This window comes from Mytilus trossulus, chromosome 8 (assembly GCF_036588685.1).
Source record: "Mytilus trossulus isolate FHL-02 chromosome 8, PNRI_Mtr1.1.1.hap1, whole genome shotgun sequence".
In the NCBI taxonomy this organism is placed as follows: Eukaryota; Metazoa; Mollusca; class Bivalvia; order Mytilida; family Mytilidae; genus Mytilus; species Mytilus trossulus.
In genome coordinates this window covers 16,070,960-16,215,138 of record NC_086380.1, presented here as the reverse complement: position 1 = coordinate 16,215,138, position 144,179 = coordinate 16,070,960, and the positions used below count along the sequence as shown (strand labels likewise).

The window sequence follows — 144,179 nt, the reverse complement described above, 5'->3', positions numbered from 1 at the left end:
TGTCATTGTCTTCATCGTAAGCTTCTTGCCACACTTGTTCTTTCAATTTTGCTTCTTCAAGTTCACTACGTTTTTCTATTAATTGTTCTTTTATTTCTAACTCCCTTTTTTCACGCTCTAACTTAGGTTTTTCTTCAGTTTTCTTTAGTTTGTGTTCGGCCTTTAACCGATTAGCCCTTGCCGGTCTCAATTTGACCTTTGATGAAGAAGAACTCGACGAACTTATTCGGCTACCAACCTCGTCATCGGCAATATTTTCCATTGATCCGTTGATCCATTCTGAAAATCTTTCCCGGAGCTCCTTCAGGTTTTTCTGGCAGCTATCAAAATTCATCTCCAAAGTCTCCACTACATGAACATCGGGGCATAAATCTAAACAGTTCATATGAGCTGTTTTAAATTCTTCAAAACGGTCACAAAGTTTGACAAACACATTTTTCACAGTTTCCTTGTTATCTCGGGAAATCATTTTCTTCTCAAGTTCATTATACAGTTTGGTCAACTGTGACAAATTAGTTGTACGTTGTCTTCTAACTGTTTCATATTCATAAATATGACCATCACTGTCCGAATGCGCCTCTCTATCCATCTTTATTTATTTTTTTATAGTTAATCGAGAATTGTTTGGACCACACAAAATAAACCAAAACAAAGTCAAGTATGCATATCAAATCAGTTCTTTAATTTTGTTGTATACGACACGATTCTCTGCAAATACATAAATTATAAATCATAAATAACAGTGAAACTAAATTTCGTTAATCATAAAAATAATATTCAGTGCATTAATTACTTCTCAATCATAATAAAATATAAAGAACCATGTTTTCTGATAAATAATCCAAATAATAACTGCCGTAAACAAATTGAAATAACATTCATAGGAAAACATTACGTCATAACGACGGGCGGCAAATACAGCAAATATATTTAGCGCCGTAAACGTCAATAATTACACAGAAAAAATAGCTTTTACAAAAAGCTTACCTGTAGATTAAATAGTGGCAGCCAAGTGACGATGTATACACTATTAGTGCTTATATATAAATGTATCTTCTACCAAATATTCAAAATAAGAATATAAATAAATATAATTCTTACAAGAACTATTATCAGATTTTCTACTTCTGATATACTCCTAGTTGGTGTTACATTTTCATGTCACATGCTGTCGTTTGCACTTTGTGTAAAAACTGGTAAGTTCAAATTAATTCTGAGTGGAAAAAACAAACCCTCAAAGATGAAACCTCTAGTTTGGTGGTCGAACACAACAAACTAATGTTTCTATCATCAACGGTTAAGCGCTAAATAAAATATTTCATGATACCACTTTTATGTAGTCTTATTCCAAGCCATGAACCTTTAGAAAATGCCTTGTCATTAGTTACCACCAATCAATGTTGTATTTTAATTTATTGTATGAGCTCAAAAAGAGTACTTGCAGTCAACCCAAGAATAGATTACCTCAGCTGTATTTGGCAAAATCGGGTCCTTAATGCATGCAATCTTTTATGAGTTTATTGTATATGAATATTGTGTTGGTATTATAATCGATATAAACAATGAGGGTTGAAACCTTTCACAAATTTATCTTCAACTCTGCATAATGTTCATGTTCCTATTTTAAGGTTGCAGTTTGTAAATACAACTATTTTACAAACCATGCCTCTTTTATGGAGATATATAATATTAATAGATATTTAGTTTTGTTTACGTAATAGTTCCCAGATATGATCTCTATATTTCATTTCATAGAGACATAAGTTGGGAATATTATTAGTATAAATACACATTGTTAAATTAAATTCTGAGGAAAACCCAAAGTAAAGGGAGGGGTAGAACAGAATTTTAATATGAGTTTAAACTCTTAGAAGTTCGGGGCATTTAAATGTTGAAAATATACCGCACAGCCCTATGTTTTGACCTTTGAATAAAATAGTAGTGCATATCCACTTTCCATTCTAGGATATATTTTTTTACGGCACTTCATAGTAAAATTGGCACAGTTTTAGTCGTAAAGGGAATTCCTATGGGAAATTGCGTTGTCTATATTTACAGAAGTGCAATCTATAATTAAATGATTCTCTAATGGTTTTGTCTTTACTCGAATCTTGTCTTTTCCCCCTATAAGGTGAGCTTGGTTTTGACGACACACCCATGATTGTATCTGCTTATTTATAAATTGTGTTGACTCCAAACTTTAAGATTGATTTAATGTATAAACATATGTCTATTGTTTAAGACTGGATATTGATCCCGTAGGCACCGTTTAGTTGCATGGTGGCACTATTAAAACATATTCAAAAGGAAAATTCTACTTATTATAATGCATACATTATAAAGTATGCAGTACATAAGTACCCAGTATACTTTTATAACGAAACATTTGATCTATATATGACCAAGCCTATATACTAAATTAAAAAAACCGAAAATGAGCGCACATTGTACGTCATGTAAGGTGTTTCACCTGTCCGAGTTTCGAGAAGTGTTATTTATAAATATTGGTGTACAACTATAATTATTATTATTGTATTTCGCGAAAATATTATATTAAAAATTATAGAAAATACCAGGTATGACTTCACGCTTTTCATTTTATTACTTAGCAACATAGAATCCTGTAATAGGGATGAACATATCAGGTACGTCATCACCGTCTTATACAATATACATTCTTTTACTATCGTTAAAAATAATAGGTATGACATCACAGTATTCATTTCCGAGCGTCACTGATGAGACTTTTGCAGACAAAACGTGCGTCTGGCATACACAATCGTTATCCTGGTGTCTATGATGAGTTGAACTTATTACTGAGCAAAACCAGACCACTGTTTTATTGTAAAAAAAAAAACGTTTGCCAAAATTTGCTGATATAAAACTTTTGAAATAATTTGAAACAAAGACATCTATCACCCGTATTCATATCATTGATTGCTTGTCCGGTATTTGCAATATGTATGGTCTTTTTTGTTTGTATCAAGATTTGTATCATGTTTTGAATTTTCAATCAGTTTGGTCTCGCATAGCACCTTGAAGACATTAATCGCTGAACTGCATATCTGGTGCAGTACAATTGGTACCGTTTAATAATATGAAAACTCAGGCAACAGTGACTTTCCGATGTTCAAATTTCATCAATAGATAACGAAGAAAAAATAATGTTATAAACAAAAACTGAGGAAACAGCAGGAACTGCAAAAGGAGCGAGAACTGGAGCGTATACAAGTTAATACACCCAGTTCCACAAACAAAAAACTAATGCCAATCATGGAGGGAATCAGTCATAGGAATAATGATCATGTAATCACTAGCCCTTTAATACATCGAATAAAGGCTTCTCTAAAGAATGGTCAGTTGTAATTTAGAACACGTTCAATCTAGCTCTCACATAAGAACGGAGTAGCTTCAAATAGCTTATATTTGTTTGTTATTGTATTTCCATATTCAGTTAATGTAAAAGTTCCTTTTATTGACTACATCTATGTATTTTCGTTTTTAAACATTTGCTCTTTGCAAAAGACTTTCTTGTTGGTTCATTCAAACCACAAACGGAGAAGTATTATGATTTCATACTTGAATTGTTGTCATTAACAGTGAACACGCCATACGGTCACATTTTCAAATTTGCTAATATAAATATATATATTTTAAAAATTGAACAATGAAATTTATGAGTGTTTCAATTTGCATGTGCTAATGGGCGATAAGCAAAAAACAATCAATTAATAAATAAAAGTAAAAAGTATTCATTGACGTTTCCAAAATATAAATTGATGCTACTATATTTTACCCGTGCCTCTACTAAAATTTTTTATAAAAAAAACCCTCGATTTTACACCGTTTAGGTACAGGCCTAAATCCCAATGGATAAGAATAATCATTTAGAAAACCTATAATTTTATAAGATTATAATTTGTGCGTCAACACTATAAATCTAGATTTTCACTCTTAACATACCAAACAAATGTTCTCACCAAAATTTCTTCAAAACGTGATCAGACATACACATCTATGCATTCAAATGTTTGTGTGACTTTGTATATTGATTCAGAATCGGAATATTTACTACTAAAGAAAATTTGATGTTAAAATGTTGTAAATCATTTTTTTCAAAGGAATGTATCTCTCTCATTTATTGCCCATAGTCATTTCACAGGTTTGGCTTTACTGCTGGTTCTTTATTTTGGTTTTATCAGATCTTCCATGATTGTAACAGGCATCGATCGTTATTCTCAAACATTTTGACCTCGAGTCTCAGTGTTGATACATTATTAGTCGAACTGCATATTTGGTGCAATACAATTGATATCATTACTGTTATAATGAACTAGTTTTTTTCTTTATTGAAATAGATTTATAATTGCAATCAGCTATTTTACCGAACCTGAAAATAACAAGTTAATTTAAAAAAATTTAAAAAGGAGTAGATGAGCCTTCAACCATCAAATACAATTCTTTTTCTTAAAATTCAGATTGGACTTAAATGTGAGAGAGACATTGACGCTTATACTGTTTCTAAGAAATATATGGTAACATTTGTGATTAAATCAGGTAGGCTAGGTTACAAGGAAGTAATCATTTACATAGGCGACAATGTTAGTCTTATTTGGTCCCGCCTTTTCACTATCAAAGATCCATTGAAAAAAATTTAGAATTCTGAATTATCATCACCTTTGGGTGTAATTGAAATGGTCAAACACATATGATGCCGCAGCTTTTTTGATAGAAAAATGGCATTTTTTAAGGGTACTCAACGGTTCCGGAATTTTCGAAAAAGTATGAATGAAGAACACCCCTTGCTTAATTTGGCACAGAAAATGTTGCTTGTCTAAGAGAGTTTTCTCTAAATTTCTCGCTATTTCTAAACCAATGGCCAACACCCATTTCTCACTATTTCAATTTTAATTTCTAATTACCAAGGCAGCAGAAAATAAATTTACTTCTACCTATTATCTTGGATGTAAAATCTAGGTGGCGCCAGTCATCTGTATTTACTTCCTTTTAACCACTAGCATCATCTTCCATTGTTTTCTCTTGAACGATGTATGAATTATATGTACTTCTCCATGAAAATAAATGCAAAATAGCTCATTCCAGTTCGCACAATATTCGGTTGTTCATAAGTTTTTTTATTCACACATTCCAAAGGAATTGACCTATCTTAAAAATTACCTAATTTATGTTAATCAAATAAAGCGCTTTACAGAGTGTAAGTTTAATTTAAAAATCATCAGATTAATTGCTTCAAACAAAACTAATTGTGATCCTCTTTTTGCCAATTTGTTCTTTTATTCATATGAGACAGATTCTCAAACAAGAGCAGAAGAATGAAAATAATTTAGCCTTGCTATCGTCAAAATTGATGATATCGACTCTTGTTGAAGATTAATACAACGTAAAATCTATACAAAGTAAAGAATGGATGCTACACATTACAAGGGACATTTAAATGTCGATATCGAATCGATATTGAATCGATATCGACAACATAATCAAAGGAATAATTGTGTATACAAGTAAATAAAATGCGTTCAAAGTGATGAATCAAATCAATACATTTGAAGGAAAAAATTACAAGAGAAAATTTAATTTAAATGTCGATATCGATTCGATTTCGTTGATATCGTCGATATCGACACTTGTTTCAGATGAATCCAACGTAAAATATACACAAAGTAAATAATGGCTGCTACGTATTACAAGGGAAATTGAAATTTCGATATCGATTCGATATCGATGATATAGACAACATTTACTAAGGAATAATTAAAAGAATAGAACCTTCTATTGCTTAAAGTACATAAAATTAATTGTCGATATCGTTGATATCGACACCTACAGATGAACCAGCACAACCTACTGTTAAATTGGGTTTTACAGTAATGACGTGAACATCGATATCGATACGATATCGTCGATAACGTCGATATCGACACGTACAGATGAACCAGGATAACTGGTAAAGTAGATGAATGGGATATATAGTGATTAAGTAAGTATCGATATTGATACGATATCGTTGATATCTACGATATCGCAACTACATCGTGTCTTGGACATACATAAAAAAAAAAAAAAAAAAAAAGCCAACATACATAGGTAAGGACTAATTGCCAAGTCAGGAACATGACATTTGTTTTCCATTCGTTTGATGTGTTTGAGCTTCTGATTTTGCCATTTGATAAAGACTTTCCGTTTTGAGCTTTTCTTGGAGTTCGATATTTTTGTTATTTTACTTTTGACTACGAAGTCATCATGAAAATGAAGAAAAAAACCCAGTTCATTGTACATTTATTATCGAGTTGACAGTCAACTCTTTCAAACAATTGACTCCCCTTTAGAAACCTTTTTTTCCTATTCCAAATTTGGTGTTTTCGATTATTGCGGCCGTTCGTTTTTGGCTTTTTTTTCTGCCAAGACGTATTTTTTTTAACTTATTCTTCGGTACCGTCTTTCCTTTTTAATGAGATTTATCCATCTTAACTGATCGACAGACACAGTAACGTAATCTTGTTACGATGAGTTGTATCCACTTACTCGATTTTATTTAGATTTGAACATGGGTTAGCTATGTGTTTGAACTTTTGATTTTGCCATTTTATAAAGGACTTTCCGTTTTGAATTTTCCCTGGAGTTCGGCACTTTTGTTATTTTTCCTTTTAGCCACTGCAGCCTTATTTAGATTATAGTAGATTGACATTCAGATGCGTAAGTCAATATGTCTTCACCAAAAATACTTCCTCGTGTGCACTCTAAATTTCATTCATAGAGAACCGTCATATACCAAACGTCTATGGTAGGATCCGGTCGAAGGTTGAACACACATAGGAGAAATATTCGGGGTGGAAATCAGGGGGGGGGGGGACCAGTAAAGCGGTTAATTAACATTATGAAATACACGTTAACTAGACATAGACATATAGGATGAACATTTAAATATCCTGAAGTCTAAATACTACTCATAGACAATAAACATGTATCTAGTCCATGTCCTATTAATATATATTTGTTTAAACTTTCGGCAATGGTGTTAATCGTTTTCACACGTTAATTGACAGTTTTTGATTCGATATGTTAGATAAACTGTTTTGCTTTTATTATTTATGAAGAAATTAGATAATAAAAACATTACGACCTTGAATATCCTTGCCAATCATAGTTACATTGTTTCTTATTTTGATTTGTTTTATAGGATGTCGTTATAGATTCATTAATTGAAGAGGAGGACTTATACTGGTCGAATAAATAACGACATTTGTTTCTCTCGTTTGGTTATTCCTATGTTAGATTTGATATAGATATACGGAGCAAATTCATTGCATATAAATTGGTGATTGTTGCAAGCTACAACTCCTGGATTGTTATTTCGTCTATCTATCATTTGTCACAAAGGCAATATGTCTGTCTCCATAAATTTGATTTTATGCATTTAAAAGTCATATTGCTAAAATTCTTGTTTACAATAAGATGGTTCACATTGAAAGTTAACTAATAAAATATAAACGGCTTTTTCAAATTTTTAAACTCAACGTACAAAGGAAAGAAATAAGAGAACATTTATAGTCATGTTAACTATCAAAAATTCCTAATTATAAGGAAAATTTAAAACGAAAGTCCCTTATCAAATGCAAAAATTAAAAGCTCAAACACATCAAACAAATGGAATAACTGTCATATTCCTGACTTGGTACAGGCATTTTCTTATTTAGAAAAGCCTGATTAAACCTTGTTTGAAAGCTAGCAAAACCTCCCACGTGCATTAAAGTCGCATCAAATTTCATTATATTGACAACGATGTGTGAACAAAACAAACAGACATAATACTGAGTAGAAATATCAAAAATAGGGGTACAGCAGTCAACAGTGTGTAATAATCTTAATCACTATAAAAAAAATATGTAACAAAAAAAACACAAAATAGCATATAAACCAAGCATATACATACACATATTTACCATAGTACAATAACACAATGACGGGATGTATAAGTACAGATACACGTAATATATGTACCAAGGAAACTTACAAAGGCATACAGACAAATTACATTATCAAAAATGAAAGACAAGAATACAAAAATGTTTTACAATAGCACAATAATGGGATGAATAAATACATAGGCACGTCATATGTATAAAAAAAAAAAACACCTAAAGGCATAAAGACAAAGAATATCATTCGTAAGAATTGTGTTTGAATATCTAACATTTAAATAGACATAGTGTTTACGTTACGGTAGTAGTTTCGGTAGCATTGATCTATCAGAGCAAAGGCTTTACTATGTAACAATACGAGGGCTGTCCGTAAAGTTCGTGGACAAGCTACAGTCTGCTTAACCCTCTTGCTGCGTAGCGAAATTTCAAAACATTGTCCAGAAACGGGTCAATTTCAGTAAAAAAATACCAAAAACAGTAAATTGTGGTGTATATAACTTCGAGTCATCACAATCCATCCTTATAAAATTATAATATAAGAACACTTGTTCTGAATAGGTTGAAAGGCAGGATACAAACAACTATAACACAAAATTGATTAAGTAAGACATAAGTTTTCAGCAGGAAATATTTCAAAAGGTAACAACACCCGTCAAACAAAAAAATGACCTGAAAAATAAAGATACCAAGTCATGAGTCGGTAATTCAGTGGTTGTCGTTGGATCATATCTGTCACATATGTTTTTCTTAAACTGAATTGTTATAAATTATGCCGTTAGTTTTCATGTTAGTTTTACATTTTTTTCATGACGGGGCCTTCTTTAGCTGACTTAACGCTAAAAGCTTTTCTCATTATTTGGCCGATTCCTGCTCCTAACGGGTTTTCAATAACTCCATAGTGTCTATCCATTTTTGCCCATAAACTGAAGTTTATAATATCTTATAATGCATAAAAAAACATTAAATTGCAGAATTCTATTTTATACCAATTTTACAATTCTTGTGAGTAAATTAATTGTAGACTTATTTATCTATTAAATAGACGTTTTCGTTGTTTAATTAATTTGTTTTTAAAGAAGTAAGAAAACCAAGGCAAGCATCAAGATCAAGACTTAGTATATATATATGTGTCCCTCCAAATCTAAAAGAGTTAAGGCCATTTGTTTAAAATATTTATTTATTGTTGGGTACAAGAACTCAAACCAATAAGCACATAGTTTTGTTTTTATTGCTTAATGATCATTTGTTGATGTTGGGTTTTTCCCCCTTCTGTTTCATGCTATGATTCTTTTTTTTTTATCTTATCAATAAAAGCATAAAAATCGTTCATTCTAAAATTTGATAGCGCTATCATGCCCTCAAATCAATTACCATGTCGAATGACGTCAAATAATATATGACGTAATGATGACGTTTAATGAAAAGTATGGGTAAAAAGAAAACAATAACAAAAATAATAACCACATGATGAATAAAATGTATAAAATGTATTCAATAATTGAAGGAAAGGTATTTTTCAGAAACATTACGAAAGGGACATTTTTTTATTTTTTTTAAAACAAAGGACATATATGTCCTTCCCGCAGTAAGCCAGGGGAGGACACACATGTCCTTCCCGCAGTAAGAGGGTTAAAAATAGCATTTCAGGGGAATTCTTTTTGCATATTTGTAATCCTGTACTATATCCTAGTTCGGTTATATCAATATTTGTCCAATTTTAAATGCGAAGTAATAACACTTACTTCATATAAATATAAGCAATAGGGACCCGGAGCAAGTCGTAAATATGACATAACATGCAGGCTGGTGTTTTCATATTTTTGTTATTTTTAATTTCAAAATCCGCCAAAAATACATGACACTTGCATTGTGACGTCGGCAATAGTCTTGACGTTACACCTGATAAATTTGAATGGTCAAAATTTTGAAATGGCGGCGAAATCGTGATTTGAAGCATTGAATCCAGAATCGGCATCACTGAAAAAACGGACGTTTTCGGAAAAGGTGGAGCAGCGGGCAGTTATCAAGTTTTGTGTAGACATCGAAAACGCAAACAGAAACACACAAGTTTTCAAAACAGTCTGAGAAACATAGCAAGACAATGCACCGGCCAACACTTTTAAAAACTAGTCTAGAAATTGATTTACTTAGTTTCGAATGTCTGAAACATCTTCCGTATAGCCCTGACTTAGTTCCAATGGATTTTGCGGTTTCCTCGCATATCAAATCTTTTCTCCGTGGACAAAGAGTTCGACGATTAATCTGAACTAAGACAGGAAGTAATGAACATAATCTTAAAAACAAAAACAGAACAGTTTGAGAAAACATTTGTTGACTGTAAAAAGATGTAAAAAATGAGTTGCTTTGAAAGGAGACTACGTTGAGAAAAGTTAAAATGTTGTCGTCGTCGAACGTCAAACGTCAGAAATATTTGTTTTGGTGCTCCGGGTGAGAGTTGCTTATGATTTTTGAATTGATGAAAATACAATTATTTTAGCAGGTACTGAAATACAATTTTGTACACTTAATCAGTAAATCATGAAATTTGTTACATACTTGTTTTATTTATTTCGGACGGGTAAATAATATGTTATAGTGATTGTCCTCAAACCTAACGGACATCCCTCGTAACATACAAATATTTGTAAATATGCAAATTATAAAGAATTATAATGTTATAAAACAACGACAATGTTTTAATGTTGTTCTTGTTCTTGTTCTTGTTCTTGTTCTTGTTCTTCTTCTTCTTGAATGAATGAATCAGTTTTATTTCTCATTAACTACAAATTACATAGTTACTGATAATATATATGTATAAACAATTACATTAAATATTAAAGCACATTTAAAAAATACAAACATAAACATTAAATTATAAACTAACGAGGAGGAGTGACCCTCGCATTTATAATTTTTATATATCTACATAGTTTTCCAAGAACAAAATAATTCTTCTTATCAACATTATTTTATTGATATCATTATAACTATTATCATGATAATCATTATTAGTATTACTATTTTAAGGACATGCTATCATCTTCATTAAAAAGGTTATTGCGATAGAAAAATGTTACACTGCACGTATCCCTTTCTTTAAAGACAAGATAATGTGTCTCATGTACCTATGTTTTCTTAATTCAAGAGTCACTGATGGCTTATTTTAAAGAAGAAACGTGCGCGTGACGTACACATATTTAGTCTCTGACGTACACATATTTAGTCTGTGACGGGCGTATTTCGAGATTTGTTTTCTCTAAATCGATTAATGACATTTAAACAGCATACTACTGTTGCCTGTATTAATGACGTATCTATGTGGCATAATTTTCTTCTTAAATGTCCGAAAAGGTTACCAATTGAAATAACCTTTTGTGAAGAGTTTCCTAATTGGCAATCATACCACATCTTTTATCTTTTATATTTTTACATAAATTGATTTAGAAAGACCAAAGCAGTCATTACTAGGTTTCTGTTCTATTTAAACATCAAACCAATATAATTCACTCAATCGTATGGTCTTCTATAAGACTCGACGACTTTTGTGGATTTACCTTCATCAGGAACGCTCAAAGTCAAACATTTGAAATCCGAAGATGTATAAGTACCGAAACCGTTGAAGAGCTATATGTCAAAAATACCTAAAATAAATAGCCAAATTCATCTAAAGCCAACTTTGCCTGAGGGAGTTGAAACCTTTGTTTCATAATAATTTCAAAATTTATAAACGGACAATTTTAGTAAAGTTTGTTAAATCATGTCAGTACCGAAGCACTGGCTACTGAGCTGATGATACCCTCGAAGACTGATAATCCACCAGCAGAGGTATCGACCCAGTGATGTAAAAAATTGAAAACAACACGTTTGATAATTTCTAGCGTCCGAAGCGCTTTTGTGGATTTACCTTCATCAGGAACGCTCAAAGTCAAACATTTGAAATCCGTAGATGTATAAGTACCGAAAATCGTTGAAGAGCTATATGTCAAAAATACCTAAAATAAATAGCCAAATTCATCTAAAGCCAACTTTGCTTGAAGGAGTTGAAACCTTACTTTCATGATAATTTCAAAATTTATAAACGGACACTTTTAGTAAAGTTTTTTAAAATCATGTCAGTACCGAAGCACTGACTACTGAAGCACTTATTATATACGCCTGTAATTTTCTAAGATATTATTTGTTATACATGTATGCCAATTACGAAAATACTAAAATTAAATTCTGAATGTTTAATATCGCTGTTCTATTCAATAGCTTGTATAAGTAAACATATTCATAATTATGAAGATTTTGATTGTGTAGAAAATGTCACTTGTTACTTCAACTAGCGACTACGGGAATTTTAGCGTCCAAAATTTTAGCGTATAAAATTGTAATCCTGGTACTTTTGATAACTATTGACAGGTATTTTTAAAAATACCCTTCCAAAAGATGATTGTGGTAGTTCACGATACATGTGTATCGTTATGCTTAGGCACAATATATGGGGACAAAAATTATGACATATGAAATAATTTCCAAACATGACATAAAATATTTTTGCCTGAAAAATACCGGACAGACCAAATTTATCAAATATAGGGTTGGGTTAACGATTTTTTGTTCCCACAAATTTCTTTAAATAATTTTAAGTATAGTTACAATGTGTACGTTATTTTTTTTAACGCTATTTTGTCCAAGGTTATAGATGTTTTTTTGACATTTTTTCACATATTATATTTATATTGTGTCATAGATCAAATTTATTCGTTCAGTGTATGCTATTTTTAATATTTCTTTTTGATCAAGTCGCGCGATTTCAAATGATATTTTATCGTGTGTCTTTTTATGTTGAAATGTTGTGTTACTGTTTCAGGTTAAGGTGAAGGTTGGCGAATGTTAGAATGTTTGAACCCGCTGCATTTGCATTTGCAAAAACTAGGGGTGATCTCAGGGGCTTCGGAAGGGTAAGCAGATCCTGCTTGTGTAAGTTTAGTTGCCCCAAACTTAAATATTATAAATGAACTGGGTGATTAATTATCGTTACCTTCACACACGAATAGAAAATAGAAAAGTTAGAATTTCAACTACAAACGATAAGACATTTAACATATCTGATCAGTATAAGAAATACAACATCAAAACTAAATAGACGAATGTTGGATAACAAAATACCGTGACACGTCTTATATAAATGCGAAATAACACTCAGCAAAACAGTCACAATCTGGAATAGGTCACGTTCGGTACTTAAAAGAGATGTATTCTACTTTAAACATCTGATAGTATTTTTATTATTCGATTAATTTGCAATTAATTGTATGTTCAAGGCTATTACTAATGGTGTTTTGCTACTGTTGTTTGTACACACCCCATAATTTAGTCCGAAAACGTCATATATGGTCTTAATATATTATTACCAATTAGCAGATCGGACAAATCTGTTCGTATTCGATACAACGACCCTCTCTGCGCCATTTGCATCCTGCTGATTTATAACGTCAGATGTCCCGAATTAAGAGAGGGAATCAAAACATGTGGGCAGGTAAAATTAGATTTAAATCATTCATGTTTTTTAGAATATATTTCTCGCTTCTAAACATGACACTAATGAACATATGAAATCAACTTAGTTTGAATTCTAAAATGATAAATTACAATGATTTTATTCCGTACAATCTAATTTCTTTCCAGTTTTCTTAAAGTTACGTACTTTTTTCATATTATCAGCATGCAATTTCTAAAAGTCCTTTTTATTGGGCACAACTGTGGTTTTGAATTAATGCTTTGAGGAGGCAAAATCACACATACATAAAAAATGTTCTTAAAAAAAATATATGAATGAAAGCTAGCAAGTACATATACAGACTTAGACTATAGTTGTTCATGTCTGTGTCATTTTGGTCTCTTGTGGAGAGTTGTCTCATTGGCAATCATACCACATCTTCTTTTTTTTATATTAGCTCTACGATGAAGGTATATATATCCACCAAAAACAATTTACCCAATTGCATAAAAGCATCATTCCAAAGTGGTAAGACATCAAAACAGTGACAAATAGTCAAAAGAGTAATCTTTAGGGTAGCATTCACTATTCAATAACCGACAGATGTCGATATTATATATGAGGCTCTAAATTGTTCCGATTCTATAAACGTTGTGATTACATTAAACAGAGACTGCCAAAGTTTAGCCTTCTACAACAGATTTTCTAAAAATTAAATTAAAAAGAAAACATAAGATATGAAAGAAGACACTCACTGTCATCTATTTTATCCTGCAAATGACCAACATTGTACAAATAACAGGTATACAAATAATTTGTTTGTACAAATAAAGTCTCCTGTTACCCCACTTCCATGTTGAGCAAGCGGTAATATGAATATTTCTGTTTCCAAACCAGTTCATTTTGGGGTCCTTTTCGCGGTCCGCGTTTCAACTATGTCGATTTCTTAGAGAAACTAGAGACAATAATTTAGATTTTAATAACTAAATTTTCAAGTGATAGGAGTAATTTCAGGATAAACACAATATATGTACATTTTCGGAAAATACATAATTTATTTGTACTCGCTACAAAACAGGAGAAAAGCTCGACAGAGCCTCGCTTATCGTCCTGTTTCTAAAGCTCATACAAATAAATTTTATATTTTCCGACAACATACATATATTGTATATTTATTTCCAAATTGTTCGTTTATAATAAAATATAGATAAAAGGGGTCGTTTTTTCAGATTAATTACAGTATCAATTCTTATATTTATGATGTTATTTATAGAATATTGACCAAAAATTATAATTTATGTTTTAGTGTAACCAATATTATAATTATTATTGCATACAAAAATTTCATTTATAAGCAAATAAAAAACCACAATACTTCTTTACTAAACCATGTCTATTAAAGAATTGGAATCCATTGACTGATGTAGACTTTCAATCGATAGCATATATTTATGAGATTTTGTTCTTATTGTATAGATAGAGTTTTGCAAATATCCCATATGAGGTTTACAAACAGAGTGCATTTTTTCAGTGGTCACAAAAGTAATTTATATTTGCATATCAAGATGGATAAAAATCTTGATTACATATCTAAAACATCACGTTTTTTGTAGACGAAACACGCGTATGTCGTAAATAATCTTTGTCTTGGTATCTTTATGAGTTATTACTAATTACTACTTTTTTGTTGACATTTGTTAGATTATATTAAAGATAAAAACGAATATAATCCGATTGTTGTAACCACAATACCGTCCACTTTTTATCGAATGTGAGATACCAAATAAGACTGATCACCGGGTTTGTATTACTATGAACAACCCGGCGGTTTTCAAATGTGGAGCAAGAAATGCTTACCCTTCCAGAGAACATGTGATCACCCGTGGTTATAGCTCAGGTTCGTGTTCCTCAAGTTTTGAGTTATCAATGTTGTGTGTTGTGTACTGTTGTTTCATAAATAGTTTTTTGCCATGGCATTATTAATTTGTTTCTTTGCCTTGGCATTATTAATTTGATTTCTACTTACGTGTTTGCTAATCGCTTAGGTTTCTTTCGTTTCTCTTTTAATAACGCTTTAGAAATATATCTGCTCAAATTGCATTTAATGTTGTAAGTAAAAAAAAAAGCTGTTCGCTGCATTTGTTAGCACCTGTCCTAAGTCAGGAATCTGATGTTTAGTGGTTGTCGTCTGTTTATGTGTCTCATAATTGTTTCTCGTTTCTTGTTTTTATATTGATTAGACCGTTGGTTATCCCGTTTGAATGGTTTTACACTAGTAATTTGGGGCCGCTTATAGCTTGCTGTTCTGTGGGACTTAGGGCTCCTTGTTGAAGGCCGTTACTATGTATGTAATGTATATATGAAAAAGAAGATGTGATAGGATAGCCAATGAGACATCTCTCCACAACAGACCAAAATGACACAGAAATTAACAAATATAGGTCGCAATGGTTTATTTTTTATGAATTGTTACTTGGATGGAGTGTTGACTCATTGGCACTCATACCACATCTTCCTTTATTTAGTTGGCGCTTTCAATTATTACGTAAAAAGAAATTCAGTGAAGAAGTTTCAGAGTGTGTTAAACATTTCTAGCAGCTGATATATAGTTCTATTTAAAGAAATAATATATATGGAGCTCATGCTGTTTTCGTTTTTTTTTTAACTTTTTTTCTCATTTGACGCACATTAAAATTAGTAAATAAAAAAAATGAACGAAAGAGGACGACGATAGAGAACTAACATGTGTACACTTTGTGTTTAAACTTACATCATTTCTTGTGTAAAAATAGAGATGTGGTGTGATCACCAATAGCCAACAATCAAGTATATGACGTAGATTTGAGCAACCTCAAGTCCCTGTATGGCCTTCAATAATAAGCAGAAAACATAACAAAATGTAAAAAACAAAGTAAAGCAAGGAGACTGTATTATTAAAAACATGAGTAACGAAACCAACTTTTTGACGAACATGAACCTTTTACAACAACGGATTTTTTAGATTCTGGTTGCTGTTTATCATAAATGTAAAAGCATTATTCAAACTGATGTTTTACTTTTTTGCAACTTGTCGCATATTTTAATTGCAGGGTTTTTATGCGTTATCTTACTGTCAACCATATTTTGCATCATATTATTTATAAACAGACGTCGCATTCTGAATTACATAACTTGTAATAATAGAATAACTGATCTAAAGATTAAAGCATATCGATGAATGACATCAGGTGAGTGCAATTATGTGTTTATATATTTGACCCTATGGAAAATCACGGTATCTTATTGCATTCATTTTAATAAGTAAATATAATCAGGGACAGATGAAACCCATTGCTTAACTTCACCACAAAGCCGTCATTTAGGATTGTATAAAAAGTAGGGTGAAAAGGTTAAGATGGACATTTATTTGCTCACATCTGTTCATTGAATTTAGACGCAATCATTGCGACGCCTACCAGTTACTTATTGTTTACACACAAAGCATTGAATAAGAAAAATCTCAGAAAAATTAAATGATTTTAGTTATCAAAACTAAATCGAACAAAGAAAACCCCATTCATACATGAACTTGTTCTAATTAACTAGCTGAACAAAAGATATTATTCATAAAATTGTGACCCTTTCATTATTATTGTCATAGGTCTTGTTTTGCAAATATAATATTCATACAATTTGTGAAAGCATACACTCGTTTCAAGACTGGATAAAAATTACCACCATCCCATGCACACACATACATATATATACTTTGGCTCAACAATGTTAAATCTGTAAATTTGCGTTAGATGATATTTATTCTTACCTCCGATGAAATCAAACCCTTGCTTATGTGACATCGTGGTACATTTTCTGCACCGTTGTATGCGCATTTGACCACTCGAAAACCTAGACTACATAGACATACAGCTGTTTATGGTCGGAGTCATGTCTTACCTTGTCGGATTTAAGTAGATTGCGTACCTTTCAGATCAGCCCTTTGGTCTTTCATAAATGATAATAATGTTTATTATTACCAAGTCAGTAATAGACAGTTGTTATCCGTTCGTTTGATGGGTATGAGCTTTTAATTTTGCCATTTCACATTAAGGACTTTCTGCTTTGGAATTTTGTTATTGTACTTTTTAACATGCCACGACATGAATTTATCTATGTTAAAAACTTTATTGTAATTTAAGAAGAAAAACTCAAAACATCAAATCGTCTGAGGAGAAAGTTGACGAAACAGGGCTAGGTCAAAGATTTCTCGTCCTTTTCTAAAATAGTTCATCAAAAAGTACCAAGACCATGTTGCTATATAAATAATACATGTTCGATTGTGTGTCCTAATGACATTGTTTATCATCTTAATAATGTGGTACATAATTCTTTTATTTGTCATTTTGAATAATACTTTTACTATTTAGTTTATTTTTTTGGTGATATACAATTTACGTGCATAGGTTCTCATAAATCTCGTCATTGCATTATTGTGCAATGGCAGTATGATTTGTATTCTGGTCTTTCATTTTTGGTTTTGTGTTTTGCCTCTTTGTTACATATTTGATTGTTATTTTTAGTGTTTAAGATTAAACACAATGTTGCCTGTGAACCCCAATTTTGACATTTTTACCTTTCATGTCTGTTTGTTTTGTTCACACAACGTTCCCAGATAATGGAATTTTGTACGACTAGTGGGAAGTGTAGATAGCTATAAAAGCTAGATATTACTGTCGCAAATTGTCGGATATTTGCGACAGTAAAAGCAAGTTTTACGAAGGCCAAGCTTAGAATACAATACAGGTATCTCCATACTAATGCAGCATATTAGAATAAATACAAGGTTATAAACATTTTGGCTTAAAATGACATAAATTAAAAAGTCTGCGAAAGTGTTGCATGGCCTTTAGCAACTAAACAATGTGACGTCATGTGTATATTCACGATGTCAAACATACACACTGGGCGTATTTATAACTTTTAAGTTTATTTTTAAGAAATTACATACCTAAAAAAAAAGGAATTCAAAATGGTGGCTTCATTAGTTACGGACTGGAAGAACGTGGATTTTACCATAAAAATATTTGTACAGATCCAATGAACATCATCGTTACAAAACAATCGCATAAGAACTTGATATGATGTTTTTCTATTAATAAGAATGAGATAACGTAATCTCAGTTTTTGAAGAAAAAAAAGCACGAATTACCGTCAGCCAAAAAATCCCATTTCAAACGTGAATAAAAAAAATGACCCGTTATATTTAATTGAAGACTCATCATTATTATATACCAACAATGAAAGATATAAGGTGCATCTATTGGAATATAAAGTTAATGATTATTTAATCAATTGGTGCTATTAGAATGCAAGCTGTGTTTTACCAGAGAATAATACAGTAATTTCAACTTTTAGTTCATCTCTATTGTCCTTTATAAAAATTATTCTCCATATAACCTGTGAACAACAAATCAAATACTTATATGGTAGTACAATAGTATTGTATAACACCATTGTCAACGCTTAATGCAGATGTCTATATGATCCTAAATAGTCCATTATTAGTCAGGAACCGGATATTGAATCAAGCTTCAATTAATATCACATGACTTCTTACTCTACTTTTGTTTTCTGGGTTTGTCAAATGTTCGTCAAACCTGGTAACGACAGCATAAAAAAGATGGGTTTTGATTGGTTCATTCATTAGCGATTTTATTTCCTACGCAGATACTGTGGATAAATATAAAACAGTCAACGTGTTAGGATTATTGTAGAATTACTCGGTGATGAGATTAAGGTAAGATATTCCTAATATATTTTTTGTATTATTTACCTGACAGTAAATAGAAAATATTCGGTCAAAATAGAAAACAATTAATATTTTCAAAATAATTTTTATTACTCTTTGAAATGAAATATTCTATTTTCTTCTTTTTATTTTATAATTCTATTTTATTTGTTAAAATGCAGCATCGAAAGTTTCCAAATGTCGATATAAAAGTTTATAAAACTGAAGCTTGCAATAGTGTTTTAAATCTTAATTATATCTTGATTACATCTAGAAATTGACAATGAGGGTCGATTGAAAACAAAACTTTACGACAAAAGTTATTATCTTTCCAATAGTGAACTTTTCTATTTCTAAGTAGCAACATTCCAGCAACACCTGCTTACGGGGTATATATCTCCCGTTTGATACGATATTTCCATGCTTGCATTTCCTATCATGATTTTCTTGATAGAGGGTTGTTGTCACAAGGAAGCTATTAAATCAAGAGTTCCAAATGGTGAAGTTGAAATCATCTCTTCGTTAATTTTACGGACGCCATCACGAGTTGGTTGACCGTTATGAAATAACCGTTTCAAAAATGATATCGGATATGTTCGTTGAGTCGTAACTACAACCCCCTTTCTTTTCATAAATGTGATCTACCGAATAAGACTATTTACCGGATTTGTTATCTCATAAGCAACACGACAGGTGCCACATGTGGAGCAGGAACTGCTTACCCTTCCGGAGAACCTGAGATCACCCCTAGTTTTTGGTGGGGTTCCTGTTGTTATTCTTTAGTTTTCTATGCTGTGTCATGTGTACTATTGTTTGTCTGTTTGTATTGTTGTATCAGTTTATTTTCGATTTATGAGTTTGACCGCCCTCTGGTATCTTTCGTCCCTCTTTTAAATACAAAAAGATAAGTCTCTTACAGTGTTCGAATATAAAATGACATTTCCTTTACATGTATATACGTCTATCATGTTAATAATTGAACTATATGTGTATCAATTTTACAAATTGACCATTTGAATATCATTTATAAAATTGGACTAAAGGTGTAGCTTTCTTCAAATTTGAATGTACGTATATTAATCTTATAATTGGTTTAGTTAAGTGAGCACAAGGTATAAAGAATTCAGATTTGTTTGCTTGTTTTGTCTTGAAAAGTTGCAGGTTTGTTCTATTTTGACTTAAGATTTCGGGTTGCATTTGTGTATTGCAATTATATTCAGACTTATTTTAAATTGGTACGTTAACAGCAATTATCTTTGAAAACGTTCTTAAAAAATGGACTAACAATTTATACACTTCAATGATAATGACATTAATACAACATACATGTATTTTATTGGAAGTAGTAAAAGTACGTAATTATAACCTAATTTAAATGTTATATGTTATCCAATTTAAAAAATATGTCATGTCCTTATTAACACATTGCATAGCTATATTATACTACCAGTATATCATATTAGCTAGTTTATTAACACTCAATACTTAATACTTAAAGCGTAGGAAATATTAAATGTTATTGCCATTTGATATAAATATCAGTATCTAATTAGTGTTGACATCTCTATATATCCTAATGTGGCATTATTTAAAACATCTACATCATTTTAGATACATAGCATTTCAAATATTTTTTCATATAAATTAGACTGTTGGTTTTCCTGCTTCAATGGTTTAACACTAGTAATTTTGGGGCCCTTTATAGCTTGTTTATCGGTGTGAGCCAAGGCTCCGTGTTGAAGGCCATACATTGACCTATAATGGTTTAAAAACTGTTATTTGAATGGAGAGTTGTCTCATTGGCACTCACACCACATCTTCCTATATCTATATAAAATTTTCTTAAAAAAAAAAACTGGTGTGCTACTTTTAACAGTTTTGTATCTTTGGCAATATATGGGAGATTTTATCAAGTTAATGTGCCAATCTAATTTCTGTCTTACACATTGTTGATGCATGATTTGGTTAACAGGGGAAGCGAGATTGGAATCAAAATGAAACCAAATTTATATGTAAATAAAGTCTCGTCTTGATAGTACAGACACTATGAATACAAAATGATTTATTTTCCAATGTAAGATTGCAAATTCAAGGACAAAGTAAAAATATATCATATCATCATCAATTACCATAATAGTTTTAAATGTACTGTATGATTATCATTTTCTTATTATAACTATTGTCTAATTTAAAAGTACAGTTTGTAGAAGTAAAGCATTTATAGTTAGGTCATCATTATTTAACATCGAAAAAGGGGGGATTTGTTTCCTATAATTTTTTTTATCCCTAATTTGATGGAGAAAGAAGAAAGAAATAGTTTGGCCAAACAAATGATATAAAAAAAAGGAATCCAGATTTCCCCATACCTCATAGTGGTAAATATTGAAAAAAATGGTCGATAGTGTTAAAAAACAGTGTGACTTTTATCTTAAACTAGCATGCAGGTTACAATCCAGTATAAAAAGGAGAGTAGTGATGAAGCTATAAAAGGTCAAACATATCAATTAATATTTAATAGAAATACTAAATGTAAATCGTTAGAAAAAAATGAAAAGACCAATCTTTATACGTAAATGGGTTAAATATGGTGACCTATAGCTGTTAATATCTGTGTCATTTGGTCACCTTTTTTTTTAAGGTGTCTAGCCTTTTCAAATGTCAACAGGTAATACGTGAGAGATTACACATTCGTTTATTAAAAAAGTTATTAATATTCACTCTTCTCGAGACCATTCGTGTTTGGCATTACATCACATTCAAAAAGTAACATAATGCCGTAATTGATTAGAAAGTGATAATAAATAGATTTACTTTTTTTCATTACAAAAGGTGTTCAAAAGGACACAAATTTTATGCAACAACATGTTATCGATGTTCATATCTGATCATTTCTTTGAAAAGACACAAATCATGGCAAAAAAAAACTAATTACGGGATTCGCAAAAACAAAAAAGGTAAAACCAAAACTCCAAGTTAATTCATAATGGGGAAGACCATAAAAAATTGCCAAATCAAAGAGAATCGCGTAACACCAAAAAGGAATTAACAGGATACATGTCACGTACTATGCAAATTAACGTTAGTTTTTTCGTTTGAATTGTTTTACATTGTCTTATCGGGGCCTTTTATAGCTGAATATTCGGTATGGGCTTTGCTCATTGTTGAAGACCGTACGGTGACCTATAGTTGTTAATGTTTGTGTCATTTTGGTCTTATGTGGATAGTTGTCTCATTGGCAATCATACCGCATCTTCTTTTTTATATTACAATCGGGAACTTATAAAAACCTAAACTTAACCCCTTTACCTCGTATACATTCTCAGTATCTCCGTCAATGTCAATTACCGCAATTCATTGTTAATTAATTATACACATTCATTTAACAAAATCTACATTTCAGAACTAGAAAATGGCTGTGAAGATGATGAATCTACTACTGATGTTGATTGTTGCTGTTAATGTTCAAACCGTTTACAGTTCGAATAGAGTTAAAGGTATGCATCATGTCATTTGATATTTGATCATTTCTATCAACTGTCCTAATCGTGTTTTATTTCACAATAGTTAATCAAAAGATATAAAAGAGGGACGAAAAATACCCAAGGGACAGTCAAACTCGTAAATCTAAAACAAACTGACAACGCCATGGCTAAAAATGAAAAGGACAAACAGAAAAACAATAGTACACATGACACAACATAGAAAACTAAAGAATAAACAACACGAACCCCACCAAAAACTAGGGGTGATCTCAGGTGCTCCGGAAGGGTAAGCAGATCCTGCTCCACATGTATTATATAACTTAGCACTGATTAACCTGACTAGACAACTTTACGAGAGTTCCAATTACTTAATCGTAAAATGAAGCAAAATATGGGGTAAACCGTGAAAAAATACATCCGTTTATTTCACGATTTAGTGTTGCAATTGGTGTTATTGTTAAAATAAGCGAAGACAATTAATTTCGGTCCAAGGAAATATGTCTGCTGTAAGATATGTTTGACTGGCACTTGACGGTATCTCCCGGGACACTGCAAAATGATAATATATTCGCTTATAAATGACAGATTATATTCTTAATCCGGGGTAGTTTATTTCTACTATTTCCTTAAAGATAAAACTGATCGTTGCAAAATATTAGGCATTAATAGCTATATACAGAAAGGTTAGCAAACTCTCATTGAATGAAACAAACTTCCAAAGGTTACTAGTCAGTATTGGTTTTGCTCAGTGGTGTAAGCTGTGTGGATTCCAATTGGTGTTCCTTGTTCTTTGTGATAGTTGGTTCATTTGCTGTTGTACAATATCTCTTTTATTTAAAACTGCAATTAAATTGAAACTTGATTGTAAGACAAATAAGTCCTCTTCTGAAAACTTTATTATTTTAACTTTTTCAGATATAGATATGTCTATGAAGAATAATCTTGAAACAGAGCAATATTCCAAAGAATTCCTTAAGGCACTACGTAGTCTGGAATTGTACATTCAACATGAGTCTAATAAACTTGATCACTTAAACGATGGTGAGACAGATATACAGGAGAATGATACAATCGAAAATCAGAAAAGACCATTTGTACGAGGAGGTGCGTCAAGAGGGTACAAATTCGGAAAACGAAACAAAAACGGAAATAAACAAGATACGAACATAAAATCACTTCTGTCAGAAGTAAATTTAGTGGACAATGAAATACCACGTGATGATTATAAGTTCACAGACGACAGTTTTAATGATTTTCAAATCAATCATGCTATTAAGCGACCCTTTGTATTAGGAAATTTTAAATTCGGTAAGCGGGCATCATCTGAAATGTATCCGGAAAATGACGATGCAATCTATTTGGGGGAGCCAGGCTACGGCACTGAAGAAAACAGGCCTTTTGTGATCAATAGCAGACAACCATTTATCTTACACGGGTTTGATTTTGTAAAACCGAGAACTAATACTGACACATCATCCAATGGATTGAAAAGACCATTAGTATTATCTAGTGGGTATACATTTGGACAAGGGCAACAAGAACATGACGCTTACCTTGAGGAAAACAAAAGACCATTTGTCTTAAGTGGAGGGTTTGGATTAAAAAAACGTGGCGGATCGCATGAGCAATCTTTAGATAGCATACCAAGGTATGAAGAAAATAGTCACATTGTGAAAAGACCTTTTGTCATGGGTGGTTATGTAAGAAAATGGAAACAACCAGCAGTCGTACATAAAAATTTCATTGAAAGGCATCCAATGTTTATAGGAAGTGGTTTCCGGTTTGGAAAGCGTGGACATTGGGAAGGACAAGTTGATGGTTTAACTAGCAATGGCATAAGATCATTAGAGCCTAATGACATAGCTAGCCTTTCAGGAATAAATGAAAATATACAGAAATCCCCGATAGTTTTAGACAATAGTTATCAGGTAGATAATAGACCATTTGTTATATATGGTGGCTATCGCAGGTATACGAAACGACCACATATTGTTAGGATTTCATTGAAACAACGAGATATACCAAACACAGATATAAAGCGACATCATGCAATGCTATTTCAAGGAGAAAGCCAATCATTTCCTCTTGAAATCACACAAAAAGAGCCGTTTGGTAGGACCCAAGGAGAACTATTCCAGGATATACCAAAACGATCATTCTCTTTTCGGAATGATTATCTCTTTAGTAAAATCCGTAATGATGCAAAATCAGTTTATAGACAGCAACCATTCGACCAACAAATACGTGCTGAAAAATCGTCAATCTCAAATAGTCCCGAAGACAGTATATACTTTCAATCCGTTAAGCGACCATTTACAACCAGCGGCAACTATAAATCTAGAATTGGTAAAAGGCCCTTTGTCCTAAGTGGACGTCGAATGAGGTACAAATTTGGAAAGTGATTTCATTGAATAATATATTGCTGGTTTTAAAAGAATACTGTTTCTTTAATGAAACCTTACATCTTTTGTATTTTGTAATAGTCCAACGATGCAACAAAGGACAAAGGACTTCGCTGAAGAGATTTATACGTTTGGCGATTTCAATCCAAGCACTTTTAATAAATACGCCTTATCTGCTCTGTATGTTCTTGTGTTTTTTTCCTTGTTATAGTATTGTTATTTGATATTTAAAGATTATTTTTTTTTATGATTATTCTTGTCAATATTAATATTAATTTGAATTTATTTGTATTTAGTGAAGTTGAAATTCATGTGATAGATGCATACTGGTTTGAGCATTTTTGTTGTCGACATTATAGTAAAATATAAAGGAGTAAACTCATAGTTTTACTTAATAGTTTTGCTATACTCTTTTCCTTCCTTCAAATTTATAAAATTGGAAGATGTGGTATGAGTAGAACTCTCTCTCCAAGTAATGATAGGTAAACAACACAAACAAAATAGATATCAAAGGTACCAGACTTGTAATTTAATAAACAAGACGCGCGTTTCGTCTACATAAAGCCTCATTAGTGACGCTCAGATCAAAATCCAGTCTTCAACACGGAGTCACACCGTACAGTGCCCCAAAATAACTAGTAACAATTCAAACAGTAACACCAATCGTCTCGTCTATAGAAAACAAAGAGAAACGAGAAAGACTTATGAATCTCATCAACAAATGACAGCATAATGAAAAAAAGTAAAATCACAAATATAATGAACTTCGAGGAAAGACGGCAGGTTTTTGACTTAGAACAGTCGCAAGCAATTACAGCCGGGTTTTGACACTACAAGCATGGTTTTGTTTTTATCTCTTTGCCAGTTTATATGTTATATTCAAAATACCGAGACAAAAACGCGGTCAGTGTGGTACAAATATTCTTGCAAATTTTCACTTTATCACTTCTTCATTAGTAATTTGCTTCAAAGATTAAAATTTTACTATCTTAATTACATTTCATTTTTGTTTGGGCAAATAAATGTACCTTTTCTATAAAAAAATAATTACTGTTAGCCCACGAAGAAGCTCAATGAAACTTACAATATATACTTTGTAAAAAATGTTCCTTTTATGGTGACAAATGAATTACTTGAAATAAAATAAGAACTTACAAACAATTTTAAGTAATGCATATAGTTTTTAGATAAAAAGTTACAAACAACAAATATGCCAAAATAATAATTTGTGATAGTATGCTCGCTATTAAACGTGTTTGATATAGTAAACAGCATTAAGAAAAAGAACATGTCATGTATGCCGTAAAGAGGTCAGAGATGAATTCCATTTATCATAACATGTACAGATCTTCATAAACCTGGAATAAGAATGAATGAATAAATAAATATTTTAAATGTTTTTTTTTGTTAACTTTGTATTGGAGACATGTTGTCGAAATAGTATCAATATAGATATAAATATATTTTTTTGTAATGCTACATGCATATTTTTGTATTGTTTTCTGTTTATCGTTTTCTTATTTATATGTTTGTTTGTTTGTTTGATTATTTAGTAACAATCCTATTGTGTGGGTTTTAGACTAATAAAATTCTCATTGTTGTTCCTGTTTCTTCGTTACTTCTTTTATTGATCAATTTGATAGGTAAATCTTACAAAAGAATTAATTAAATGTGTCTAGTATACAAAGATATTTATTGGTTGTAACATAATATCTTATTCTGCAATTTTTCTTTTGGTGATATCACAATGCTCTCACATTTATTCACCAATTGTCTGAATATTCTGACATATATAGTTTGTCATTTGTTCTAAGAGACTCGCAGTTAAAGAAAATATTAGGATTGGTATGATTTCAAATGAAAGAAAAATCTACCGAAAACTAAATGACGTAAATAGTTATCAAAAGTACCAGGATTATAATTTTATACGCCAGACGCTATGTCAACAACTATATACCAGTCAGCATACGATCTACGGTAGACAAAAACCAATAGAAAGCTTACAGAGTCCCTGAAATGACAAGTTGTATAACAACGACGGCATCATGTATATACAAAACAACAGACGAAACACGAATATAATGTAATGAAACAAACAATAACAGTTAAATTAAAGCCATCTGAGTTCGCACATATAGAATTCAACGTGTTGGGGTGAACAAATGTGTGTGGACATCCAACCAGTTCCTTACCTGGGACAATGGTGTAACAGGACAACATAAGAACAAACTATAAAACTATTCACTATTGACAAAAGTTGAAGAGGCATTGACTTACCGTATAGCGGGTTATTTTCGCGGGGTGTTAATTTTCGCTTATTTTCGCGGATAGAACAAAATCGCCAAAATAAATTCCGCCAATTTAAAAGTGTACATGCAAAGGTAATGTTGAAAATGTTGATTCCGCCAAAATAATAACCGCCAAAATTTTTCGTATACCTTATTCAATGAAAATCGCGAAATTTTAGACCCGCGAAAATAACCCGCTATACGGTATTAGACATATACAAGACACTACTAACAACATCTAACTGACTAATGGTTTATCTGTAAAATATCGTTAGGCTCTAGATTTCCTTAAATGAAGGGATGAGCAGTGTTTTATCATACATTAACTTATTATCCATTAGATTGACAAAAATAATGTCAGCAGTGATTTTTTCCCCAGAAATACGCTGTTTACTCAGGTAGTGGTATTAACCATATGTGGATTATAAAACAGAACTCGAAAGAACTTCTGGATTATTTTAAATCTCGATCTTTCTCTTAACTTATATCTATCAAAACTTTCATCCATGTATCCCACCATTCACTGTGTTAAATTCAAAATTCATTTTAAAGGAATAATCCACAATGCCTTTCAACATGAAAATGGTAGCAATCGCCATAAATTTATTACTTTTGGATACTGTACAGCATATTTTGTCAATAGTGAATAAAAAGGAAAAAAAAAGCCACACGGAAAAACAAGTGATGCTGCATTTGCTTATTGACAACATATTTGTGATATTCGAAGGTATACTTGTTTTCTAACAAATTGTCGGCATTGATTTGGGAACGAACTGTGCTCCTTTCCTTGTCGATTTCTTATTATATGATATAAATTGTTGTTCGTTCATACATTTCTCAAAACAAAAAGATGAAAGAAGCCAGATCATTTAATGTCTCATGCAGATATGTTAATGATGTTCTTTCTATTAACAATCAATTTTTTTCTCATTATCATGTTCCGTTATAAAAAAAAGAAGATGTGGTATAATTACCAATGTTACAAATCGCCACAAGAGACCAAATAACACAGAAATTTTCAACTATATGTTCTGACTTGAACAATGAGCAAAGCCTACACCATATAGTCAGTTATAAAGGCCCCGAAATGACAATTGTAAAACATTTCAAACGAGAAAACAAATGGCCTACGTTACTTAAAAAAATTAGACGAAATACATATATGTAACACATCATCAAACGACAACCACTAAATTACAGGTTCCCGGCTTGGGATAGGCACATACATAAAAAATGTAACCGGGATAATTATGTTAGCAAGGTCCCAACCCTTTCCTTAACCTGGGACAGTGACGTAACAGTACAACATAAGAACATACTGTAATTCAGTGGTTGTCGTTTGTTTATGTGTTACATATTTGTTTTTCGTTCATTTTTTTACTTAAAAAAGGCCGTTAGTTTTCTCGTTTGAATTGTTTTACATTGTCTAATCGGGGCCTTTTATAGCTGGCAATGTGGTATGGGCTTTGCTCATTGTTGAAGGCCGAACGGTGACCTATAGTTGTTAATGTTTGTGTCATTTTGGTCTTTTGTGGAAAGTTGTCTCATTTGCAATCATACCACATTTTCTTTTTTTATATACTATAGGAATCAGTAAAAAAAAATTAAATCATCAGATGAATACAAATAGAACTTCATCTAGCAAAAAACACATTGTGGACGTGGCCGGGTACTTGTATATCCCAACAGCAAAGAGACACTTAGTACTGATTTGGGAGTATTCGGAGTAAGCTATTTCAGCTAGTTCAAAGCCACTAACAACTAATAAAAAAACCATGTATTTTTAAAAGACTAAAAAATCATATCAGTACATATCCTACATCCAATAAATTTAGTGTAAAGACGTCATAAACAGTCAGAGAAGAATATGAACTTGTGCAAGGCCAAGATGCAGGTTTCGACATATTGTAGATCCATGAATGTGTTTATGTTTATAACAATTATATTCAATTTTAAAGGATCAATAAGTTTACCAGGATCGTCTCTTCATTTTCTGGCACAGTAAACAACATTTCCATAAAAATGAGGATGTGCTTTACCATATGAAATAAGTTTTCTACCGGTACAACCAAACTTCAAAAACAAATCTTTATATCTATGGAAGAATTTAGAAAAATGTTTAAGTAATTAGTTGTAAAGAAATCCCTGACAATTTACCAGTAATGAAATTGAGAATGGAAATGGGGAATATGTCAAAGAGACAACAACCCGACCGTAGAACAGACAACAGCAGAATGTCAGCAATAGGTTTTCAATGCACCGATATATTCCCGCACCCGGCGGCGTCCTTCAGCTGGCCCCTAAACAAATATATATATATATATATATATATATATACAAAAGTTCAGTGATAATGAACGCCATACTAAACTCCAAATCATACACAAGAAACTAAAATTAAAAACAATACAAGACTAACTACGGCCAGCGGCACCTGACTTGGGACAGGTGCACAATGCGGCAAGGTTAAACATGTTTATGTTATCCCAACCCTCCCCCTATACCTCTAGCCAATGTAGAAAAGTAAACGCATAACAATACGCACATTAAAATTCAGTTCAAGAGAAGTCCGAGTCTGATGTCAGAAGATGTAACCAAAGAAAATAAACAAATTGACAATAATACATAAATAACAACAGACTACTAGCAGTTAGCTGACATGCCAGCTCCAGACTTCAGTTAAACTGACTGAAAGATTATGATTTCATCATATGAACATCAGGCACAATCCTTCCCGTTAGAGGTTTAGTATCATACCATCATAACATATATGAGAAGAACATAACCCGTGTCATGCCAACAATTGTTTTTAGAATAAACGTGTTTAGTTCCGATGCAAAGACCTTATCAGTGACTCAATATTAACGCCAAAATATGCAATCTTTAGTGACTTGACAACAGTATCATAATTATATCCCTTCTTAATAAGTCTATTCAAAGGTTTTGTAAGTTTCTGAGGTGAATACTGACACCTTTGTACTTTATAAAGAATATTTCCATAAAAAAATGGATGTGAAATACCTGAACGTATTAGAAGTCTGCATGTTGAGCTATACGAGTATTTACGAATGATTTCTTTATACCGATGATAAAATTTAGTAAATGTTTTGACTAGTTTGTGATATCGAAAACCCTGTTGTAATAATTTTTCAGTAATACATAAATTTCTCTCGTTAAAATCTAAAACATTGGTACATACACGAGCGAATCGTACAAGTTGAGATATATAAACACCGTAGATGGTGACAAGGGAACGTCACCATCTAACAACGGACAATTAACGATAGGAAATGAAAAATAATCCCTTTTATCATAAATTTTAGTATTCAGCTTTCCGTTAGTGATATAGATATCAAGATCGAGAAAAGGGCAGTGGTCATTGTTAGTATTAGCTTTATTTAAAGTAAGTTCAACAGGATAAATTTCATTAATATACATACTGAAGTCGTCATTATTGAGAGCCAAAATATCATCCAAATATCTAAAAGTATTATTAAATTTGTTTATCAGATGTTGTTTCGATGGGTCTTTGCTTATTTTTGTCATAAATTGTAACTCATAACAATAGTTTAGTAGTTTAACAATGGCTTGAAGACGAAATAAATCTATATTTGTAAGGGGTTTTGTGTAGCTTCGGAAGCCAATACATAGTTGGGACTTTCATTGTATTTGGCTCTGCTTGTAAAGCGGTGGCTAAAAGTTTGTTTGTTACAGATTTCGTTTTCTGAAAATGGAGTCAGTTGGAATGTTGGTGAATTGTTGATTTCCTGTTTCAGAACCTCAATGTAAAATTTACGTCAAACAATAATAATATTATTAGCAACTTTATCGGCCGGGACAAAAACAAATTCCTTTGCTAGTTCTTTTAGTTTATGTTTGATACGAGAAATAGGTTTATTGTGGTTATTGTTAATAGTAAAATGTTCTTTAAAATGTTGAATACGTATACCAACTATCTTCATTACTGAATTAAAAAAAGAGTCCAAAGATTTTTTGTCAGCTTTTTCCCGTTTTATCCATTTCATACAGTAAGTATGGAGTGAGTCGTGGATGATATTACGACACTCATTCCAATTAATAATTGACGGAGGACGATATTTAGGTCCTTTACTGAGGAATGATTTTAACTCTCGGTCTTTAACGATGTTAAGATCTCCTGTTGTAACATGGGAAATGGGTCCATAAATATATTCGGAATTACTGCAATTACATGAAGTAGGTGTATTTTCACTGATATTAACATGTTTACACAATTGTCTATAATTAAACACAAATTTCCGGGTAGAATTCTAGTAAATATAACAAATAAGAGGTAGATCAGTATTGTCAAAATATCCAGGAATTTATTCTTTAACAGAATGGTCGTTAAATATACCGGCAATATTTACAAAATCAAAGCCTTTATTGACATACTTAATTTTAATAAAAAAAAAATTATGATCTTCATTCAGGGCGATCAATTTTGGGAAATAATTTAGAATAACAATATGCCATAATAATTTGAACAATTTCATACTTATGACTGCTATATGAAATTGTGTTGCAATCCTCCAAAATTTTATTTAACTTATTAACTGGTAACGAACAGAGTGTTGTTAACAAATAATGTCTGCCGTTGTTTTTTGAAATAGAAACTAGGTCCGAAATATTGGTATGATTGGCCCGAAATTTTCTTTGATTGCGATTTGTTCTACGACCGTGGAATAATAGTTGGTTTAATGTGTTTGAGGTTTTGACTTTACCAGCATTGGATTAGGGTCTTCCCATTTTGAATTTTCATCAGAGATCAGTATTTTATTATTTTTGTTTGAATCATTCATTTTTTCTTGACCAATCAATCACTACGGTTTTACTTTCTTTAGGCAAACAAAACTGACCACAGGTTTTGTTTTACTATAAATGCATGTTTCCATATTTTGTTCCTGATGGTTCTGAAGGTTGTATGTTTTTGCTTTCTAAGCTCTGAGATTTCATCATTACTAATGAAGAATAATCCTATGACAGACATCTGTCGTATTCAGTTTCAGACGTTTTATGTAATCATCACATAATTGAACTCATTTAGTTTCTAGTTAAATACTTTTATCTAGAGTATATAAAATCTTTGATGTATTGTTATAGATAATTGTTTAAAAGGCAAAGGAAAACACCGAGGTCGTTTTAGGTTTATAGGATTTCAAAGGAATTGAAAATCACAGTCACAATTTGTCGACAAACCTTAATTCAATCTAGCATTTTATAAATCATATCACGTTTGTGTAAAGCAAAATTATATCTGGGTACAATTTGATCCGGAGGTAAAAATGTCACAGTAGTTGTTGTTATTTTTTATCCGGAGGACTATATGTCCCTGGGATATTTTTTCCTTTGCTGTGAAATTCTATCTGGGTTACTTATTGAATAGTTATTAGAAAAAACTTATCCTTTAAAAAAAATTATGAAATGATAATAGTGTATTTGAATTAAAGCGAAATAGTTAAAAAAAAAAAGAAAGAAGTATTATAATGGGAAATATTTTTACTTATTATCATTGAGAGCATCAGGGAAGATTAGTTTATTGTAACTAACTGAGTTTACCCTCTTTGAAAAAAAGAATTTATTATTATTATTATTATTGAAAAAAAATCCTGAAATATTCAAGTCAATATCATCCTTTTAAAAAGAAAATTATCATGAAACATAGGGAAGAAAACCAGAAGTAATTTCAAAGATGGTTATTGTGAAAATAATATCATGATTAAATTAGGTTAGTGAAATGCATGTAAAAGTGAGGTTTTTTTTAGATCTCAGTACAAATATAAACTTATAAGTAAGGTAGAAATATAGTTGCATTACTACTGTTAACAGTAATAGGAGAATTTGATTATGATGATATTTTCAACTATATAAATAGTTTTGTCTGGGGACAGACATGACAGAGATGTAGTTGTTAATTATATGAAAATCAGATAAATCATAGCATAACAATATATTGAAACAATAGCATGTTTAACAGCTGGAAAGTATTTACCTGTGAAATGGTATCTGTCTTATTAAATCAAGTTGTAAGTCATCTTTTTATATGAATGAATATATAGAAAAAAAGATTCAAGGAAAAATTTCACTATGAAATAGATTCAGAAATATATTTTATTAATATCTTTGAAATATAAATTCCTCATAATTACCTCCCATTGATAAATTATGCAAATTTGTTCTACCTTTGAGAAACATTTTATAATTATAGTCAGGTATATATTGATTGTGAGTAACTTACATAGTAGTTAATGGGACTCTATTTCACACGGTTCTGTGAAATATAGTACGGCAAATTTATACCGGTACATACTATCCGCCTAACACAGATAGATTTTCACTCCTCTGGAAAAAATCAACCTGTGAAATACCATGCCTAGAAAAAAATTACCGGGACAAATTATCCTCAGGATAAAATATTACAGAGGAAGAAATAAACCGTTACATTTGTACTTTATTTTACCTTTTAACATTTTCTTTGTTCGAGGGTCACTGATGAGTCTTTTGTAGACGAAACGTGCGTCTGACGTATATGTAAATTTGTAATCCTGGTATATATGATGAGTTTATTTACAACCACTGGGTCGATGCCACTGCTGGTGGAGATTTATTTCCCTGAGGGTATTACAAGCTCGGTAGTCAGCACTTTTGTGTTGACTTGAGTTATCATTGATTTGTTCATAATTCATAAATCTAAGTTTACTGTTCACCAAGTTTTTGAAATACTAACTTCGAGGCTTTTCTCATCAGGAATAGATTATCTTAGATGTATTTGGTAAAACTTTTAGGAATTTTGTATCCTCAATGCTCTTCAACTTCGTACTTTATTTGACCTTTAAATTTTTTTTATTCGAGCGTAACTGATGAGTCTTTTGTAGACGAAACGCGCGTCTGGCGTAAATGTAAATTTTTAATCCTGGTGTCTGTGATGAGTTTATTTACGTACATTGTATGTATGTATGTTTTAATAAAAGGAAATTAACTAAAAAATTGCCCAACGAAATTTCTTTAAAAAAAACCCAACAGCTTTCTCCTTCGTTGTCAGTGCTAGGTGCCGGGATGATTTCTATTTAGAGATTTCATTAGTTACACGAATTTCTTGCAGTCGTGCATAGTATCGAATATTTGAATGATACTCGATGAACGTTTTTCCTGGTAGGGCATTGTTCACTTCTTCAATAAAATGGGTTCACAATTGGGAAGCTAACATTATCTCTTTTGTCGTAAAGTTTTGTTTTCAACCGAGCCTCATTGTTAACTCCTAGATGTAAGTCAATATAAATGCAAACTTAACTGTAGCTGTTGTATCCTTAATCACTATTTCGATGGGCTAGATGTGTTCAACATAGTTAACATATTTGAATTATTATTGAAGGAACATCATCTATAAAGTGTTACGTTTGGATTACTAGTGTATAGAAAGAAAATAAGACAAAACCAAATACTTTAGATCAGCGGAAAAATATCATTTTACTTAAGAATGTATTGTATGAGAGGGGACAATAACGATAATACTTAAAGTCATAAGAAACCTCAAATTAAAAAAAAATATGCTTATATTTTTTATAACTAAATGGATAGTTTTCATTATACAACTTATGTACATATACTTTTTCTGAGGAAAATTCTTTAATTTGTCCACATTTAGAAGAAATTTACATATATTTAATTGCTTGCTTCCAGGAAGCAGTTCGCCGACATATTTTCCGTATGCATAGTGACCCGAGCGTAACCCTCCTCGTAAAAATCCGGTGACCACAATACGCATGGATCTGTCATTGAAATAAACAAATATCTGATTATACATGTTAAACACGACGTGCTCAATTCCCATGCTTTTTGTGATTTGTTTACTATAAGGTGACAATCGGTAAAACTCGGCTTCAAAACACAGCATTTAATGAGCAGCCATATTTGTTAAATCATAACAAACAGAGAGCAAAAAATGACGATTATATGATATATTTACGAAAATAATGATAAAATCGTGCACAGAGGACTAAGTTTATGATGTATACATGCATTGGTTCAAGAATTGGACAAACATTATTTTTCACCACTCACTCGTTTCATATGACTTTAACGAATCACCCGTCGTGTCATACGTTTTTTAGGTAATCAACAAACTATCGAATCAATTAAGTATCAAAAGTTAATACCTATAGTCGTTCATGTTTCGCAATATTTGGTATATTTGGAATTATACATAACATACAAACCCGTGTCTAATGAAGGTTAATCCTGTGTCAGACACCTCGAATTCAGTATCAGATGTTTTATGTAATCATTACATTATTTAACTCATCTAGTTTCTAGGTAAGTACTTTTATACAGAGTATACAATATTGAAACTAAATATGTGGTGTATTGTAACGGGTAATTGTTTAAAAGGCAAATGAAAACACCGAGGTCGTTCTAGGAATATAGTTTTTCAAACGTGTTGCAAATCACCGCCACAGTTTGAAGACGAACCTTTAATCAATCTCGCATTGTTTCAACAATATCACATTACAAAATGAAATAACAAAATTCTATGACAAGTTAATTAGGTATTGACATAAGTTTTAATAAAAGCAGGTTAACCTAAAAATAGCGCTCCGAAACTTCTTTCAAAATAATTGACATCTTTCAACTCCGTGTTGGTATGATTTATAACTAGGGATGTCAGTGAGTACTAAAATTAAAAATTAAAATCACAAAAATACTGAACTTAGAGGAAAATCGATTCGGAAAGTCCATAATCACATGGCAAAATCAAATAACATAACGCATCAAAAACGAATGGACAAGAACTGTTATATCCCAGACTTGGTACAGGCATTTTCAAATGTAGAAAATGGTGGATTAAACCTGGTTCTATACCGCTAACCCTCTCACTTTAATGACGGTCTCGTCAAATTCCGTTATAGTTACATTGATGCGTTTAATAAACAGACACAACAAATAAAATAGTCAAAATATGGGTACATCAGTCATCATCGTATAAAGGAACGAGTATCGACGACCCGATTGGTACTCGATGTATGGGTTTTCTGTTTACGTAGGACATTTCGTAAACGGACCTTTTAGAGAATGTCCCAAAACTAATACAATAGAAATAAATTAAATAATCACAGTTAAAACACTTTTAATGACATGTTGTAGTTCTGTTCAAAACTGTCTTTTATAATTCTTCCAAAATCTCCCGTTTTGAAATACTTTACAAACATTTTGAACTTTAAGAACAACAAGACATCAGAATCTAAACGACTATGGGTAATCTCACCAAAGTGAAAATAACGTTACGTCAATGGTTTGATTTTCATTGTTTAGAACGTTTTAGTTTACAAAACTTTGAATTTTTCGAAAAACGAGGATTTTCTTATTCCAGGCATATCGCAGATCAAATTTATTCGTTCATTGTGTAATCATACGTTTTTTGATTGAGTTAAGTCTGCCAATTGATATTTTATCGTATGTTTTTCTATAAAAATTGTGATGTTATGCTATTGTTTTAGAAAAAGGGAGAAGGTTTGGATCCATTAAAACGTTTAATCCCGCTGCAAATGTTTGCACCTGTCCAAAGTCAGGAATCTGATGTACAGTAGTTTGTTTATGTAATATATACGTGTTTCTCGTTTCTCGTTTTGTTTATATAGATTAGACCGTTGGTTTTCCGTTTGAATGGTTTTACACTAGTAATTTTGGGGCCCTGTATAGCTTGTTGTTCGGTGTGAGCCAAGGCTCCGTGTTGAAGGCCGTACTTTAACCTATAATGGTTTACTTTTTAAATTGTTATTTGGATCGAGAGTTGTCTCATTGGCACTCACACCACATCTTCCTATATCTATAAATTACCTTAGCCGTATATGGCACAACTTTTTGGAATTGTGGGTCCTCTATGCTCTTCAACTTTAAATTGTATTTGTTTGGCTTTATAAATATTTTGATATGAGCGTCACTGATGAGTCTTATGTAGACGAAACGCGCGTCTGGTGTACTAAATTATAATCCTGGTACCTTTGAAAACTAATTAAACAAATTAAAACATTGTGGTTTACGCTTTTGGAAATATTACACAGACTGCATTAGATTATGAAACGGGGAATTAAGTAATACAATGTAATAAGAGTTAATGCTTTAATTACTTATGTATTGTTAAAACAAGATCTATGGTGTAGTTTTACAGATCATTGTAATGGATATTTGTAAGTACTGAGCAGATGAAATTACAAACACAATATCGAGGTAAATGAGTGTGTTAGTACTTGTAGGTATTTTATGTCTGCCGGTACAAAAGGTATACACAAAATTGGCAACATTATATTAATTGTCCATGAAAAAGCATAGACGAAACCTTAACTGACATTACAACTAAATTGTTTGTACAGTAATTGCTATGATTCTGTATAACCTTTGAAATGCAATTAATTGAAATCATGAAATAAAGTGGAACAAATTTAGTTTTAAAAGGATGATGATCGATATTCCTTCGGAACTGTTCCTTATATAGATATAGGAAGAAATTGTATGAGTGCCAATGAGACAACTCTCCATCCAAGTCACAATTTATAAAAGTAAACCATTATCGGTCAAGGTACGGCTTTCAACTCGGAGTTTTGTCTCACACCAGACAGCAAGCTATGAAGGACCCAACATTACTTGTGTAAAATCATTCAAACGGGAAAACCAACGGTAAAAAAAAAATAACGAGAAACGAGAAACACTTATGAGATCTTATGTATAAACTCATCATAGATACCAGGACTAAATTTTGTATATACGCCAGACGCGCGTTTCGTCTACAAAAGACTCATCAGTGACGTTCAAATCCAAAAAATAAAGTACGAAGTTGAAGAGCATTGAGGACCAAAATTCCTAAAAGTGTTGCCAAATACAGCTAAGGTAATCTATGCCTGAGGTAGAAAAACCTTAGTACTTCAAAAAATTAAATTTCTCGTAAACAGTTAATTTATAAATTTAACCATATCAATGAACCACATCAACAAACTACAACTACAGAACATCAGATTTCTGACTTACAACAGGTGCAAATAATTCCAGCGGGTTTAAACGTTTTAGTGGTACAAAACCGTCATCCGGATCTGAAACAATAGTGTAACATCACAATAAAGTCTGTTTAATTGAGCGGTACACATAATTGGTTGATTGTTGCTTGCTTTACGCCCCGTAATTGAGTTCATGTATATCCAGGACGAGAAAATAATAACCATAAATACTCGTACAAGGTAGGTTATGAAAGATAGGTCGATCGTAATGAAGGGTTGGAGTTTTAGATAGACATTGGAAACGATACATTAGAAAGGTTGGATTTAAGACATATCCATTACGGACACCTATAAAAAATTGTTGCAAGAGTTCGTTAACTTGAGGAGGGTGTGGCGTCAAGGGCATCACCAGGCTTATAGTCAGCATTTCGGTGTTGATATGAAATCAATTATATGGTAATTTTTTTTTTTATAAATTAACTGTTTGCAAAAGTATGAATTATTCGAAACAATAAGGATTTTCTTATCCAAGGCATATATTACCTCAGCCGTATTTGGCACACTTCATGGAATATTGTGTCCTTCATGCTCTTCAACTTTATACTTGTTTGGCTTTCTAACTAGTTTGATCTAAGCGTCACTGATGAGTCTTATGTAGACGAAAAGCGCGTCTTGCGTATCAAATTATAAGCCTTTGATAACTATCAATCTTACACGAGGCATCGGATTTAACGTCCCCGTTCCGACTGGACGTGGAAACGTACATCTTATATCCTGCACACAAAACAGCCGAACAAGAGAAATCCAGGACTAATAATATCTTTATTTCTCAGTCTGTCCTTCAAAAACAAGTAGAAAATGAGATTAGTAATTAATAATAAACGTCTTTCATTACAATATCAAAATGCTGTAATGTTTTTATGTACACAACAATAACCGAGAAAACAATATATCCAACAATAAATGACAATCACTGCAGTGCCTCGCACCTTAACTAACTTGGAAAGTGTTATAAAATAATAACAAACTTTATAAATCAGTTGAAAGGGTCTCATAACTCATCAGAACGATATAAAGCAAAAGTACAACTATCAAAGACACAACGTACGGCATATATTACGGGGCGCCGAATGGGACTCTTGTGGTTTTGTACTCAAAATTCAATTTTGTACGGACGAAAGTGACTTTTGTTCAACAAAAATGAGTTCAGTTTAACAAAATTTGTATCATACTACAAATTTGAAATTTTGTCATACAAAATTATCTATCGGCGGACAAAAGTCACTTTTGTCATGACAAAATTCATTTTTGTTACACAGACTTGACTTTTGTTACATAATTTGAAAATTGAGCGACAAAAGTCAATTTTGTATTTAAATTAGTTTAGTTTGGTTTCTGTGAACTAATTTGCATACAAAATCGACTTTTGTTACACAAAAATTACTTTTGTTACACAAAAATTACTTTTGTTACACAAAAATTACTTTTGTTACACAAAATTGACTTTTGGGACACAAAATTGACTTTTGTCTCAACAAAATTGACAAAATTGACTTTTGTCTCAACAAAATTGACAAAATTGAATTTTGTCTCAACAAAATTGAATTTTGTCTCAACAAAATTATAACAAAATTGAATTTTGTCTCAACAAAATTGACAAAATTGAATTTTGTCTCAACAAAATTGACAAAATTGAATTTTGTCTCAACAAAATTAACAAAATTGAATTTTGTCTCAACAAAATTGATTTTTGTCTCACGAAAGTCAATTTTGTCTCACAAAAGTCAATTTTGTCTCATAAAAGTCAATTTTGTTGTTACAAAAGTCAATTTTGTTGTTACAAAATTGAATTTTGTCATCACAAAAATGAATTTTGTCGTCACAAAATTGACTTTTGTCTCAACAAAATTGACAAAATTGACTTTTGTCTCAACAAAATTGACAAAATTGACTTTTGTCTTAACAAAATTAACAAAATTGACTTTTGTCTCAACAAAATTTACAAAATTGACTTTTGTCTCAACAAAATTAACAAAATTGACTTTTGTCTCAACAAAAATGACAAAATTGAATTTTGTCTCAACAAAAATGACAAAATTGAATTTTGTCTCAACAAAAATGACAAAATTGAATTTTGTCTCACAAAAGTCAATTTTGTCTCACAAAAGTCAATTTTGTCTCACAAAAGTTAATTTTGTTTCACAAAAGTCAATTTTGTCTCACAAAATTGAATCTTACCGTACACAATTGACTTTTGTGATTTAATTTCCATATCAGGTAACAAAAGTCAATTTTGTATGCAAATATGTTTATATTTGCATACCTTTAAGACAAAATTGACTTTTGTCATGACAAATATGAATTTTGTCTACAAAAATGAATTTTGTCATGACAAAAATGAATTTTGTCTACACAAATGAATTTTGTCATCACAAAATTGAAGTTCTCACAAAACAAGTCTGTAGCACATAGTTTTGTAAGACAAAAATGATTTTGTTATGACAGAATTTAATTTTGTACAAAACCACAAGAGTCCCATTCGGCGCCCCGTATATATTACCTCAGTCGTATTTGGCAAAACTTTTTGGAATTTTTGGTCCTCAATGCTCTTCAACTTTGTACTTTATTTGGCCCTATAACATTTTTTGATTCGAGCGTCACAGATGAGTCTTTTGGAGACGAAACGCGTATATGGCGTATTAAATTATAATCCTAGACTTTGGTATCTATCTACTCTAGAAAGTGGTATAAAATAATAACAAACTATACAAATCAGTGGAAAAGGTCTTATAACTCATCAGATCGATATAAAGCAAAAGAACAAATACCAAAGGCACCATGCCAAAGACACCACGTACAAACTTAATGCACTGGCAGTTATTAAAATCTAGTTCAATGTCAACAGCAACTAACAGAAAAGTATCTGGTTATCAGTTGGTAAATGCAAATCTTGTAAAACCACAAAAAATAATTTGTTTTCTGTTTCTGTTGATGAAGTCAGTTATGTTTTTCTCAAGACAAGACAATTTTATTCTTTAAAACCACTGTATACACATTGGTACAAAGAATGAAATATTAATACATCGTATACAAAATAAAGTGTGCACATGACAAGACAGGAATGTTACAATTACTATTTAATATATAAATATATATATATACCAGAAGTTATTATAATAGAAAAACAAATAGACAAAGGCTAACCCGGAAGACCTGCTACTGAATTTATAACCATTATAAATTTGCATATATTTTTTAACTTATTTCTATGTGTTATTTGTAATAATTTACAAAATTTAATTATATTTACTCTGTTACAATAACAGTTATCCAAAAACAGTTTTCTTGAGTCGTCTAGGGATCTACAATTCAAAAGAAAGTGAAATTCATCACCTAATTCTTGACATTGACATTCTCAAAGTACACCCTTTTCATACCTCTGGAGTGACGTAATTTTTAAAAAGTAATCAAAGGTATCGTTTCAATTTTTTTTAACCATAGGTTCTCTTTAGGTAGATGAATCATTTAAACGGTAATTAATATGACCTATGAGTAGACAATGAAACAAATCCAATTTCGTGATCAGAGTTCGGTTATCAGATTTGCTAAATGAATATTGTGATTTCTGAACACTTAAATTCGGAAAACTCTCATATAACAATAAAAAAGTATACGATATGTACAATTGATATCATCAATCTAAAAGGCGCGATTGATAAACTATCAAGAAATTATCACATTGTTTGTTCCGATTAATTATGATACTTGGGTTCAATATAATATTTTTTTCCTAATGTACTTAAATTAAATGTACCTGAAAATCACGCTTCGCAAATTATTTTCTACCATGTCATAAATTTGCAACATTTGTTTATCACAATAATGAACTCTAAGCCACATAAGTGATTAAACTGCATGGACCACTGCTGTGTTCACTTATCGCTAAACTATCTTCCCCATTTCCATTCTCAATTTTATCTTCATCTGTTTTGGCTGTTTTATGTGCGCACTGTATTGATCTAAGTCGGCTTTGGCTGTGCTTTGTGCAAATAGATATAAAAGAAGATGTGGTATATAAGCCAATGAGACAACTCTCCATCCAAGTCATAATTTGTATAAAAATAAACCATTATATTGATCAAAGTACAGCCTTCAACACTGAGCCTTGGCTCACACCTAACAGCAAGCTGTAAAGGGCCCCAAAATGACTAATGTAAAACAATTTAAACAGGAAAACCAAGTCTTATCTATATTAAAATGGAAAACGAGAACCACTCATGACCCACATCAACATGATCAACAAACGAAAACTACTGAACAGTGTTGTTGTTTTAAGGACATCAATCCTCAATCATTTATAAAACCAAAATATAGAAATAATATTTAGCTATTACTATTATACCATGTGTATACATACTATTCCAAAGCTATCATTAGCAGTTAATTTGCCTGTTTAATGTTACAGTAGTTTACATTGAATGCAATAATAAGATTGTTTTGCTGACAGGTTTTTGATAAACATACATATTAACAATACAAAATAAAAATCCTAGGATATTCAGAGCATGCACGGTATACACAAATTTGAATTATATTCGGTCGCTTCTGGTGAAACTTCGGTCAAGGTAAAGACAAAAGGGGTGTCTATCGTGCTTATCTCTGAACATTGGAATCTGCCAAGTCATTTGATTAGTGTGCATATCCTTAATATTTGTAATGGCTTTTTATTGCCGGGTTCGGGACTAAAACATTCACGGTTGTAAAATGTATAAATTCAGCGTGTATTACTGCTTTTTTGTGTTTGTTTGGTTCTACACCGATTTATCAGTTGAAAGTTGAGCTTAATGCTATAATATGGCTACTGTTGTTGCAGTGGGACTTTTCATTTGTATCTTGCATAACTTATTTTACTTTTTAATATAACAAGCCGTTTCAAAACTGAACACTTAACTCTATGACCATTTTATTTTTGTTTATTGTTTTTTCTATCTATACCTATAATTTTAACCGCAAGATCTGAGTTGGAAGGAGTTAATCATACTTTTTTTATCTGAGAAAAACAACCTAGTAAATAGGTATTAGTCCTACCCATTATACATGTTATTATATAGGCACCGGCTACGATTAGCTTGTAAAAGTAACAAATAAGATATAAGTATTGCTACTTCAGAGACTAACTACCGAAATATGCGTTTGTAACATGAAAAAGAAATGGAATGAAATCGGTTCCCAGTCTGGAAATGCGTTTCAATCTGTGATTAGTCTCGGTAGTAACAATATTTTTTTTCTCTGCATTGTTACTTTTTTGCGGGTAACAGCTAGTATATGGGTCATTTTCAAAAAATGTCGAATTTTGAAATTAAAAAATTTATTAAAAGTTACTTTTTCAAACAACCCTCTACATAAGCAAATCAAAACAAACAGTACTTTAAGAACAACATATTTAAAGATGCAATCTTAATGATGTCAAACAAGAATATGTTGAAACATTTTTTGATCGGTGGTACATAATTTTGTCTATCCTGTTACCATTTTCAAAAGAAATTTTGGGTTATTAAGAAAAGGTTTAGATAAAATGTTAAGCTTGTTTTACGTCAATTAGATGGTTTTCAAGAGAATAAACTTCTATATATATTCATTCTGTAATATAATAGATTATTTGCCCATTTTCCAGGTTGTACTGAAAAACGCCTCTAAAAATTGGTTTTTAAAGGTTGTAAAAATTACCATCAGTAATGCAAGTCTAAGATATCAATTCATATTGTTCGGCCTTTTTTCACCCTTTCAAATAAACCCAACATCAAGTAAATCCCTCGTAAGTTAGTTTACTTTTCTCTGTATTTCATTGGTAACAGGAACGTACGTTTCTGATATATCACTATATAAAAGTCTATCCTGTTACCTTTTTGTCTATCCTGTTACCGATATCAGTATTGCACCTGCGAATGCTTTATTAGGAAGACTAAGACGTTATAACCTTTAGATAAGTTCAAACAACGAAATATTTTATTCGTTTTGCACCTATATGTTAAGATAAAAAAATTAACGACGTTTTTGTCTACAATTGTCTATCCTGTTACTGTAACCATAGCAACCATAGTAACAGGATAGACATAACAGGATAGACAAATTTCATCGTTTTTGATTGCTGTTGTGAAATAACTACTCCCTGTAGTGAAGTGATGATGTTTTTCTATTGTGAATTTGGTTTCCAACACGTTATTGCACTTTTTACAAGTATACTGTTGGTGTAATTAATCAAAATTGGTGGTAACAGCATAGACATGAAAAAAAGTACGCTCTTTTTTTTTCACTAAATGTCTTGAAATTTCCTTTCTCTACACTGTCGTTCAAGAAACGAGGCGTTTTAAATGTAAAGATTACTTTGCACTTTTGAGATCAACACTGTCTGATTCAATATTCATAGGGAGAAAAATTTAACGGCTGATTTAAGTAGCGGTAACAGGAAAGACATGAACCTCCTGTACGCTGATTCAATTTAGTTTGTAGATAATATGTTACATACAATGATAAAGAAGCTACGATTTTTCGTTAGAGTAATATTTAACGTTCTTAAAAAGTCCCTTTTGCAGATATCAAGGCGATCAGAAAATCGCAAAAAAATCATTTGAAATGTGTTTTTCTGACACTGTACGTACGCAGACAAATACCCCCAAAATCGGTCATAAATGCAGTTTAATCTTATCAAAATAGATGTAAGGTGTGTTTATTATTAATGTTCTGAATCACAAATCCGACAAGCTTTCATTTAAACCATTACAACTGAAATTTCCATTAGAAATAAAAAAATTAGCATGGGTGTACTGAAAATTCGACATTTTTTGAAAATGACCCATATATCGCCAGTTTCTTCTTCTTCTTCTTCATTGTTCTTTCGTAATTCCCTCCTGTTTAGAAGCACTCGGATGAGACCGATAAATGTTATCTGTACATTTAAACACACAATAAATCCTCTGTAAAATATGAATGAACAGTATCCTCCACCATACTAACCAGTGTATGCACAACAAGTCATGGGCGTCAAGTTGGTTACCTATTCCCTATTCCCTATTCGTTCCCTATTCCCTATTCCCTATTCGTTACCTATTCGTTACCTATTCCCTATTCCCTATTCCCTATTCGTTACCTATTCGTTACCTATTCCCTATTCCCTATTCGTTACCTATTCGTTACCTATTCCCTATTCGTTACCTATTCGTTACTTATTTGATTATTAATATCCTTCCCCCTTTTTAATTATGGCATGGAATAGTTTAATATGGCTGCCGCTACCATGGAAACGGCACAATTGTGAAAAAAAAATATCAGTTTTTGGTTTTTGGTGAACTGCTTGGATATGCTTCAACTCAGAATCATCATATTTTAAAACAATGTAGGTGCCCACTATATACAGGTGTTGGATGATTTTGGCGATCATTGGAACTACTATGTTGCCATGGAAACCACACCAACATTTTCAAAATTCTCAAAATGCTCAAAACTTCATGAAACTTCACAGTAATGATGAGCAACTGGAATGGTTACTGGCATAGGCAGAGTTAGATTTTGAAGTTAGAATTTTCAAAATGGCCGCCGTAACCATGGAAACAGCAAAAATATCCAAAATTTCAAAATGTTCAAACTGAATAAAACTTTGCAAAAATGTTACTAGACACCTGTAGATGCACTATTTGACTTTGGAATTGTCAAAATGGCTGCCGCTCACCTGGTAATAGGGGGAGGGTGCCATCCGTTATTGCTAGCAATTACAAATCTAGTTGTTAATACTCTTACATATGGTAATAGTTCTAAATTTGTTGAGGTAAAATGATCTTTTTATGACCTATTTATATGTGTTTGTGCTCAACCGATCCTTTTACTTCATGTTCGATACGCATTTGTTCCTTACTTGTTTTTTATACGTTCTACCTTTTAACTGCTTTATGTCCGTATGTTTGAATATGGGTCTTGGTTCGACGGGATGAAATCACCGTGTTAGCGCTTGCATAAAAAGAAGATGTGGTATGATTTCCAATGAGACAACACTCCACATGAGACCAAAATGACACAGAAATTATCAACTATAGTTCACTGTACGGCCTTCAACAATGAGCATAGCCCAAACCGTGTAGTCACCTATAAAAGGCCCAGACATGACAACCTCATACAATTTAAACAACAAAACTGACGGCCGTATTTCATATACAAAAAAATAAACGGAAATATGTAACACAAAAACAAACGATAACTACTTAATTTCAGGCTCTTGTCTAGGGACAGGCATATACTAACATAATGTGGTGGAGTTAAACATATAAACAGGGTGTACATCGTTTCGGAGCATGCAATTACCTTGTTTAATTCGTTCCATCACTCGCTTATAATTCGCTTATAATACGTGTATCTTACGTTGCACCTTTTAAAACATGATTTTCAATTGTTTTGTTGTCTCTGGTGGAAGATTTGGGCTCTTATAGGTAAACTCTATAAGTGCATTTGTATCCGTTCCAGAGCTCGGATAATACCCTATTAAATAGTCGTTACTTATTCGCTTTTAAAAAGTTTGTTGTACGTTGCACCTTTTAGAAAAGTATTTTCAATTGTGTTCATATCTCTGGTGGTAATCATGTGTTCTTATAGATGAAATACCCCTATTAGCGCGTGTGTTCCCGTTCCAGCGCTCAGATAATACCCTGTTACTTATTCGTTCCTGATTTGCTTTTAATGCACGAAGTATACGTTGCACCTTGAAATAAATCGTTTTTAAATTGTGTTCATGTCTCTGGTGGTAACAATTGTTCTTAGAGATGAAATTACCCTATTAGCGCGCATGTACCCATTCCAGCGCTAGGTAAATACCCTGTTACCTATTCGTTACCAATTCAACAAACGTATTATAAGTGAATAGGTAACAAATAGGTAACGAATAGGTAACAGGGTATTTACCGAGCACTGGAACGGGTACATGCGCGCTAATATGGTAATTTCATCTCTAAGTACACATTGTTACCACAAGAGACATGGAGACAATTTGAAATCCTTTTCTAAAAGGTGCAACGTACAACAAACGTATTATAAGTGAATAGGTAACAAATAGGTAACGAATAGGTAACAGGGTATTAACCAAGCGCTGGAACGGGTACATGCGCTCTAAAAGGCATTTCATCTCTAAGAACACATTGTTACCACCAGAGACATGAACACAATTAAAAAACGATTTATTTCAAGGTGCAACGTATACCTGGTGCATTAAAAGCAAATAAGGAGCGAATAAGTAGCAGGGTATTATCCGAGCGCTGGAACGAGTACATATGCGCTAATAGGGGTATTTCATCTCTAAGAACACATTATTACCATCAGAGATATGAACTTAATTGAAAGTTCTTTTCTAAAAGATGCAACGTACAACAAACGTATTAAAAGCGAATAAGTAACGAATAGGTAACGAATAGGTAACAGGATATTAACCGAGCGCTTGAACGGGTACATGCGCGCTAATAGGGTCATTTAATCTATAAGAACACATTCTTACCACCAGAGACACGGACACAATTGAAAATCTTTTTCTAAAAGGTGCAACGTACAACAAACGTATTAAAGTGAATAGGTAACGAATAGGTAACGAATAGGTAACAGGGTATTTACTAAGCGCTGGAACGGGTACATGCGCGCTAATAGGGTAATTTCATCTCTAAGAACACATTGTTACCACAAGAGACATGGAGACAATTTAAAATCCTTTTCTAAAAGGTGCAACGTACAACAAACGTATTATAAGTGAATAGGTATCAAATAGGTAACGAATAGGTAACAGGGTATTAACCAAGCGCTGGAACGGGTACATGCGCTCTAATAGGGACATTTCATCTCTAAGAACAAATTGTTACCACCAGAAACATGAACACAATTAAAAAAAGATTTATTTCAAGGTGCAACGTATACCTGGTGCATTAAAAGCAAATAAGGAACGAATAAGTAACAGGGTATTATCCGAGCGCTGGAACGAGTACATATGCGCTAATAAGGGGATTTCATCCAGAAGAACACATTATTAACACCAGAGATATGAACTTAATTGAAAATTCTTTTCTAAAAGATGCAACGTACAACAAACGTATTAAAAGCGAATAAGTAACGAATAGGTAACGAATACGTAACAGGGTATTAACCGAGCGCTTGAACGGATACATGCGCGCTAATAGGGTAATTTCATCTCTAAGAACACACTGTTACCACAAGAGACATGGAGACAATTTAAAATCCTTTTCTAAAAGGTGCAACGTATAACAAACGAATTATAAGTGAATAGGTAACGAATAGGTATCAGGGTATTACCCGAGCGCTGGAACGGGTTCATGCGCTCTAATAGGGACATTTCATCTCTAAGAACACATTGTTACCACCAGAGACATGAACACAATTAAAAAAAGATTTATTTCAAGGTGCAACGTATGTCTCGTGCATTAAAAGCAAATAAGGAACGAATAAGTAGCAGGGTATTATCTGAGCGCTGGAACGGGTACATACGCTCTACTAGGGTCATTTCATCTCTAAGAACACATTGTTACCACCAGAGACATGAACACAATTAAAAAAAGATTTATTTCAAGGTGCAACGTATGTCTCGTGCATTAAAAGCAAATAAGGAACGAATAAGTAGCAGGGTATTATCTGAGCGCTGGAACGGGTACATACGCTCTAATAGGGTCATTTCATCTCTAAGAACACATTGTTACCACCAGAGACATGAACACAATTAAAAAACGATTTATTTCAAGGTGCAACGTATACCTCGTGCATTAAAAGCAAATAAGGAACGAATAAGTAGCAGGGTTGTATCTGAGCGCTGGAACGGGTACATACGCGCTAATAGAGGTATTTCATCTATAATAGATATAGGAAGATGTGGTTTGAGTGCCAATGAGACAACTCTCCATCCAAATAACAATTTTAAAAGTAAACCATTATAGGTTAAAGTACGGCCTTCAACACGGAGCCTTGGCTCACACCGAACAACAAGCTATAAAGGGCCCCAAAATTACTAGTGTAAAACCATTCAAACGGGAAAACCAACGGTCTAATCTATATAAACAAAACGAGAAACACGTATATATTACATAAACAAACGACAACTACTGTACATCAGATTCCTGACTTAGGACAGGTGCAAACATTTGCAGCGGGATTAAACGTTTTAATGGATCCAAACCTTCTCCCTTTTTCTGAAACAGTAGCATAACATCACAACATAGAAAAATATACGATAAAATATCAATTGGCAGACTTAACTCAATCAAAAAACGTAAGAACAAATTATTACCACCAGAGATATGAACACAATTGAAAATCCTTTTCTAAAAGGTGCAACGTACAACAAACTTTTTAAAAGCGAATAAGTAACGAATATCTAACAGGGTATTTTCCGAGCGTTGGAACGGATACAAATGCACTTATAGAGTTATATCACCTCTAAGAGCCCAAATCTTCCACCAGAGACAACAAAACAATTGAAAATCATGTTTTAAAAGGTGCAACGTAAGATACACGTATTATAAGCGAATTATAAGCGAGTGATGGAACGAATTAAACAAGGTAATTGCATGCTCCAAAACAATGTACACCCTGCTTACATGTTTAACTCCACCACATTATGTTAGTATGTGCCTGTCCCTAGACAAGAGCCTGAAATTAAGTAGTTATCGTTTGTTTTTGTGTTACATGTTTCCGTTTATTTTTTTGTATATGAAATACGGCCGTCAGTTTTGTTGTTTAAATTGTATGAGGTTGTCATGTCTGGGCCTTTCATAGGTGACTACACGGTTTGGGCTATGCTCATTGGTGAAGGCCGTACAGTGAACTATAGTTGATAATTTCTGTGTCATTTTGGTCTAATGTGGAGTGTTGTCTCATTGGAAATCATACCACATCTTCTTTTTATGCAAGCGCTAACACGGTGATTTCATCCCGTCGAACCAAGATCCATCTTCAAACATACGGACATAAAGCAGTTAAAAGGTAGAACGTATAAAAAACAAATAAGGAACAAATGCGTATCGAACATGAAATAAAAGGATCGGTTGAGCACAAACACATATAAATAGGTCATAAAAAGATCATTTTACCTCAACAAATTTAGAACTATTACCATATGTAAGAGTATTAACAACTAGATTTGTAATTGCTAGCAATAACGGATGGCACCCTCCCCCCTATTACCAGGTGAGCGGCAGCCATTTTGACAATTCCAAAGTCAAAGAGAGCATCTACAGATGTCTAGTAACATTTTTGCAAAGTTTCATTCAGTTTGAACATTTTGAAATTTTGGATATTTTTGCTGTTTCCATGGTAAGGGCGGCCATTTTGAAAATTCTAATTTCAAAATCCAACTCTGCCTATGCCAGTTACCATTCCTGTAAAGTTTCATCCAGTTTACTCAAAATTTTTATTTTTGAAATGTTTGACCTTTTTGGATTGTTTCCATGGTAACAAGACCTATTTTGGAAATTCCAACTCCAAATGCCACATCTACCAATGTTGCTCATCATTACTGTGAAGTTTCATGAAGTTTTGAGCATTTTGAGAATTTTTAAAATTTTGGTGTAGTTTCCATGGCAACATAGTAGCCCACTGATCGCCAAAATCATCCAACACCTGTATATAGTGGGCACCTACATTGTTTTAAAATATGATGATTCTGAGTTGAAGCATATCCAAACAGTTCACCAAAAACCAAAAATATTTTTTTTTCACAATTGTGCCGTTTCCATGGTAACGGCAGCCATATTAAACTATTCCATGCCATAATTAAAAAAGGGGAAGGATATTAAAAATCAAATAAGTAACGAATAGGTAACGAATAGGTAACGAATAGGTAACGAATAGGGAATAGGTAACGAATAGGTAACGAATAGGGAATAGGGAATAGGTAACGAATAGGTAACGAATAGGGAATAGGGAATAGGTAACGAATAGGTAACGAATAGGGAATAGGGAATAGGTAACGAATAGGCAACGAATAGGGAAGAGGGAATAGGTAACGAATAGGCAACGAATAGGGAATAGGGAATAGGTAACGAATAGGTAAAGAATAGGGAATAGGGAATAGGTAACGAATAGGGAATAGGTAACCAACTTGACGCCCATCGTTAATTTCAACTGCCAAGATATAATATAATTACTCGCGGCATGTTCTTTTAGTGTGAGAATCGTAATATCAAGGTAACTAAATGTTCTTATAAGATGAAAATTTATAAAATCTGAAATCATGACTTTGATGTTATAGCAGTATTATTTTGATTAGTTTAATAATGTTCATATGGCCAGAGACATATATACACATGTGTATATATGTCTCTGATATGGCGTACTACTTTTAAGATTTTAGATATCGGATACTGGCTTGACCATACACAGAGATATACCCCCTAACTCCACGCACTAGCTAGGCATTAGTAATGTTCATTCTTTTCATGTGGATTAGGTGGCAGTAGTCCCTTGATTTCATTTCTATTGTTCTTAGTATCATTTTGCCATTCGGGAGAATGTTAGGCCGCCAGTGCCTAATATATAATTTCGGATAATTATCATGTCCACAGCCAAGACGGTCTTGAGTTTATGCAATAACTGTCATGGCTGCGCCCATGTCGACGGACACTGGAAGTTATAATATTCCAGTTTTAACTCCAAATGACGTTCAAAATTTTAGTTTTATAGTAGATAATGTTATTGGTGAAAAGAAGAAGCCTAGAAACTTCTTTATGCCGTTTGGTACTGCTCCTCAGATGCCAAAATCAAAAGAAGAAGTATTCATTACTGCATTTTTTGAAAGTTGTTCATTCAGAGCCTCCGCAAGTTGTGTTGCAGGTATAATTTGATATATTGAAGATTTTGATTTATCATGATATAAGCTGGTCTTTCCTGTGCGATGGAGACAAATTGTGAAGAAATAAAACTACAGCAAAATGTGCTAACAATAACATCATAAACATGACTAAGTACAAGGTCACCAAACCTTTTTTCTTCATTTTTACAAATTTTCATATGACATTAAAAAAAAATATAAAACAAATTATTAGGTCCATCTGATAATTCAAATGGTCAAAAAATATAAGGACCTATGAGCTACACATGCTACAGTCATGACAGAATCAGTGAATCAGGGGCCATTGGCCCAAAATCATGTTTGCTCCCATTGCAACATTGATGATTACAAAATGTAGACTCACCTGACCAGTGCTTGATAACAACCAGTGCTCGATAACACGCTACAGAAATGATTTTTTTAATGAAAATAAAACACTTTTGAATTAAAACATGTAAAATATTTTTTGTTTTTATACATGTACCTTAAAAGGATTTTTACAGGAAATATACATTTTGCATGATCTTAACTTAACTGGAAATTAATAGCAGACGATGAATCGACAGTGGTGAATTGAAGTTGGAAAGATTGCTCTTGGAATCTGGTTTAAAAAAAAACTTGAATTAAATATTTAGTAGTTTGAAATAATATGGATCGATTATAAATTCATTTACAATTCAAATGATGTGATTCCTACAGTAATATTCAAACCAGTGTGTCTGTAACATCATGTTTTGTCCCCCCTAGAGCCCCTTCATATTTTCACTTGACTTGGTGCCATTTTATGTAAACAATATATTTTGGGTAATCTTGCTTGTCCTTTCATGCATATTCCGGTTTGGATGTTTCATATGTCACTGATGAGCCATAGTACTGCAATGTTTGTGTGCAGTGTGAGGAATAATGAACATTTTTTACGGAACAAATATTTTCCAATCAAAACACATTTAAATCAAATTTAGAATCTATGAATTTTTGTGAATATATTACCATTTTAGTAAAATTTAAATGCCAATTATCAGTAAAATGTTAATTTTAATATGAGGCAGGCATTACCTGTAAATGGGGACGAAGACTGTATGAATTATTTTTTTGTAACTTAAATATTTGTTAAAAAAAAGGAACGGAAATACCGTAATGTTTCCGATTTTGGTTCTGTTGTTAGGGATTTTAGTTGTGACATTATTTAAGTTATGACGTCATTTGCAATGTAAACAAAGAAACGCTATCATCATCAGGAGTTATTAAAAATGAAATTGGTATTGAGTTCCTTCCTATTTTATACTAGACTGACAAATATATATTTTACTCAAAGTTTCATACAAACGAGACCGGAAAAAGGAAGTACATTGTAGATTTCTGCGCAGATGCGGGAATTCAAAACATGACATAAAAAAAAATTGAACGATTTTGAGTTCATTAGTACAATGAAAATTTCGGGAAAATTTTCCTAATTTAAAAAAAAAAATTTTTTTTATTGATTTTTCTACTGTTATTGGGGACTTCGACCCCATATCAAATAGTCATCATGATCATACATTTTGTAGTTCTTATTTTATTTTATTTCTGAAGTTTTTATAACATTATCGAGAACTGGTCAAGTTGTATTCAAATTTGGAATATTTTTAGCATGTGATTCAAAGCATGCCCCAAGGTGACGTCCTAATAGGAATTAAACAACCAATCCGGTCCTTTTATTTCAAATAAGGTCAACTTTGATCAAACAAAAGATCATGAATAAGTTTGATCGATTATGTCGGTAAACAGTAAAAACCAGTGTTAAATTATCGAGCCAGGTCAGGAGAGTCTAGTTTAATATTTCGATATTCTGTTGTAAAAAGAGAAGGTTGAATATAAGAAAGCAACCATATGGTAAAAAAAATCGTATCCATAAAAGAGCCAAAAAAAACAAATTCAGCTCCGGACTGGACAAAATTTCGATTAGTTAGGAATAAGTGTAATAAACTAGTTTTAAACTCTAAAACTGATTATTTTTCAAAATTGTCAACCAAAATTATATCTGAAACTCATGGTGGCAAACAATATTGGAGTCTTATTAAATCTTTGATGAAATGTGACTCCAGCGACAGTCGCAGCATTCCCCCTTTACAGATAGATGATGATCTGATCTGTGAAGATACAAAAAAGGCAAAAATATTTAATGATTATTTTTGTGGTCAATCAAATCTTGATGACTCTAATACACACCTTCCAGACATACCTGACACACGAACAGACGGACTCGGTGATATGATAATATCTGAGAACGAGGTAGTAGACATTTTGAAGATTTTGGATGTAAAAAATGTATCAAAAGCATCGGGACCAGATCGTATAAGCCCACGACTTCTAAAAGAAGCATATGGAATTATGAAATATCCTTTGTGCAGGTTATTTAACCTATCTTTATCAGTCGGCTAATTTCCTTCCGACTGGAAATGTGCTAATGTTACCCCTGTATTTAAGAAGGACTCTCCAAGTGACTATAGAAACTATAGACCGATATCATTGATAAGCGTTATCGGAAAAGTCATGGAAAGATGTGTTTTTAAGCATATTCATAACTATCTAATAGCTAACCAGATAATCACACCCAACCAATCAGGATTCACCCAAGGGGACTCAGCCATTAATCAATTGCTGAATATTACAAATGAGTTTGGGAAGGCATTAGATGACGGGAAAGAAATTAGAGTAATTTTTTGTGATATAAGTAAGGCATTTGACAGAGTTTGGCATAAGGGGTTGTTACGGAAATTAGAAGCTATTGGCATTAAAGGTTCTGTTTTGGCATGGGTACAAAATTATCTATCTGATAGAAAGCAAAGGGTTGTAATTAATAGTGTATCATCCGAGTGGGGTAATATAATGGCTGGGGTACCCCAGGGGTCGATCCTGGGTCCTCTTTTATTTTTGATATTTATTAACGATATCATATCTGATATACAGTCTTCTATTAAGTTGTTTGCTGATGATACAAGTTTATATTTGATAGTAGATGACCCCCAAGAATCAGCAATCAACTTGAATAGTGATCTCGCAAAAATCCATAGATGGTCTTCAGACTGGCTAGTAACCTTTAACCCTCAGAAAACCGAGACTATGACAATTTCACGGAAACTTAACAAACCTGATCATCCAAAACTTAACATGGACAACGTAACTGTAACTGAGGTATCAACCCATAAACACCTTGGATTACATATTTCAAACGATGGCACTTGGCACAAACATATTGATGTAATAACCGAAAAGGCATACAAACGACTGAATGTTCTTCGAAAATTTAAATTTATCCTTGACAGACGGACACTCGAGACAATATACCTAACATATATAAGACCATTATTAGAATATGCTGATGTCATCTGGGACAACAACACACATCTTTTGATTGATAAGATTGAAAAAGTGCAAACAGAGGCTGCCAGGATCGTAACTGGGGGTACTAGGTTGGTGTCCCTAGAGAGATTATATCTCGAAACGGGTTGGGAAAAGCTTAAAGATCGAAGGGAGGCCCACAGGTTAATTTATTTTTACAAGATGAAAAATAATATTACTCCGGAATATTTATCAACCTTAGTTCCAGAGTCCCATGCAGCCATACATTATCATAATACGAGAAACTCGTCCCTAATCCCCCCTGTTCGAACAAGAACAACCCTGTATTCTTATTATTTTTTACCGGCAACTGTACGTTCATGGAATCTCCTCCCTGAGAATTCTAAGACCAGTACTTCGATGGGGGCATTCAGGAATTGTGTCCAGTCTCGGGCGATTAAACCTCCAAATTATTATTACATTGGTAAGCGATTAGGTCAAATTTATCACTCAAGACTTCGTATGCAATGCAGTTCTCTAAATCATCATCTTTTTGTTAAAAATATAGTGGATTCGCCACTTTGTTTATGTGGTGCTATAGAAACTACAGCACACTACTTGTTGCACTGCCCCCGTTTTCACATTATGCGTGAACAGCATTTTTATAATATCAATATAATACATTTTTTGTCAGAAGAAATCTTGCTACACGGTACAACGGACTTCAGCTACGAACAAAAATCGAAATATTCTTGGCAGTTCAAACATTTATACTCAGTAGCAAAAGATTTGTCATATGATAGCACACATCTTGTTCAACAAGTAATACTTATATCTATAGTTGTGTCCGTTCAGAAACATACATTTTATTATACGACCGCAAATTTTTAAAAAATTTTCGTCGTATATTGCTATCACGTTGGCGTCGTCGTCGTCATCCGAATACTTTTAGTTTTCGCACTCTAACTTTAGTAAAAGTGAATAGAAATCTATGAAATTTTAACACAAGGTTTATGACCATAAAAGGAAGGCTGGTATTGATTTTGGGAGTTTTGGTCCCAACATTTTAGGAATTAGGGGCCAAAAAGGGCCCAAATAAGCATTTTCTTGGTTTTCGCACTATAACTTTAGTTTAAGTTAATAGAAATCTATGAAATTTTGACACAAGGTTTATGACCACAAAATAAAGGTTGGGATTGATTTTGGGAGTTTTATTTTCAACAGTTTAGGAATTAAGGGCCAAAAAAGGGCCCAAATAAGCATTATTCTTGGTTTTCGCACAATAACTGTAGTTAAAGTAAATAGAAATCAATGAAATTTAAACACAATGTTTATGACCACAAAACGAAGGTTGGTATTGATTTTGGGAGTTTCGGTCCCAACAGTTTAGGAATTAGGGGCCAAAAAGGGACCCAAATAAGCATTTTTCTTGGTTTTCGCACCATAGCGTTAGTATAAGTGAATAGAAATCTATGAAATTTAAACACAAGGTTTATGACTATAAAAGGAAGGTTGGTATTGATTTTGGAAGTTTTGGTCCCAACAGTTAAGGAAAAAGGGGCCCAAAGGGTCCAAAATTAAACTTTGTTTGATTTCATCAAAATTGAATAATTGGGGTTCTTTAATATGCCGAATCTAACTGTGTATGTAGATTCTTAATTTTTGGTCCCTTTTTCAAATTGGTCTACATTAAGGTCCAAAGGGTCCAAAATTAAACTTAGTTTGATTTTAACAAAAATTGAAACCTTGGGGTTCTTTGATATGCTGAATCTAAAAATGTACTTAGATTTTTGATTATTGGCCCAGTTTTCAAGTTGGCCCAAATCGGGGTCCAAAATTAAACATTGTTTGATTTCATCAAAAATTGAATAATTGGGGTTCTTTGATATGCCAAATCTAACTGTGTATGTAGATTCTTAATTTTTGGTCCAGTTTTAAAATTGGTCTAAATTAAAGTGCAAAGGGTCCAAAATTAAACTAAGTTTGATTTTAACAAAAAATAAATTCTTGGGCCTCTTTGATATGCTGAATCTAAACATGTACTTAGATTTTTGATTATGGGCCCAGTTTTCAAGTTGGTCCAAATCAGGATCTTAAATTATTATATTAAGTATTGTGCAATAGCAAGTCTTTTCAGTTGCACAGTATTGTGCAATGGCAAGAAATATCTAATTTCACAATATTGTGAAATAGCAATTTTTTTTTTAATTAAGAGTTATCTTTCTTTGTCCAGTATAGTAAGCAAGAAATATCTGCAAGAATTTTTTTTAATTGGAGTTATCTTTCTTTGTCCAGAATCAACTTAAATCTTTGTTATATACAATATACAATGTATATTCACTTTTTACTACCAACTGATAAATTTAAATAATCTTTACCATTCAGTGATAACAAGCAGTTTTTTTACATCATGTATTTAAATGAGTAGTAATTGTTGCAAACTCCATTAGAATATTTTAATTGAAATTAGTTTTGGAATAAGGGAAAGGGGGATGTGAATAAAAAATTGGTTAAATTTTTCTCATTTGAAATTTCATAAATAAAAAGAAAATTTCTTCAAACATTTTTTTGAGAGGATTAATATTCAACAGCATAGTGAATTGCTCTAAGAGAAAACAAAAATTTTAAGTTCATTTGAATACATTCATTCTGTGTCAGAAACCTATGCTGTGTCAACTATTTAATCACAATCCAAATTTAGAGCGGAATCCAGCTTGAATGTTGTGTCCATACTTGCCCCAACCGTTCAGGGTTCAACCTCTGCGGTCGTATAAAGCTACGCCCTGCGGAGCATCTGGTTATTCTGATGTATATATTTTTTGCTTCTTTCTTGTGTGTCACAAACCTTATTATATGTTTTTTTCTTCTTTCCATCTAGTGTAACATTGTTATTTTTTATAACATTTCACCCTTTGAGTATTAAAATATGAAATGTTCTTATTAGGAAACGGATTAATATAAGCTAAGAGCTTGTTTCTGGATTCTATTAATTATTTTACTTGTATTATTATGTAAATGCCTATGTATGTACCTGAATATAATTAATAAAATATGTTTACACTAACCATATGGTAGTTGATGTGGTTCATAATGTTTCTTGTTATATATATAAAGATAAGACCGTTGTTTTTCCCTTTTGAATGGTTTTACACTGTCATTTTTTGGGCTACAATGTAGTTTAATGACAAAAAGATGCTAAAGAATATGATTTGTTTTTACATTTCAACATGCATATATACATACGAATACTAAGTAATAAGTCTTATATTTTGTTTTATGAATGCAGGTTTTGCACTAGGAGGAGCGTTTGGTCTGTTTACAGCTGGTATTGATCCAATGTCTACCATGACAACAGAGACACCAACCACTAGGATAGTACTCAAGGAAATGAAATCTAGATTCTTTTCATATGGTAAAAACTTTGCCTTAGTGGGTTGTATGTTTGCTGGAACAGAATGCTGCCTAGAGTCAGTGAGTATAACACATGTACATTGTATGTACATTTTGTACCACAAAAATTAAGGATAGGCCAGGCAGTAATTATTATAGAGAAAATATTTCCAAAGAGACAGATTAGGCTGTGTAGGACATTAAAATTCACATAGATAACTGTTTACAAAAACAGACTAGAACAGGAAAACACAACTCTAAAACAAAACATTGAATTTTGAAAAAAAGACTTGATGTTTAATCACTATTGTGGATTCTATGTTGATTTTATGGGTATAGGTAAATCATGAGTTTAACAGTTCAACAAAGTATACATTTTCTATTGGCTTACAGTATGCAAACTTTTGCTAAACATCATATATCCACAAAAATATAAATATTCCTCAATCCATGGGTACCTACAATGATAACTATTTATTGAGCATGAACTTGTATAAACAAATATTATTGTACAGTTGGCCACCAATAATTATATCTTTAAACATGTCCAAAAGAAGATGAATATCAGACAAAGGGAGACAATCATGGAATGCAGCATGCTGTTCAAAAAGGTTATGTGTATCACTAAACAAGAGTTGACATACAAATACAGAAAATTTACATATACCTCACTTGTTAGACATATTGATAGGCTTCCACAGACGGTACTTCAAGTAGATGATATTTCTACACAATGTATATGAGAATGAAATTAGATATGAGGTACAGTGAAACCTGTTTAAACCGAACCTCTTCTGGACTTCAGATTTTGTTTGGTTTTGGACAAAGTTCGGTTTTATCAGGTTCACAACGCATACAATTTGATATGACGGTGCTTACGAACATGTTTGGTTTATACAGGTTTTTCGGTTTATGCAGGGTTCGGTTTAGCCAGGTTTCACTGTAATAGTCAATGATCATGATTACACATCAACCCAACGTGACAACAAAACAGTTTTCCCATTGAAGAAATTATTTGACAAATTAATCTGTATAAATATGAGTCAAATATTTTGTTTTTCAGTACCGAGGAAAGACAGAGTTAATCAATGGTACGATATCAGGAGGAATAGTTGGAGGTGTTTTAGGTTTAAGGGGTAAGAATAAAGTCTTGGTGATAGAAACAATAGTAATGATAATCAAAATTGAATTTTGTGAAAAAACTTGAAAGAGATAGGCGTACAATCATTACAATTTTTACAAATTTACATAATTATTTCAACAAAAAATAAGATGTGGGTAAAATATGCATTTTGCAAATTGATGGTACAGAATCAGAGTTGCTGTTTAATTTCGAAATAGTTCAAAGGTATTTTTAGTTTTTTTTTATACAAGGATAACAACATAAAATTAATAATACATAGTATAATTTGCTATTCCAAATGTGGGGGTAAAAGCAGAGGCACTTGTCTCAGTTGTCTTCTTAACAGGTAAATAAAATAAAATATAAGGCAAATAAATGTTGTAAAAAGTTAGTTTTGTTAAAAAAAAAATCAGATTTGGAACACATCCTGAATTTATTACTGGTTGTAAAACACATGAAAAGTGACATCTGCTTAGAGTGCATCATAATTTGTGTTTCATTGAAAAAATTGCAAGCTGGGCCCTTGCTTGCTTACATGTTTGTTTTAGAATTCTGAAAAGATTTACATATTTACTTTAATTTCATAGCTCATATGAATGCAATGAAAATTTTTATAAGCTACATATTTGTGTTTTAGCAAATTTTGTTCGATGAAATTAGCATTAAGTTTTCCTTATATTTTTAGCTGGACTAAAGGCTGGCATGCTTGGAGCAGCAGGATTTGCAGTATTTTCTACAGCTATAGACTATTACATGAGACACCATTAACACAGGCTAAACCCACCAGATATTCACATGGTGGGCTTATTTTAAACACAGACTAAACCCACCAAATACTCACATGGTGGGCTCTTATTTAAAAATAGACTAAACCCAACTAACATATAGATTGGAGACTTTTAACATATTATTTTGTTAATTGTATTTATTGGAAAAGAACTAGCCCAAAGAAGAGTTTGTATGAATATCATTGTGTGTATAAGTAAAAGTTTATTGGCTTGTGTGAAGAATCTGGGATAAAAAACAAGTTCAAAGTTTTTTACCTTGTATTAAGAGTAGGACTATATAATCTTTTTAACTTGTTGAATGTTATTGTGTATTATATTTGTGAATGAATAAATGTTTTTGAAGAGTTAAGAGTTTGTTATTATATAAAATTTCTATAATTAAACTAAAGTGTATAGGATCTTACAATAATGACGAAAATATATCCAAAGAGAGCTTCATTGAAACCTTATTTTTATGATGGATAATAATGAATTGCAGTTCAGGTTTATTAGTGATATTGTGTTCTTAAGAAGGGTAATAAAATTATAGTTATGAACATGATGGATTTTTAGTACATTATTGTATCAGAATTATATATATATATAAAACTATAACACAAATTCCCATACGTTTCAGCCATTACAGCCTTCTTCATTGGACCATATAAACAACAACTACATCGCTTGGATACATTACGCTATAATAACTTCTATTATTATTATATAGTTATTATAACATAATGTATTCAAGCAATGTTATTGTTGTTTAAATGTTGTAATTTATTCCAATGAAGAAGGGCGTAATGGCTGAAACGTATCGGAATTTGTGTTATAGTTTTTATTATACAATGCATCATTCAGAGACTTTATATATATATATATATATAATTATTTTCTGTGATTGTATATTACATTAATTTGTAGGATCCTTTACTACAGATATTAGCTGATCTGTAACAATAACATCTTCATGCCTTATATATCATGTACTGTAGTACGCCGCTAGATTAAAACTGACGTGGAAAGGTAACACATGCCCACCGAAAGCTCTTTTTTTGAGAGCCCAGGTGGTCGTGTGGTCTAGCGGGACGGCTGCAGTGCAGGCGATTTGGTGTCACAATATCACAGTAGCATGGGTTCGAATCCCGGCGAGGGAAGAACCAAAAATTTGCGAAAGCAAATTTACAGATCTAACATTGTTGGGTTGATGTTTAGACGAGTTGTATATATATATATATATATATATATTGTTTAGTTACATTTCTATCTATTATATCACTCCAGCAGTTGCTTTGGTAGGTTGTGATAAGTCGGTTCCTATCAACTAGTGGCCCATAGTATAATAGTAATCACTTAGTTTTTGTCTCATCTGCAACATAAGTTAAAGTATGAGGGGCATAGGTATTACTATCAAGTGGTTGCCTGGATGATTTTTCCTTGTATGTAGATAACTTATATGCATTGACATTGACCTCATTTTCATAGTTCAGTGACTGTGAAGTCTTTTGTCATTTGAAATCCTTAAGTATTATGAGTAGTTAGATAATTATTTTTGGTAAATGGATTCCCTGCAATATCTTCAAGTCTTTCAGACACTGTTCACCTGACCTTGACCTCATTTCATAGATCAATGATCAAGATTGAAGATGCCTAACTAGGTCCGTTTCTCAAATGCTATTAGCAGTAGGCCAACTATAGGTGGTGTATATAATAATTGTAAGAGGTACATGTAAGTCTTGTAAGTTCATCTGACCTCATTTTCATGACTTTTTAGTTTTGTGTTTTTCAAATTACCATAAGCAATAGGTCAACGGTATTTAGAGTGTACAAAAAATGTAAGGTTTATAAGTTGTAACAAGTGAGTATTTCAGATCCGTCAGATACATTGGAACTTCCTGTCTAACTTAAAAATCTACCTTAGATTTAGAGACAACAAACTGTCAAAGATGTGATTCTTATGGTGTTTTTGATGTCATATTTGTCATTAGTTTAGTTTAAACATATTTGTATATAGTGGATTGTGAAGAAAGTTTGGCAACTTATATTAATTCCTTTCCACTCTGCAAGTTCCAGTGCTGCCTTATAGCGGCATAAGCCTGCTCTTTTTCGAAATATACAAGAGTGTCTTTAAAGTGCATGAAATATGGCTCTCCCTTAACACAGGTAAGCCATTTAACGTCCCCTTCTGACGGACTATCACTTTCCTCAAGACCATACTAGAAAATGGTGTCAAGGGAGAGCCAAAAATTCAGTTCCTGAAATTATCACCCTGGAACCTGAATCAAACCAGGAACCTTTGTGTTAGTAGTCCGATGCCCTAACAATTACACTACAGCTCTCTCATGGATCTGGTTTCTGGAACCAACCATAGATTTGAGTCCTTCATATATACCAATAGAAATAAACATCCTTCAATCAATTCATTCTTTCCTCCATTCTCCTTTGCAAGAATGATTAATAGATTTAATTTCATGAGTATTAAAAGAAAAATGTATAATGTCAAAGATTATTGACAGCTAAATTCATTCCATTAGGTCACATGGAGAAAACTCTCCACTGGGTTATGCTTATGTCATGGGAACATATTATTATTGTTTAAATCAGGCAGGCAACCAGAATATTTGCCTAATCATACTTTCTTTTATAATGTTTGTGTCAGAAACAATGTGTCTTTTATTGGCTATTAAACAAGTAAATATTGTGAATATTTTTTTATTATTTGCATAAATAACATAATTTTTTAATCAAACATAGAAAACGAATTTGTTATCTACAACAACTGAACACACCTTTTCTTATCCCTCCAGGATCTACATGTATTTACTACAAGTTTGGCATTATACATCTGGTTTATTCATAAAGTGAGTGGCGTTTGATATACATCAACCTTCTGCAAGTGCACATATACATGTACATTTATAAGAATCTGACTGATTTTGGAACATTCAAATACAAACTAAAGATAAGTTTTGGTCGTTCTAGTAGAATTCTTATATCAACTTAATTTTCAACAGCTGCAGATTTTGCGTAGAGATTTTTCAAACCCCAATTTTTTTTTCACCCCTAAAAAGGTGAACACTATTTTATTGTAATTTGTTTGTATAGGGTCGATTGCTATCTGACAAAGCTCAACTAAATATTTTTATTGAATTAGTATGAATAATTTTAATTAAGTGTGTTTCCTGACATATTAAACCAATGTAAACAAAGTAATGAAATTGTGTATGTGAATTAATAAACTTGTTTTAGAAATATACTTTTAAATAAGACAGAATTTTCTATGATGATAGGGAGTAGTGAGGACCACAGTATCAAATTTTACATCCTGAAAATATTTGTCTTTTTTATGTTTGAAAGGGCACATCTCGAAATACTTTCTAATGTTAATAATACATGGTGAACTTATACACAACCATTTTTCTCTATGCTACAAAGTTTATGATATGGGACTTTATGGTTATTTCTGATTAAATAAATATTCTGTTCATTCTTGGTTGCATATTATCAAACTTTCATTCTCAGCACGTAAATAATAACTGCAAACTGATGAAATAAGGCAAACACACCAGGTCATCACAGTCTTAGAAATCACAGATAATGGCGGAATTATCTCCCTTGGAGAAATATCATGATACTTCTTCATACTGCTTTAAAATGGAGATCTGGAAAATACGTAATAAGTCAATTACAACTATATAGATTGCTGAATCACAATAGGCAATGATATATTAATAGATAAATATAAACAGATAGATAAATAGCATATTTAATGTTATAATCATTATTTTCTTACTTGTATGATTTTCCCCAAAAATTATTCAAAAACATTTGTGAGCATACCCCATGACCCCACATTGACTGTGGAAAAAAATAAATCTCACTAGTATACTAAATGGAAAGACTCATGACTCGATCTAAAGGCAACTGTAGTAATTTCTCTGGGATATGCATTTTTACATATGTTATTAATAACTACAAAGTTTCCTATTGTGTTGTTTCAGAAGAGTTGCAATGAAAAACTCTTGCAGTTGTATAGATAGATATATATTCAATGGGGAATTACTCCTAGAATAACAGAATCATTACTTCTATTAATATGCATATCTATATGGCTAATGCTGAATTTTATTGGCAAATGAATAGGATGATATATGAGCTATGTCCGATAAAAATCAACCTTATGCAAGTGTAAATAGATATGTAAATGTATAAGACTCTGGTTGATTTTAGAACATCCATATACGAAATACAATAAAATAAAAGATGAAGTTTGGTCTGTTTCGTAGCATTCGATAAATAATTCAACTATAGCACAAAGCCCTAGACTTTCTGTTGAACTTTTTTTCAAAAGCGAATAGGTTAGCAGATGCATTGTGTTGATTTGGATAAGAGGTAGCTCATATGTTGACTTGAGTTCAGCATTGCAAGTTGTGATGTTACTATGATATCATAAACATAATAGCCAATTTACACACATTTGTTTTTGAAGATGTTAGATAGGACCAAGAGCCTGACTAAAACAATATACCAGTATGTCAATTGCATTTACTTTTTTGAATAACACATCTTGTAGTGTGTGAATTTCCCCTGCCCTACCTTATCTTTGAGCTGCTGACATTGTTGTAAGGCAAGTGTAAATAACATCACTGCTTCATTTAACCATTGAACTGTACACTCTATCTGTAAAATGAAAAAAAAAAACACAATAGATAATTTTTAATCAACCATTTAATACATAATATATGTAAATGGGAATTCTAAAACTTTGTGATGTTTATTGCAAAATATCAATGATGTAGGATTAGTTTATCAAAATTTTGATAGAATTTATTCTATGTATAGTATTTCTAAAGTCACAATAAATGTAAATTGCATACTTTTCCACTGTCCAACAATTGAAATTATAAATGCACACCTACGTATACCTGAATTTTTAGTAAGAATTTTCTTGTTCAAGGGACATAACTCTGTTAATAAAATCATGGTTGACAATTACAAATGCATTACATGTTTGTGTATATTTGATATAGAGAATAATTCATGGCAAAATCCGTATCATATGTCATATGTCGTATCATCCCGAGACATCAATATCAGCCCAAGGGATGATATTGGTCGAGGGTGATACAGCATGTGATACGGATTTTGCCATGTATTATACGCTTTATCATATATTTCAACAGAAGAGTATTATATTATATGAACTGTTTTCTGATCCATAGCACTGGGTTACCTTCAGTTCTGCTTTTGTCTTGTTTCAAAACCTTAAAATAACTGCTCAGTTATTTATACGAAGCACCTGGGTTACCTTAAAATTTGCTGTTGTTTTAAATTTTTTTTGTTAATTCTTGTATTTATTTGAGTGTTTTGTATTTTTTTTAGTTGCATTTAGTGTGCCAAAAAATATGAAAACTTGATGATTGTGACGTCACATACAATATGAAAACTTGACGTTCGTGACGTTACATACCAAACAATGACGTCATTCAAAAAATTGACCTACTTTGAGGAAAATTTGTCTTAAACTAAAAAAAAAAAAAATGACTTTATGTAAAAAAAAAAAAAGAAAAAAGAAAAAAAAAGGTATGCGATACGGGTTTTACCATGCGATACAGGGTATGCCACACGGGTTTAGCTATGCGATACAGGGTAGGTGATACAGACTGGAAAAACGAACCTTTATTATTTATACAAAATAGCTGTATTTTGTACTAAATATATAGAGAATAATACATGGCAAAATCCGTATCATATGTCGTATCATCCCGAGACATCAATATCAGCCCGAGGGCCCTTAGGCCCGAGGGATGATATTGGTCGAGGGTGATACGGCATGTGATACGGATTTTGCCATGTATTATACGCTTTATCATATATTTCAACAGAAGAGTTTTATATTATATGAACTGTTTTCTGATCCATTGCACTGGGTTACCTTCAGTTCTGCTTTTGTCTTGTTTCAAAGCTTTAAAATAACTGCTCAATTATTTATACGAAGCACCTAGGTTACCTTACAATCTGTTGTTTTGAAAATATTTTGTTTATTATTGTATTATTGAGTGTTTTGTATTTTTTATAGTTGCATTTAGTGTGCCAAAAAAATTGTTGTAAAAACTTGATGTTCGTGACGTTACATACCAAACAATGACGTCATTAAAAAATGGACCTATTTTTTTTTTTATTTTTTTTTTAATATTTAAAAAAAAAAAAAAAAATTTAATAGAAAAAAAATTCTTAAGCAAAAAAAAACCCCAAAAAACTGACTTAAGTTTAAAAAGAAAAAAAAAAAAAAAAAGGTATGCGATACGGGTTTTACCATGCGATACAGGGTATGCGATACGGGTTTAGCCATGCGATACAGGGTATGCGATACAGGGTAGGTGATACAGACTGGAAAAAAGAACCTTTATTAGATATACAAAATAGCTGTATTTAGTACTAAATATATGATAAATGATAAAAATATATGAACTATGGCAAAAAAAAAAAGACCTCTGTTAACTATCAAAATGACACCTATTGAGATCCTTTTTCCCGTATACCTTAAATCTGTTTCTTTTCGTAAGAAGAACTGAATTTTCATTTGTTTAAACAGGCGTAGAATGAAATATATTTCTCCTGGGTGTTTTCATCATATGTAACATAGATAGTGTTAGGTTTTCCAGGTTCAAAATTATTTTCTTGGTATTTTATTTCCAATATAATCATTCAGCATGACACGGTAAATCTGAACAATTGAAATTTCCTTGGTAATTTTTACTCCTGGCTAAAGTTTATTTAGCTTTATATTTGAAGATATATTTTTTTAACACTAATGTTTGAATTATATTATATGTTGATATATGTTTGAATGATATTATTTTATATAATATAGCATCAGCATTGTTGTGTGACTATCCATTTTACAAAGTCTTTGGTATTTATTAGCCTTTTTAGAGCGTCTTCATATATTTGATAAGAGAGTGTTTTTATATTATTTGGTATTTAGTACAAGTATTGATTTCATGTCTACATTGATGTTTTTGTTTATACCAGAAGAAATGTACAGAGGACATTGAGAAATTTTTATTTGAACCCAATTAATTTTTCTTATTGTTCATTTGCTGTTCCAAGTCAGGAGCCTGTTATTCTGTGGCTATTGTTAGTTACTGTATATATATATCATGACATTATAACTCTTTAAAACAGTACCTGCTGCCTTGATGTTATTTCTGTTCGTCCTTGCGATGACATGTTGATACTATACAAAGACATTATAAGTTTGGAAGAATGGATGTAAAAACTTAACGCTGTATCATTTGGCACCGGTGGGACTAAAATTTGCTGAAATGAAAATTATATTTTTAGGATATTATTACCAATTATATTTTTTATTGTAATCCAATCATGAAGTTGATTATAATAATACTTTTATTCCGAAAGCAATACAGCTTATAGGATACATACACAATTTTACACCAATATAAGAATTTAACAAGAGATATATAATATATATAAATATAAGGTTTGAACATAAGATCATATAATATTTATAGATTCTCAGGTTTTTGTTAAATATCAGCTCAGCAATTGCTATCTTCAATTCTTTCTTAGTTGTAGATGATGAATTTTTTCACCGTTAAATGAAGCCAAGGAAACATTTTTTTTATCATTTACTTACCATATTTCTACTGTATATAATATCTTCAATGGATTTTCTTTTAGGATAAGCCAGACATGATCTACCCTGATTTAAACTGCTAATCAATTCATCTAAAAGCTGTTAACATAATAATTACACATTAATCATTCATCAAATAAAACATAACAAAGCATTCAATTTTTCAGTCCAAACTTTAATTTAGGAAAACATGAGGTTTTTATTAGCTGTAATTGGTTTTGAAATGACTATGAGGATTTTCTTCCCACTAACAGCAAGTACTCTTAGTACCTTAGTGCCTTTTGTTTTCATGTTAGTTGTTGTTTGTGCTTTGTAAACTTATCTGTTGAGAAAAGTCATTTTCATTAGAGTTTGACATTTTATTCTTATTTTGAGCTGCTAAAACACTGTCCTAGGTTTAGGAGGAGGGTTATGAGTGATCATTCTGAATGTGTGTGTCGTAAGCAGGAGGCTGTAAGTAAGTTCTTACTCACTGTTCACCTTTTTTTTGGTTTACTGTTTTTACATAATATTAAATAAGAAATCACAAATTCTTTATCTATCTGTAATTGAGTGACATTTTCCATATAAAACCCAAGAAAAAGCTGTTTGACAGAATACTGAAGAAACATCTATAATGTGATGGTTCTAATCAACTCACCAAACAAACTTCTTTTGCAGAATGGAACACATGATCTTTGTCTATTTGATTGAGTGAAAACATGGCTTTTACTAAATAGTTTCCAGCATCCTGAATCTGAAAGATTTTGATCATCAGTTGCAGAATATTACAACTTTATCTTGTATAAAAAAAATTTACCTCTATATGAAATAAGACATTTCTCTTTTTCATAGTGAAAATGCTCACAGTATTAAGATTTTTGTCAGACAGTTCACCAATGGCCTGCAGTACTGCCTTCAACAATGAATGAAATCCATACTGCAGAGTCAACTATATAAAGCCTCAAAATGACAAATGTAAAACAATTCAAACAAGAAAAGTAGCAAAAAGTTCATATTTCTAGAATCCGCATAAAAAAATATCATTAAATAAACTCATTAACTGAATAGCCTTCTTTATTTTTTTTATAACTACTTGAAAATAATAAGACTTGTCAGAGTGACCTAATGTATTCCTGACTGTACATGAGTCAATAGAACAAAATGTTGCCTATGGTTGAAACTCTACACTGTTATTGGTAAATTACAGTGTAATAACTTATTAATTTCATTTACTCTTGTGTGTGTGTGCTCATATTATAGAAACTCGGCATTTCTCTAATTTTTGTGCTATTTTCACATTTTCTCACTATTGAAAAAAATTGTTCCTAGCAAATGATTAGTCGAAATTTAATTATGTCGTCTAAATGTTTTGTTTTCTTCTGAACTTTCCTATTGTGACGTCATGAAAAAAAGGCAACAATGCATGATGACGTCGCATATAAAGAACCCAAGTTTCTGAAAATGTTTGAAAAAGAAGGATAAAAATAATTAGAGAAACAGATTCTGACACTATAACTCGTGTATTACAATATTTCTCCACTCAAGACAGTTAAATTTATTATTTAAAGCGCGAGGCTTGCCATTTTAAATAACTTGTTGCAGTGTAGGAATCTATATTTCTTAATTTAATTCCTGATTTTTTTTTTTTTAATATTTAACCAACAAGCACCTGTTGTAATTTCCAGCTGACTTCAGGATTGATAGTAGTTTTAAAGTTGTGATGGTCTTTGGCTTGTTTGTGCTTGAAGTTGATGTCCTGTAAATTATAAGGTAGTCATAGTATCATTCATTTTATGATTTATGATTTATGATTGGTTCACCAGACAGAGTTTTAACTGTTTAACACAAATTTAAATGTTTAATGAAGCACAACTTTTCTATATTCTTAAAAATTGTATGCAGTATTTTATAAAACCAAGAAATCAAATATCCACAAAAATCAGTTATAAATGAATCACCAGGACATCAAAATTTGCAGTCAATCTTAGTGAGATATTTGGCTATTATATTGAATCATATCATTGGCTGAGAAACTTTTCCTTTTGTATTTGCATTGGTTATGAATTAAGCTACAAAGTACTTTGACTTACTGCATCACAGATACTATCTCCAAGTAAGGTTACAACACACTTTATAGTACTTCCACCACTGAAAAAAAAAAAAAGTTAAAACATAATATAAAGTCAGTTTTGATTGTTATAGATTTGTACAAAAAGACAACTTTTTGTTTGTTTTTGATCTTTTAACTTCTCCCTTTTGTTTTCTGACAAATTATGTCAATTGAAGAAAATTGCTGTCTTTAAAGTTTAGAGACATGCCATGGAATATCCAGAAATAAAAATTTTCTTGTTTTCCTGGAAAACCAAATTATTCCCAAATATTAGTATATATTTATTTGTTGTAATCTAGTCATTAGACTTCTTAAATTAAATGGCTGCCTTCAAGTCTCCTGGTCAGATTTCATGTTCTAGATTATGGTCTGTATTACTTAAGTGCCAGTCTTTGTAAGAATCAGGCAATTTAGGTAAAAATCAAAACATGATCAGAAAAAACCCACAGAGCTAATCATTCTATGCAATACTAACCATCATCCTCAGTTAAAATTATTAGCCTTTCGTTTATGTGTGTCTGGTAATATCAAATAACTCGGTTAGAATATTGGTTAGAATGATATTGATAGCAAAGCACAGAGCTATCTCCCCTTAATTGATAATTTCTAGTGCATTTCAACCAAATTTTATCTTCTATTACCAGAACAGAAAACAGAAATGAATGTTATTTTTGTGCATCATATTATGAACTGAAATCAATGTCAAATTGGGTGGGGTTTTTTGGTCATGTTTTCATCACTGCCTGATTCTTAGGCAGACTGTCACTTAATAAGTAAACTCTGGGAACAGTATATCTAACATATGTTCCTGGTAAACTTTTACCCCAAATGTTCTCATCCAAATAAACATAGTAAATCTCTTTATTATTGGGTTTAGGGACAATTTTCAAACTGCCTTGCAGCAACCCTGAGCTTTAACCTAGTGATCTTATGGGGTTCTTTTTCATCTCAACAACTATTATTAACCAAAGATAAAAAAAAATCAGATTTATGGCTCAAAATATATTGTCTGGAAACAAAACCTTTCCCATACTTTCAGACTATTAAAAGGGAATTCTTCTTCCCTTTTGACCAACTAACCAAATCATAAGTGCTTATGAGCACTACTTGGTAAAGATTGCTTTTATTTTGGTATATGAACTTAAATTTAAACATTGCTATGTATCGAGTAAAGGCACACATCACCAATATTTTGAATCTTCCCTTGGCCATAATTGTAGATAAACCTATTTTTAGAACAAATAGAAAAATACACTACTAGTATGTACATGCAACTAATGTAATTTTCAATAAAAAGCTTTCTTGTACACTATGGTTATATAATGTCAAAATAGTTTGAATATTTGAGTATATCAAATTAATAATATGCTTGCAATAGAAAGCAACTAAAGAATGTTTGTTTTATTCATACACTATGATGTTTGTGTTCTCAAAGATAGAGATGAGTTCTGAAAAATATATCCATCAAGCCAGTGACAGAAGGGTTTGCTTGCATGTCATGCAATGCTTACCCCTTACTTTTTAAAGGGGCATTCCCAAACTCAGCGGGTTGAAGGTTCAACACATAGTTTTGACGATTTCATCTAGAAAACAAAATGCTGCATTAACTTCAGTTTTTGCTGATGAGTCCTTTACCAATGACCTGGTGACCTCGAATATTAAAGAGGGTATTCCCCATCACTTGACATTATCAAATCATATTTAAAAAAAAAAAAAATTCAAGAAGAATTCACAGTTCACTGTATGTTTATTGTAGCAATAAGCCAATATTGACTTTGAGATATATTGTACAATGTATTTAAAAAAACAACATAACCAAAATCATTTAAGGCATATCAAAATGAAATTCATCATTCTGAAATCCAAATATCCAGAATACTGATTGAAAAAAAAGAAATGCTCTCAAACCACACATGCTATTAGAATCAAAGCACCTAATGACCTAAATAAAATTTAAAAAAATCATATATTATAAATGAGCATTAGTCTATTTTATAGTTAAAACAACTAACAAGTGGAAATGTTGGCAGGGCCAACCAATGCTCTCTAAACTGCACACAGGATGGTCCCTAACATAACCTAAAATATCGCTGAAAATATAAATAAAAAGTCATAGTAATCGAAAAATCTAACTTTCTCCAGAGGTCTAATATACTGTGGATTCATTATCATTCATTGGATTCCAATTTTCGTGGATCTCATGGGTACAGTTAAACCACAAAATTCAATGTTCAAAGAATGACAAATTTTCCATAGGCTTGTATGCAGACTTTAGCAAAACCATGAAATGAAATATCCACAATCATGTAAGATTTCCTTAATCAACGAAAATTGGCACCCAGGAAAAAATAAATAAATCCCAAGTATATGAAAACTTTTATCAGGTACAATACCCTTTAATTTTTTGTCAGGATTTTCCTTTATCCTGCCTATTCAACCAGACTCGGAAAGCAATATGACATTTAATTTTGCAGAAATAACAATCTAAAGAGATTTCAGCCACACATCAAGATTCAGGTTAAACTGCAATTTACACCTTGGCTGTCATGTGTTACAAATGCTTAAGAGCCTGGATTGTGATATTTCAGGTCTTAGTTAGAAAAATATTTCAGGTTGGGCTTTCCTTGGCTTTGCCCCAAAGGGAAGTTAAAATAACATATAATGAAGAGTTTCTACCTGCCTAAGCACTGAAACACTCATCTCTCTTTTTAAAAAAGTGAAGTTCTATAACTCCTCAATGTAATATCAGAAATTTATAAAAATCCAAAGGGAGGTTATTTCAATAGATATAAACCAGTCACCAAAGGTTAATGAAAACTACTAAAAGTGTGATATTTTCCTTCAATGATACATCATCAAGGATTAGTCATAGTCTAGGGTATTGTGACATCATTATGCAACAACTTTAAATTAGAGGCAGCAAGAGGGTTACAGGTTAAAAGGTAGCATGTGAACGAGGACAACGTTCTGTTACATAGTCAAAAAGTCATATTAGTATGCTATACTTACTTGGGACTAGAAAGAAGAATTCTGTGAGGTACAACTAAACTTTTATTTTCATCTGAAATATATAATACAATCAATGACAGTTTTTGATACTTAATGAAAACTCAAGTATACAGGTATAACATAAAATGATATCATACTGCAATTTTAAAACTACTGCATGCATTTTTTTTTAGAACATAATCAATGACAACTCAAAAATGAGTTTAGAGTTGATAAAAAAGAAATGTCTCCTTTTTAGCAATAATTGAAACATAGCAAAAATTTCTGCACCAAAAAAAATAAAAAATCAAAAATCTTTATAACATGTTTCCTCTACAATAATAACACATTTGGATGAGCTTAAACTTACAAGTATTTGGTTTTGATAAAATAGAATCTAACTGTGTGCAATCTTCACTGCTTTTTTATTTGATCTAAACATGCTAAACGAATCATCAATTTTGCTTCCAGTGTCTGCTATAGCTTTTATTCATGAAAGCTTTATCAAATAATAAAAAAAGTCATTTCTTTTTCAGCATGCTTCAGATATAAATATATCAACCATCTACTATGACTTTTCTTATGATACTTTTAATATTTATATTTTGTGGTTGTTCTTTCAATTGTCCTTTCATAATAGATTTGAGGACTCATCACCCTGACAAAAATTTTCTCAATTTTCTTTTCAAATTTCTCCACAAATTGAATAAAAACTGGGAATGCTTATAGAAAATCAAGCTTAATTACAATCAATTACTATCATATCCTATAAGAACATTCAAGTCCTATCACTATGCTTAACATCAGACACAAACAATATTTGACATCAGATGCCATAATCTTGTCAGAACCGATGTTCTTTATAAAGGCTAAGCATTACTTAACAGATCAGAAGTAGACAGGTTTAGACATTTTTATTAAGTTAGTGCTCATGAAGTTTAAAAACAGGGAAATCCCAGAGCAGGGATGAAGCACTTAGCTCCGTAAATTTACATGGATGTATAGATAATTAACAGAAGACTAGCCGACCAGATGCAACACAAAATTGTGTAATGAAATTGATCGGACAATATATCTTTCTTATTTCCAAACCAGGCACAAACAGGGCTGATGCCATATTTCTACAAGCATAATCTTAATTTTTTGGTGCAAGTATCCTCCCCTTATAAAGATACCTGTCACTTTTCAGACATACAATTTTGTATGCCAGAAGCATATTTTGTCTACAAAAGGGTGCTCTAATAATAAAGATAAGACCCAAATAACAGAATAAAGTTTCAAGTTGAAGAGCATTTGAGTACCCAAATTCGGTACGGTTCTGCAAATAATGCTATAATACCATATAATATGGTTGTCACCAATAATAAATGAAAGAACATCACATATTTATAGATTTATAAATAACTTTTTATAAAACAAATTTGTTTTTCAAACAAAGTGAATGTATCGGAAATCGCTCCTTGTAATTGTGACTAAGAATTCCTGACTAAGTGCATGTATTACATGATGATAACTATTTTAATTGTTTCCAGCTCGGAATAACAATGACAAAGATCGTGATCTGAAATTAAACATGAAAAGCCCCAATAAACCAGTACACTAATTAAATCTAAATACAGTTATCCACATCTGTACACCTCAGTAGTCACAGACAAGCATTTTCTAATGCCGGTTAATTAACCTAACTAATAAAACATGCTGGATTAAAAATCAATTCCAATCAGATACATTGATAACTTTTTGTTATCTAGTTTTTCTTTCTGTTATAAAACGTCCCATAAAATGTAAATTTCTGTCAAGAAAATGGAAACATAATTCAAATGGTATTTCTTAATTACTATAATTGTGAAAAACAAATTTGATTTACTTTGTCAGGATTATGTGAAAGTTTAAATAGGAATGAAGATCATATGGAAATAGATCTTTCAATCGAATGCCTCAGAATATATCTTAGTTCAAACCATAGATAATAATAAAGGCTGAAAAGTCATTCTGAGCCTGGTATTGCAACAACAATACAAATTAATATGTCCCTTTTACTACAATATTTGAAGATTAGCTTTTGATCTTGCTAAACTTTAAATAGGTTTCATAAATCAACTTTTATAGATCTGTTGCATATTTCAATCACAAAAAAGATTCACTTCAACTACATTGGTAACTTCTAAAATATTGAAAAGTTTAAGTACAGAGTTCCAATATCATCTAAGCAAACATCTTTTCTTATCTGTTCATTGCATTGTCAAGGGCAAGAATTGTCAGCTTCAGCATTTTGAGAGCCATAATTACATGACCTGATGGACAGACACACAGAAATTTGAAGATGCTTAACTATAGTAGATCTGGAACTTTATGCAAATGTAAAAAGATGGAACATGAGCTAATTGCCCAAAACTGATACAATAAGTATTCAGAAAACATTAAGTTTATGAGCTAAGGATGTGAAAACCCATCCATTGTATAACATTCTCATATGGAGCAATACCAAATTTCAGGAAGATCTGTTAATTAGTTTTTTGAGATTGTTAAAATGAAATTTTTACCATGACAATGACTGTGGATGTGAAACATTACACTTTTTATAATGTTTACAATAAGGGTGATACCATATTTCATGAGACTGGTTTTTACATCAGTGAAATTCCTGAAGAAAATTCTTTAAACAAATAAAATGCTCACTATACCACAAAATGATAAATAATTGTCCTTTGTTTACAAAAAATTTTAATTCATATTTCATGAGACTGGTTTATAGTTTCAGAGATAAAGGGGAGTAATTTCACTAGACACATAAAATGCATCACAAAATGATAATAATTACGGTGGGTATATGTATTAGTGGCTATGCTACAGGCTCTGTAGTTACTACAGTAATGTCATGCATATAACCATAACCTCAAAATACCATAGCAACGACCCCATACACGATAGCATGGAGTTTCTTCCTCATCTCTGTCATCTAAAGAAAAATTATCTATTGAATTACCTCCCTTGGTAGGAACAAATATAGATTAATATTAGTCTAATTGTCTAAGAGAATTAATTCACAATGCTTAAGGTATTTTAGTAAAGTGTTGATAAGGATTCTACTCGTATGAGGTTGGCTGTCTACAGTGTATAAACCAATGAAACCTAATTAAATAGATCTACCGGTCCAAGTACACAATTATTTTGTAGTGCATTTCTTTTAGACAATAAAGGGAAATAAAAAAATCCCACCTGCACTTTCTTAATAATATTTTTACAGTGTTATGTACTACTTTTGGGACAAATTGTATCAAAATTAAAGAAAACTTTATAGCCTCTAACTCAAAATATGGACAATTTTATGTTCAGGGGGTCTTAAAATCTGTTGACAGCTTCGGAAATACTTCTTTTAACCTTTTTCCAGCTGGACCAAATCACTACTTTACTTTAAAATTCATAGATCAAATTTTTTCAGTGTAATTTTATCCCCCTTCTTGTTGTTTTAGGCATAAAACATGAAGAAATAAATTTGGAAGGGGTATCAAAAAGATTGGCAAGTATCACACTGTCCACACCCGGGACTATATTCGTAGACAACAAAAAACAAGGGACAATAACTGTGTACTCGGACCTTCTAGTACACAACTTCAATGCTAATAATAATTACAAATTTTGTATTATTTTTTGTCTGCTTTCAGAAGACCCCAGTATGTCAAAGTTAGAGTCATAATCACCAATAAGCTTTGGACTTCTTGAGAGAAGTGAAATAAAACCATGAGTTTCCGAAAACCAGTAATTAACTATACTATCATCCCAAGAGAAAAGAACCAATCACTGGTTCATCTATATGTATTATTAAGCAGTATGTTTTGAAAGTGATTGGAGTTGGTCATTGTTTTTCTTCTTACAATGTTTTTTTTAATTCTTTTTTGGGCTTTATATGTACTTTATCTTGATTTCATCTTTAAAAACAACAATTCAACTTCTTGCTCAGTATTATCTCTATATATATGCAAAATCCCTGCTTAGCTTTTTTTCCTATTTCTATCTTATCTTACTATTTTGATTTTACAATAATCATATTAATTAAATTTCATTATTTATGTTAGATATTTTTTCATGATAAATTGAAAATCTAAGAAATTCAATATCATTTGCATTATTTGTCAAATTTAACTGTTTTCAGTATCTTATGGATTATGGGTAGTCTCAGATGCTATTTACAGATCACGTTGTTTTATTTTCACTGAGTTTTGAAAATAAAACCCAGAAAGCATTAGAATCTTAAACAAGGTGTATCCCAGATGGAATTATAAATAACAGCTACCCCATCAGTCTGTTTGCTATGAATTATTACAACTTATATAATTATTGGTTTGATTGCTTATGCGGTTATATTGCGGTAATTATGAAATATGGGCTTACATGCTTGCCTGACCCTTGCAGAAACTTAAAAGAACTACAACTACGGTTGTACACTATGAATAAAAAGTTTAAAAATTTAAATTTTTTTTGAAATTTGAAAATATAAAATATTTTCTCTGTCGTTACAGTACAATTTAAAAAAGTATTTGAGGCAATGTATATATTAAAAAAAAATAAACCCTTAAAAAGCTAAATAGGTCTATCAGTAAATAAATCAGATCATCAATCATTATTTCCCGATAGCAGTGACTACGCCATATCTTCCCATTTATCTAAGTATAAAATATGACTTGTAGCAAGGTTGACACTGTGTCAAAGCATATCATAACAAAAGTTATCAATTTGACAGAAAATAGCAGCTATGAAAAATCTATTAAATGATAAATTGTGCTAATGAGATTCGCCAGAAATCTGAGAGCTCATTCCTGATTGACATTCAATCTTAAAAGGTGTTACATCAAAACCGTGAATCAATAGAAAGTGATAGTTTATGTATAAATAATTCATAACCTTACCTAAACCACATCGTATTGGAAACCTTCGACTACATTCCTGAAAATATAAAACAAATATGTATAGCAGTATATTCCCTCATGGCACTTTAAGTTTGGCTTTTATTTTCTTTAATGTGTGTCACAGTTATCTCTTTCTTTCTGAGTTTCATACCAAATATTCTTATACTTTATACATGTACCTGTACTATTAGTTCCTAAATTTGGAATATTCTGTGTAAAATGTAGCATATAATAATTTACTTTACGCATTTTCAAAATTTCCAGTATGAGTTTTTTTTCCTTCATGAAACCTTTTATATTTCAGCAATAAAAACTAGAGGCTCTAAAGAGCCTGTGTCGCTCACCTTGGTCTATGTGCATATTAAACAACATGAACAAAGGACACAAATGGATTCATGGCAAAATTGTATTTTGGTGATGGTGATGTGTTTGAAGTTCTTACTTTACTGAACGATTTTGCTTCTTACAATTATATCTATCATGAACTTTGCCCATTAGTAACAGAGAACTATATTTGGTAAAAATTTACATAAATTTACCAAATTAATGAAAATTGTTAAAAATTGACTATAAAGGGCAATAACTCCTTAAGGGGTCAATTGACCATTTAGGTAATGTTGACTTATTTGTAGATCTTACTTTGCTGAACATTATTGCTGTTTACAGTTTATCGCTATCTATAATAGTATTCAAGATAACCAAAAACGGCAAAATTTCTTTAAAAATTACCAATTGGAGGGCAGCAACCCAACAACCAGTTGTCCAATTCATCTGAAAAATTCAGGGCAGATAGATATTGACTTGATTAACAATTTAACTTCTTGTCAGATTTGCTCTAGATGCTTTGGTTTCATAGTTATAAGCAAAAAACTGCATTTTACCCCTATGTTCTATTTTTAGCCGTGGCGGCCATCTTGGTTGAATGGCCAGGTCATCGGACACATTTTTCAAACTAGATACCCCAAAGATGATTGTGGCCTAGTAGTTTCAGTGGAGATTTTGTAAAAGATTACTTAGATTTATGAAAAATGGTTAAAGATTGACTATAAAGGGCAATAACTCCTAAAGGGGTCAACTGACCATTTTGGTCATGTTGACTTATTTGTAGATCTTACTTTGCTGAACATTATTGCTGTTTACAATTTATCTCTATCTATAATAATATTCAAGATAATAACCAAAAACAGCAAAATTTCCTCAAAATTACCAATTCAGGGGCAGCAACCCAACAACCGATTGACCGACTCATCTGAAAATTTCAGGGCAGATAGTTCTTGACCTGATAAACATTTTTATCCCATGTCAGATTTCCTCAAAATGCTTTGGGTTTTGAGTTATAAGCCAAAAACTGCATTTTACCCCGATGTTCTATTTTTAGCGGTGGCGGCCATCTTGGTTGGTTGACCAGGTCACGCCACACATTTTTTAAACTAGATACCCCAAAGATGATTGTGGCCAAGTTTGGATTAATTTGGCCCAGTAGTTTCAGAGGAGAAGATTTTTGTAAAAGTTAACGACGACGGACGACGGACGCCAAGTGATAAAATTCGGAATTCCTACTTCGGGCCAGGTGAGCTAAAAAGGTTTACGTTCTAATTTTACAATATACAGAATTATAAATACTGTAAATTAAAAATTAATGTGTGCTTTATTATTGCAATTTGGTCATTTTAGACTTAAATGCGATTTTATTTTTTACAATTTTTAGAAAAATCCTGTTTAAATCATATAAAATATTTCAAAAGCAAGTTTTAATAATTTATTACATTTACAACTCTGTCCCATTTATGGCGCAAATAAAAATCTTGCATTAATTTCTGAATTTACAGTAGAAGTTGTTTTGAAATAATAAATTTGTGGTATTTTTGTATAACTTTTTCTATTTTGTTTTTAAATATATATATATATTCATTTTTTCTCCCATTGATTACTGAAACATCATGGAAATTAATTTGTGCATTGTTTTACACCACTTCATATACTTATCAAATTTATAACATAACTTCAATCTGCATGAATAATTGCAGAGATTGTTGGAAAACATTCAAAATGGCTTCTCTGTATGTTCTAATTTTTATGTTAACTGTCTTATTGGATGATTGTTGAGACCATTTTGAAATTTGATCAATTTTAGAATATTTTGATTTTATGAGCAATTCCAGGGAAGATTTTTTCGTAAACTTTACAGACAGCTTCAATGACAGACAATGCAAAAAGACATGATACTAGAAATGGCAACAGGTGTATGACACAGGTTTTTTGTGGTTTAAAAATGATAAAAAATCCTTGAAAATATTCAAAATTAAATATATTTGACACGTCCTTTATCAAAATTTTCCAAATTTGTAAATTTCTGTTTAAACATGTTAAAATTTAATCATTTCATTTTTCTAGGCATAATTTTACTGAAACTACTAAATTCCGGAAATCTTCTGTAATTAAATGACCTTTCCAAACTTGTAATTAAATAATGCAATTCCTAATCTAATGATCACTAAATGTAACACTAATAGACCTTCAATTTCCCAGCTAATATTATATAAAATTTCCTGTGTACTTTTATTCCAACTAAATCTAATTAAATGTGTTTAAAGAATTATAATTAACCACTCATTTAATTTAAATAAAATTAACCAATTTATCAATACCCATTAAACAATGTTAAAGAAATGAAAGGAATAAAACTTCAGTGCAGACACACACTGTTTGAACATGTTGAAGACTCTTCAATATGTCATCACAATTATAATTACTCAACTAATTAGTCCTTATTTTCAATATTTTTAATCGACTTTCTATATTAAACATGTTAAACATAAAAAATCTTCATATTTGTATTAAATGAAATGATGTAAAAACATTGAATTGTTTACCAATGTTCTTTGTTTACCACCATTTCTTGGGACCAATTGGTCTTGCAGATCTTAGTATTTTTACAAGGCAGTCAAAATGAACTTACATTCATTTATTATTTAGTACAGAAATCAGGCCACTAGTTTTCACTTTTGTTTTTTATTATTTTACATTTGTCATTTCACAACCTTTTAATAGCTTACTTTGGGGTACAGATTTTGCTTATTGTTGAAGACATATTACAGTGTGAGCGACAGCTGTTAACTTTTAAGTAAAGTAAAATGTCTGACTCCACTTTTGCATTAAATGATAGATCCAAATGGTCAGAAACAACTAACTGCTCTAGGAGAGCATCAAAATGAAAATGACACTTTATGAATTTTTGTATTTAAAAAGTGCTAGATTTACTTTCATAATGAATGCTCACAACTCAACATTTCAAAGATATGGAAGAGTAAATATTTGCAAAAAGACCTAAAGGGTATAGCCAAATTCAGCTGAGTTTACCTTTGCCTAATGCAGTTGGAACCTAAGTTTCTTAATAATTTCAAAGGCAAATTTTAGACTAATATGTTAACGTACATTTACAAATATTGTCTGTAAAAAAGCATTGACTAATGAGATGAGGGTATCCTCAGGACTTACAGTCCACTTGTATAAAATTGAGAATGGAAATGGGGAATGTGCCAAAGAGACAACAACCTGACCATAGAGCAGACAACAGCTGAAGACAAACAATGGGTCTTCAATGCGGCGAGAAATTCCCGCACCCAGAGGCGTCCTTTAGCTGGCCCTTAAAGATATATATACTACATGTACTAGTTCAGTGATAATGAACGCCATACTAAACTTTAATATAGGTTTCGACCCAGTGCTTATAGTGCAAATACAAGAAAAACACAACATACTAACAATTCATTTCAGATTTTTTATTTGCAACCATAATGACCATGTAAGGGCTGTATAAAGCCAGTCAAGATTGTTAAAAACTCCAATCATCATCTTCCATTGCCAATATCACCCTCAATAACACATTTTATTTATCAGTACTCATGGTACTTACAGTAATAAAATTCTGAAGTCAGAAAGTCATTTTGATCTGCTACATCACATATAAAACTGTCCAGTTTTGCTTTTAAAAGGAAGAGAGCAGCTTACATAGCTAAGTCAAAGTTATTAGATTGAATATCTTATTAAGTATTTAGTTGTGGTCAAAGTTACTGGACATATGGTCGAGTAAAGCAGTAGTCTTGATGAACTATACAGAGACCTGAACACCTTGAACACTGGACTTGACTCTGCCTGAGGACTCTGCCAATATACAGCCTGAAGACTTTTAAAACCTGTTTTTTTTTTTAAAGTGTCATGTTATGTGTTGTTTTTTTTTGTATCCTATGTGAAACATATTTATTCACAGCAATCTTCTTTTAACACATTCTTTTGGAAAGTTTTTGACTGGGAAATTAAATTCATAATTTTAGAAAGTTTTACAACATTTTCATTATTGATAAAATTGTAAATTGTAACTGGATATACATGTAAGCATGTTTATATTAGATTTACTTTATTAATCAGCATATTAAATTTTATCTTCTTGAGTTGATGGAATTGTTGTCTTATTTGAATTTTCCCAATTTAAATTCTTCAATATTATGCTAAATTTACAGAAATTTTTACATTTACATTATTACAATAGCTGATCATGGTTCATGTAGCTATTTATCATGTTTATTATACATGTTTAACTCATTGCATGTTATGAGAATTATATGAAAAATTTAAAGATCAAATAATTGTCTGTACCAATGTGGTGTCAGTTGTAAAACCATCAGAGGGGGTTGGATCAATACATAAAGAATAGCTACATTTCTATTGTTAGACTTCAGAAACGTCAGCAAGATGTTCCAACACAAAAGAAAAATATTAACATGGTATAATAAGATTATCTTACAAACAAATGATATATTATATATTATCTATTGATTATTGGTTTAATATCATGAATATTAGACCTTCTTTCTTTTAATGTGCTTAATATCAACAGAGTCATAACATCACTAAGTGAAAAATGGATAGTTTTGAATTGCAACAGTTAAATCTCTAACATGATGATAAGAGGTTTTGTTACATGTAGTCTGAATCAAATATGAACAGGAAAACAAATATTATTTCATTATTGATAAATCGTACAGTTTTTAAAAAAAATTTGCAACAGTTGTTTTTGAATTTTTAAAGAAAATAACTTAGCTTTAGCCACTTTAACAAAGATGACCAGCAATGATCAGACAATGAACTGTGATTTAAACCTGAACTCAAATAGAACCCTTTCAAGGATGTCTCTGAAAGGGGGATTTGGGTTTAGGTATTTGATTAATAAAAAGTCAAAATTCAATTAGAATCTCCATTTTCATAAAAAATGAATTTGTACCATTTTCTAATCTTACATGTCTTATGAATAATAAATAATAATAATAAATTCTTTATTTAAAGAGGGTAAACTAAAAACGATATAGAAGGGAGAGATGGCTGCCTACACAGAGGATGTGACTTATAAAACCCTAACTATGCAGGTGCTTCCAATTCTGACTCCAATCTTGGTGACCAGGATTGTAAGTTGTCCTGCCAAAGGGTATGGTTCTCGTCAGGCAATGCAGCATCATCCACCAATATTAACTGATTACCACAAAATAGCCAACAGTGAAAGAGCAGTTAAACACATACAATAAATCAAATAAATGGTCCCATCTTGTTTGATCCTAACTGAGCTTAGATTCTTCTTCTTCTATAGATGTTAAAGCTAGCCCTGTCACATGACAATATGTGTATTGAGGTGGTACCTAACACTACAGGGAGATAAACCTGTAAATTCAGCTTAACGTTTTAATTACGTTGTGTTTGAAAAGGAATATTAAGCTTCTCAATGATCAAAATTGGTGCTTGTCAAACTGCTATATAACCAGTGTAATTTTTCTGACAAAACGTTTGGTTCAAAATGTTTATATTTTTGCTAAAGGGTCAAAGTAAATAATTTGTCAAAATTTATGAAAATTAAACGAGCCAAATTAATTTAAGTGAAAGTGTTGGGTACCACCTTAAGATTATCTCCTACATGTATAATGTACAAACCTGTAGAGTATGCTGAACTTCTTGTAAAACTTTGTGAACCTGATCTTCTAGTATCCATTTTAGCTCTTTCCTCTAGAAATATATAAAATAGGTAATTCAAATATAAGGCTTGTCTACTGCAATGCCTGCTTGGAATACATATTTTGTACATATTGTATGAAGACTTTTAAAATATGGAAAATAAACCCATGGTTGCAGAAATGTTTGCAAATTTTGAATATATATATGCTACACAATTACAATTATGCAAATATCTGTTTACCCAAAATAATTCGTCATCAAAAGATAACAAAGTTCTAAAATGGACAAGTGGCCAAAGAAATTCATAATTACCCTTGAGTTCAAACTTGAAGGTCACGATGGTTGTTCTAGAAAATTGTGTAGCAATGTACATATTCTGCTATATTATCAATTATCATCATTTAACATGTTTAATGTTTAAGTATGTTCACATATATGTTGTTTAGATCCCTATTTCTTCAAATAATGATAATTTTATATTACCATTTATTCAAATTTTATGTCAATGTCATCTGTTGGTCATAATTGAAATTCATTAGTTATTGTTCCCATGGTAGCAGTCCTTTTGCATCAATTGTCTTAATTGATATCTTTAAGATGTATAATTTGAGCCAAATGTTATTTTCCAAAGGTATCAATTGTTCTAATACATTAGCTAATACATGTAATATTTGGAATTAATATGCGCCAATTCACACATACTCATCATGCATAATAATTATAATCATGAATAAATTAGGTTCCTTTAAACATGTTAAAAGTATAATTTATTTAATAAATGAAATGAAAGGTTATAAGTATACAATAGATTAAACATGACTTAATGATCTATTGATTTGCACTGTAACTAAAAGTATGCACATATTAATTATAGAATAAACAATGAACACTTATTATGAAAACTTAATATAAAAGTGTTCAATGAAGATAAATAAAAATATCATCTGAGAAAATTGTTTTCTGTTTGAAACTCCTTACACCACAAATCACACTTAGTATAGACCACAAACATTTCATCAGCAGTACAATTGTTTAAATTGTCACATCAATCCATGATTGTATTTCTTCTTCCTGTGAAACTAGGGACAACATCACAAGTTGGTTGATCGTTATGGAATAACCATTGGCATTTCACAGATGATATCTGATATATATATTCCTTATGTCATAAATACGCTCTACTTCTCTTTTTCATCATGAATTTGACCTACCAAATTTGACTATTTATGGGGTTTGTTATAACAAGAGCAACACAAAAGGTACCACATATGGAGCAGATTCTGCCCACTCTTCTGGAGCACCTGACATCTTTATCGTTAAATGATATAATATGTAAACCTTTCTCATGACAATTTTAAAATATAATATCAAGAAAAAAGAGAAAAGAAAAAAAGTAAAAGTTATATGAAAATTAATGGTATTAATACAGTCAGGGGTACTACTTGTACAAGTGTATTTTATTTACTTGAAGAAGTAAAAATAAATATACACATATAGGTAAATTTGAACGATACTGATACAAGTGAATTTTATTTACTTGTATAGGTAAAAAAAAATATTGGCTGAGTTATGTCCCTTAGACATTCAGATTTTTTTACTTCTAGAAGTAAAAAAGTCATCCTATCTTCTTTTATTGAAATCTTTGGATTTCTTTGCTCTAATAGAATTTTCAATTATCTGCTCTTTGCAGATGTCTTTACTAATCACTTCAGTGCAATTTCATGGACAATGAAAATCTCATTTGTCTGTTATCTTCAGAACACTGCTCATTTACAAGCCCCCAAGGAGCAATTTTTGAAGGCCTTGCGCAAATACTTAAGATCTTTGCGCAATCAGTTTCTTTGTTGAACTAATGAGATGAAACATTGAACTTTAATTAAAAAATTTGAGCAAACCTGGGAAAAATCATTAAAGGCATGATTTTACATCTCAAAACTTGAGGATTTTTGTTGGATTGTAAGAAAAATTTACTTATACAAGTAAATTTATGAGAAAATGAAGGGGAGATTATTTAAACATTATTTATTTACTTATATATGTATATTTTTTTTTACTTCTTCAAGTAAATAAAATACACTTGTACAAGTAGTACCCCTGACTGTAATAGATATACATAATAAAGTCATTGTATATATATATATATATATGTCTCTAGAACAATGTAGAACATGTAGTACACTTGCATTTTTTTCTATTAATGGGAAGGTCGCCTTTTTATATATAATAGAAGCTTCCATCATATAGTTTCCATTATATACATGTAGTTTCTATTATATCATTGATAGACAAAAAGTGCCTCAGCCCTGTGCTCTGGTATCAAATATATAACATGAATATTACATGTACATTTTTTTTGTATATATACTGTATGTACCGTTAATTTCAAATGTCCATTAGGTTGGATAATTTTGTTTCTCTAATTCTTCGTCAATTTATCCCTTTCTGCACCCATTGTATAAAAAAAAATAATCAACATGAGGTTCGTTTGATCTCAGTACTTCATTGGATAAAATCCGATTATGATGGGAATTTTGTTGCTTTCCTCTGAATTTCCTATTGAGATGGCATGAAAAAGGCGACCATAACGTCACATAGTAAAATGACATCTTTTTGCAGATCATTTGAAAAGAAGGAAAAAGTTTGCCTGCATACTGTTAGAAAATCATTAGAGAAACAATTCCACCACCAAATCTCTTGTAATAAGATATTTATCCACTCTCAACAGTTCATTTTAAATATTTAAAACGCTCGGGCAAGACATTCAGAAAATTTGTAATTACAAACCAGCAGCATTTTTTTAGTTGAAATATGTATATATACATGATATAAGTACTGTTAAAAAATAAATAAAAACACATGAAAAAAGGCAGTTTTTAAATAGTTAAAACTCATAAAAAATGTAATTCTGAACATATATTTCGAACACTTAGAATGTACCTGCTCACTCAATTAAGGCGTATTTCTTATTAAAGAGTGTTCCAATATCTACATGTCCTGTTGAAATATAAGCAACTAGTGACTACAATGTAATAACTGAATAAGTTCATCAGCTGATCAGTTGTTCACCTTCAAACATAAGTGCACATTTTTTTAAATATTCTTCAATGAATTTAAGTGATATTTTGTGTAATCGTGGTAATCTTTGTTTTGTGACATTATTCACAACATCAACGATTTAATAAATAATAAAGTTCTCACCAACACTTCTGTCTCTTCCTCCATTCTTGATAGGTGTGATTAACTTGTTACCTCCCTTGATTTACCTCTCTCTTTAATTCAACACGCACCTGTTTGTTCTCTTTAATTCAACACGCACCTGTTTGTTTACACAATTTTCTGAGTAAACATCGACAATTACACTAATTGTTGCTGGTTTAAAGGAATTCTAATTGTACTTTTACTTTTTTTCGGTGAATGACTGATGAATTTTAGACACTACCCGTACACAAAATAGCGGATCTGTTCCCGTTCTTTCGCTCTTAGAGTTTAGGAATTGTCTCCCCTTGATGGAAACTAAAACCCAGACAACAGCCAACATAGTTGTTGCAAAGCAAGAGAGGAAAGTTTTCTCTGGTAAAAACATTTTTAGATAATGCGTTTTTGCCCTCTGTTGATGTACACTATTTGACCAATGTATAATTAGCATAATTACAGTAAAAATTAAACCATCCATGGGTATCAAATTAGCATTATGATTTGTATATATAAATGTAAATAATTTGAAGTGATAATAAACAGCTGATAACATGGTTTATATGTACAAATTATGACCAGTCAAGTTAGAATAGTTTGCCTGTCTTAATCAATGCACATATTACATATATCATGTATATATAGAACAAGGTGAATATATATAGCGGGATCCAAGTCGATAGTCACTTAGTGTCATGTGTAGAATCATGGAATAGACTTTATATGATCTGCATTTCCGCACTTATAATTAATGAACGGCAATATACTTAACGTATTTGATTCAAGACAACATAACACACAATGAGCCACATAGGCAATAAGAAGTTGTAAGTGTTTACGGAAGGCACCAATGATCAAAGTTTGTAATATTCTTCATTTTGCTTTGATAGCACTTATGGATTTTTATACCCCTGCTTTCAAAAAAGGGGGGTATACTGTTTTACCTCTGTCTGTCAGTCCGTCCATCCATCCATCTGGCAGTCAGTCCGTCCCATGAAACTTTCGTCACATTTTTCTCAGGAACTACACATCCACCCTTTTTGTAATTTGGTGTCACCATTTATATATGTCAGCCATACCGTGTGATGCGTTTTCAGATTCATCATTCATCGACTTCCTGTTTATCGAACACTTGTATGATTTTACACATGATAGCCAAAGTGAAAATTTTCGTCACATTTTTCTCAGGAACTACAATACAAGGATTTCTGAAATTTGGTTTCAGGATTTATATAAGTCAGCTATACCTTGTGATGCGTTTTCAGATTCATCACTCGACAACTTCCTGTTTACCGAGCACTTGCATATTTTTACACTATTAATATTATCCACTTGCGGCGGGGGTATCATCAGTGAGCAGTAGCTCGCAGTTTCACTTGTTTAAACAGCTCCACACTAACCAGGACAACCAACTGAACACAGTTACCAATGATGTAGTTTCTGTGCAAATATACACAGTATATAAGATTGTAGGCTTTTTATTTTCCTTTATTTCATACACAATATATGAGCTGCATTGTATAGAAATTGACCTTATGCAAGTGAACTAATACATTTACATGCATATGAATTTGATTGATTTTGGAACAATCAGTTACAAAAATAAATAAATGTTGGTCTGTTGTGAAAGTTTCTTATATCATGTATATCAACTCAATTTTAAACACTTTGCATAGATCTATGTTGTATTCTTTGCAATTTCCAACCAGAAGTAAATTATCATAAGTATTTGCATTTGCATAAGGTCGATTTCTATACGACGCAGCTCATATATTGTTTATAAAAGTATGAAAGGATGTTGGATCAGGACAATAGACAAAAGACACTATTTTATTATTATGTGTTAGCCAAGGCCCCCCCCGAGTTGAAAATATACTTTGACCTATAATGGTTTACATTTTACAAATTCTGACTTGGATAGAGAGTTTTTTCATTGGCACTCATATATGTACTACATCTTGTAACATCTGTGTACCGATGCATGGGTGAGGATACCCTCAGGCAAATCTTTTATTGACGTTGCATGCCCTAGTTGGGTAGGAAGGTACATGTATAGATTTTTAAATATTTTTTGGGCGCAATAAAAGTACAAACTTTTTGTTACAAACTCAGAGTTCGGTATTTTTGTTATTTTACTTTTTCAGCTGGTTTTACACAAGTAACAATGTTAGACATGCTGGAGCTGAAAAAAAATCATTACAAAAAAAAATTGAATTAATTTCGTGTCATCAAAATTAACGCTATTTTGGTAGGCTGCTTTTTCAGGTGGGTAGATATAGGCAACATCAAACAACTTACATTTTATTTTTGGCCTATCCCTATTCCAACCATGCAATGATAATACACTATATAATTATTTTCAGGTGGAGGACCAAAGAAAATTCTGAATCAGATTCCAGATGAAATATTAAATGATCCCAAATTAAAAGTTGCAGTAGGAAAGGTATACTACATGTAATTCATTAGGTAAAACAGCATTTTAATACTGTTTTATTTTTTTGCTAGCAAATCTAACTCTTTCATCAAAATTTGATTTGAGACATGTATGTGCAAATAATCGCAAGTGGCAGTCTAAAGCACAATTTTTATCATCTTTCACTAATTTTTTACATCTTGATAATATTTGTTTTCTCATTATTATCATGATTATCACTTTGAAGTAAGAGTAAAATGAAAACATTTTTAATTACATTGTAATTGGAAAAAAATGCCAATTGTATTTGTCAGTATCTTAAACATGTTAAATGTGAAAAAAAGGAGATGTGGTAAGAATTTTGTTTTCCAACATTTATTTTCCAAAATACTTTACTGTGCGTACAGCCCTAGACAACATTCTTATAAATACAATGGGAGACAATTCAATCTCAGTTATGCCATTATTTACATGTATGATTTGAATGCTGTTATTTACTGGATAATGTACATTGTATTCAAATGATTTTGGATTTAACTTGCAATTGCAAGCTCTTTTAAATAATGTGTAGATTTTTCCAGTATCAATGAAAGCTTTAATTTATATATTGCATATTTCATTCTAATTGTTTGCGTTGCAGCTTCCAGATAACTACAACTTTGAAATCTGTAAAACAATATGGAAGATCAAGATGATAGAAGCAAAAAGAGGTATGATATTTATTATATTGTAAAACCAACTTAATTTTGCTGACAATTTATGTTTATCCCTTTCTAGACAATTTCACAGTGATTTAATTTTGAGATACTCAAATTAACTTCATGTAGATTAATAAGGATGATACCAAGTTTTTTGATAATCACGTTATTTTCTACTTGCAAAAGTCGTGAAAAATAAATTGCTCATGAAAATTAGTTGGTTTACAGTTTACATGTACTGAATAAATGATAGCATTTTATAAATTATTGCTAATGCTTGTGGAAAATAAAGTTGAGAATGGAAATGAGGAATGTGTCAAAGAGACAACAACCCAACCATAGAAAAAACAACAGCAGAAGGCCACCAACAGGTCTTCAATGTACCGAGAAATTTCCGCAACTGGAGGCGTCCTTCAGCTGGCACCTAAACAAATATATACTAGTTCAGTGATAAGGAACGCCATACTAATTTCCAAATTGTACACAAGAAACTAAAATTAAAATAATACAAGACAAACAAAGGCCAGAGGCTCCTGACTTGGGACAGGTGCAAAAATGCCTTTTTTCAAACACAGGATATTTAAACTCTCTTGTGATACAATGTTTGTAGTGAAATAACTGAAAAACAAATGCTTACTTTGGACATATTGGAAGGATTCTTTTAAAATTTTGTTTTGACTAGACATGGTATTGAAACATTTGATAAATCATCTCAAGAAGGTGTAAAACAATTGCAAAAGGTGATTTAGAAAAAAGATAGAAAGATTGAAGCCAGTGTACAACTCAAACAAGCTTAAAACTAAAATGTTATTTTTTTTCCCTATTGTTCTAAGGGAGATAATTTAAACTATTTCAAATGTTTCAAATAAGTGTTGGAGATTATTATATCAAAATACATCAATCATTGTAAATGGAGATTAGAATAGAAAAAAATAAATTTTTTAGCTGTTTCAATCAAATGATAAAAATTTCATAAATTGTTTACCTTTTCTGAAAAATATCTTAATTTGTCTACTTTACCTACTCAAAAGGTAAATGATTCTAATTTATATAAAAGTAAGAAGATGTGGTATAATTACCAATGAGACAACTCTCCTTCAGTAACCAAATGACAAAGACACTAACAACTATACTTACTTTTTCCAAAATAAAGAGATAAAATCCATACCATATTCTTTTTTTCAGTTGCCCTACAGTTTCCAGAAGGTTTACTAGTATTTGCATGTGTTATAGCAGATATTATAGAAGAGTAAGTGTTGGTTGATGTCAGACTTTTATGGATTCTTGTATAGTGCTTTTTATGCCCCATTTATGGGCATTATGTTTTCTGGTCTGTTCGTCCGTCTGTCTGTTCATCAGTTTGTCCATTCATCTGCTTTAGGTTAAAGTTTTTGTCAAGGTAGTTTTTGATGAAGTGGAGGTCCATTCAACTTTAAACTAAGTACATATGTTCCCTATGATATGATCTTTCTAATTTTAATGCCAAATAAGAGAATTCCCTCCATTTTCACAGTCCATGAAACATAAAAATGATAGTGCAGATGGGGCGTCTGTGTACTGGGGACACATTCTTGATTTTTATGTCTTAATTTTTAGCTCACCTGGCCCGAAGGGCCAAGTGAGCTTTTCTCATCACTTGGCGTCCGTCGTCGTCGTCGTCGTTAACTTTTACAAAAATCTTCTCCTCAAAAACTACTGGGCCAAATTAAATCAAACTTGAACATAATCATCATTGGGGTATCTAGTTTAAAAAATGTGTGGCGTGACTCTTCAAACCAACCAAGATGGCCGCCATGGCTAAAAATAGAACATAGGGGTAAAATGCAGTTTTTGGCTTATAACTCAAAAACCAAAGCATTTAAAGCAAATCTGACATGGGGTTAAATTGTTAATCAGGTCAGGATCTATCTGCCCTGAAATTTTCAGATGAATCGGACAACCCGTTGTTGGGTTGCTGCCCCTGAATTGGTAATTTTAGGGAAATTTTGTCCATTTTGGCTTATTATCTTGAATATTATTGTAGATAGAGATAAACTGTAAACAGCAATAATGTTCAGCAAAGTAAGATCTACAAATAAGTCAACATAACCAAAATGGTCAGTTGACTCCTTTAGGAGTTATTGCCCTTTATAGTCAATTTTTAACAATTTTTCGTTAATCTTAGTAATCGTTTACAAAAATCTTCTCCTCTACAACTACCAGGCCAAATTAAACCAAACTTGGCCACAATCATTATTGGAGTATCTAGTTTAAAAAATGTGTGGCGTGCATAGATGCCAACCATTACGATTTTTCCGTATTTTTTCCGATTTTGCGATACAAACTACGCTATTACGGTCAAAGTCGAATAGTTACGGATTCCCAATCATCGCCGTTCAATTTTGTAAATCGCGGATTTTTATCATTACTTTTCCGTCCTGGTCCGGTATTTAGAAAACGACAATGTAATGTTTCCGGTTTCTCGTGAGTTATCAACCTATTGATGGGAACTAACTGACTTCCGAAGAGGAAAACTTGCATTTTATGAAGTAGCTTTCCCCTTTTCTCTACTTCTCCTTGACAAAACGAAAATGTACGAGTCGAGAACATCTAAACAATTAATGAATGGAATTCATACTACAGACAACATGTTGAACGACAAATTTTAGTGCACATCATTTTGCAACCACTCGTCAGTAATTTTTATTGGTAAATGCAAGTTTTTGAATGATTACTGAAAACTTTTCAAAAATACGGAAAATTTGATAGTTTGTTACTGATTGTCTCAAAAGGGGTTGGCATCTATGGGCGTGACCCGTCAAACCAACCAAGATGGACGCCATGGCTAAAAATAGAACATAAGGGTAAAATGCAGTTTTTGGCTTATAACTCATAAACCAAACCTTTTAGAGCATATCTGATGGAGTTAAATTGTTTATCAGGTCAAGACCTATTTGCCCTGACATTTTCAGATGAATCGGACTACCCGTTGTTGGGTTGCTGCCCCTGAATTGGTAATTTTAGGGAAATTTTGCTGTTTTTGGTTATTATCTTGAATGTCAATATAGATAGAGATAAACTGTAAACAGCAATAATGTTCAGCAAAGTAAGATCTACAAATAAGTCAACATAACCAAAATGGTCAGTTGACCCCTTTAAGAGTTATTGCCCTTTATTTTGATATTTTTACCATTTTTCGTTAATCTTAGTAATCTTTTACAAACATCTTCTCCTCTGAAACTACCAGGCCAAATTAATCCAAACTTGACCACAATCATCTTTGGGGTATCTAGTTTAAAAAAATGTGTGGCGTGACCTGGTCAAACAACCAAGATGGCTGCCATGGCTAAAAATAGAACAGTGGGGTAAAATGCAGTTTTTGGCTTATAACTCAAAAACCAAAGCATTTTGAGCAAATCACACAAGGTTTAACTGTTTATCAGATCAAGATCTATCTTCCCTGAAATTTTCAAATGAATCAGACAACCCGTTGTTGGGTTGCTGCCCCTGAATTGGTAATTTTAGGGAAATTTTGTCCGTTTTCGCTTATTATCTTGAATATTATTGTATCAGTTGACCCCTTTAGGAGTTATTGCCCTTTATAGTCAACTTTTAACAATTTTCATGAAATTTGTAAATTTTAACTAACATTTTCCACTGAAACTACTGGGCCAAGTTCAATATAGATAGAAATAATTGTAAGCAGCAAGAATGTTCAGTAAAATAAGATGTACAAACACTTCACCATCACAAAAACACAATTTTGTCATGAATCCATCTGCGTCCTTTGTTTAATATTCACATAGACCAAGGTGAGCGACACAGGCTCTTTAGAGCCTCTAGTTTTATGTTATTTTCTGTAGGTATATTTTTTGTGGAAATAAATACACACAGTGCATGTAAATAAAATTGAAATATGAATTGGTGAATATGTCATAGAGACAATAACCCAACCTAAAAGTGGCCACTAATGGATAAAAACTGTTTATTAACTATAATACTCTATAGCTATCAAATGACAATTGTAATGTTTTCAACCAATTCAAAGAATACATTTACATAACAGACGATTGTATATTCATTGTTTTTTGTAAGCAGCCAGTTTTATTTTATATAGCTATAAAGGACTTTCATGACTTTATGAAAATTCTAATTATTTATTTAAATTTACAAATACAAATTTTTAAATTAAGCAAAATAATGGGGGGGGGGGGGATGTAGGAGGAGTTCCGAATCAGTCTTGCATATATGATGGTTTCCGGACCCTTGTTCCTGATCCCGAAATCCTGGGCTTAAAAACACAAAATACTGAGATCCTGATATAGGTCTTACCCCCTCTCAAATAAGATATACAAATGCATCAGCAATACTTGATTTGTGAAAATATGTGCATATGCAAAATTGTACAAATACTGTATTCATACTCTTTGAATTGTAGTTAATCAAGATCTGCTTTTTCAAAGCTATAGTTTACACATGTTGAACTGCTAAAAAAATTGTATTCAATTATTATGTAATGGTAATATTTGTAGAATCACAGCACATGGTACACATTTTATTTAATGTCCTCACTCCTATGGAATAAAACTGTTTCTCTAATTCTATGGAAAATTATCCCTTTTCGAACCCATTGTATAAAAAAATTTAATGAACGTGTAGTTGCTGGTGATCTCAAAAGATCATTGGATGATTTTAAGGGTCATGACCTTTTTAGCTGACTGGATGAATCAAAATATGATAACAGGTGTTAATGAAATTGACAACTTCGTGCAATGTGAAAGGCACTCGAAGGGGGATTTTCGGTTAACAAAAAAAGAAAAGTTTGTCTTTTAATCATTAGAGAAACAGATTCTTACATAGTTACTCGTGGATTATCGGATTTATCCAATCTCGAAAGTTAAATTATAAATTTTAAAGTCCTCGCCGAGGCGGCTCGGACTTTAAAATTGATAATTTAACTATCTCGATTGGATAAATCCGATAATCCACTGGTATCAATGTAAGAATCTATATGTAACTAAAGATAACACAATAATTTGGTTATTTTCAGATTTACAGATGCCGATACATTGATCATGGGTGATGTTACCTATGGAGCTTGCTGTGTTGATGACTACACTGCCAAAGCTCTTGGTTGTGATCTGATGGTACATTACGGTCACAGTTGTCTAAGTAAGTTGTTTAAAAGTATAATAAGTGAATAATAAATGTAAATGCTTTGATTGTTATTGTGGAAAGATTTTTCTAAAAACTGAGAATGAGATCCTTCTCAGCATATTCAAAAATATTCAAAATCGCAACAAAGGTAATAAAAAGTTCAAAACATGAACAAACAGTCCACGATTTTTTTCTCTCCAGAAAACGAAAGATTGTGTAACACAAACCGTAAATGTCAGTTAGATGTATCATTTTCATACATATTTACAGTAATTTAAATTATCATACCACAAATTTTCATTAATTAATAAAGTACTATAGTTATCTTAGATTTCATGATTAGTACCACTTAATGTTAAGCAAATAACAATCTTTCTACCCATATACTGGTTTGAATAGGAATGTTTGCATTGTTTATAAGCTTACACCTTTTACAAAATGCATATATTTTACTGCTTTTGTTATGTTTTTGGTACACAAAGCAGAAAGCTTGATATCAACAATTTTTTTTTTTTATTTATTAAGGAATGACTGTAATATTTTTTCTGTCTATGAAGAAATAACATAAAATATTTGGTGCATACTTAATAACGCGCGTAGCGGGTTATTTAACAGTGTGCACCACATTTTTCATGTTATTTCGAATAGACAGAAAAGATATTACAGTCATTTCTTATAATTTAATTCTAAATTCCATTTTAAACCGTAGAAAACCAGCCAATTAGAAGACGCGTTTCATCCAAAATTAAATTATTCATGCTTATACTTATATTTGTAGTACCTATAGACAGAACAGAAGGTATACAGATGCTGTATGTTTTTGTTGATATAGCTATCGACATGATGCATTTTATGGACACTCTGAAACATAACTTTAAACCAGGAGACCATCTGGCACTTGTCAGCACGATTCAGTTTGTTGCAGCTCTACAGGTACTATTCTTATAGATAGGGTTTGAAATTGGAAGAAATATTATTTGTATGTTAGATCACAACTTAAGATTTCAAGAAAGTAATATTAATTTTCCTTTCCTTGTGAAAGAAAGTAGGTGTTTTATTGGAGGAACATTCATTTTTTTATATCATAGTTTTTTTTAAGCATCAACAGTTTTTGGAACTAATATCATACGGAATGTAAATACTTTGCACACACATTAAGAATATATATGGATACTAGACATGAAAAAGAAGTTGGATGAATGTCAATGAGACAGCAATCCAAGGACACACAAAAATATTTCACAATTTCCAGGTGAGTCATAAAATTGAGAATGGAAATGGGGAATGTGTCAAAGGAACAACAACCCGCCCATAGCAAAAACAACAGCAGAAGGTCACCAAAAGACTATTATCCACCCCAAGTTTAAGTGAAGTTAATGTAAGAACTATAGGTCATGGTTCCTCCTTCAACAAGGACCAATTCCAAACTAATAGTAAACTATAAAGCCACATCATGACAAATTGTAAAACAATCTTTAATGAGAAAGCAAATGGCCAGTTTTGTGCTGTCTGTTTGTGCACAAAACAACCAAAATCAAATATGAAAGACAGCAATCAATGACAACCAATGCATTACATGGTCTGTATTTTAATCACTGTTTAAAATATTTATTCCTGTAGTCTTCAGCTGGTGTTTTGAGAGAAGATTTCACCATAACTATACCTCAGTCCAAACCTTTGTCCCCTGGAGAAATACTGGGTTGTACATCTCCTAAACTTACACCAGATACCACAGCCATCATGTAAGTAAGATATAGATATAAACGAAATCTATTGTGTTTATCTCTTTATTTTTCATTATAGATACATAAAGTTTAACTAAGACAGACCATTAAACAAAAGAAATTGCACATTTTGTTAATTTAAAAAAAGGGTTTTTACTGAAGTATTTTCACTTATGTGTTTATTAATTTCCTTTTACCACAAGAAACGAAAACTGATTACTGCAAATATTTCCCACTTGAGAGCCCAGCTTGAGGTAAAAAACAAAATTTTCCTAATCTGAATTCTTCATTTCTGTGTAGAAAGATTCCAGGATCATTTGCATATAATTTAAATTAAACTCATCATAGATATTAGGACTAAATTTAGGATACACGCCAGACGCGCGTTTCGTCTAGGTTCATTTGCATATGTATTCTTCATATACATCCACAAGAACACTAATCTTAAGACTTGTTTTTCACTTTTTCCAAGAAATAGGGTGGCTGCTTACAAGGAAGTTTTGCACTAAGGGTTCCAAATGAAGAAACTCTGAGTTTTAAATACACCTGGTTCATATCATCAATGTGTTATATTCATTCTACTTTTATAAGGTATAGTTTGTCTTTATGAAACATTCAGTTCCATTGTGTAACCTACTGACACACCTTATTCAAAAGACTTAGATATAGTAATATATGTATTATAATGATGTTTTATTTGCAGTTACCTTGGTGATGGAAGATTTCACTTAGAATCTATTATGATTGGTAATCCTGATATTCAAGCATACAGGTACAGTTCCAAGTACATCAGCAGTTCATATCATTTCTGACTGTATTTTTTTTGGTTAAAGAAAGCATTCATAATTGAATTATTTGCTACATTACAACAGCGATCGTAATGTAAGATTTGAAAAATACAATCTTGTGATTGCCTTATTTGTTCAATTATTAACCATTTTAACTTAATCATGTAAAAACAAACTACTCGGTTAATACCATCCAGATAGACAATTTATCATATATTATTTTGAGGGTAACATCAGCCTTGTAGTCCATTCTCCTGTGCTGACATAAAACAATATTGTTGCAGTCATTTGCTCATTTAAAGTTGAAATCATTAGAAAAAAGGTTTTGCTATCCCCAGAGATTTATAACATAAAATTAGCTATCTAGACTATGCTCAACATTTACACTCTCTTTTATATTTTTCAATTGATTTACATTTGCAAATTTCGTTTACATCAAATTCACATGAATTTAAATTCATGTGAGCAAAATTTGTCTGTGTAGCCTTATAAAAAAATACTTACACAGAGGAAATACACATCTATGAACTGGAATATAGATGATTTGTCACTATTTATCTGTCAATATAAATTGTATAATATCATTGATAACACATGATAAGAGTTTACAATGTTTCTTTTGAATTAACAATTTGGTGATTCAAATTATTTAATGTGTTACAGATATGATCCTTACAGTAAAGTTTTCTCACATGAGTACTATGAGATTGAGAAAATGCACCAAATAAGACAGCAAGCAATACAGACAGCTTCTAAAGCTAAAAAGTTTGGTATTATTCTGGGGACACTTGGTAGACAAGGATCTCCTAAAGTATTCGACGTAAGTATGACACATGGATTGGTGGTTAACTACCATTGGAAAATATAACATGAATATTAGCGCGAGAATTTGAAATAAGTTATTGGTTGACAAGGTAACAGTCCCCAGAAAAACATCTCAAACTTCTAAGACATATTAATCTAATTCAGGCTAGCTGTATATAATCGCAAGCTTAAGACACCAATGTTATTGCATTGAAGAAGCAGTAAATACAAGTGTTCAAGTTATTTTTCCATTCAAGTAGAGATCAAGTTGATTTAAAATAAAAATTATATGGAAAATTTTCATTCATGTGCTCTAAAGATTACATTGATTGTGCCATTACTTGTGCAATTATTCCTAAAAGGTTTATATCAGCTAGTTAGAAAACAATACTCATCAAGTTTTTAAGAGTTATGCCCCTTGAAAATTTGAATTATATAGAATATGACATTGTACATATTCCGTTCCTATATTTTTTGTAGGATTGTTATGAAAATTATATCAATTGATTGTTTTTTTCTTTGATCTTAAACAAATTTGATTACATAAAAAATTAAATATGTGTATTTTTATTACAGCATTTACAACAGAAAATAACAGATTCTGGGAGAGAATATGTTTTAGTGATGTTATCTGAGATTTTCCCAGATAAACTAAAACTTTTTACAGACGTAGATGCGTAAGTATTTTTCAGATTATATGAACTTATTATAAAATTAAATCCTGAACATGCTCATAATACACAAAAAAATCCAGATAGTTCTGTTAATTATGATCAAAATATACTGTATTCATGTGAAATGTTAAACTTAGGTTATTTCTGTATTTTAATTACGAAATTCTATTTACTATCAATGCAAAATGGATTTTTTTATAAATTAGATATTATGTAAATCAATGAAATGTTTTTATATAGGTAAGATAATCCCAAAGTAGTATGCATTTAGGGGCATTATGCTATAATACGACAACAAATTTTTTTTTTTGATGGTATAATGGTATGATGACATCGTCTGCGTTGTTGTCTGAAAACACATTGGTTTTTGGACTTAAACTTTAGTTTAAGTGAATGGATCTCTATGAACATTTTTAAGAAGGTTCAATACCACAACAGGAAGGTTGGGATTAATTTTTGGGATAAAGGTCCCAACTGTTTAGAAATAAGAGGCCTAAAAGGGGACAAAAACAAACATTTTTTTAGTTTTTGATGAAGTTGAAGTTCAAGTCCAACTGTGTTTTATGGACACATTCTTGTTGAAATCTTCTCTAACTAGTTATTATTTTAGTGTTTTATCATAAAAAAATATTAAAGTCAATGAGTTCATTGTCATATTTTTAAATGTGAGAAACTAAACTTTATGTAACAGACTACTGTTTTATCTATGTTTACAGATGGGTTCAGGTAGCTTGTCCCAGACTTTCCATTGACTGGGGAATGGCTTTTGAGAAACCTCTGTTAAGTCCCTATGAGGTAAATATGACAAAGTTTAAAAAACATTATGGTGTGATCTACCTAAATGTGATGGTATTGTTTCGGTAGCTGGTGTGCTTAAAGGGAAACTTCGCAAAAAAATCAAAAATTGATATTATGTCCATTCTGTATAAAAATGCTAAAATTTATAAATATTAAAGTTTTATTCCGCTAGATAAGAGATCACCATCGATTTTAAATTTTGAGTATCAGTTCTCTGCCTTCCGCCATTTTGTTATCTTGTCCAAATAAAAATCACGATATGTCTATAAACCACAAAGAAACAAAACTACAGTAACCGATGTAGTCTTAATTACGTGTTGATATCTTGTCAATCGTACGGTTGTTTTATCTGACTAACTAACTTGATACGGAAAATGTTCTTATTTTTTTAATAACCATATAGTCTGTTATTTTTAAACTGTTAATATTGGAATTAGTTAAAAAGTCAAAGTTCAAATCATAAATAAGTGTTCCGTGAAAATTGTTTTCGAAAATCTAATTCGTTCATAATTCCTTAAAGTAATATACTTTATTCAAATAAATTAGGATCTTTGCTCCACTGATCACCCGCATGGCTTAAGGTATTACTCCCAAAGGTATTGTGAGGGGTGTAAGGTGACACGTCTAGGTATTCAAGCGATTTCCTGTCAGTCTTGCAAGTTCATGCATCGTTTCACTTCTGTAGGTATTGATCAGTGTACACGGCCGAAAACTTATAACTTTCCATTTTGAACTATCAGGTGCATGTATAATATACATCTCTGTCTTGCGTGTCCGAAAGTGATATAATATACTAGTCATTACTTAACTCATATCTTGTTTATAAATAAAATTTCTGGTGTAAAGAATATTATTTATAAAAAAAAAATGATACAAAAAAAAAATTAAAAAAAATTGAAGATATACAAATATACGTATTTTTTCCAAGGGTTAATTTGGGAAAATCAGAGACATATAATTGTATTATATGTCTTTGGGAAAATGTAATATTTACTCGTTGTCAATAGTAAAGGACATAGTTGGATCATTCCAGAAATGTTGATTAAAAAAATGTGCGCACTTGTCGACGATTCGTTTATACGCCTGGATAGAAAGTTACGGAACTACAGCGCAATTTAAAATATATACATGTATACATTGAACATAAGAAAGAAACATACATTTTGTGCAAATTGGGGTAAAAGTTTTGTAAATAGACTAGTCCACGTATACCAACAGTATGTAATCATCCAATTCGATAGACTATTGTATACCAAAAGAAGAAGAAGAAGAGGACCAATTTGATTTAAATACAGGTCGATCTATAACTTGCTTTGGTTTATCGAATTTATGAACATAGTAAAATTACAGATTTATATATCAATTAGATTGTTCTCGAATAAATAAAGAAATTCGTCATCACCACAATTGTTCTGACATATGCAACTGGATGTACACTAATAATCCCCGAGGGATGTGAATATTTTCTAGGAAAGCTATTGAGTATTAAAGTTTCAAATCATTTTCGGGATTTATTTTCTTTCTTGATATTCAATGACAGCAAATTTAAAGAATAAACTGCTTGTCAAATATTTGTCCACTTTAGGGATATTCTTGCCAGTTGAACAGACTTATAATTACATTCAAAAATAGGGAAAGATGACATTAAATTCGTTGTCTTTTGTTTTTAAACATCTTTGGTCAAATAGTTATTAAGTATAATACGTTGTGAGACGAAGACTATTTCAATAAGGACGTCCCCGATTATGATTAAATTTGGTTGACATTTTTCACACTTGATAAAGAATATCTATTCGTAATTTTTTCGATTCCATTCCAAGAAGACCTTAAATTTGCTGTCAATTTTTTAAAACTTCTCAAGTAGAAAAATATTTTTTCTTTATTTGTTCATATTATATTCTGCTTCTGTAGAGTTATCGTCCGTGAGTTCCAGTTATTAATTTATACGTGGCTTTTAAAAAGTCTAAATCTAAGTGTTCTCATTCATTTATTTGCCTAATAAAGACAAATAAAAATACTTTGGTAAAGCTATTTATAATTTCTAAGTTCTCCTTTTTATTAGACATCAATCAAGGACAAAAGGTGTAAATCATTTCAATCGGACATATGATTTAAGTTTCCCGTCTTTAACCGAAAATTGTATTTCTTAGTAAATTAACTTATTTGAATTCAAATAAATAATAGCACCAAACATAATTAAATAATTCTACGGCGATCAATTTTTATTTGTCACCAACTTGAATATATATTTTAAATATATGTATTGAATGCTCCCTTGTCTTATAATTCACTGATCCAAATAGACAGTCACACCTGGCAAGGTGTGCCCAAGAGGCGTTGTTAAATACCGAAGTGCAAATAACAATTTACCTTTCAACAAACCATTTACGAGTATTGCCACAGAACTGTGAATACACACATCGAATGAACCAAGTCATAGCAGAGATAGTAAAAGGTCAATAAGAGTACACCAACATATTGTCTTTACAGATTATTGTACTTTACTTTGTTCACCTTATCAGTCCGAAAATATATTAATTAAAAATAAATTTATAACTTTTTGTGTTGTCTACAAAAATAATTCGAATATATACGTTTAACATAGAAAATTTATCTCATGAATATGTACAATTGAACGTCTGTGCGTTTTATCTTCTCATTATCGGATGGTTATTTAGATAAAGCATAAGTCATCGGCGCGCTTACGATTACGTTAAAATATGATTAAAAACCAAGACTTTTAATGATTGTATTTAAATCCCGGCATGCAAAAACCAGGAGAAAAACGTCACGACCTACAGGAAATAGTTAATATTTTTTCAATAAATATTGAATTTCTCCTTTATTACTGCACATTTAGCGATAAAACTTTGTGAATATATATATTATGTCATAATGAACATATTTAAACCATAAGTAAAAAATCGTGAATTTTCCCTTTAAGTATGTGGTTTGACACACAAGAGTTTTCTAGTAATCACTAATGCCTCGTTCACATGTACATTTAATTCGAATTGAATTCGTTTTTGGTTTGTTGAAATGGCTGCATTATCATTCAATTATGTTGTTAATTTCAACACTTTTCAAACCAACTTTAGAGTACAGAACCATCAGACTTAATTGCAACTGTTGGAATAGTGTAACCATTTTTAAACTATACTAAAATATTTAACGTCAATTTGATAAGATAGTGAATAGATAACCAAAAGAAATTTTCTCACAAAGAGTTACACAACTTTATGTCATAAATACATAACATTTTATTTTATTTCAGCTTTCAGTGGCATTGGAACATGTTCAGTGGCAATCAAGATACCCCATGGACTTTTATGCAAATGATAGCCTAGGAGCTTGGACTGTTAATAATGAGGTCCATAGACCGCAGAGACAAAGAAAACCAAGAACTATTATCAAAAAGGAACCGAAAGAAAAAACTGGAGAACAAACATCTTGTTGTTCACAGAATTCTAAATTTTGTAACAGTAGCAACCAAGAAAAGTTAGATAACTCTGCAACTTCAAATTGTGATAAAAATATTTCTGTAAATAAAAGCTAGCATATGATTGTATGTTAATATATCTAGGCATTTACTATTACAAATTGAGTCATGCTGTAATATATACATGTATGTAAAATTGATTCTTAAAATTTTGATATGTGTAATCCTACATAAAAAAATAACTTGAAAACTTTTATTGTCTGACAGAAAATGTATAAAAGGTGACTTGGGTATATATCAATCAGTCAGCAATTTAACAACAAAAACAATCAAAAGGCATCAGGAAGGCAAAATACAGTCTTTAACTATAGACAGATGGAGTATTTAGGTGCAAGGAAAGGCATTAAAAACGATGGAGCTGGAATTAAGGATGTATTGGTATACCTCTGATCCTCACCTTTTGAGGGGGGTAGGTGAGGTCACGATCCCAAAAACCTGGGCTTAAAAACATGAAATCCTGAGGTCCCGATTTAAAGAAATTTAAATCCTGACATCCCAAAATTCAAAGAAAAAACTCCTGGATCCTGAAAGAATCAATCCTGAAATCCCAAGCTTAAAAACAACCAACCACGACGTCCAGAATAAGGTCATGTCCCCTCTTCTTTAAAGTAGTCTTGACATTCCTGATCTTTGGTCTCGAGCATATTTCAGAAATAAATGTTGTCAAAGTTTGTATCTGGTGGAGATAAATAGCTACCATTTGATGTTGTTAAAGTTTGAAACACAAAATACACAAGCTTTTCAAAGCATCAAAAATAATAGACAAATCGGATGTTGTTTTCAGGTGTTATTGTAAACTTTGATCCTAGGAATACACATCTTTTACTGTTACAAAATGTACTTGATTTTGAAGTGTTTCTCTACACCTATTTCAAATTATTCAAAAGTCCAACCTAATTGCAAATTGTTTTATTGAATCAAACTGAGCTACTGGTCAGAAATTTTATCAAACTTCTATCAATAATGTCATGAAAGAGCTACATTTAATGATGAAAAAAAACATACTTACAATCCATTAAAATTTGAATTCTACTTCATTGCTTTTATAAAGGTGTTTCAAAATAGTTCTATATTGCAACTGTACAGTCATTTGAAAGGTGATATGGAGTAATTTTTAATTGCTTTAAAAATGTAAAAAAAATAGAAATGTCATACCACTTTTATTTTAAAAAGTTTTGTATTTATAAAAATCAGACTTTACTTTAAATTAAAATGTTCAGTGAAATATATGTTACCTTACAATAGGTTATAACTGACAAGTTTAAGGGGGATATACTGTAAATTCAGAAATTATTGTGAGGTTTTTATTATTGCGAAAAATGTGACAGAGTTGGATGTGCAATAATATAAATATATTATATGAATTAAAGAAGATTTTTCTCAAAATAATAAAAATTAAAATCCCATTGAAGTCTTAAATGACAAAATTGCAATGATAAATGCACGCAATAATTTGGGGTAGTTTAATTTGATTTACAGAAATCTAATATCTTTTCCTCATATTGATTGTCTTATCTCTCTTTAAACTTCATGAACACAAAGTTGAGCTTAAAGTATATTTCATGGATTATTTGGAATCTAATTTCATGGCAGCTTGTATACAAACGTAAAGAAAACAAAGTTACAGAGATAATTAAAAAAATCAAATAGGACATTTCTTTAAAGCAGTTCCAAAATTGCTACCTTATCTTTTTAGCTTACTTGGCCAAGAGATAAACTGTAAAGAGCAAAATTGTTCTGCAAAGTTAATAAAATAAGTCGTCAAAATGATCAAAATTGTCTGACAACTTACCCCTTCAGGAGTTACTACCCTTTAAGTAGATTTTTACAATTTTTCATAACATTTTGTAATCCATTACAATGTATTCGATGACACGGTACATCAACCAAGAAGGGTGCCATGGTTAAAAATAGAAAATGGGGTAAAATGAAGTTTGGCTTATATCTCTGAAACTAGAGCATTTAATACTGGTAGATCTAATCTGAGATCTATCTGCTTTGAAATTTTCAGATGCATCAGACAACTCGTTAGAATAGACTTAAACTGGGCCACAATTTTCATCTTATGATTTAAAATGTATCAGATGACCCTGTCATGCAGCCAACAGAGCTGCATTGGCGGATACAAATTGATCAGAGGGTGTTTACTATAGACGTTTCAGGGAAAATTGTAAAAAATAACCATTTCAAATGGTCACAACTTATTAATAATTATACGACTGCATAACTTTTGCGGTTTTATATTGATATCCTGTTGTCGTAGTCATCGTCCTCAGCGTAGTCCGAAGACAGATGGTTTCTGGATAATAACTTTAGTAAAAATAAATAAAATTTTTGTGAAGTTGTAACACAAGGTTAATAACCACATAAGAAAGGTTGAGATTGATTTTGGGGCTATGGTTTAGAAATAAGGGACAAAGAAAGGAGCCCAGATAAGCATTTTAGTAGTTTCCTGACAATACCATGTGCTTAAGGGCACGAATCTCTCTGAAATTATACCACAAAGGGATGATAAGGATTGACTTTGGGGGTTTCCTGTTTAATAGATAATTAAGAAAATTTTAATGCAATGTTAGGGAGGTAAAAAAAAGGGTGGGGAAAGGGGGTTTTGGCAATTTGCAACATCAGTGTATTGCACAAGAGCAAAACATGTTGAATTCAAATTCAAATCGTATAACCAATTCTAAGTTCTTTAACTATAGTTATTCTGTGTCAGAAACCTATTGTGTGTCAAATATTTTATTACAATCTAAATTCAGACCTGTACCAGTTGCTTTTAGTGTACTCATTTTCGCTAAACTGTATCAAGTGCTAATAGTGTACCCATTTTCGCCAAACTGATCATGGTTTGACCCCTGCGGTCGTATCCAGCTGCGCTCAGTAAAGCAATATATTTTAATGATGATAAGGGGTCAACAGTAACTATTGTAAGACTACAATGGGATGGACTGATTTTGATTTAACTACTGGGCAAAATTAAACTTAACTTTGCCTGAATCATTATTATGATATCTCATACATTGTATTATGACTTTACCTTATTGACATGATTTTCAAAAACAGAGTAGATATCTGAATAGTTTAACAATTTTATTTGATAAAACAGATACATATAACATTAGCATTATGTCAGCCCTATTTATGAACTGCACTTGATAGAGAGCAACACATCTGGTCTATTCACAGTAAAAAAATATCTGTATCTGATAAACTATAGTACAATGTAATCTCTATAGATACTTGTTCATTTTGGTGGAGAATGGAACAGGGAAATGGGTAAGTTAAGGTTTCCAATAGTTTTAGCAGTTCTTGATATCTCTTTTATGTATTACAATGTACTACTAAATTGAAAGTAAAGCCTATTGAGGGCAAATATATACAAAATTTAGTCCTGGTATCTATGAAGAGTTTATTTACAGACGTTCCGTTCTTCTATCACGTGCTCACTTTCTTTGCTTGATGACCCAGTCTGAGAGATAACTATCAAATAAGATGATAGTGTGTCAATGCTAACCATGGTTTTGCTATTACAGGGGTTGAATTGAATGAGAAAGTTGTTCTCGGGATTATTCAATGATATATGCACGTTTAATGAATCCTTTGCACTCTGAAAAAAAATCAATTTAGCTTGAATACATTTAATTAACTTGTAACCGAATGTATTCGAGATAATATTTCTACATTTGTTTTGAATTTGATCTTAAATTAAATTATTAATAGATATCTGAAACTGCATATGAATAGTTTAACCAAAGTGAAGTTTACCTAGTACTTTTACTTCTACATTTGGGTTCCAGCAATCGTTATTCTTTTGATTTTCCCATAATCTCTGATTTCAGATTAGATAGAATGATTAATGATGGAATCCCACCAATTTCCTGCACAAAGTGCAATACAAATAAACCAAATTAATTCTCTAAGTAGAAAGATGGAGATTAGAAGAAAACAAGAATAATCCATTTGAACAAAAATCACGTAAGAGAATAAACAGGAAAAGTTTATAATCTCTTTTTAAACATGCACAAACAAAAGTGATTGCTATTTGTGAAGGTTGTATTTGTAGTTATATAATTAATTAAAATCTTTTGCAAGCTTATTGTACGGACCCCTTTAAGATATCCTAGCTATTTTGTTGTATATGAGTTGAAACCTATTTCTATTTGACACATTCCCGGAGGGCAGTAGTTAGTTTATTAAAGGTACCAGGATTATAATTTAGTACACCAAACGCGCGTTTCGTCTACACAAGACTCATCGTGATGCTCATATCAAAATATTTATAAAGCCAAACTAGTTCAAAGTTGAAGAGCATTGAAGATCCAAAATTTCAAAAAGTTTTGCCAAATACTGCTTAGGTAATCTATGCATGGATTAAGAAAATCCTTAGATTTTCGAAAAAAAATGATGTTTTGTAAAAATGACAAAATTGTTGATATTCATGTCAACACCGGAGTGCTGACTACTGGGCTGGTGATACCCTCGGGGACGAAACGTCCACCAGCAGTGGCATCGACCCAGAGGGCAGTAGGATCAAGAGTATATTTGAAAAGCTACCTCTTTCTCTAATCTCTTAAACATATGCATATAACAATATGAACAAGTTATTGCAACTTATATTTACCCCTTTCCACTTTGCGGTTTCGAGTACTGCCTTGTAGCGACATTAAGCTATTCTTTTTCGAAATGTACAAGGTTGTCTTTTACGTGCAAGAGATATGGCTCTTAACACGGGTCAGCCATATATCGTCCCCGTCCGTCGGACTATCATCGTTTCTCAAGACTATACTCGCAAAGGGAGAGCCGAAAATTCAGTCCCTGAAACTTTCTCCCCGATTTGTTAATCATCTGACATAAATGTAGTTAAGTTCTTAACCACGCTTGGATGCAAACTAAACACTACTTGATAGATATTGCAAACGATAATCAAGTTCTAAAGAGGAAAAATCCAAGTCGCTTTCATCGTGCAACTATTGTTACTTTTAGACTAGTGTCATCATTTGTGTACTTAAAAATAGATTGAAATATGGAGACACTCATCATTATTAAAAAACCCCAAAACTTACACTTTGAATTAAACGAAAAGTTCTCTCAGACTGAGATTATTTAAAGATACTTTAATCTGGTAAGGAAAATTGGCACATATCCGTCTTCATCTGTGAAAACGATATCTTATAACGGTTTACGTTTATATTATTAACTACGAATGAGATGTAATGATATGTTCCGTAAAGGTTTGAAGAGAGATGAAGTTGAAATCATCTCATCACAGTTTGGTTTAACCGTTAAAAGGATATCGATATCTGATTCACAGATTGCAACAAATATGTTTCAATTACAACGTTACGTTACCCCGTCCTCCTTTACTCGTATGTGATCAACTAACGGTTTTGTACTCAAATAACAACACGACGAGTGCAACATGTTTTTATTTTTACTTATGAGTTTGAATTCCCATTTGGTATCTTTGTCATCTCTTTTCCATTACAAACGAAATATGCTTCATGATTTAAAATCACCAAAAATATACTTTTTAATGTGCATTTACGTGTTTCTTTAACATATTTAATAACCTTTACATTGAGAAACACCTGCACATAGGTTACGACATAATGGTTAAGACATATCGAATGACTTTTTTGACACACTACATGACTGTTTTTAGTTAAATTTATTTTAACAAAATGTGAAATATACTTCCTGGTTTGTATATTAGATAACACAACCTTTTTTAAATACTAATTTATTGATCCGTAACTGTTGATAGATATACTATATTATTTTTAAAAAGGAAGGTATTTGCAAGAGATAACGAATATTAGTTTGAAGTATAAACTACAGGAAGTATACCGGTAAGTATGTTATTTGTAACATGTTAGAAACCAAAACAAATATCTTTTAAAACTACATATATTGCGTGTAATTAATTTCTTCTGATTATAAATTTAACTCCGATTCAGTCAGCAATAAAGGAACACATTTTGTTGAATGCGAATTTGAAATAAGGAAAACGAACGATACGATTAAGTCTGTCGTATATCTTAACTTACGCCTAGAAATTGTCAAGTTGAGTACTCAGCTGAGAACAAAACATTTATATCTCAATCGTGTTTATTTGATCAACTTATAAAACCTGAACTAAGTTAAACTTTAATTCCACAAGAAGGCGTTAAAAATTTGTAAAATATTTTCATAAAGATTTACTTTCTATTTGTATGTAGTAAGAATCCATCAGCACATACATATAGAGTTTACATATTCCAATAACTACTGTACGAAAGCTATTGAACTAAATATCGAATGGTAAAGTCGAAATATACCCATGGCAACACGACTTGGTTGGCCATTATGGAATATTTATTTCCTAAAAGTTGAATATGTCCAAAAAGTTCCTTGTGCTTTTTTCTTATGCGAACTCCATCAAAACCGAGATGGTCTCTGGTGTCTCTGAAAGATAAACAGATCTTGCTCTACATTTGTTAGCTGTTATATTGCTCCTTTTAAATACTTTGATGAGTTATATATTAAGATTAAATACGTTCCAAATTTGTAGCCTATTGATCACGTAAATTACCTTATCCTGAAAGAATTTTATGAAAAATGTTAGACAAAATAAGAGTCGTATAAACAACTCAAAACATTATCTGGATGAAGATACGATGAGAAACTAAAGTCGTTTTACTAAAACATGTACTAGTTTACTTGAAAACCACATGAAGCAACTTATATTTTAGTAAGGCTCTATAAAATATAGGTTAAATGCAAAACTACGTATGGAATAGCATTTTTTGTCTCGAAAATTTGCCCACATCAATTTGGAATTTGACGGCCGCAAAATACAGTTTTGCCAGAGAAAAAGAACAGAATGATGCGATCCAACCAAACATAGAATTTGGAGTTATTGAATGAAATGTCATGTAGACATTTAAAGAATAAACACATCATAGATACCCGGATTAAATTTTGTATTACGCAAGACGCGCGTTTCGTCTACAAACGAATTATCAGTGTTGCTCAAATCCAAAAAAAGTAATAAAAGCCAAATAAAGTAAGAAGTTGAAGAACATTGATGATCAAAATTCCTACAAGTTTGGCCAACTACAGCTAAGGTAATCTTATCTATTTCGGAGGCAGAAAAGCCTTAGTATTTAAAAAAAAAGTTTTGTTAACAGATAATTTATAAATATGACCATATCAATGATAACTCATGTCAGCACAGAAGTGCTGATTACTGGGCCGGTGATACCCTCGGAAAACTAAAAGTCCACAAGCTATGGCATCGACCCAGTGATTGTAAATAAACTAGATATCATAGATACCACGATTAGATGGAAGTTATTACATGGGTCAATAAAACACATTATCCATTGTATTCGTACTTTCAAAACCTAACTAACTTCCCATCATTTTTCTCATTTTGTTATAAGATTACAATCCCCATGTTTATTTCCTGGTAAAAAAATATTTTCTTGACGTTTCAGTTTTTTAGTCCTGTATTTGATACAAGGCTTGTTTCATTTCAACTACAGTTAGCTTTTCTAATTTGCAATTTTTCTTTTGTCTGCTTTTTCCTTTTTAATGTGCGTCTCAGAGTGTATGAATTTTCAACTACGCTGTAAAATTCTGTACACCCCTGATTACACCAAGATAACTAATATTGTTTACTTTGATAGAAATGTTGAATGAAGAATGATATTTACAGCACACTAAAAAGGAAAAAGCAGACAAAAGAAAAATTGCAAATTAGAAAAGATAACTTATGAAACATGAAAAATAGTAATGAAAAATTTCCAGCGTAATATATTTTCAATGTCCATGTTGCTGCACATTGTCAAATACTTTTATAATTCATTGTTTAGAAATTTTTGTGTTTTTTGAGTTTACAGAAAAACAAAAAAACAAAAGTTTATACAAATAGATCATGCTTACAAGGGGTATTTGCCAAAAATACCGGTTGAGAGGTACAAGTTTCCAGAGCCGTTAGGCGAGGGTAATTTTATTACCTCGAAACCGGTATTTTTGGCAAATACCACGTGTAAGCATGATTTAATTGTTTAATTCCACCGAATGTTCTTTGTATCCATCTTGACCCCAGAAAGTTTATTGTAATCGGATATCATATGGAGTTTCTACTTGAATGTATATTTTTGTATATAAACTGCAGCTGTGCTATTTGCGCAGTTAAATTGCATTGGCCTTATAATCATTTCTGATCATTTTTGATGTACAGTCACTGACCGTATATATGATAAGCTGATGCTCGGCTGACTGCTACACTTTGTTCATCAGTTTGAGTACAGTAAATACAGGCGGATTCTAGTGTATGTTTATGACCAGTTGACAAAGCGTTCCTGTTGAGTTTTATTTATGACGTCATTAAAAGTACAGGTTTGAGGAATTGTTTACGTCATTCACTCTACATTCAATAAGTTAAATGATGTTTTCTATCCTAAATATTTTATTTGGAACCGTTTATTAAGAATGATCACAAATTTGTCCTTTTAGAATAGAAATAATTCATTGGGTTATTTTTAGACATGGTATTCCCCATCTACCATGGTATTTGCTAGCAATTACCCCGGCAGAGAAAAGAAATCTCAATACATAGAAATTGGTGAAAAATACCATGTCTCTCATCCAATTGAAATGCACCATTATAACATAAGGTGGAATTATAATTTCAATTTTTTTTAAATTGTTTTTAGCATTTAATTTTGATTTTTTTTTTCTTATTTTTTTTTTTTTTTTTATTTTGGCAAAATTTCATTTTTTCAAAAATTTTGGCAACATCTTATTTATCCTCGGGTGAACAAGGGTGGGTGTTATTTACACCGGGGTAGTCAACCAATCAGATTACAGTATTTTTGCTACATAAGAAATAATAAACTGTATCTGCTTTCAATGGAAAGCAGTATGTAGATAAACTCATCATATATACCAGGACCAAATTTTGTATTTACGCCAGCGCGTGTTTCGTCTACAAAAGACTATTCAGTGACGCTCGAATCCAAAAAAAGGTAAAAATGCAAAATAAAGTACGAAGTTGAAGAGCATTGAGGACCAAAATTTCTAAATCTTGCCGAATTCAGCTAAGGTAATCTATGCCTGAGGTAGAAAAGCCTTAGTATTTCAAAAGTTCAAAATTTTTAACCATATTTAGAAGATTTAATTTATATTCTAGATTAGTCTGTTGCATTGAAAAAATATAATTTATAATTAAGGACTGCATATATATCTTGCAGACATCTGAATTTTCCGGGTTAAGCAATAATTTTGTCCCTTTCAATTACATCAGCTCTTCACAGTTTTGTTAGTATTTGTTTTTTCAAATACATTGACAATGAGTTACGACAGCGAGACATTTATTATCAAAATAGACATGTGTTGCAGTAACAAGAGTACTGTTTAAAGTTTATTAAAAAAATCTAAACCTTGTGTTTCAAATATGATTTCAGATAATGGCAAAATATATTCGAAAGGTATTCAAAAAGAAGAAATCAAAGAAAAAACCCGAGGACATACCAGTTGCAAGTGAAGTGTCAGACGACTACGAAGAATTACAGTATGTTCTACTTTAGCATACACATTGTCTTTTTGACTAAATTTAATCCACAATTTTTGTTCATAAGGAATCGTCTGTACCAAGTCAGGAATATGACAGTTCTTTTCCAGACGTTAAATGTGTTTGAGCTTTTGATAAGAGAAATTCCATTTTGATTTTTCGTTTGAGTTCAGTGTTTTCGTTATTTTAGTTTTTAAAATATATTTTACCTACTAGTATTTTTATTTATAGTTATCAAAGGTACAAGGATTATAATTTAATACACCAGACATTTACATACTCTATTATCTACTATCAGACAGTACAGTAGATATGATATAATCTGTGTTCCTGCTTGCTATTCAAAACAATGATTTTCCTCAATGGTATACATGAGAATAAGGTCTGTCTCATATCTTGACTAACATCTAGAAATTAACAATGAGTGTCAGTTGAAAACAAAACTTCACGACAAAGGTATAAAAAAGAGATGATTTCAGCTTCCCATTTGTGATCTTTCCATTTCTTTGTAGCAACATGCAGCGCCTGCCAACTGAATATATATCTCCCAATTGATACAATCGATATTCCTGGGCTTGTATTTCCCATCATGATTTTCATGGTAGAGGGTTGCTGTTCACAACAAAGCTATTAATCCAATAGTTCCAAATAGGGAAGTTTAAAACATCCCTTCGTTAATTCGCCATCACACGTTGGTTGACCGTTATGGAATATCCGTTTCACAGATGATATAATATATGTTTCTTATGTCGTTACTACAATTCCGTTCCCTACTCACCAAGGTGACCTACAATATTAAACTATTTACCACGTCTGTAATAACATGAGCAACAAGACGACTGCCACATATGGAACAGGATTTGCTATCCTACAGAAGCACATGAGATCACCCTCAAATTTTGGTGGGGTACGTGTTGCTTAGTTTAAATTATCTATGTTGTGTCTTGTGTACTATATATTATTAGTCTGCTTGTCTTTGTCTCTTTCAGTCATGACGATGTTAGTTTATTTCCAATATATGAGTTTGAATGTCCCTCTGGTATATATCTTTCGCCCTTTTATCAAGAAAATATTATCTTTGAACCATCGTGATATATACCTCCTGATCACTGTAATTGTTTTAACAAGAATATATAAACACAGGTTCAGGTCTTAAAACGTTCTGCAAAACTAAATTAAAGCGCAGCAATGATAATATGGTATGTAAACTTATATTATAAGTTATATGGTTCGCTACTGACCCCCCTACGGATCCATAGAGGGTTAGTAAAATTCATAGGGGGTGAGGCCGGATGCCGAATTTATCGCACGGTGGACTTTTTCTGCTGCGTTTTGTTGAAAAACAAACAATGAAATACAACAACATTAATAGATGACGTCAGTATTACCCCCTATGAAATTTACTAACCCTCTACGGTCTCATGGGGGGTCACCACGTGACGGCGTTAAACCAATCACAACGTGATAATTTACCCACGGTGCGATAACAAGATTTAGTACATATCTAAATCATTTGCAAAAATTCAAATTCAATTAAAACAAACGCGTAGAAAAGTATTTAGATAAGGCCAAAGTTTCCTTTAGGCAAGCTTTAACACGCAGTACGTTTATTTCTACAACTAGTTTAGTTGACATGAACTATTTTTGATTCAGTCATTGGTATTTATTTAGATGAGTGTGTTGTTGTCTTCAAGGAAATGATGATTTTCAAAAAATAAGAACCAGATATTGACAAAACCACAACTTACAGTACATCTGGTTTTAGACAATACAATTACATTGGCATACTGCTGAACATTATACTTTTGATTACATTTTGCAAACACAAACGAGAATTAATATCTCTTACATGCATTTTATATTGATATTTTTTAAATAATTCAAAGCTTGTACGAGGCAGAAGAAGAAAGTCGATACGATCATGTAGAATTCAACCAAAATGCAGCTTCTGTGACACCTGAGGAGGATCAACCAAATGAATCATCTATTGATTTAAACTATTTACTTGTCGCAGCAATAGACTTGGGCACAGCTGCATCGGGATATGCATTCTCCTTCCGAAATGATTTTAAAGCCAACCCATTAAAAATTTCGACTCACATATGGACTGCTGCAACTACAGTTCTAAGATCGGCAAAGACTCCAACATGTATACTCTTCAACCCAGAAGGCCACTTTGAAGCTTTTGGATACGAAGCTCAGAACGAGTTTTCTTCATTGATTACAGACGAGGAAAATGTTGAGGAGTGGTACTATTTTGAGAATTTTAAGATGTCACTTTATGAATGCAAGGTACTCTTCATTGAAATCTTATAAGTTAAATACATAAAATATAGGGGAAAACTTATATATGTTTCATTAAATTGTTAAAAGGGAGAAAGTTGACAGAAAAAAAATCAAAAAAAATCCAACGAAAACTGTCCTATTCACAATTGCCTGCAAAGTTTAATTTTTGTATTCTATTCTTTATGCACCGATACAATTTATCGCAGTGTGTTATACGTATGTTCATTAAAAGTTCATTTACAGTTCATTACTTAGAATTATTATCAAGCAGCAAATGTACTTCGAGATTATTATGCGAATCTGGTCTTGTTTTTTAATATAGTTTTAAAAAAGATTTAATATAAAGACGAAAGGCAAGTAAAATAAAGGCAACAGTAGTATACCGCTGTTCAAAACTCATAAATCCATGCACAAAAAACAAAATCGGGGCAACAAACCAAAACCGAGGGAAACGCATTAAATATAAGAGAACAACGACACAACACCGAAACACAGCAGCACACAGAAACGGACCAAGCAACAGACAATACACCACGAGAATAACAAATATAACATCAAAACCAAATACATAAATATGTAACATTTATATGTAAATAAACTGTATCATCATTTGATAAAATTTGTGTCTCATATGCATCAGCTTCGAATCAATTTTACATTCTATTTGTAGGATTTAACCTTCCATACCGAAATTAAAGCCACAAATGGCAAACCACTACCAGCTATCACTGTATTTTCCGAGTCAATAAAATACCTTAAGAATCATCTAACAAATAGATGTTTGAACATGACATGTGGTCTAAAAGATGAAGATATTTTGTGGACGTTGACTGTACCTGCTATATGGAATGACAAAGCTAAATTGTTCATGCGAAGGGCTGCCGAAATGGTAAATAACTATAAGAAGATTTCGTATGAGTGCCGAAGAGTCAACTCTTCATTCAAATCACAATTTGTAAAAGTAAACCATTATAGGTAAAAAGTACAGCCTTCACCAAACAGCAAGCAATAAAGAGAACAAAAAATAACTAAAAACATATATGTTGAAAATAATTGCCAATGAGACAACTAACATAGAAATTTAAAATTATAGGCCACTGTTCGACCTTCAGAAATGAGGAAGGCCAAACCGCATTGATGGCATGTCGACTTGAGTTATAATTCGGTCGACCAATACATAGTTCTTTTGTACCGCTGATATAAGAAAACTATATGCAATCCACACTTAAGAAATATTCATCCATGATTCCTGCCGAAAATTGGTGAACTAATGCAGTGTTTCAGAAACAACATAACCATAATGAAAATAAGAAATTAGAAAACACAAGTCTCATTTTTTTTGTAAAGTTATAAGGTGTTTTATTACATAAGAAGTTAAAGATTTTTCTTATTGCTTATACATGTACTTAAATACACTTGCATTGTACATTGTGGGTTTAAAAGGAAAATACTCTTGATAAAACATGGTTTCATTTTATAATATTTTCTTCGTTGTGCCAAATATGTTAATCACAGATGATTCTTTTAGACACTCGGAATACATTGTTTCTAATAATTCAAATTATATACTCATCCTTTTTTAATGCTAATAGGCAGGTATCCCCAGATCACAACTTCTTCTAGCTTTAGAACCTGAAGCTGGTGCTATATTTTGTAAACATATACCTGTAGAAGTGAGAAGATTTGATGACAAAGATGAAGTAGAGGGTTTCCGAAATGGTTCTCGGTACATGGTCATAGATGCTGGAGGTAGGAATATCTATTTACAGAAATTGATAAAAAATTATAATAGGTTAACATGCATGAGTTTTTAGAACACCTTGGTCGATAGGAAAATAAAACATGTAACTCTATAAATTAAAACAAATGACAAAAACATGATTTTAAACAGAATAGACACTAAGTTAGGTTAAACCCTTTCATTAACACAAAACCGTGGACATAGGGCAATATACTATCAAGGAGATACCAGTATAGTAGTCTATATCACAATTGACTCTTCTAAAACAGAATTTACATTAGCATGCATACAACAGTATATTAACAGAAATGGTATTCGAATCGTATAGACTTAACCAGTAAAAATGCATTTTTATACATTATTGTGATTACTTTAAAACCATTTAAACTGATAGTATATGTATTGGTACATAAAATTGTTTTCATGTAGAAAGTAAAATCTCAAAAATATTGAACTCCGAGGAAAATTCACAGAGGAGAGTCCCTTATCAAATGGCAAAATCAAAAGCTCATACACATCAAATGAATCGTTTTGATTTTTATCTGAAGAAATATTTTCTTTGATTATTATTTTGTGCATTTCAGGGGGGAACCGTTGATATAATAATTCATGACATAATTCACATTTCAATTCATCAGTCTGAGTTTATAAGCCGTAAAACAATTAAAACAGTTAATGACCATGAGGATCTTCTTCAAAAGCTTCTTACCGAGTATGAAGAAAGAATTGGTTTGGTAGACTGACACTTACCTTAGCTGTATTTGGCAAAACTTTTAGAAATTTTGGTCTTCAATGCTCCTCAACTTCGTATTTTATTTAGCCTTTTAAACATTTTTGCTTCGAGGGTCACTGATGAGTCTTTTATAGACGAAACGCGCGTCTGCCGTAAATATATTTTTTTTCCTGGTATCTATGATGAGTTTATTTTCGACATGACGACCTTAATAGGTAATATTAACAGCAATATTGGATCATCTTGAGTTGTTTTTGTGCTTTTAATGCATCTGATGATTCAAAAGTAAAATAAAATAAAATACCGAACTCCGAAGACAATTCTCAAGGAAATTCCCTAATCAAATGGCAAAATCAAAAGCTCAAACACATCAAACACACCAAACAAATCATTTTGACGTTTAATTTGTGGAACTATTTTCATTAGTTATTATTTTGTGCATTTCAGGTGGAACCGTCGATATAACAATTCATGAAGTAGTTGATGAACAAAATATTCGAGAAATATATGCTGCCAATGGCGGACCATGGGGTGGAAATAACATCAACAAAGCATTTATCGATTTTCTCAAGGAACTATTTGGAATGGAGACTTTTGAGGAGTTTCAGCGCAAATGTGTTGATGACTGCATTGATATTATTAGGGAATTCGAGACCAAAAAACAGACAATGAAAATAGATGATTCTAATGCGATAATTAGAGTTCCTATTGGCCTTACCGAAATCTTTAAGATGCACAATAAGGACAAATATAGCGATGTCTCTTCGCGTATTCAGTCATTAGAACAATATAATAATCAAGTGGAAATAAAAAAGGATAAACTTATTCTAAAAGGAGACCTATTCTTTAAATTCTTCATTCCGACAGTTGATAAAATAGTTCGTCACGTTGATGGTCTTTTTAAAGAGAATGAAAACATAGACTCCATACTTTTGATTGGTGGTTTTGCAGATTCTGATTATTTACAGAATAGAATCAAAGCACATTTTAAATCAATACGTATTATAATTCCAGATGATGCATCACTTAGTGTTCTTAAAGGGGCTGTTATATTTGGACATGACAGTAGAATTGTCTCAAGTCGAGTATTAAAATGTTCTTATGGTATCGAGTGTTCTTATGATTTCATTGAAGGAGTTCACGATAAATCGAAGCAATACACTAACCCATTAGGTATTGTTAAGTGTCGCCATGTCTTTGGTATAATAGCTAAAATGGGCCAATCAGTAGAACGAAGCTGTGCATCTAAAGAGCGATATCTCCTTGTGGATGAACCACACATTGAAAAGGCCGAAATTGCAATATATGTGTCAACAATATATGAGAACCCAAAATATATAACGGACGAAGGCTGTAGGAAAATTGGATATTTTGTAACTCGATTAAAAGGAGATACGGATAGCGTTCGGCGAAAACTTTACTTTAGTCTAAAATTTGGAGAAACCGAAGTAAAAGTTTTGTGTCGACAAGACGGTTCTACGGAAACTAGCGAAAAACTGCTGGACCTTCTAGGGGAAGACGAACACACAGTTGGTTCTACAAAGACATGAAATACATTTAATTGCTAAAATGTAAGGAAGAAAATAATGGGGTTGATATTAAAAAAACAACAATATATCAATTGTACGCTTAAATTGTAATAACCTGAAAAGTATTTACGAATCATTATTCATCATATGATTTGTCATTTTACAATTTAGTTGATGAACATTTTCAGGTAGAGATATAAATGTAATACGGTTAAGAATAGATAAACATACAACTTAATTCTTATTTCATTTTAAATATTTATTCTAGCAACAGTGCAAAATTTGTTATTTGTCAGAAACATTGTCAAATGGTATACATTTATTAAGCTGTTCAATAGACTGGGACTAGGTATTTCGGGGTATTGTCTCATTGTAAATAGTCCTCATATGATTTTACTAGTATTTATCAATGGTATTTTTGACATTAAACTTTGTATAGGGAAAATAATTCAATTTATTTGATTAAAAACAGCAAAGATATTCCACAAAATTGCTGACAAATTCACATATAGACACAATAATTCCATTAAAAAAAAATATTAGTTGATGAATTAACATAAACAAAAAGGGGAATTAAGACACTTGTTTCTACAAATCTTTTCCAAGTAAATTTAGCACAATGTTTTTTTTGAATGAAGAAAACGTTGACAATTTCCTAACATATCCATCAGATGTACTTTTCCGTGACTCATTTCCAAATTAATGTCTTAAATAAAACTATTCGTTTAGATCTAAAATAACTAAAATACATTTGAAATACTTTTAAGATGTGTGTATGAAACGGGGAGTTATAATTCTAGACTCATTAAACATACCAAACTTAACATTTGTACACCAGAACAGACAGCGCACTTTGTTTACACACTTCTCATCAGTAACGCTCGATTAAAAACAGTGTAAAGGCTGAAACAAATACAAAGTTGAAGAACACTTAAAACCGAAAGTTCCAAAATGATATGGAGAAAGCGACAATCAAAATATATGCCTAGGTGAAAGAAACACATACCATGCTGGAAATAAACCGAAATTTTGTAACACTGATTGTGAAGTTAAAGAATATTTCAATGATATATGTTCATATAAACAAATAATGACTACGCCAGTCATGCACTAGTAAGAACAAAACTTTATTTTTAATTTTTAAACGAATTACAAATTAATACTACTGTGTAATACAATTTGTACATTAGTAGTTAATTGGAAAAAAGCTACAATTTGAATACCTCGTTATAAACATGGATTTACATACCGGAGTTAATATCTTAACTATCAAATATTTGCTCTCGTATAATTAACAATGTAAAAACAAATTGGAACTCAGGTCAATGCAAAATAGAGTACTATGAATTTGAAACAATGGCACAATAAGTATTATGGATTTGAACTCGCGTCAATGACAAATAAATCATTATGGACTAAAGGATTTAATGAAGTAGGTTATATTTGCTTAAATCTGACGTTGCTCAAGGTCATACTATTCACACACTGTATATCGTTAACACACATTCATCTGTTGATACTTTATTCTTAGAAAAAAATGAATAACCTATTAGTGTGTATATGCTTTGAAAAAAGGCAAAAAATACCAAACGAACATTCAAACTCACAAGTTGAAAACAAAGTTACAACGTCATGACAAAAAAAACCCTAACAAACACACAATTATAGTACACAAGACACAACATTGAAAACTTAAGACTGAGCAACAGGTACAAAATGGACCCCTCCATAAAACTTGGGATGTTTTCGGGTGTTACGGAACTGTAAGCAGATCCTGATCCACATGTGGTACCCGTCGTTTTGATCTGTTAGTACAGACCCGGTAATAAATCTAATTCGAGAGATCACATTCGGGAAAAGTGACGTGTTTGTATATACGACATTGGGTCAACCAACTCGTGTTGCGACTGTAAAATTTACAAAGGAATGATTTCATTTTCACCATTTGTAAATCTTTAATTTTGGGTTCCTTTGAGTAGCAATCTATAAGGATATCATCATAGAAAAATACAAGTTCTGGAGTATAGTATCAACCGGGATAAATATGTAATACGTTTACAGGAATTGTAAACCAAGTATGAATTATCCATCACTAAGACAAGATTCTTGATTATACGTTGGCCATTATTTTTTTATGAAACAAAGCAGTAACAACTCTTTGAATTTGCCTTTAGTTTGAAATGGGGAATGCATGTGCAAAGTGTAGAGAAGTAAAATGTTTTAATACTATTGCAAGATGAAAGAGTCTTAGATTATATGTACTATAAAAGATCTTTTGGATATTTTAGTATCCACATCTGATTTACGACACTTCTAGACAGTTTCACAATAATGCTGAAGCCCGGCTTTGATTGATGATAACATATATGTTAATAATTCAGACAGATGTTTCGTTGTTCACTTTGAAGTACAAGCAATACACCGTTGTTTGTAGTTACGGTATCCAATACAGTGTTGAAATATTCAGTTATTCATCTTGGGTTGTAATTCAAACAAAAACGAACATAGAACATAATCAATTTCCTCTTTTTGGGCTCTATCTGTTGGGATAATAACATATTTCTCATGGAGGTAGGACAAGTGTTTTGCAACATTAGGGTCTTTAAGGGAAATTCATGGTATACCGCTATTTTGGATTGTACTATCACAGTGCACACTCGGTCTAGTTATTTGCCCAAATCTATAAATTTGTAGACGGATCTGAAATTTTATTGGTTAGACTGTTTATTTATATGAAGAAAATTTTGCTGATTTATTGCATTAATCAAAATATTTTAACGAATACTAAACATTTATTTTATAGAATCATTTTTTCAACTAAGCCATTAAAGGGGAATTAACTCTTTCAGTAAAAAAAATTCATTCTGGACTAATAGGGATCTTTTTTTTTCTTATCGCAAGAAAACAAGTTCGATGACACCATTTTTTCTTTTCTTACAAAATTTTATAAAACCGATCTTCTCACAATTTATTTCAAAACTCCATCTGATATATTTCTTTTTATGCACAAAAAATTGTATTTTCATGATCATTCTAAGCAAATTTAGGCAATTTTCATCAACACATAGCTTGAATAATATCACAGGAACCTATCTTTTTTATTATATTTATGAAAAGAGCATTGTAAAGTCTATAGTTTGGCAAAGTATAGGAAAATTCTATCTCGGGAAACGTATACCTATGATATACCTTAAAGATTGACGGTGCATGGGTATTCATTTGGTAGACCTTTTCAGTTTATTAGTCGCAAACATCGATAGATTGATCGTTTTCTACTATACATAGATCACAGGTTATGTGCGTCGACTTTCTGTAAAAATACCACAACGAAAAAGAGTATGAACGGTGAATTGACAGGTCAGACGACTATTCTGGTATCTAACCTTCTATTAGACCGCGAAATCTATTATCTTATGAGGGGATACACCGACACATTGTCATCGTATTAGTAAAAAAAATCGTGATGATAACCGATTTAAAATAAAACTAGTGTACAAGCATTTAGTTTACTGTAAATTCAGAAATTGTTGCGAGGTTTTTATTATTGCGAATAATGCGACTGAGTTGTAAACGCAATAATTAAAACTCGCATTTTGTAATATTTTAACTGAATTCAGCATGACTTTTCTCAAAATCGTAAAAATTAAAATCGCATTCAAGTGTAAAATGACAAAATCGCAATAATAAATGCACGCAATAATTTCTGAATTTACAGTATTACATAATGTTTTTAATATCCAATATCATGTATAGTTCACTCTGGGACTTTAATATTGCAGCCTTTTGTCGACTTCTTATTTGGATAAACCTGACGATCATAAGAGGCATTTTCCTCAAATACATTCCTAAACTGAATACTTAATATAAATATTTAACAATGAAACTATATATGAAAATTTGTTAATTCATTATGAGGGTTGTTATATTGAGATAGTGTGACATGGTGTCGTATATTGGATGATTTTAAGATAAATGAAGATGATTAAGCGAGAAGATCTGAAGGTATTTCAACTCGTATTTGTTACCATCAAATGAAATTGACAGGACTGTTAGTCCAAGTGCTTCCGGTGCTTAATATTAACCACTCGCCGTTACACACATACCACTCATTCAAATTGTCGCGCTGTAAGAGTAACTACTTTTGTTTATATTTGTATTGTTCACACATCGTTTCCAAAATAATGATTTTTTTACGACCTTTTTTTAAAGAAAAATTACGAGGCAGTCTTTCACATACCCTTGATTCATCGAATTTCTGCTCAGATACTGATGACGTTTTACAAATGTGTAGCGGCTGCAAACTCTAAATTCTGTTAATATAATTTGTATTCAGTTTGTACTCATAGGAATAAAACCATATTCAAACTAAGTAGATAATTGAAAACATGGTATGAGTGTCAACGAGACAACTTTTAATCTAAGTCACAATTTGTAAACGACTACCAGTATAGGTCAGTTTACGGTCTTCAAAACGGAGCATTGGCTTGCACTAAGCATTAGGCTATAAATGGATCAAATAATGACTGGTGTAAAACCCTTCAAACAGGAAAACCTGTTTTTTTTATTATATATAATCTTATATATATATATAAAACGAGAAACGAGAAACATTTAGAAACCACAACAACAAACGTAAACCACGGAACATCAGGTTTCCGAGTCTTTCTTAACTCTTTTTTAATCATACATCTTATAAAGATAAGATATATGCGATGACTGCCAATGAGACAACTAGTCATCAATAATTAATAATAATTGAATGCAAGTAATTATTGGCAACCATGCAGACCTCAACGACGATAACATTGAAACCTTTATGTTTCATCTTTCATATATTGTGTTTGCGTGATCCAAACTGTATCTACTAAAATGTTTAGCGACAGCAGTTTTACAATAATTGATAAAAAATATTTTTATAAGTTAACAATAAAAGATAAATGGTTTCCTACTATTTTGATCCTTTTTGTTCTGAAAATAGCGTTTTTTCCCGGCTCCAATTGCGTGTAATAACCGTTAATTGCATTCTTTTTTAATCATTGAAATAAATTGTTTTAAAATGTATGTACTTTATATATGCTGTTAGCCTTCGGTAAAACCTTATATATGTAAGTAGGTTGGTCATTAATGCAGTGACTGAGTAAACAATGCTTAAATACAAAATTAAAAATAAAGCATGATATGTACACAAAACCGACGATGGCAATATTTTTTAATTGGATGAAATAGATTGTTTCATAACGAAATCTCAGGACAAAACGAAAGACAACTTAGTATCCACCCATTGATCAATTTGCGCTGCTTATGTTACATAACTCATATTTCAATTCATCAGTATGAGTTCATAAGCTGTTTAAGCAATTTTAAAAATGTTCATTAGGACGAAGAAAATATTGGTCTAGTATGTCAACATGACGAACTTATTAATAGGTCACATTAACGGCAAATGATTTGAAAAAACATGAGAAACACGACGGATGTCAAACGTGGAGTAGGATCTGCTTACCCTTGCAGAGCACCTGATAACACCACCAGTTTTTGGTTGAGCTCGTGTTGCTTAGTCTATTTTTTATGTTGTGTCTTGTGAACAATTATTTGTCTTTTTATTTGTTAGCCATAGTATTTATTGTCAATCAATGAGTTTGACTATAATTTTGATCTATGACACAATGTACATACAATATTAATGAAAAGAGGTTACATTTTACATGTATGATGAACAGTGTGATGATATACAACACAAATAAGTACACATTGAATAACAAGAATGCATACACAATAATTTAGTGTTTTGACGTCATTGAAAGACATGGCTTGTGCAATGCAGGAATACAAGTTCACATGTTTGCGGGCGTGCAAACACTCTCTTTAATTTGAATAATTGTGTAACAGTAATAATGTAAGAACTATAAAAATCAGTAAAATATAGGGTTCAGCTCATCAGATCAAACAAAAAGTATCAAAAGACCTAGCTTACAAATCTTCAATACCCTTGATCACTATACATTAAAAAGACTTTAAGTTAAGATCTGAGAGTACTCACATTAACTTTTACCAATCTCACTACTGAATATATTCTTTAACTGAGCCAAAAAACTTTGAAATGAAGATGAAAGACGCTGATAAAGAAAACAAATATATGAACTTGAACTCGAGTAAATAGTAATAACATTAACGGCACAAATTCTTTGTTTGCACCAGATGCAGTAACATTAGTTGTTTCTTTAGAATGAATATTTTTTTACATTCAATTTAGTATCTTATTTTTAAAAAATAAACTTCTCTTAGAAAGCGGAATATTTTATTATATCAATTGTTTTACGTTTTGATATGGAGAAAGACAAACAATGTTTTTAAATTCATGTGCATGCAATCGTTGAATCAAACTTGCAAATCTAAGTGAACTTTGGTGTAAATTAAATCTATGATTAGATAGATAATCTTAGAATACAAGAAGACGATTAGATAAATCAGCTTAGAATCAAAATAGATCGAAACATAAAATTACATCCTTTTGTAATGGTTTGGAAAGATAAAATCATAGAAAGAAATGTCAAATGTCTGCTTTAACGGGTGTGTCGAAAATAAGGAATAAAAAAACCCAATTAAGTCGCTTGTTTTTGTTTTTTTCTTCAAATTATTGATCTATTAACATTTAATAGCATAGACAAACAAAACACTGTTAAGGTCAGTAAATGGGCTATGTCGCAAACTTTGATAAACATTTGTATATAACCTTGTCTCGTTGAACTACAACTGATAATATTAAATGTTACAGATTGATTTCTTTAAATATGAGTGAATATTTACTTAGAAAGCACATACCATAGGCAAAAAACTTTTAATTCTTTGTTGTCTTAAAATCATGAAATCTTCCAATTTTTACTCCATATATTTTTATTAAACTGTATGTTGTTGGCACTTAAATTTCTGTTTTAATGATATAAAATAATAATCATGTGGTCTCCAATTTCGTTTTGTGTCTAATAATCAATTAGCTACCTTGTTGTTAGTGAAAAACTTTGAATGATGTAAACTGGAAAAACGAAGTCATTGAGCCTTTTTTTTGCATTATTATAACAGAAATTTAAAGGCTAACAACACATAGTTTTATTTTTTAGAATCAATCTAGGCAGCAGAAACAGAGATTTGATGATTTGAAGACAAATATTACAAATATTCACTCATCTTGAAGAGATTCAACTAGTTATATCTCAAAATATAAATGAAATAAATGCATTTTTTTTTAATTGTCGACACACCACGTGTCGATACCTCCGGATTATCGATTCAGGTTGTTACTCTCTTTGTTGTCAAATTCTAAATGTTTGCACAGAAATACCAGTTTGAACATGGTAAATCATTTTTACCTTTTATCGAGATTAACATAACCGTAAAATAGTATGTTGGCATCATTAAACTAGACAATGACTGTTAGTCTTAGTCAAGATTTTGTATTGTCTTTATTCGTTCTCCTTAGTTACTGATTTCTGACAACTTTTAAGTTTGAATAGCGGATTAAATATCCCATAGACGTCTTAAGTTATCATTTCATTGTAAGTGTAAGATGAAGGATGGTTGTACCATCCCAAACTATGTAATGCTCTATAAACTTGTCGCTAAATGATGCACTAATATGAGTATTACTAGGATGTCACATGGGGGCCAGGATTCGCGCACCCTTCCATTGCATCGGAAACAGTTTTTGGTGTGGATTGGCTGCTCAGTGTGTAGTTTGTTATGCTTTACTTTGTGTATTGTTAATTGTCGTTGAATCGTTTTTCGACTTTATTGCTATATCATTGTTTTCGACTACTGAATATTTTTGTGCTATCCTTCGCCTATTATCTATAAAATGTATGCCCCTTTTATTTCAACGTTTATCGTTTCCTGTTAATATTATGCGACTTCCTGATATAAAAGACAATTAAATAAAAATGAACGCAAGACATGCCTAATCAGTTTTTAAAGAGATATTTCTGAGCCTATTTATTAATGTTTCTTCGTCAAATTGTATTTAATCAAAACGATAAGTTCAAATATTTGTCATACAGCATGCACATAAAATATACAATAAAGGGAATAAAGAATTCATAAAATCATAATCACGTAGACAATATTAGTCTAACTGAGCGAGGTGATTTTCTTAAATGATGAAATGATATTACTGTTAATGCTATATAGAGTTGAACATGTTGTACGAAGAAATGTTTGTTCGTTATATTTTTTATTATGAATAAATGATCAAAGGTTCTGGGGACTTGACTGCGTTATCAATTTTAGCAAAATGAGATAACATTCCATTTTAACACTGTATGGTTTTTAATGTGCGATAATCAATTTCGTCAAATGACAAAATCTTTGAAATAACCAAACAATAAATTGTATTTTCATAATTTTAAATTCGTTGATAACTAGAATTTAAAACTTATATCATATAATAGACAAGGATGACACTAATAACAAACGATTAACTTTTAGCTAAATAACTGATAATTGTATATGCAAACGTTCCTATGTACAGGTATCCTATTCTATACCAACAAAAACAATGTTGACGATAAAATCAAAAACATTTGAAACACTTATTTATAATTAGTTAAAGGGTTTGACGAACGTTTATATATGAATAGGAAACAGCTAAATGACTGGTATATAGTATTATTGGATTTGTTACTCTAAGGTTTCAAAAGTTTTTATTGTCAATCTGTGCGACCTGAAGGAAAATCATTTGATCCGTTTGATGCTGTATTTCAAATATTGATGTATCTAAAGGGAAATCATTTAAAGCATGTAAAAACAATTTAATCATTAAAATACCTTTGAAGGTTTATATATTAAAGATATAAAAAAATTTGCACAAAGTATAGCAATAACCGTGCACAACAAATTCTCTTTCTATACATTAACTATTAGAGCATTTCTTATCCACTGCAGCTTGATTATTTCTTGAAAATTTCCAGAATACCCAAATTTCGAGATATATATTTTCATAGACAAAAAATGTCATAGTATAAATATGACGTCATAGTTGACTGTTTAGGATGAAGAGGACATGAACAAAAATGGGACGAAAGATACCAGAGGGCCAGTCAAACTCATAAATCGAAACTAAACTGACTACGCCATGGCTAAAAAATGAAAATGACAAACAGAACAACAATAGTACACATGACACAACATAGAAAACTAAAGAATAAACAACAAAACAAAAACAAAAACTGGCGGTGATCTCAGGTGCTCCAGAAGGGTAAGCAGATCCTGTCGTGTTGCTTATGAGATAACACATCCAGTAAATATTCTAATTCGGTAGGTCACTTTTATGAAAGGAAAGGTGAATGTAGTTACGACGTAAGGAACATATCCGATATCATTTGTGAAACGGTTATTCCATAACGATCAACCAACTCGTGATTGCGTCCGTAATATTTACGAAGAGATGATTGCAACTTCACCATTTGAAACTCTTGATTTAATAGATTCCTTGTGAGCAACAACCCTCTATCAAGAAAATCAACAAACTGTTATAAAACTGTTATTAAAAAAAAACCATAAAAAAAATCTAAACTAGAGTCTGTTTGAGCTAAATATACATTACATCTGACCTTGGTATATCCCTCTCTGAATTTATGTTTCTTCAGAGGTTTTTATCTAAATTATTTTTAATAGAAAATCGATTATTCATGAAAATTATACTGCTCATTTGTGCCCATTCTGTCATGTAGTGTTGTCTTTTTAGCGATATCTTTGAACATGTTCATGTAAGTGGGAGGTTTCGTTAGGAACAAAACTAAGCTCAACCCTCCATTTGTACTCAAAAGGTCCTATACCATATCAGAAATATGGCATTTGTTATCAAATAGTTCGTTCTATGTTTTATGTTTGATTTTGTTGCCCTTCAGTATTCATGTTGTTCCTTTGTTTTTCTCTTAAAGATGACGTGTTTCCTCGGTTTCAGTCTGTTACCAAGATTTGTTTTGCTTAATCGATTTATTACTTTTGAGCACCGGGATACTATTGTTGCCTTTATTTGACATTTTTACCTTTGTATACCATTAAACGAGAAGACCTCTTTTTGTGTGTCGCTTCTCTTCCTTCCGCAATAAATTATTCATCATGTTTCTGTGTTCAATAGGTACTATGCATAGTCGCATTTGTCATCCATTCTTAGGATTTATCAGTTTGGGTTATTTTGGGAGAAAAACTAAAAAAGAATGCGTTCGGATATTGTTTCTGTCATCAGACCAGAATTTAAGTCATAGACTACACATCCGATTTTAACTTTTATTCATAACTATAATTAAACCCCAGTAGCTGTTTCAATCTTATCTACAAAAACGAAGTATCAATCAGCGGGTGGCTAGTTAAATCATAGTTATTCAGGGACAGATCAATCATTTTCGCGTTATTCTGCATGTATTCTATGATTATTCTCCTATACAATATAGCAGTGATCGCCGTCGAGAAGAAACTTGGCATAGATAGTGAATAGCAAATACACTTAATTTATAATTAACGTATGTTCATAGTATATAGAAACGCGAAAATTTAGAAACAAAAGATTTTGGAAAAAAGGAGAGGGCTTTGAATAATTGCCCTGTCTCAAAATACCTTTTGAAACCTTTTCTGAAATTCTCCAGACGTAAAATTTTTAACAAAAAATTATCCCACAACAGTTTACATACTTTCAACCAATCTCAAAATGACTGCAATTTCGCGGGTATGTTAACGTTATTGGTTTATCTATAATTTAAACGTGGTACGATTGCCAATGAGAAAACTCCAAACAAGAAACCAATTGACACAGAAGTTAACAACCATTGGTCAAAGTACAGTCTTTTATAACAAAACCAAAGTCACATAGTCAGCTATTAAAAAAATGGAAAACAACACGTTTAATAATTAATGCGTCCGAAGCGCTTTTCTGGATTTACCTTCAACAAGAACGCTCAAAGCCAAACATTTGAAATCCGAAGATGTCTAAGTACCAAAAATCGTTAACGAGCTATATGTCAAAAATACATAAAATAAATAGCCAAATTTATCTAAAGCCAACTTTGGCTGAGGAAGTTGAAACCTTAGTTGCATGATAATTTCAAAATTTAAAACGAGAAGACTAACGGTCTGATGTATGTACACTCTTCTTTTTTAATTTTTGAGTTTGTATAGCCCTCTGGTATATTTCGTCTCTTTTCTATGAAATTGATATGAATTCCAGTAAATTTAAAGTAACTTCCGTTATTAAAAGATAATAAAATGAAGACATGCATAAAAAGTCTTGTTCGAGATAAATTTGAGCTAATTCAATGGTGTTTTTTCGTCAACAGTCAATTCAAATATTTGTCATGTAGCATGTCTTCTGAATATCTACTTACTGAATAATGAATAAATATAATGATAAACGATGTAATTTTACAACGGGATGTTTTGTAAAAAAAGATTCTACGAAGTAAAAGAACTTTTAATGTGATATTTAGTTGACCATGTTGCAAAAGTACAACTTATGTATCGTCAATGATGCCCGGGGCTGAAATATAATTTCAAAATCTAAAATACTTTTTAAAATTGAAGAATTGATAAAACAATAGACGACAAACAGTAGAGCCAAAGTCGGCCAAAGAACACGAGTTTTCTATGAGGGAGATTTTTTCATTATATACACAGTTCCATACTAATAAATTCTTGCATTCAAATTGAGATGATTCATTTCGACAAGCGTGATACATGCTTGTCATAACAAACGATAAACTGCAGTTACACGTTTTCTTGTTTACAAATATTTTGACAAATCTATATAATAGCAGAGACATATAATAAAATTAGGATGGCACTTACAATAAGCAATCAACTTTAAGCTCTTTTAAATGGATAATTACATATGCAAACATTTTTTTGTATCCTGAGATATAGCAATTAAAAGTACTTATTTTAAGGGTTCGACGGAAGTGTGTATATAAATAGGAAACAATTCTATAACTTGTATATATTATTATTGGATTTACTATTATATGGTTACGATATTAAGCTTTTCAGAGATTTCATTGTCAATATGTGCAGTTTCATGATATATCATTTGATCTTTTGAATGAAGACTTTCAAATACTTATGTATCTAAAGTGAAATCTTTTAAACATGTATACTGTTTGCAATTATTGCTTTCAACCTATTCGTCTATAAACATACATTTGAGGTTTTCACGTTGATATATTAAAGATAAACATTTATTTTGAATAATTAAAAACAGATTTGGATATAAAACAACCTTTGATTTCTCTTAATCAATTTAAATATCTTTCCTGATAAGATCTAATGTAGCTGTTTCAATTTCTAGAAAGTTTCCACAAATAGACTACGATCTCGCGATATATTTAAATAAACAAGTATGCCATACTGTGAATGTAGCCAAGTAAATGACTATTCATGTTGAACAGGACATGAACAAATTGTTATTTAAAAAAATCGTGAAGGGTTTATTGAATTCAACTGTTTTTTGCTTATCACAGCTTTTTTCTTATATTCAATCTGTCTTTTGAATATCCGTTTCTTACATTAACTTTTTTTTTTTTAAAGTTTTACAAATAATCTTCAATTTCGTTCCAGGAAATCGGAAATTTAAATTCTTCACGAAAAAAATGATTTGAGTAGGATGAAGTATCAAACAACGACAGTCCTATAAGATTAAATCCCACTTTTTAAAATGATTTGCATGTACAAATGAAATAAAAATTGCTGCTACATAACAAAAAAAATGTATTCTTCCTGAAAGTCATGTTTTTTTAATGAGAGCGAGACAAAAAAAAGAAAAACAACAAAAAAACACGATTTGTTAGCTTTCTTATCCAATCTTTTGTTTAGTTTATGTTGGAGGTAGCAAATCTATAGTGACATATTTTGTTTTACTTTTACGCTAATTACACCAACTACTGCCAAAAGTGGTACAGTATCGAAATATTATAGTAATTAATATTGTTCTTATTGTGCAAAAGGTAGTTATCATTCTGCCGATGGAAAACAAGGGGAAGTGTGATCTCTAAAAGAAAACTTTGATATGTCCAAACTAATTAGGACGATGTGCGCGCGGTTTAAAATCTAATTATCTTCAATTACCTATTTTAACCACAAAGTACCATTTAAACGTATTTTATTAAACTTTTAAAAAGGAAATGATGACATAATTGGTATGTTCAACTGTTTTTCCGATTTCTTTTGACAGTTTTATAATTTTGATAGTTTAGAATATTAATCAGATTAGAATCAGTCCTTTAGTAATGACAATATGGATGGATTCAGTACATAATAATCACTTCCTAATGTATCTCAGTCTTTCGCCTTCTATCTGATGTGTGTTTCTTTCAGTCAACTTCTTAAGTGTTGATTTTTATTAACTTTAATTAATATGTGATTAATTCATAACATTTTTATCCCGGTTAAGAAGTAAAATTATTCTACCTGTCCGTATCATCAACATTTCAGAGATATTGTCTGCTTATAATCATTGCGTAATCAAATTATAGATAAACGGCTTTCACATTTCATTTATACCCGATGTTTCAACAGAAAAGATGATAGTCTATGAACCTTGTACTGTAAGTATTATGAGTATTCGTGACTAAAAAATGAACCTGCCACCGAATTTCTCTCATTTCTAATCCTCTCTCACTCACCAACACATGTGTATTTCAATATACAAGAGAGAGGCGAAAGGTACTAAAGGTCATTCAAAAACATAGGTTTAAACTAAACTGACAATGCGATTGAAAATGAAAATTGAAAAAAAAAGCCAACAACTGTATAAACGAAACATAGAAAATTCACGACTATAATAACACGAACCTACAAAAAAAATTGCAGTTGTTCCGACAACTTGTTCTGAAAGACATCCCTTTTTTAAAACTTTTATATCAAGGGTAAGAAATGGAATTGATCGAAAACAAGAACTATTTTGATTATCGTCGAGTTCTCCAGCTTTAAAAGTAAATATAATTGTTCTGATATTGATTTTGCAATCTTCAAGTTAATATTGATGGAAGAAATTGAAGTATTTATTGTACTTTTGAATTGTCATTTTGATTAAGGTGTTAAATATTCTTTTATTTGAACATTGGACTTAATAAAACAAGATACATATTTTAAGTCTTATTAAGGATTTATGTATATGTAATTAAACTGAAATGTCTAGGAAGATTTGAACATATGATTTTGATGAGAATTGTGTTCGTTTAGTGTCTACATATATCGACGGCGTCATATTAAGGAGTGTTAAGTACAGTTACTTTGTCATGGTTTGGTACTGTTAGTCAGAGTTATTTCACCGACCAATAGTATTGGTTCTCTATACATGTTCATAAAAGAGTAAATGAATGCTTGGTTTAATATTCAAGGACACCATTGGTGGTGCGGTTGAAACCTCTTTTTATCAATATAATGGACGAAATAGATAGACTGTACATTAAATAATCTTACTTATAATTTGTAACCAAAAGATGTAAGCATTTAATCAATATATGATGAGGGCTATGAATAATATATACAAGTGATAGGGTTAGCTAGCTATAAAACCAACTGTAATCCCCAATGTCTACAGATAAAAACGGATATACCAAATCAGGAATATGACAGTTGTTATGGAATCGTTTGATGTGTTTGAGCTTTTGATTTTGCCATTTTGTTAGGGACTTTCCGTTTTGAATTTTCCACGGCGTTCGGTATTTTTATGATTTCTTTTTTATAATTGATTAGTTTACACATATTTCATTGTTTGAAAAGACAAAAGGATCAGACACAAGTTTTACAACTTAGCAACGTCTTCTCCAATTCTCTTTATAATTGATATAGGACATATTTAAATTTACTGCCATTCGGCGAAATTAGTTTTATCTGTTTGTTACTGATCACGATGTTACGAGTGTACAGACACCACGATCAACTTTATTATTAGTCAGCCGGGACATAACAAAACTTTTTTAAATATAAAAAAAGAAGATGTGGCATGATTGCCAAATAAGGCAACTCTCCAAAAGAGATCAAATGGCACAGATATTAGCATCTACAGATCACCGTAAACCATGCTCCTGACCACAGTTTCATCATTGGTCCACTTATGAAATTTGAAGCGACGTGAATAATACGCCAACAAGACAGTGACCCAAATGAAGAAATTGCATAATGTTTTATTTTGAAAGGTTAACTACCTTAATACCTTAAGTAGAAACAAATAATATTACTTTCGATCTAATATAAAATTGGTAACAATATAATGATATTCATTGCCCCAGATGTAATTTGAAATTTGAAATTAATATCAATTGGTTTTTCCTAAGTTTGAATGAACCTTAGACCACGTCTGTTTATAGACTTAATTTTGCTACTAATAATTGGTATGTTTTTAATGTGGCAAATTGAGTAGCTATTGTGTTTTTGTCGATATATGTCTAAATTTGTCGAAATCAATTAAAAAAACCCGCGACAGATGATATAGACATAAAAGAAAAGATTACACCAGCTTATGATCTTATGATTCTTAATTACATATATAAGCATATAATAGACCACTTTCGAGTTCATCCGTCACCGGCAAAAACTCGTCAATTATACACGCCTTTATGACGTCATTTACCAGATAGAGGGGCTCGCCTGTATCCCTGCACTATTTACGTTCATCAAGCGTCTTAGTGATCGTCTTTGTGCAGGATAAACTAGAAATAATTGTTGCTCTGTAGGTACTTACTGACATTTCCCTAATGACAGCAGTGTTGATTGTCAATTTTGAGAATTCAATTTGCCGAATAATTCGTACAATATAGAATTATAGTTTTCCAACCACTCGCTCAACATTGGAAGGAAGTGACGACGCCCCTAAACGCACAAATTACGATGATAAAGGCGCGTATAATTGACGAGTTTTTTCCGGTGACGGATGAACTCGAAAGTTGTCTATTGATTCAAGATATATAAATGAATGGGTGATACAGACTAACGTTATCAACATATTTTAATAAGAACGCAAAAAACATTTTGTTCACGCATCTTTGTCAATATAATGGAATTTGATGCTTCTTTCGTACAAGTGAGAGGGTTCGCGCTATAAAAACCAGGTTCAACCTACCATTTTCTACATTTGAAAATACCCTACCCAGTCAGGAATATGACAATTGATGTCCATTCGTTTGATCTGTTTCATCATTTGATTTTTCCATGAGTAATTTCCGTTTTGAATTTTCCTCGGAGCTCAGTAATTTTGTGATTTTTTCAATGAAACATTAAGCAGAAAATTTTACTAAACGTTTAACTTAAAGGGGCACTAGCTGTCAAATCTATGGTCACCGATTTGACTCAAATTTTCATATTTAATTGATAACAATGTAAAACATTTATCAAAAGTACAAAAAGTCTAAAATAAACAGTTTACAGAGTATGGGGTAGATAATATGTAGGTTAGTTTCGTGTGTATTTCAGTCCAGACGCCATCTAATTAACGATCGATTTGACCTCAGATGACCATATACTCGATGGCGTTGTCAATCTCTAGCTAGGGGTTAAATTGAAGTTCACATGAATACGGATTAAATGAGGTCGAGTGTTTCACTTGCAAGTGAATAAGTAATTATCAATGCTTCTTTGCTTAATTTGACAAAATTGAAGAATTTTGGCTTCTAAAAGCGAATTATTATTTCACTATTTCACTTTCATTATTGATTGAACAAAAAAATAATCTTACTTTAGATTTGTTTTATATATATCTCGTAGCTATTGCCCCTTTAATACTTTGTTTGACCTTTTTTTATTCGGTATCACTGGTGAGTCTTTTGTAGACGAAACACTTGTCTGACTAATAAAATTTTACAAGTATTGCTGAATATTCCAATATTTACTGCGGAACATATCATCATATTCTAAATTTGCCACTGCTCAGCCTACTCTTATGTTACTGAACAAAACTATGATTAGACTAGATCCAAAATTTATTTCTTAACGATTCTGACGGCCCAGTATCTTAATGTATAACTGCTTGAGTTACCCCGGGGTTAATGAAATATTTTGTATCTTTGTTAAAAGTAATATAGCAAAAATATCGAACACCGAGGAACAGAAAGTCCTTAAGAAAATGGCAAAATAAAAAGCTCAAAACACATCAAAATGATGATCAAACCGCATAATCAGCCGAAAGGACAAATGTAAAACAATATAATCGAAAAATATAAGGACCTAATTTATGTATAAAATAATGAACGAAAAACAAATATGTTACACAGCAACAAACAACAAACACTAATTAACAGGATCCTTAATTCGGACAGGTACACACATATAATGTCGTTAATAATTTTGGAGCCAAAACTTGCGAACTGAATTGAGACAGTGATGTAACGTATGGCGCAATTTATACAAGAACAAGCAATACAAGGACAAACTAAACAAAGACGAGAAAACTGCAAATTCTCTTCAGTATCAAAATTATACAAATAAAATATTATCAACACATTTCTTTATAAGAGAAAAGATCACAACATTAGAATTCCCTGTTCCAAATTTCTATCTTTCGGTATATCCCATGTGGAAGCGAATTTGATATATTGATACTAAGTTTGTGATTACGTCAAAATTGAAATAATCTCGTTTGTCATAGATTCTGGTACTGAAATTATCTGCTTTGTCAAATTGGAGGTATATGTCTAAAAATGAGGCAAATTAAGCCCTGTCTGTTGTTTATTTATTTTTTAGTTCTGGAGGATATAGTAATGGAATCCATTCAGAATTATTTGAATTGTTCATAGAAGAACATGATCAATATATAATTAAAATATCTGGCTTCCTTAATCTTTTTGTTTTTGCAAGAATTTGAAGGAAATCCGACTCATATGAAAATAAGAAGAGGCCGGCGAGGAGAGGCACACAGTTCGTTACGATAGGGATGACGACAATTAGTTGAAAAGGTCTACCTCAAAATTCAATAAACATGTTGTTAATAAGAAACATTTTCTGTTTGATGACATTGTTAACATTACTATATCGCTTCTAAAATGTATTTACTATATCAGGGATACATTAAACTCAATTTAAATCAGTAATTATCGTTATAAAGTAGAAACACACAAGCTGTAAACGAAGCCTGTCATATTCCTAATTATTTTAATGCTTTCAATTGCAATTTAGTCAATTGAAAATCAAATTGATGACATTGTAGCTACATTATTTAATTAAACTTTAACAATAGAACACTTACAGATTCAGATAATAACACTGTATTTGCATTGGATTTTTTTAGTTTCAAATCAATAAATAGATAAATATGCTGATAACCTTATTAGAATAAAGTAATAACTTTTAAATAGACTTTTGTTCATATTATGGACTTGATCGTCTAATTAATATCTATTTTATTTTCCTTTTCATTATTCCGAGTGATCAATTCTCATTAAAGTTAAACAAACAAAAAAACGTCATTGTATAATTACAGCCCACAATTACGACAGACAACACGTGACATCTCTGTCACTATTTAAGAAGGTTTACGTTATGTAAGTCGAAAAATCAAATTTATCAAATCTCTGTGGCTGTAGGTTTGTTTGATTTTTGTCATTCCAGTAGAACGTTGCGTTCTAAATGGAGTTACGACCCCTGACTATGGTAACGGGTTTGTAAACTGTCCGCAAAAATATACGAAGTTTACTTGATTTAACCGGTAAAACAGATGTAAATTGTGTTGGATAAGATCCTTTATAGATTTCACATCACAAACAACTTAAAATTTTGTTAATTTAACAAAATATTTCGAAGTAAAAGATAAACAATGACAAAATCAAATACTCAAGAACCACCCAATATGGCGTCTTATGCTGACGCATTCAAAAACGGACCCAAGTCCGACGAATCTGATTTCATCTCATCAGTTAAACCTGTATTCTCTCAGGAATCCGATCTATTTGGTAGTATCACAAATCCTATGAAAAGTCTATACCTGACTACGAACGAAATGTTTGAAGCTATTGATAAAGTAGTGCCAAAACGTAGCATCAAAGGCCTACAAAGAATCCGTGGACTTTGGCGGATATATTTAGACAACGAAAAAGAGAGGGAACTCTTAGTGTCTAATGGCTTAGAACTTCGTGGTAGGTCAGTATTAGTCTACTCAAGAAATCCAAGAGTTAGGTCATATGAAAACTCAACAGATATCAAGATTCGTGTCAAAGATATACCTCTCTCAGCAGATGATGGACAGATTCTAAGAGTGCTGGAGAGGTACAAATGTGTCATACTTAAACATTTCAGAGAACGACTTCGATATGACAACATGATTACTGATTGTCAAACTGGAGACCGCATTGTAATATGTCAAGGTCCGTTAGAGGAACCGATCCCAAAAAACATACCTATCGGTAAATATAGAGGAACCGTCCTATACAGAGGTCAAAATGACAGCATTGCAAAATGTAGCAAATGCATGGAATTAGGTCATCGCGCTTCGCAATGCCAAAATGACTGGAAATGTCGAAATTGTGGTGAATCTGGACACAAACAGATAGATTGTACGAAAATTGATTCAGCTGAAGGCGAAAGCATACCGCACAACACTGAATATAATGAAGATGATACTAGTTATTATCCATCGCATCAGTCAAACGCAGAGTCAGATAACAATGACGATATAAACGACGATGAGACGCAACATACATTAGGTGATGCACAACCAGATGACTTGCTAAACTGCACTATAGAACAATCGCAGTCAATCCTAACAACTGCCAATGCAGACAAAACAAATGCAGCGTCACAAAAAAATGATCCACCAGCAGTTAGACCTAAAGTTTTTCCAACACGTAAATCAGGCCCAACAAACAAACAAGCTAATCCTGATCATGTCAAACAAAGCAGGAATACGGGTCAACCGCAAATGACGCAATTTATGCAAGTCACAAATCAGGAATCTCGTTCAACAAGAAAAAATGAAAATAAACAAGTCAATACGCCAGGAAAATCAACATCAGGCCGTGGCATCGAAAAGTCACCAGTGACACCAACTGAGCAATTACACGATGGAACCCGTAATAATGCAAACAAAAGATCAAAAACCGCTTCCTAGACGTCATGCCAGAGATAAAGACCAGAATACTATGTAGACTTATTCTTTTTAATATAAAATCAAAAAAAACTATATAAAAAAAAAACAACATGAATTTGTACATATCTATTTTTAGTTTTTTCATAAGTTTATATGTAAATTTGGACAGCATCTTCTCATACTGTTTGTTATCTTCCATAAAGATAAATACTCAAAGTCATTCAACTACTTGTCACTGGAATGGTCACACCATTCTTCATCAAATAATATCAAACCTAAAAGAGAGAGAAAAATTCTATTTTAAACAAAACTTAAAAGCAAAACAAATCCAGTCTGACTATGTTCATAATTTTCTTGACAGGTACAGAATTTACTGTCTTTTTGTCATTTATTGTCAGATCATTATTACAATAAATAGGAAAACAAGTATTATTCACTACTGTAATATAGTACAGAATTTATTTTCAATTAAACAACCAACTTATGTTATTGTATATACCTGTATATTTATTCTACACAATTTTTCGCCTTTGTACATTTCTATCTTTTTAAACTGTTATTACTGTAAATTTTATTGTTCAAACTTTGAATGTAAGTGCACATTGTATTGCATGTCAAAGTTTGTAAACAAAGTCACCATGATGACCCATATATTGACACATGAAATAATGTGTATATTTTTTTGTACCATTAGAGAATGTTGTGCAATTATTGAATTGTTTAAGTACTCTTTATTAAATGAATGTCATGTACACGAACGCTTAAATAACGAACTAATCTGTAAAAGACCTACCACTTTCATAAACTTAAACAAGAATATATCCGACATCCACGTTGTAAACTATCACGTGATTGATTTCGATCTAGGTCAGAAACAGGTCATGATACCTGTCTATAAAAATAGAATGGAAATTCCCCAACTTTCCGAAAATAATATAAAACAAACTTACCAATCGTATGAAAATTTGGAATAATCTTCACATTTGCTCTATTAATTGCAAAGGACTACAAAAAGCTGAAAAAAGAAAAAGATTAATAGAATGGTCAAAGCAACAAAAATGTGACATCATATAAATGCAAGAAACTCACTTTGTAAATAATATGTCAACCCAATTAAAAAATGAATTTGAAGGACAAATTATATTAAGTAACGGAACAAGCAATTCACGAGGTGTTGCAATTTGGATAAAAAACCCACTAAATTTGAAATTAATTGACAGTTTTGAAGATGAAGAAGGTAGATTTCTACTTGTAAATATGGAAGTTAATGACAACATATTAACTTTAGTTAATTTATATGCACCTAATAACCCACACACTAGAAATAACTTTTTTAAAAACATTAAATTATTGGTGGATAAACATAGTATAGGACAAATAATCATGGGAGGTGATTTTAATGACATATTAGCTCAAATAGATTCAAAAAATAAATCTAAACAAATAAAAAATAAAAAACCAGTCTGTAATCTTAACAAATTAATCAAATCATTAAAAGTTATAGATGTTTGGAGAGAGAAAAACAAACATAAAAACACAGTTCACTTGGTGTAGAAAAGATAGATCTGAAGCAACAAGAATTGACTATTTTTTAATAGGATCTGAAGTGTACAAAAACTCCATTTCATGTGATATAAGACCTATAGTTCTGCAACATACAGATCATAATTGTGTCTCACTAAAAATAGATTTAAATAGAGGTCCTAAAGGCAGAGGATACTGGAAACTGAATAACAGTATATTAGAGAATGAGGATTATGTGAATACAATTTCTAATTTGATAACTAATTATAAAAACAAAAGTATAAATTATCCCGATCTCGACCTACTATGGGATAACTTTAAAACTGAGGTAAGAGATATTTCAATCAATTTTTGCAAATCTAAAGCTAAGGAAAAAAGAGATAAGATAAATATTTTAGAAAAAGACTTACAAAGACTTAATATCCTAGCTGATACTGAAAACAATAATACAACTAAAACAAGTTTATTACAAACGATAGAATATACAGAAGAAAAATTAGGAAAGCTTTACTATGAAAAAATAAAGGGTAACCAAATTAGAGCTAGAGTAAAATGGGTGGAAGAGGGTGAAAGAAATTCAGCTTATTTTCTAGGTCTTGAGAAATCTAGGCAAAGCAAAAAAACCATAACACAACTATATGATGAAAAAGGGGAGATAACTAGGGATCATGAAAAAATATTAAACCTTGAAGTAAAATATTATAAAGATTTATACACGTCAACAAATCCAAATTTACAAGAAACACAAAATTATTTAAATGATATTAAAAAACATAAAAAATTAACTGAAAGTGAAAGTGATACTTGCGAAGGAGAAATAACTGAAGAAGAATGCACAGAAGCTATATTTAAAATGAAATTAAACCGTGCCCCAGGATTAGATGGACTAAATGTGGAATTTTACAGAAAGTTTTGGATAGAATTGAAAACTTTAATAGTGTCAACATTTAACTATTGCTATTCTAAAGGACAATTGTCCAACACACAAAAAATAGGCGTTATATCACTTATTTATAAAAAAAATGACCCATTGTCACTTGATAATTATCGACCTATAACACTTTTGAATTATGATGTTAAACTTCTAGCATATGCCTTGGCACAAAGACTTAAACCCCTACTTCATAAACTGGTACATTCTGATCAAAAAGGATATATAAAAAATAGGTACATTGGTTTCAACATTAGACAAATACAAGATGCTATTGACTATTCAGAAAATCTCAAAATAGACGGAGCTGTCTTATTTCTAGATTTTAGCAAAGCTTTTGACTCTCTTGAGTGGATCTTTATGTTTGAAACACTAAAAAAGTTTGGTTTTAAAGAAAGTTTTTTAAAATGGATTCAACTAATGTATTCAGATATTAAGGGATGTATAACTAATAATGGCTGGGTTTCAAGTCGTTTTAAAGCATTCCGTGGTATTAAACAAGGCTGTCCGCTTTCTTCGTTACTTTTTCTTCTTGCCGTAGAAATAATGGCTATAAAAATTAGAGAAAATAAAAATATCAAAGGATTAGAAATTAAGCTAGAAAGCAGCACCAATACACTAAAAATATGTCAACTAGCAGACGATACCACTCTGTTCCTACATTCTAAACAGGACATTACAATTGCATTAAATTTAATTGAAACATTTGGTAACTTTTCTGGCCTTAAACTTAATAGAACTAAAACTGAAGGAATATGGCTTGGCAAATTAAAGCACTGCAAAGACAAATATGAGAATATTAACTGGAGTAATAAACCTATCAAAAGTTTAGGAATTTATTTTGGACACAACAGATTAGAATGTCAAAATCTTAATATTGAAAAACAAATATTGAAATGTGAAAAAATAATAGCTAACTGGAAGAAAAGAAAACTAAGTATATTAGGAAGAATAGTAGTAACTAAATCTTTAATTCTACCAAACTTAACATATATAGCATCAAATACTGTAATACCAAAAGATTCGCTACAAAAATTTAAAACCCTCATATATAATTTTATATGGAATGGTAAAAGAGACAAAATTAAAAGATCAACTCTTTCAACAGAGTACGAAAAAGGGGGACTTAAAATGATAGACATCGATAATTTTATAAAATCCATACACATAGGCTGGATAACAAAATTATTTAATACTGAAACAGACAATTGGACAGTTATACCAAGATATTATTTAAATAAAGTTGGTAATAACTTGATAATATTTCTAATGAATCTGAAAAATATAAATGATCTAGATAAATCAATTTTCAAGAGTGTTCCAGAATTTTACCAAGAATTAATTAAAACTTGGATTAGTGTTAAAGGAGGTGGGTCATCATACCCACATGACTTTCTACAAATAAGAAAACAATTTCTATGGGGAAATAACTTTATCAGACTAAATGGAAAATGTTTATTCTTTGAAGAGTGGGTAAAAAGCAACTTGTATTTCATAAATGATATCATAGATGATAGAGGTCAAATTTCAGAAACATATATACTTTCTAAACTAAAAAACAAACAAGATTGGATCAGGCAGATATCTTGCATTAAAAAAGCTATACCAAATCAATGGCTTA

At 31.5% G+C, this 144,179-nt stretch overlaps 5 protein-coding genes across 6 annotated transcripts; 4 read left to right on the top strand and 1 right to left on the bottom strand.

The window, feature by feature from the left end:
• Nucleotides 1-19,050: 19,050 nt before the first annotated feature.
• LOC134680613 (uncharacterized) lies at nucleotides 19,051-26,673 on the top strand. Its single transcript, XM_063539722.1, has 3 exons — nucleotides 19,051-19,198; nucleotides 22,590-22,683; nucleotides 23,587-26,673. The coding sequence occupies exons 2-3, from the start codon at nucleotides 22,599-22,601 to the stop codon at nucleotides 25,071-25,073; spliced, it is 1,572 nt and encodes a 523-aa protein (XP_063395792.1). The 5' UTR covers nucleotides 19,051-19,198; nucleotides 22,590-22,598; the 3' UTR covers nucleotides 25,074-26,673.
• A 25,290-nt stretch (nucleotides 26,674-51,963) lies between these two features.
• On the top strand, nucleotides 51,964-61,191 carry LOC134680612 (mitochondrial import inner membrane translocase subunit Tim22-like). Its single transcript, XM_063539721.1, has 4 exons — nucleotides 51,964-52,227; nucleotides 58,833-59,017; nucleotides 60,000-60,072; nucleotides 60,745-61,191. Exons 1-4 carry the CDS (start codon nucleotides 51,993-51,995, stop codon nucleotides 60,825-60,827), a joined length of 576 nt encoding a protein of 191 aa, XP_063395791.1. The 5' UTR covers nucleotides 51,964-51,992; the 3' UTR covers nucleotides 60,828-61,191.
• Nucleotides 61,192-63,522: 2,331 nt separating this feature from the next.
• On the bottom strand, nucleotides 63,523-87,775 carry LOC134680611 (protein rogdi-like). The gene is made up of 11 exons (XM_063539720.1): nucleotides 87,672-87,775; nucleotides 84,453-84,524; nucleotides 78,474-78,510; nucleotides 73,588-73,639; nucleotides 70,559-70,616; nucleotides 70,138-70,224; nucleotides 69,127-69,222; nucleotides 68,487-68,585; nucleotides 68,018-68,149; nucleotides 65,423-65,506; nucleotides 63,523-64,488 (listed from the first exon to the last, which is right to left on the bottom strand). The coding sequence occupies exons 1-11, from the start codon at nucleotides 87,693-87,695 to the stop codon at nucleotides 64,453-64,455; spliced, it is 777 nt and encodes a 258-aa protein (XP_063395790.1). The 5' UTR covers nucleotides 87,696-87,775; the 3' UTR covers nucleotides 63,523-64,452.
• Nucleotides 87,776-87,784: 9 nt separating this feature from the next.
• On the top strand, nucleotides 87,785-104,317 carry LOC134680610 (2-(3-amino-3-carboxypropyl)histidine synthase subunit 1-like). Its single transcript, XM_063539719.1, has 12 exons — nucleotides 87,785-88,046; nucleotides 90,029-90,108; nucleotides 90,719-90,788; nucleotides 91,962-92,025; nucleotides 95,806-95,927; nucleotides 96,691-96,845; nucleotides 97,533-97,654; nucleotides 98,340-98,408; nucleotides 99,088-99,244; nucleotides 99,805-99,905; nucleotides 100,619-100,697; nucleotides 103,975-104,317. Exons 1-12 carry the CDS (start codon nucleotides 87,980-87,982, stop codon nucleotides 104,254-104,256), a joined length of 1,368 nt encoding a protein of 455 aa, XP_063395789.1. The 5' UTR covers nucleotides 87,785-87,979; the 3' UTR covers nucleotides 104,257-104,317.
• Nucleotides 104,318-107,365: 3,048 nt separating this feature from the next.
• On the top strand, nucleotides 107,366-120,422 carry LOC134680609 (heat shock 70 kDa protein 12B-like). Of its 2 annotated transcripts, XM_063539717.1 has the most exons (7): nucleotides 107,400-107,475; nucleotides 109,988-110,048; nucleotides 113,652-113,758; nucleotides 115,645-116,050; nucleotides 116,715-116,933; nucleotides 117,637-117,793; nucleotides 118,966-120,422. In XM_063539717.1, exons 3-7 carry the CDS (start codon nucleotides 113,655-113,657, stop codon nucleotides 120,066-120,068), a joined length of 1,989 nt encoding a protein of 662 aa, XP_063395787.1. In that variant the 5' UTR covers nucleotides 107,400-107,475; nucleotides 109,988-110,048; nucleotides 113,652-113,654; the 3' UTR covers nucleotides 120,069-120,422. The 2 variants fall into 2 exon arrangements, with proteins under 2 accessions (XP_063395788.1, XP_063395787.1); XM_063539718.1 differs by lacking the exon at nucleotides 109,988-110,048 and having other exon boundaries at nucleotides 107,366-107,475.
• The last annotated feature ends 23,757 nt before the right edge of the window (nucleotides 120,423-144,179 follow it).

Bases quoted from the DNA above. Each gene is read 5' to 3' on its own strand.
- LOC134680609 (XM_063539718.1), top strand. From the start codon at position 113,655: ATGGCAAAATATATTCGAAAGGTATTCAAAAAGAAGAAATCAAAGAAA. The intron at 116,051-116,714 runs GTACTCTTCATT...TTCTATTTGTAG, and splicing joins TGTCACTTTATGAATGCAAG to GATTTAACCTTCCATACCGA. The intron at 117,794-118,965 runs GTAGGAATATCT...TGTGCATTTCAG, and splicing joins CATGGTCATAGATGCTGGAG to GTGGAACCGTCGATATAACA.
- LOC134680611 (XM_063539720.1), bottom strand. From the start codon at position 87,695: ATGGAGGAAGAGACAGAAGTGTTG. The intron at 84,525-87,671 runs GTGAGAACTTTA...ATATATTTCTAG, and splicing joins AGGAAGAGACAGAAGTGTTG to AGGAAAGAGCTAAAATGGAT. The intron at 68,586-69,126 runs GTGAGTTGATTA...TTATGTTAACAG, and splicing joins CTGCAAAAGAAGTTTGTTTG to CTTTTAGATGAATTGATTAG.
- LOC134680613 (XM_063539722.1), top strand. From the start codon at position 22,599: ATGGCTGTGAAGATGATGAATCTACTACTGATGTTGATTGTTGCTGTT. The intron at 22,684-23,586 runs GTATGCATCATG...TAACTTTTTCAG, and splicing joins CAGTTCGAATAGAGTTAAAG to ATATAGATATGTCTATGAAG.
- LOC134680610 (XM_063539719.1), top strand. From the start codon at position 87,980: ATGGAAACTAAAACCCAGACAACAGCCAACATAGTTGTTGCAAAGCAA. The intron at 90,789-91,961 runs GTATGATATTTA...TCTTTTTTTCAG, and splicing joins GATGATAGAAGCAAAAAGAG to TTGCCCTACAGTTTCCAGAA. The intron at 98,409-99,087 runs GTACAGTTCCAA...AATGTGTTACAG, and splicing joins CCTGATATTCAAGCATACAG to ATATGATCCTTACAGTAAAG.
- LOC134680612 (XM_063539721.1), top strand. From the start codon at position 51,993: ATGGCTGCGCCCATGTCGACGGACACTGGAAGTTATAATATTCCAGTT. The intron at 59,018-59,999 runs GTGAGTATAACA...TTTGTTTTTCAG, and splicing joins CAGAATGCTGCCTAGAGTCA to TACCGAGGAAAGACAGAGTT. The intron at 60,073-60,744 runs GTAAGAATAAAG...TTATATTTTTAG, and splicing joins AGGTGTTTTAGGTTTAAGGG to CTGGACTAAAGGCTGGCATG.